The sequence below is a fragment of the Durio zibethinus genome, chromosome 6 (assembly GCF_047325235.1).
Source record: "Durio zibethinus cultivar Kanyao isolate XHJ-2024 chromosome 6, ASM4732523v1, whole genome shotgun sequence".
Classification (NCBI taxonomy): domain Eukaryota; kingdom Viridiplantae; phylum Streptophyta; class Magnoliopsida; order Malvales; family Malvaceae; genus Durio; species Durio zibethinus.
In genome coordinates this window covers 33,939,461-34,078,353 of record NC_143167.1, presented here as the reverse complement: position 1 = coordinate 34,078,353, position 138,893 = coordinate 33,939,461, and the positions used below count along the sequence as shown (strand labels likewise).

At 33.3% G+C, this 138,893-nt stretch overlaps 15 protein-coding genes, 3 long non-coding RNA genes and 5 pseudogenes across 40 annotated transcripts; 11 read left to right on the top strand and 12 right to left on the bottom strand.

Moving 5' to 3' along the window:
- Positions 1-24,189: 24,189 nt before the first annotated feature.
- On the top strand, positions 24,190-26,153 carry LOC149518607 (uncharacterized). Its single transcript, XM_089761606.1, has 7 exons — positions 24,190-24,210; positions 24,384-24,428; positions 24,708-24,740; positions 25,107-25,316; positions 25,482-25,616; positions 25,702-25,917; positions 26,118-26,153. The coding sequence occupies exons 1-7, from the start codon at positions 24,190-24,192 to the stop codon at positions 26,151-26,153; spliced, it is 696 nt and encodes a 231-aa protein (XP_089617732.1).
- A 2,038-nt stretch (positions 26,154-28,191) lies between these two features.
- On the top strand, positions 28,192-30,846 carry LOC149518606 (uncharacterized). 4 transcript variants are annotated; one of them, XM_089763388.1, is made up of 5 exons: positions 28,192-28,809; positions 28,922-29,053; positions 29,150-29,363; positions 29,823-29,885; positions 29,979-30,210. In XM_089763388.1, exons 1-5 carry the CDS (start codon positions 28,573-28,575, stop codon positions 30,044-30,046), a joined length of 714 nt encoding a protein of 237 aa, XP_089619514.1. In that variant the 5' UTR covers positions 28,192-28,572; the 3' UTR covers positions 30,047-30,210. The 4 variants fall into 4 exon arrangements, with proteins under 4 accessions (XP_089619514.1, XP_089619516.1, XP_089619513.1 ...); XM_089763390.1 differs by lacking the exon at positions 29,979-30,210 and adding an exon at positions 30,667-30,693 and having other exon boundaries at positions 28,199-28,809; XM_089763387.1 differs by having other exon boundaries at positions 28,200-28,809; positions 29,820-29,885.
- Positions 30,847-36,211: 5,365 nt separating this feature from the next.
- LOC111286148 (uncharacterized) lies at positions 36,212-38,141 on the top strand. Its single transcript, XM_022875970.2, has 4 exons — positions 36,212-36,547; positions 36,617-36,748; positions 36,835-37,084; positions 37,837-38,141. The coding sequence occupies exons 1-4, from the start codon at positions 36,320-36,322 to the stop codon at positions 37,842-37,844; spliced, it is 618 nt and encodes a 205-aa protein (XP_022731705.2). The 5' UTR covers positions 36,212-36,319; the 3' UTR covers positions 37,845-38,141.
- A 2,324-nt stretch (positions 38,142-40,465) lies between these two features.
- LOC111286199 (protein NDL1-like) lies at positions 40,466-44,965 on the top strand. Its single transcript, XM_022876036.2, has 11 exons — positions 40,466-40,770; positions 42,070-42,169; positions 42,457-42,554; positions 42,700-42,788; positions 42,956-43,016; positions 43,098-43,184; positions 43,268-43,345; positions 43,447-43,503; positions 43,653-43,708; positions 43,832-43,967; positions 44,381-44,965. The coding sequence occupies exons 1-11, from the start codon at positions 40,711-40,713 to the stop codon at positions 44,600-44,602; spliced, it is 1,044 nt and encodes a 347-aa protein (XP_022731771.1). The 5' UTR covers positions 40,466-40,710; the 3' UTR covers positions 44,603-44,965.
- Positions 44,966-45,563: 598 nt separating this feature from the next.
- LOC111286200 (mitochondrial carrier protein CoAc2-like) lies at positions 45,564-48,469 on the top strand. Of its 3 annotated transcripts, none has more exons than XM_022876037.2 (7): positions 45,564-46,170; positions 46,696-46,781; positions 46,867-47,074; positions 47,240-47,366; positions 47,463-47,647; positions 47,735-47,857; positions 47,936-48,469. In XM_022876037.2, the coding sequence occupies exons 1-7, from the start codon at positions 46,012-46,014 to the stop codon at positions 48,071-48,073; spliced, it is 1,026 nt and encodes a 341-aa protein (XP_022731772.2). In that variant the 5' UTR covers positions 45,564-46,011; the 3' UTR covers positions 48,074-48,469. The 3 variants fall into 3 exon arrangements, with proteins under 3 accessions (XP_022731772.2, XP_089619312.1, XP_089619313.1); XM_089763187.1 differs by having other exon boundaries at positions 45,892-46,170; positions 46,606-46,781; XM_089763186.1 differs by lacking the exon at positions 47,936-48,469 and having other exon boundaries at positions 47,735-47,863.
- A 395-nt stretch (positions 48,470-48,864) lies between these two features.
- On the bottom strand, positions 48,865-50,680 carry LOC111286198 (pentatricopeptide repeat-containing protein At2g15690, mitochondrial pseudogene; annotated as a pseudogene). The gene has a single exon (XR_016343261.1). The product of XR_016343261.1 is annotated as a pentatricopeptide repeat-containing protein At2g15690, mitochondrial pseudogene (transcript).
- Positions 50,681-51,317: 637 nt separating this feature from the next.
- SERAT1;1 (serine acetyltransferase 1;1) lies at positions 51,318-52,913 on the bottom strand. The gene is made up of 2 exons (XM_022876039.2): positions 52,392-52,913; positions 51,318-52,029 (listed from the first exon to the last, which is right to left on the bottom strand). Exons 1-2 carry the CDS (start codon positions 52,794-52,796, stop codon positions 51,538-51,540), a joined length of 897 nt encoding a protein of 298 aa, XP_022731774.2. The 5' UTR covers positions 52,797-52,913; the 3' UTR covers positions 51,318-51,537.
- Positions 52,914-53,147: 234 nt separating this feature from the next.
- Positions 53,148-56,009, bottom strand: LOC111286456 (protein EFFECTOR OF TRANSCRIPTION 2). Its single transcript, XM_022876427.2, has 3 exons — positions 55,852-56,009; positions 55,318-55,653; positions 53,148-54,521 (listed from the first exon to the last, which is right to left on the bottom strand). The coding sequence occupies exons 1-3, from the start codon at positions 56,005-56,007 to the stop codon at positions 53,388-53,390; spliced, it is 1,626 nt and encodes a 541-aa protein (XP_022732162.2). The 5' UTR covers positions 56,008-56,009; the 3' UTR covers positions 53,148-53,387.
- Positions 56,010-58,302: 2,293 nt separating this feature from the next.
- LOC111285841 (inactive protein kinase SELMODRAFT_444075-like) lies at positions 58,303-63,907 on the top strand. Its single transcript, XM_022875465.2, has 9 exons — positions 58,303-59,197; positions 60,149-60,303; positions 60,390-60,484; positions 60,724-61,757; positions 62,279-62,439; positions 62,622-62,698; positions 62,783-62,930; positions 63,145-63,294; positions 63,634-63,907. Exons 1-9 carry the CDS (start codon positions 59,035-59,037, stop codon positions 63,685-63,687), a joined length of 2,037 nt encoding a protein of 678 aa, XP_022731200.2. The 5' UTR covers positions 58,303-59,034; the 3' UTR covers positions 63,688-63,907.
- A 523-nt stretch (positions 63,908-64,430) lies between these two features.
- Positions 64,431-66,711, top strand: LOC149518605 (uncharacterized). 4 transcript variants are annotated; one of them, XR_016343258.1, is made up of 4 exons: positions 64,431-64,687; positions 64,793-65,874; positions 65,996-66,128; positions 66,311-66,711. It is a non-coding gene; the product is annotated as an uncharacterized LOC149518605 (long non-coding RNA). The 4 variants fall into 4 exon arrangements; XR_016343259.1 differs by having other exon boundaries at positions 65,996-66,163; XR_016343260.1 differs by having other exon boundaries at positions 64,436-64,687; positions 64,793-65,055; positions 65,781-65,874; positions 65,996-66,711.
- Positions 66,712-71,589: 4,878 nt separating this feature from the next.
- On the top strand, positions 71,590-73,524 carry LOC111285541 (transcription factor MYBS3-like). Of its 2 annotated transcripts, none has more exons than XM_089763185.1 (3): positions 71,590-72,339; positions 72,603-72,829; positions 72,960-73,524. In XM_089763185.1, the coding sequence occupies exons 1-3, from the start codon at positions 72,033-72,035 to the stop codon at positions 73,239-73,241; spliced, it is 816 nt and encodes a 271-aa protein (XP_089619311.1). In that variant the 5' UTR covers positions 71,590-72,032; the 3' UTR covers positions 73,242-73,524. The 2 variants fall into 2 exon arrangements, with proteins under 2 accessions (XP_089619311.1, XP_022730768.2); XM_022875033.2 differs by having other exon boundaries at positions 71,613-72,339; positions 72,633-72,829.
- A 12,251-nt stretch (positions 73,525-85,775) lies between these two features.
- LOC111284699 (K(+) efflux antiporter 4-like) lies at positions 85,776-93,681 on the bottom strand. 3 transcript variants are annotated; one of them, XM_022873559.2, is made up of 20 exons: positions 93,295-93,681; positions 93,027-93,070; positions 92,458-92,516; positions 92,241-92,319; positions 92,083-92,144; positions 91,910-91,985; positions 91,666-91,740; positions 90,784-90,855; positions 90,621-90,704; positions 89,547-89,615; positions 89,249-89,326; positions 89,064-89,152; positions 88,861-88,957; positions 88,735-88,788; positions 88,407-88,502; positions 87,536-87,724; positions 87,369-87,446; positions 87,055-87,099; positions 86,561-86,650; positions 85,776-86,403 (listed from the first exon to the last, which is right to left on the bottom strand). In XM_022873559.2, the coding sequence occupies exons 1-20, from the start codon at positions 93,509-93,511 to the stop codon at positions 86,323-86,325; spliced, it is 1,734 nt and encodes a 577-aa protein (XP_022729294.2). In that variant the 5' UTR covers positions 93,512-93,681; the 3' UTR covers positions 85,776-86,322. The 3 variants fall into 3 exon arrangements, with proteins under 3 accessions (XP_022729294.2, XP_089619309.1, XP_089619310.1); XM_089763183.1 differs by lacking the exon at positions 88,735-88,788; XM_089763184.1 differs by lacking the exons at positions 85,776-86,403; positions 86,561-86,650; positions 87,055-87,099 and having other exon boundaries at positions 87,530-87,724.
- Positions 93,682-95,715: 2,034 nt separating this feature from the next.
- ACO1 (ACC oxidase 1) lies at positions 95,716-97,114 on the top strand. Its single transcript, XM_022876383.2, has 3 exons — positions 95,716-95,938; positions 96,024-96,247; positions 96,351-97,114. The coding sequence occupies exons 1-3, from the start codon at positions 95,837-95,839 to the stop codon at positions 96,943-96,945; spliced, it is 921 nt and encodes a 306-aa protein (XP_022732118.2). The 5' UTR covers positions 95,716-95,836; the 3' UTR covers positions 96,946-97,114.
- A 98-nt stretch (positions 97,115-97,212) lies between these two features.
- LOC149518604 (uncharacterized) lies at positions 97,213-99,298 on the bottom strand. Its single transcript, XR_016343256.1, has 3 exons — positions 97,917-99,298; positions 97,797-97,821; positions 97,213-97,716 (listed from the first exon to the last, which is right to left on the bottom strand). It is a non-coding gene; the product is annotated as an uncharacterized LOC149518604 (long non-coding RNA).
- Positions 99,299-99,496: 198 nt separating this feature from the next.
- Positions 99,497-102,037, top strand: LOC111286174 (tetraspanin-2-like). Of its 2 annotated transcripts, none has more exons than XM_022876001.2 (2): positions 99,497-100,142; positions 101,469-102,037. In XM_022876001.2, the coding sequence occupies exons 1-2, from the start codon at positions 99,645-99,647 to the stop codon at positions 101,778-101,780; spliced, it is 810 nt and encodes a 269-aa protein (XP_022731736.1). In that variant the 5' UTR covers positions 99,497-99,644; the 3' UTR covers positions 101,781-102,037. The 2 variants fall into 2 exon arrangements, with proteins under 2 accessions (XP_022731736.1, XP_089619308.1); XM_089763182.1 differs by having other exon boundaries at positions 99,497-100,146; positions 101,473-102,037.
- On the bottom strand, positions 102,015-105,162 carry LOC111284500 (uncharacterized). 3 transcript variants are annotated; one of them, XR_016343253.1, is made up of 4 exons: positions 104,020-105,162; positions 103,458-103,525; positions 102,690-102,797; positions 102,015-102,576 (listed from the first exon to the last, which is right to left on the bottom strand). It is a non-coding gene; the product is annotated as an uncharacterized LOC111284500 (long non-coding RNA). The 3 variants fall into 3 exon arrangements; XR_016343254.1 differs by having other exon boundaries at positions 102,015-102,555; XR_016343255.1 differs by lacking the exon at positions 104,020-105,162 and adding an exon at positions 103,641-103,748 and having other exon boundaries at positions 102,015-102,555.
- Positions 105,163-108,036: 2,874 nt separating this feature from the next.
- On the top strand, positions 108,037-109,414 carry LOC111286355 (cytidine deaminase 1 pseudogene; annotated as a pseudogene). The gene has a single exon (XR_016343252.1). The product of XR_016343252.1 is annotated as a cytidine deaminase 1 pseudogene (transcript).
- Positions 109,415-113,849: 4,435 nt separating this feature from the next.
- Positions 113,850-116,009, bottom strand: LOC111284529 (nucleotide pyrophosphatase/phosphodiesterase 1 pseudogene; annotated as a pseudogene). The gene has a single exon (XR_016343250.1). The product of XR_016343250.1 is annotated as a nucleotide pyrophosphatase/phosphodiesterase 1 pseudogene (transcript).
- A 325-nt stretch (positions 116,010-116,334) lies between these two features.
- On the bottom strand, positions 116,335-120,000 carry LOC111284532 (protein HEAT STRESS TOLERANT DWD 1-like; annotated as a pseudogene). Its single transcript, XR_016343251.1, has 12 exons — positions 119,817-120,000; positions 119,542-119,708; positions 119,302-119,376; positions 118,912-119,100; positions 118,722-118,820; positions 118,162-118,330; positions 117,935-118,041; positions 117,691-117,819; positions 117,517-117,592; positions 117,082-117,196; positions 116,835-116,952; positions 116,335-116,760 (listed from the first exon to the last, which is right to left on the bottom strand). The product of XR_016343251.1 is annotated as a protein HEAT STRESS TOLERANT DWD 1-like (transcript).
- Positions 120,001-120,432: 432 nt separating this feature from the next.
- LOC111284530 (uncharacterized) lies at positions 120,433-125,427 on the bottom strand. Of its 5 annotated transcripts, none has more exons than XM_089763179.1 (12): positions 125,054-125,427; positions 124,909-124,965; positions 124,745-124,796; positions 124,562-124,635; positions 124,342-124,472; positions 123,852-123,945; positions 123,625-123,767; positions 123,326-123,442; positions 123,116-123,238; positions 121,454-121,576; positions 121,057-121,121; positions 120,433-120,725 (listed from the first exon to the last, which is right to left on the bottom strand). In XM_089763179.1, exons 1-12 carry the CDS (start codon positions 125,076-125,078, stop codon positions 120,641-120,643), a joined length of 1,089 nt encoding a protein of 362 aa, XP_089619305.1. In that variant the 5' UTR covers positions 125,079-125,427; the 3' UTR covers positions 120,433-120,640. The 5 variants fall into 5 exon arrangements, with proteins under 5 accessions (XP_089619305.1, XP_089619306.1, XP_089619307.1 ...); XM_089763180.1 differs by having other exon boundaries at positions 123,864-123,945; XM_089763181.1 differs by having other exon boundaries at positions 123,625-123,945; positions 124,745-124,815.
- On the bottom strand, positions 121,583-123,108 carry LOC149518603 (uncharacterized; annotated as a pseudogene).
- Positions 125,428-125,664: 237 nt separating the features above from the next.
- Positions 125,665-127,290, bottom strand: LOC111284531 (uncharacterized). Its single transcript, XM_022873204.2, has 2 exons — positions 126,940-127,290; positions 125,665-126,106 (listed from the first exon to the last, which is right to left on the bottom strand). Exons 1-2 carry the CDS (start codon positions 127,031-127,033, stop codon positions 125,763-125,765), a joined length of 438 nt encoding a protein of 145 aa, XP_022728939.1. The 5' UTR covers positions 127,034-127,290; the 3' UTR covers positions 125,665-125,762.
- A 1,953-nt stretch (positions 127,291-129,243) lies between these two features.
- LOC111285684 (GATA transcription factor 21) lies at positions 129,244-130,909 on the bottom strand. The gene is made up of 3 exons (XM_022875251.2): positions 130,549-130,909; positions 130,027-130,383; positions 129,244-129,906 (listed from the first exon to the last, which is right to left on the bottom strand). The coding sequence occupies exons 1-3, from the start codon at positions 130,768-130,770 to the stop codon at positions 129,562-129,564; spliced, it is 924 nt and encodes a 307-aa protein (XP_022730986.1). The 5' UTR covers positions 130,771-130,909; the 3' UTR covers positions 129,244-129,561.
- Between the last annotated feature and the right edge of the window lie 7,984 nt (positions 130,910-138,893).

The window sequence follows — 138,893 nt, the reverse complement described above, 5'->3', positions numbered from 1 at the left end:
TATTTGATATTTAATTTAATTTTTTTATTTTAATTTTTCAAAATATATACATACAAGTTAATAAATAAAATAAATTTCTTGTTAGCTATTACTTTATTTTGATTTTGTGTTTATGATTTATTCATGTTATTTTAATTAATATATTACTTTGCACACACTTTGCATATTTACTCACATGCATGAGCTCTAGACTCGAGCTATTTCCCTTTTAGGAGAAAGTGAAGTAGCTACGTTCTCATGAGGTGATAACCTTCGTATTTGCTAGTTAAACACTTCTACTCAGATTGAACCTTTTTCATTAGTAGCCTGTAATGGGTGAAGATCGAAGAACCTTATTAGTTTATAACGGATGATGATATGAGGAATAGCCTGGGAATCGTTAGACATATAAACCTTAACCCAGCATATTGTGAGCCATATGAAGCTAGCCTAGGGTAAAGCCTTACTGATCTTTTTATAGAAATAACCAAAAATGGATGATAAAAAAATTATTTTCTAAAAAAATAAATAAATTTTCTCTTTACATGTAGTTCATTCAATTGGTAATTGTTCAAATTTTACAATTTCATAAAATATTTTAGAATAAAGTAATTTTTTTTAAGCATTATCCAACAAGCTAAAAAAAAAACAAAAAAAGGTTTTCAGAAAAATTAAAGATTTTTCTTAAATTCTTTGTTTATTAACCAATCAAAAAATCAATTTTCATGTCCTAGTTATTTTGTTTCTCCTTTTAAAAAATAATTTTTTTTATATTTTGTTTCACCTTTTGCATTTCGTACATCATATAAAGTAATACATGTATCCCATCCCATATGCATCATAAAAGGTAGTGTCAGTTTCACTAGGTTAACGTAATATAAGCATTGCATTCCATATAAAAATATAATATGCACTTGATAGGTTCATGCATTCCATACAAGTATGTTGTATTAGTCATAGGAATACATCTCATCATTCATGTAAATATATCATTGCATTCATGCATATAAATTCATGAATGGTAGGGTCGTATGGAACAAACATTACATTTTATATCCCACTATCCTTGCAACATAACATTCCTTACATACACATTCATGGTTGATAAAAATTTTCATTTGGGTCATTTATACATATAAAAATTCATTGTCATAGGCATACATGCATTTCATGACATTCTTTAGCCATCGTATTCATGTATTCATACTTCGTGTGTCATTGTTTTTGTGATATTCATTCAATAAGGGTAGTAATCTAGAATTTTTCTATTCAAGTCCTAGAATAAAATGTTGTCTTGGTGGAAATCAGAGTCACGAAAATGAGAGATCAATTTGAAAAAGGATTAGTGCCTTAAAGTTGAATCAAGAGGAATTATGACTTAAGCTTCGAGAGATGAAATGACAAATTGCTTAATTGATAGAAATGGTTAAAAGTAATGGTATGGTTAAGTTAGTTGCTCCTCAAAAACCATTTTCATTTTCGTCAAGTCAAGGTTAATTGGCTCTCGTTAGTTCCAACACTCTGCCAGAGCATGTTAAAACATTGGGTGATTTGAACAGTGATCAAGGTTTGGGCGAACTCAAGAGAGGAATGGGTGAACTAGCCATGCAAATGACTGAGCTCAAAAGTTTGATTTCCAAGAATGAGCCAACTAGCTTCAAACAACCTTCACAAACTATCCCGAGTCTAAAATCACACCCAAATCCTTTTTACGATCATTTTCAACCTTCTTTCCAAGCACCGAGGATTAGGCCCCTAAATTTCATACAACCACTAAGAATTTCACAACTGAATCCATATCCACCATCTCATATTTCACAATCGCCTATTCAGTATGCTATCCTGTCACTACCTTTTGAACCCAATCTTCGACCCAAAGTTTCTCAATTCACCTCAAGACTAACTAAGCTATCATCTTTTCAACAAAGCAAACCAACTATAGGGCAAAAAAACTCTAGCAACACCAAAAGAAAAGCCCTTATTAATCCAATACCCATGTCTTATACAAAGTTATACCCATTACTTCTAGAAAACTATTTCATTATCTCTATCCCTATTGAACCTCATAAACCACTTTTCTCCGAATGGTATGACCCCAATGCTCGATGTGAATACCATTTTGGTATCATTGGCCATTCTTTAGAAAATTGCATAGCTTTGAAACATAGGGTGCAAGGATTGATGAAAGTTGGATATCTTAGTTTTGATAGCAAAATGAAGTCAGTTATTTATGAGAACCTTTCATTGATCCATGTTGATATAGCAGGTAGTGCTGTAGGCAACAGTAAAGTTGATCGAGATGATGAATAAAAAGCTTTTAAAGTAAAAGGTTGTTCTTTCCAGCAATCATAGTCAACTATTTTTAGATTTTTTAAGTGAAACAAAGGAGAATGAGAGTAGGTTTAGCACTTTTTAATCCTAGCCCTAGAATGATTCATGATGTGTAAACTTGATGTTTTTTGAAATGAATGAAAACTTCTTTTGACCTAAATTTTCTATGAATTGATGCATTTGTTTATTTTATTAGCGTGCCTAAAATAATGTAAAAAAGAATAATGGTTGCAAGTATGTCTTCACCAAACTTTTGAGACAAAAGGGATATATTTAGATGACCTATTTTGAATATAGGATAGAATTCAAGTTTCTCCTCACCAAAATAATAAAATTTAACTTGCATATCTTGCATCATTTGCTTGAATTCATTGCTTTTTATGCCAGCTAAGGACAAGGAATGATAATTGTAAATATACTTTCATCAAACCTTCGAAGTAAATTTTTTTTTTATAATAGAATTCATGTCGTGCATTTCTGACTTCTGGTAATTAATAAAAGGTTCAAGGATAACTATTCTAGAAAACGAGGTCAGTTGAGTCTGCACACTTATAGCACTCGAGTCAGTACTAGAATCATAGAAAATGAAGATATCAGTCGAATGGATAGAGTAGAAAAGGCCCAAAAAGATATCAGTGAAACAGTTACGGGAATGCAACAAAACATGAACAGACAGTTGGTACAATTAAAACAAATGTTAGTAGAGTTGACAAAAGGAAAAAGATTTATTAAAACACATGGGGCAAGGGAGGAAACAATTGTTGAGACACCATTGTATCCGTCTGAGTCCACATATGTTCAAGACCCTTATATGCCACAAATACCTCCAAATACTCATCTAACTTTTACTGACATTTCTGCCAATATGCCATCAATTCAGACAAATATCGATCTCAAGTGCACTCTTAATGACTCCACTGTTGTGCCTAATGGGGATGATCCTAAAGAATCAAAAAAATTATATAGTGTGCTAGATCCATCAAGAGATACGATAATAAAAGATAAATTTGATCTGTTGAAAGAGAAATTAAAGGTAATTGAAGGCCATGATATGTACAGGAATGTTGACGCCAATGAACTTAGTCTAGTGCCAGATTTCCTTATTCCATCAAGATTCAAAGCCTTAGATTTTGAAAAGTATAATGAAATCGGATGTCTTAAAATACATTTGACTTAATACTATCACAAAATGGTTGGGTATGCTGGTGATAAAAAGCTGCTTATTTATGTCTTTCAAGAAAGTTTGATTGGGGCAGCAGCTAATTGGTATTATTCTGAAAAATAGTCAAATTAGTACTTAGAAAAATTTATCACGGGCATTCTTGAAGCAATACCAATATATGTTGGAGTTGGCTCCAGACCGATTAACCCTCCAAAATATGAGAAAAACCCCAATGAGAGCTACAAAGAATATGTTGTTAGATGAAAAAATATAGTATCGTAGGTACAACCACCTCTTACAAATAGAAAGTTGAATTCCCTGTTTGTTGATACCCTTTCGTCTCCCTATTATGATAAGTTGATCAGCAATACTTCATTAGAGTTTATGAATTTATTATTTGCTATGGATAAAATTGAAGATGGGATAAGAAAGAGAAGAATTATAAATACTGGTGATAAAAAAAAGAGGAGATATTTTTACAAAACAAGCCCAAGAAATAATTGTTAAAGGGTAAAATGAGAGAAATCTCACCATGATACAGGAAGATGCAATGGATGATTATTCACAATGGCTACCATATTGTCCCCAACCAATATTTTTGATCGATGATTATCTTCAACCACTTCATCTGTGTGCTCAAATTTCTTCACCATGAATAAAACCAAGGATAAACTTAAGTTATTCACAGAGTTATAAGAGAAAGAGAGCCAAAGTGTATCATTCACTTTCAATACCTTATATTAAGCTCTTTACTTTACTAATTAAGAATCATATGATCTCTGTTGTTCTTGCAAGACCCAAAAAATATTTCGTACCCGAAATGGTATGATCCTAATGTTAAATGTGAATTTCATGATGGAGTTAAAGGGCATTTCATAGAAGATTGTACTGTCTTCAAGGATAAAGTTTAAGCTTTGATCGATACAAATGCTGTAAAGTTTAAAGAGTTAGTTGGTGGTCTTGATGATTGATAGTAATAGAGTTGCAAGTTAGTGCTGCTAAAGTTAAAACATCAAGGAGAAATTTTTGTTTGTGTAACTTTGGATATCATCTCAAGAGTACGATCAAGATGATAATTTTTTTAGTCAAGTCCTAAGGTTTGAATTGCATGAGTAAACATTGTGCATCATAGTATTTTATGATTATATTATCATTTGAGGCCTTTTACTTCGTATAAGTTTTTATATATAGTTGGTTTAAAAAAAAAGAAAAAAAAAGGAAAGATGTTAGATATGAATAAAACCCCATGTGGTTAAGTATCGAAGCTAGAGAAATGTCTTTAAAAAAAGATAACAAAAAAAAAATTTAAGTCTAAGATGAATTGGCAATCATTATTAGGAAATTTCCAAATACCTAAATGCCAATTTGCTCATTCAGTTGACCCCATTTCATTAGTCATGACCCTTTGATAGCCTTGAATTCAAATTTGTGAACCTTATTTTCACTTAATATTGTTGGCAATATTCTTTTCTAAGGCAATGAACAAATGAAATAGCCATTAAAAAATATGTGATTCTTAGAAAATCAAGTCTATATGACCTTCTTTTTTTTTAGAATTAAAATACGATAATATGATATGACAAGATTATGCTACAATTTTAAAATTTTTAAATCCAAGTTTTGTAAAATGCACTCAAGTACACTACCCTTTCAGCTTTTTATCTCAAAATTAACCTGATCATTTGTCTTGAGGTATATTTGTCAGAAAAGAAATATCTCATTACCTTTAAGGTAACTTGAGTTATGATTAACCCTTTTGTTCTCTTTTTGTGGAGTAACTTAGATCATTTGATACCTTAAACATATTTACCCCACATAATCCTTTTCTCATCCATTTTATATGACCCTTCTCTTGTAATTACTTTCATTATAGGTGGTTTACTAAAATGAAGCATCTTTCATGAAACATGTTACTAGCAAAATGAATCTAGGTGTGAGCTATTAGGGTATAAAAAAAACAACAAAAAAAATTGGTTATGATATCAGGCACTTAAAAAAAATTGAGCAAATCCAAAAAAGGTACTGACAAAGTCAAAGTTTAAAAAAAAAGAAAAAAAACCAAAAAATTTTTGAGATAAAAAATTTTTTTTCAAGTTCATTTTCCTAAAGAGTAATCTTCAATTTAAGTGTTTATGCTTGAAATGACAAATGGCCATCTTTCATTATCCCTTCACAAAAATAAAAATTTATCTCTTGTTACCTTTTTTAGCCTGATTGAATTCTTTCAAAATAAATCTTGACTAAGGATCACCTTCCACATTGGAGGCAAAAAAAAAGAATACATTTGAAGGTTAAGAATAAGAATGTCTAATGGAATCTCATGTGATAGGGATAAAAACCCAATATAAAAGTTCATAAAAGTTTTGAATACACTCAATAAAAGGATGCAAAAAAAATGAAAGGAAAAGAAGAATAAAAGAAGGAAAAAAAAAGAAATGAATAGGTGGAAAGTATAAAATAGAATATACCTTAGAGTGTATCATTTCAATGAAAAATGATCCTTAGTTTCAAATACCCTTAAATACTTGTTTTGGGCCTTTTTATCCTTTTTTTTTTTGCAACCATAAACCTTAACCTACATTACAACCTTTGAAAAATCTATATTGGATTAGGTATGAAAGCTTAAACTTAAAGAGTTTCTCTTGAAAAAATGAACATGAATCTTTTGAGTTTTCCTTTTATTACTTAATTTCCTGTTTGAACTGTTAAACTCTTTCGAAAAAATTCTTTTCTTCTTTTGGATTAGATTTGAATTTTCAAATGCATGATGCGTAAAAAAATCAAATAAAAAAAGAAAAATAGAAAAAAAAAATGGCTCTAGAGTGAAAACCCTCGAAATGGTAGTCTAGAGCCAACCCTGAAAGGTCACTCCTGATGCTAAGTATGGTGGATGCTAAACAAACGTAAAGCCAAACCTTTTTTAAAGATCTGAAATATCAAAGCCATAGAAGTCTGAGATAGGTTGATGTCGAAAGTCTTAATTTTTGTTTATTCCCAAATAACCCTTTAAAATCTCAAGCTCTTACAACTGATCTTGACATATATCAAAATATCGCATTTGAAGACTAAGAAAAATGTTGAATATGTTTGATTTTCAAAGAATTCATGCTTGTAGAAAAGCTTATGTTTTATTTGTGAGCTTGCATGAAAAATTATGTCTCTTCAACTCTCTTTAAGGGTTGGAGCCTTTTGAATAAACATTGCTATTTACAAAACTATTACATCCATTTGGAAAGAAAATCCTCACATTTTTTATTTTTGATAGGGATCGCCAAAAAAAAAGTTTTAAGCTCAGTTTATCTGACCATTAATGAAGTTTTAAGCCCAGTTTATTTGGTCATTAATAAAATTTTAAGCCCAGTTTATTTGGCCATCAATGATATTTAAGCTCAGTTTATCTGACCGTTAATGAAGCTTTAAGCCCAATTTATCTAGCCATTAATGACATTTAAGCCTAGTTTATCTGACCATCAATGACATTTAAACCCAGTTTATCTGACCATCAATGAAGTTTTAAGCTTAGTTTACCTGGCCTCAAATGAGGTTTTAAGCCCAGTTTAGCTAGCCTTCAATAAAATTTAAGCTCAGTTTATTTGGCCCCAAAAGAAGTTTTAAACTTTCAAGGTTCTATCCAGAATAAAAAAAATTCTCGATGCAAAACCTTTTGAAAGACCTTGCATTTGCGTTACTTGTATCATGAAAAAGACATTTGACCTACAAAAAAAAAGAAATTCAAATTTGCATCGTTCTTCTATGCATCATAAAAGAGATATTTGTATTTGCATCACTTACATCTGTACCACAAGAAAGACATTTGTATTTGCATCACTTGCATTTGCACTTGCACAAGATATTTGCATTCGCACCATAAGAAAATTTGCATTTGCATCATGGCATTCGCATCTTAAGAAAATGTATTTGTATGAGCATTTACATGAAAGGAACATTGTTATTGTCAAATATAGTTGCATCAAGCATTCATATTCTTGAATTTGCATTGAGATTTGTATTTTTATCAACATTTTCATTAGCATCATTTGATCAAGATGGACATTTGTATCATTGATTGCATTCATTAACTCTAATTGGGGAAAAGTCATTTTCAAAAATTTTTAAATTTTCAAAGTTCTATTGCCTCTAATTGAGAGGAGTATTTAAAAATCATGATTTCTAAGACCTCCGATCATAATTTTGATTTGCAGGATTATCCCGATCGATTCTCTAATTTTGACTTTGTGGTGTTATCCCGGTCGATTCTGTAAGACTTCCAGGCATGACTTCTAAAACCTTCGAGCATGATTTCTCAGACATTCAGGCATAATTTTGATTCGCGATATTATCCCAATCAATTCTTTAATCTCGACTTGCAGTGTTATCCCAGTCGATTCTGTGAGACCTCCGGGCATGATTTCAATTCATGGTGTTATCCCGATCAATTCTTTAATTTTGACTTACGGTGTTATCCTGATCGATTCTGTAAGACTTTCGGGCATAATTTCGATTCACGTGTTATCCCGATCGATTCATTAATTTTGGCTTGCAGTGTTGTCTCAGTCGATTTTATAAGACCTTCGGGCATGATTTCTAAGACCTTCGAACATAATTTCTTGACTTACGGTGTTATCTCGATCGATTATTTACTTCTCAACTCGCGATGTTATCTTGATCATTTTTTTACTTTTCGACTTGCAGTGTTGTCCCGATTGTTTTCTTACTTCTCGACTTGCGGTGTCGTCCTGATCATTTTTTTTATTACTTGACTTGTGGTTTCAAAAAAAAACTTTAAAAAAAATTCATGATTTGCTTCCGAACAAAATCATTTTCTTTATCTTTATCCTATTCCTGATTCTCAGAATGTGCAAAGAAGAGTAGCTGTAGATATCGATTTTGTCCAAGTCTACTATTTTCAGTTCTTGTTTATTAATAATAATATTGGTTTAATTAAAATTTTATTAATTTTTAATTATTAAAAAAATAATATAAAATAAAAAATAAAAAAAAACAACAACAGAACTAAAAAATTAAGATGGCAATGGTGCCTTGCATGGCACCACTGGCCACCCACCCCTGGCCTGTCCCCTCACCATACCCTGCACCTCATCGGCTCTAACTGCCCAAAACCATCACCCATTCATTGCCAGACGCACGTTTAACCTGCCATTCCCAACCCTATAAAGCACCATATCTCATTTTTTTCGATCTCTCTGAAAGCATTTAAACCAATAGCTACCACCAAAAAAGCCTACATAGACACACTGCTATTCCTAACCCCAATCAACCTCTCGCCCACCAGAAACCCCTCACCCTCCAAAAACTAAAACACAAAAAAAAACACAGTCCTCGCTAGGCAAGGAACCTAGTGCCAAGCTATCAGCAAAAAATAAAAAAAATCATCATCAGCTTCAGTTTAAAAAAAAAAAAAAGAACAAAAAACTTTGAAATCTGATCTACACAGATCGAGGTTGTTTTCGATGAAAAAAAAACCAGATCCGAAAAGATCGCATCAAATAGAGCTTTCAGAAGGAGTTTAAAATTTTTCGACCACTGACGACCACCACCGGTGGCAGCCCAGATGACGATCGACGCGACAGCACGACACCTACAATCAGTTACCGGTGGATTCCCTGAGCTCTTTCCAAAGCTCTGAAAATTTTTTTGGGAACAGAAGAAAACTGAGCTAAAAAAAAAACTTGGTTCATATATAGCCTCAGCTGTCCAAAACGACGTCGTTTCAAAACAAAGAACTAAAACAACGTTGTCTGAACCAGGGAGGATTCGCGTGCGCCTGTGACCTAATTCAGGATCCGCGCAACGACCCGTTGACCGGTTCCTCCAACAACTCTGAGTCGGTTCAATCAAACCGAACTAAATCGCTCCTCAGTCAATTTGACTGAATCGCAAGCCGAACCAACCCTTTTTCAGTCCAGCCGAATCGATCGTTGATCGGACCATTGACCGATCTGGTTTAGGTAAAAAGAAAAAAATTTTTGAATTTTTTAAATTTTTTATATTATTATTTTTGTTATTTTAAGTATTTTTTTATATTGATGCATGATAAATTCTTAAATTTGTTAAAATAATTTTTTTAATTATTTTAATAATAATAAAAATAAAAACAAGTAAGATAATAATTAAAAATATATATTAAAAAATGCTCAAAAAATAATAATAATTTTTATTATTTTTCTTGCCTAGATGTTGGAGGGAATAAAAATATTTTCCTAAAAATAATTTCGTGTAGATGTTAGGAAATTATTATTAACAAATTTTCATAAAAATAAATATATAAGAAATTTTTAATTAATTTTCAAAAATTATTAAAATCAAACTTGCTTCAAAAATTTACCTAGATGTTAGAGATTTTTAGAAATATTTGTATTTTCTTAAAAACGAAACCTTAAACACTAATTCTTAATTTTCAAAATCTTAGGTTTCTAAAACCCCTAAAATTCAAAATCCCCTAAAATCTTAAATCCTAAATCCTAAAATTCGAAACCCCTAAAAATTCAAAATCCCAAACCTTTAAACTCTTAAATCCAAATCCCTAAAATCCAAACTCTTAAATCAAAACCACAAAACTTAAATTTTAAAACCGAAACCCTAAAATCTTCAAACTCTAAAATCAAAGCCCTAAACCTTTCATATCCTAAAATTCAAGCCTTAAAACCCTCTAAACCTTAAAACCAAACCTTCAAAACCTCTACTCAAGCCTTTACTCAAAACTTTCTGAAAATCTTAAGGACACGTTGAAAATCTCAGTAATTTATTCCTGAATACCGTCAGATGATGGGGTATTTAAGAAACTTTACTTCGTTAAGTTTTTTCACACGATTTCATAATTCGCTTTAATAATAAGATTAATAAAAAAAAGTATAATAGCAAATTGGGATCTCAAATATAAACAGTCGCACCTAAGCTCTACCTAGATATTGGAGAGTCGGGGTGGTCTCATTATACTTAAGAACCCAACTTTTAAATTACATTTCTTTTTACATGATATTCATTAGCATACATACGTTAGCGTGTTATCATTATTCTCTCTTTAGCCTTTATTTACTATTTGATGATAAAATATTTTATAATAAAAAAGAATAATACATTTTAAAATTTTTTTTATGATATTATAAAATAAAATAAAAATAACATTCCGAAAGAAATAATTCTTGGTACTCTACCTAGATATTGGAGAGTCACTAACAATTATCTTCTATAAAAACTGTTATTTCATTTTAAGGATTATCATATTAAATCTTAAGCGAAAAAAATTATTTTAAATTCTGCCTAGATGTTAAAGAATTTTAAAATAATTATTTAACTTTAAGATTTTTCTCAATATTCCTAAATAAAGAGCTTTAGCAAAATTTTCTTTTTCCAAATGAAGGAAATTAGTGTTAAATTTCAAATTGAAACCATTTTTATTCAACACTGAAAATAACGCATAATTAAATGGTACCAATTTATGGGCATTGTGAGGGTGCTAATCCTTTCCCATATGTAATCGATTCCTGAGCCTAACCTGATTTTTTGTAGACTGAAATTTATCTTTTTGATAAACTTTATAGTCGTTTTTATAATTTTGTTAAAAAGATAAACTTTTGAATGGCCAATCACACCCTAAAAAAGATTGATGACGATCTTTTTTTATTTACTTTGATTTTAAAACTCTTTTACGTCTAACGGCCTCAAAACCATTACGACAATAAGTGATGAATTTAAACGTAATTATTTATTGTGATTAGATAATTGTAAAAGTATAATAAAAATTTTATAATTGAAATGCATCCATTACATATTTTCACAATACCAAATACTTCAATAAATAATATATATGTGTGTGTGAGAAAAATATAAGAAGCATATATTTACATATGTCAACGATGATATTTAAATTAAAAAGTATAATTAATGTATTGTTTTTTAATTGAAAAAGAACAATGTATTAATATGTTAATGGTGATATTTAAATTAAAAAGCATAATTAATGTATTGTTTTTTAATTGAAAAAGAACAATGTATTAAATTATAAATGATTCTTTAAAATGGGTAAGTTTAATTGAATAGGGTTTCTTTTAATTAATAAATAAATTATTGAATGATAATGAAACAATCATGTAACGAAAACAGTAACAACTTTCTTATTTTGCAAATGTGGAATGAGCGATGGTTTTATCGATTGGTATTTTTATATAAATATATAAACCATACAACATGATGTGTATATGATCATTGCTTTTGAACAAACTTTAGATTCACAAACCAGAAGAATTAATTGGTAAAAAGACATATATATATATATATATCATAATTTGCACAGTTTTCAAACTCAACCATTAGATTAGATAAACTGTATAATACCATACTAATATAATATTTGTGTAGCATACTAGTAAACCCTAATAAAAGCTTGGACATATATATTACATAAAAAATATAAGGAATTAAAAAATGCATCAATAATAGCCGTATTAATTTTTTTTATTATTATTATAGATCCTAATTAAATACAATCCCATTTGGTATTAGGCTATTAGGTATTAGCTCAAGGCCTCAAGCCAGTAAAGCCGGACTCCTTTTCTTGCTTGCGAAGATTACGAATCACTATTTTAGGCTTAAAGTGACTGGCCCAAAATTAGTGACCAGGCAATTAAGAATTGCTTGGGTGTTGTTTGATTTTATGGTTGATTATAATGTTTAGGTTTAATTTGTATGTCTAGTTCGCTAGCTTCCTTTTTGTGACCTTAATGAATGGATACCCATATTTAGGCTTAAGTTTTATAGAATAGAATGCTGCACTTTGAATTTTAGTGATTAAAGTTTAATTTATGATAATTTTAATTAATAAAAAAAGTGGTGAGTTAAATAAAAAGATTGGGACGTATGGATATTCGAACCTCATGTTGAATTTTAGCTAAGCAAGTAAAATTCTGATTTACCTGTGCGTGTTTTAATTAGCCCAAGATTTTACTTTAGGTACTGCCTATACAATTGAAACTGAATTTTTTTTCGGTAAAGATGCAGTCCTCAGGCTGCCTATGGCAAGCTAGGATATATACCGTAACACTGTAGTCAAACATTTTTTTTTTTTTTTGGAGGAGAACTGAGATTCTGAATTCTGGCCAGCTAGCCGCGCCGTACTTTCTCCGCCATTTTTTATTTAGAGAACATCTTAACCCCATGATAGTATTAAGATTGTTTATATTATTTTAGTATTGATATAGATATAGACATATAAAATAAACGTTTATATTGTTATATCGTTTAAAATAATTAATGATTCGGTTGTATGGTTACTATATTCAAAAGTGAAGACTGTGAATTCAAGACCAAGATGCACAGCCTTTATGTTAGTTTTTGTTTTGATTGTAGACACCTAATTAGGTTCAGGTTTAGATTAATTGGGCCTGATCCAAATGGGTAAGGTCTAATTCAATTTTTATCTTATATTATTTTTTTTTGTATTTTATATATTTTATGTATTTTATTATTATTATTATGTATTAATATATGTATATCTTTATTTATTTATTTAGATTAGATTTATATTTATTTTATTTATATAGTTATATATTTATTATTATTTTATTATATTTTTTTTGTTTTTTTGTTTTGTAATATATTTTTGGGTTTATCTTATTTTATTTTTTATTATTTTTTTAAATTATCTATTAATTTTATCTGATTTTTTTTTCTGATTATCTGATTAGTATTATTATTTTTTGTTTTCTTTTTTTGATGGCTGTGATTGAAAGTTGAAGAATTCCATTGTGAATGGGAATTCAATAAGAAGAGTCCAGATTGGATTCAAAGATTGGATTCCCGTCCAAGGAGGAATTGGGATTGATCAGGTTCCTGATCAATCCCTATAAAAGGGACCTCCTGGAACAGATGCAACACACACAGAGACAGAAAACAGTAAGCAAAAGCTACTGATTGAGAGAATAGGGATGTATAGAGAGCTAAGAAAAGGTTTAGGAATGTTCTGGGAGTTAGCAAAAATTTTTTGAAGTTTTTTGGTGAATTTTTTTTCTGGAAATTCCAGATTCCGATGAATTTTCCGACGAAGTTTGAATTTTTCGACGAAAATTCTGGTCAACCTTGAAGTTTCCAGTGACCTGCCCAGTTTTCGACGAAGAATCCCAGAAACTGGTGATCTTCCGGCCAACTTCCTGTGAAAAAACTCAGATTTCGATGACAAAACCCAAAATCCGGTGAATCTTTAACCGGAGTTCTTCGATCTTTTAGAGAGAAGGGAGAGGAAAAAGGAAGAAGAGAGAGAGAGAGGGGAGGAACGTTCTGCCGAAAAATAAAGAGAAGTGCCTTTTATACCCTCTCAAAACGACGTCGTTTTGGCCTTAAGTAACCTAGAGGATCCGCGCGATTTACCGAGATCCGACCCGACCCGAGCGTCGATCCGCTTCCTAACCCGCGCGTGTCTGCCCCCTCCAAGCCGAGCCAAGCCAAGCCGAGCTCCAAAGCCGCTTCTCCGAGCCGTTTTCTCTTCCTTGAGCCGAACCGAGCCGAGCCACTCCAGATTTTTTTTTCATTTATTTGTTTATATGTTTTTTTTATTTATTAGATTAGGTTTATTTAATATTCTTTTTATCTTTATTTTATTTTTATTTTTGTTTTACTTTTCTTTATTTTTTATTTTTATTTATTTTATTTATTATTCTTTTTCTTTAAATAAAAATCAAAATTTCCAAAAAAAAATATTTTTAGGGAAAAGTTGAAAGTATCAATTTTCCTTGAAAATCAAAATTTCCAAAAAATATTTTTAGAGAAAAGTTGAAAGTATCAATTTTCCTTAAAAATAAATTTTCAAAAAATATTTTTGGGGAAAAGTTGAAAGCATCAATTTTCCTTAAAAATAAATTTTCAAAAAAAGGGTTTTTGAGAAAAAGTTGAAAGTATCAATTTTCCTTGAAAATCAAAGTTTCAAAAAAATATTTTTGAGGAAAAGTTAAAACTATCAATTTTCCTTAAAAATAAATTTCCAAAAAATATTTTTGGGAAAAAGTTGAAAGTATCAATTTTTCCTACACAAAAACAATCATTCTTTCCTTCCTTTCTATTTTGATTTTGATTTTGATTTTTCTTTAATTAATCCGACGACGGAGCCTCTACAAGTGAAATAGTAGTTTTTCTTGCATACTCTTGAGGTGAGGAAATTTTCTCAATTTTTTGCTAAAAGTATTAGAGTCAATTGAGAATAATTTCCAATAATTAACTACTTGGTAAAATTTTAAGGCTTTTGGATAGCACAAATTTAAGCTGATACCATCTTTTGATGGGCGTTGTAAGGATGCTATAACCTTTCTCACACGTAATCGAACTCTTGAACCCTATTCTAGTTAGCAGACCTGAACCTATTCTTTTAAGGACCCTTAAACTTAGGTGTTTCCTAAAAGGATAGATTCTTTAGGTGGCCAATCGCACCTAAATAAAAAAGATTGGTGGCGACTCCCTTAAGTCAATGTCTAGCGATAGATCTCCTGATCTAGACGTTATGACAGCTTGGCGACTCCACTGAGGAATTTGAGAGTCAGGCCAGCAAATAATTTATGTTATCTAAAAGCCTAATAAAATTGAACCTTGTTGTATGTATGTGTTATTATTCGTGCATGTTTATTTACCTTATTAATTATATCATTCATATGCATATGCATAACATGAGCTCTACACCCGAGTTTCGACCCTCTAGGAGGGAGTAAAGTACCTATTGCTTTCGTGAGGTCTAATGCCTCCGCAGTGGCTAGCGAAATACTCCCACTCAAATTGAACCTTTTTCGCTTATAGCCTGTAATGGGTAAGGATTAGGGTGCCTTACTAGTCTGTGATGGACAAAGATGTAAGGAACAATTTGAGGACCTTTAGACTTTGACCTTAAAATCACATATAGTGAACCTTAAGAGTGCCTAAGCCTAGGATAGAGCCATTTCTACCCAATGATAAATATACCCTGAAATTAGGACATAAAAAAGGTGTTTATCTAATCATTTTGATTGTTTAACTTTGTGCATCATTTTCATTATTATATGTAATATTATGCATCAACATCACTTTCATTTCATCCATGAAACTAACTATGTTGTTTGTCTGATTGTATGCATCTGCATTACTTTTATGATCATATTTTGACACAATCATTTGCATCCATGTCATATTAGGTTTCATTCAAGAAAATGTACATTTCATTCATGCATCAAAGTATCATACATAAAGCATAGCATAACATTTTTAATCATAAGTATGGTACTCAAGGTTCCAGGATAGCTTCATCTAGCGAAAACCCTGCTCATCCATACAACACAAGATTTAGAGCAAGACAAATGGAGGAAAAAAGTTTCCATAGATTTGAAAAGCTAGAAAAAGCACAAGAGAAGATTGAAAGTGAGCTAAGCAGGATTCTGAAAGCTTTTAATAACATGAATAAAGGAAAAGGAGTTGAAAAAAATACAAGCCAGCAAGTTCCCCCATTACAAGAAGTGGCTGACCCTTTATACCCTTCAAGTTTTAGCCCACCTCAGGCCCAGTCTGCTCAAGAGGTCCCGCCACAACACTTCGCATATCCAATATATCCTAGAATGCCATCAGCTTTCAATCCAGGGCAGTATAATAGCTATATAAATCCTGTCTTCACTGAAAAAGTAGCAGAACCAATTTCTGATCTAGATGATTTAAAAGAGAAAGAGAAAGAAAAGATGAAAGTGGAAGTACAGGAAAGTTCCAAGATTAGCATGCTAAAGCAAAGGCTAAGGGCTGTGGAAGGATTTAGCTTTTATGGGTCAGTTGATGCTGCTGGGCTCTACCTAGTCCCTAATGTGGTTATTCCTCATAAGTTCAAAGTACCAAAATTTGAAAAATATAATGGTATAAAATGCCCCAAAACTCACATCACAATGTATTGCCAGAAAATGGTAGCTCATGCTCATGATGAAAAACTTTTGATGCATGTCTTTCAGGATAGCCTTACAAGCTCAGCGGCCAGGTGGTATGTTCAGCTAGACAGAACCCACATTCACTCTTGAAGCGATATGGCACATGATTTCATCGATCAATATCGACATATCATCGATTTGGCTCCTGATCGTTTGTCTTTACAGAATTTGGAAAAAAAGGTAAACGAGTCTTTTAAAGAATATGTCCAGAGGTGGAGGGATGTTGCTTCTCAAATACAACCTCCTTTGACTGAGAAAGAAACTACAGTGTTATTTGTCAGCACTTTGAAGTTTTCTTATTATGAAAAGATGATAGAGAATGTAACAAAAAATTTTACCGACATGGTGATCTCTGAAAAAATTATTGAAAGTGCCATAAAAAATGGTAAATTGAAAGGAGAAAAAATCAAGAAGGCATCAAAAAAAAAAAGAAGCTGAAGTTCAAGCTGTAAGCTTTGATAGACCACAATTCAGGGGTTATCAACCCTATCCATCCCAAGGTTACTCTCCATACTATCCTACTGTGAATAATGCCTCATCCTACCTATACCAGCTAGCTCCACAACTACCTTATTCATCTCCATATCGATCAATTTTTAGTCCTCAAGATCTTACATATAACCTTAACATTCAAGCTCTTGTAAGAACTCAAATTCGTCCTATTAACCCAGTAAGTGGTTCACGAGAACAACGGACTACTCGAAAAAAACTTGTATTTGATCCAATCCCTATGACTTATACAGAGTTATATCGAGAACTCTATAATAGCCATTTGATTGCCCCCAGCCATGTGAAACCGCTTAAACCACCCTATCCAAAGTGATATGATCCTACAGCCCGCTGCGATTACCATTATGGAATTACTGGCCATTCTACTGAAAATTACACTGCTTTAAAGTATAAGGTGCAACGATTGATCAATGATGGAATGGTAAGTTTTGATGAGGGAAAAGCAACAACACCTAATGTTAGCGTACTGAGTGAAAGTCAAGAACAAAAAGGATCCGGAGAGTCACAATGAATTGAGGGGCAAGATGTCGATGGAGATTCTTCACCTGATCGCATAGGGGGACAATTTTAAAGAATGGAGATAAGGATGGTTGAAGGTTTCTTTTGTCATTTTAGGATTTCTTTTCAAGTAATTGTTAGATTTCTTTTTGTAATATGACTTCACTTGTTATCATCTTAATAAGGGCAAGTTAATGCATTTCATTACATTTTCTCTTTCACTCGACCATTATTCCATACCCTGTTACCTTTCATAACTTCACATTCCCATTCTCAAATTTTGGATGATGAATATTTAGACAATGATAACGATAATTCTGGGATTTAATTTTGAAAACTCATCCACATTAATATGAGAGGATGATTTGAGCAAAAAGTAAGCTGTTACTAGAGGTGTAATAGATATGTCTTGAAGATGTGTAATCTTTTATACAGGTTCATGAGCTTTGTTTAATAGATGATGTTCAAGAAAGGTATTCACAATTGAGATGAAAAATAGCCATCTTTCTTTTACCATTTGAAAAACCATTTATTGCTACCCCTTTGAGCCTATTATGATTTTTTTTTCGGATGAACCCCAACCAAGGATCACCCTCTACACTGAAGGATAATTTTTGAAAAAAATAAAAAAAAAGTCTCAAGAAAAAAAAAGAAATACTACACATGATTTAGGGTAAAGTAATGAGAATCTTTTGTGTGAAGAAAGAAAAGAATAATGAAATGATGTGGGGGTAAAATGCCAAGTTGTATCAAATGATCCTTTGGTTTTGAACCTTTTTAATACATGTTTTGAGCCTATTATATCCATTTTTTATGACCCTTCACCTTGGCCTACGTTACAACCTTGAAAAGTCTATTTGGATCAAGTGTGAATACTCAACTTGAATGGTCATATGTTGAGCAAAGGTATGCTCATAATGAAGTAATGGAATCATGCTATGTATAGAAGATATCAACAATGGATGAAAAATAAGAAAAAAAAAAAAGAAAAAAGATGATGAAAAAAAATGATGAAGAAAAAAAGAAAAAAGAACGAAAGAATGAGAAAATAAAAAAAGAGATTCAAATTGAAAGCCTGAAAAGAGGATTTTGGTAGAAAAAGATCCAGGTCCAATGGCTCACATCAAGGGAAAATCAAAGACATTTGAAGATTCCTCAAAGATTGGGGCAAAGTTCACCAAGCTCAAGATAACTTCAACAATAAATGGAATGAGTTTTTGAAAAAAATCCTAGATTAATGTTACGAATTGTCTGAATCTTCATCATTTGGACATACCATCCATCCCAATGACATGAATCCAATTTATTTCCTCTCCCATTTGTTTTGTACCAAAATAGATCTTCATTGATTATCTTTACCATAATTCACCTTGTGTTATCTTATTGTTACACCCCTGGAATGAATTGAGAAAATGCATGATTGCATTGCATTAGTCAAGATTTAAAATGATATTGAGTGAATGAATATATGCTTAAAAGAGTCTTGCATTCATTTGAAAAGAAATCTAAGATGATGGTGGTAACAAAATGAAGAAATGGTAAAAACCTAAAAGAGATGATTGTGAAGGATATATGATGTGACTAATGGAAAATACGATGGGGTAGATTTTGAAAAATGGTATAACCAAGTGATGAGGACAAGGATGAATTGGTCGATATACTTGCAAGTTATGATTGAATGATGAGAACAATTAGTGGACAAAGTTTGTTTTGGAATGGTTAATGCTGAGACACTTATGAGTAATGACCCAGTGATGGTGGATGAAACTTGTTTTGAAATTTGTTAGTGCTGAGAAATTCATTGAATGATGGTCAAGTGATGATCGATTGATAAAGTTTATTCCAAAGTATTGAAAAACTGAACAAGGAAGAATGTGAGTGGAAAAGACAATTGAGAGCTACACTGGTTCGATCTTAGAAGAGTAGTGTAATTGGATCTCTGAAGAATCAAAAGGCTTGATGCCCAAGAAAAGCTTGAGAAACTTGAGTACCATACATTGAACAGGAATTAATTGACCAACATTTGCATAGCATGCATTAAAATTCATATGCATTCGCATAGCATACACTACTTTCAGGAAAGTATAGTATATAAATTCAAGAAGCAATGGTGTTTCGACATCCCACATGAAGAAAACAGATATGAAGCTATTTTGCAAAATTGAAAAAGAAAAAGCTTGTCAAGTAAATCCATAATCCTTGGAATAGGATATCTTCTGGTATCAAGGTTGATTTATAAGACCTTTGAGGTATAATCTCCTGAAATTCCTTCAAACACAACTTTCAACTCCTTTGGATATGATTGTCAAGGAGCAATTTACTTTCCAAAGTTCTGTTGCCTCTATTTAGAGGAGCAATTTACTTTCAAAGTCGTGGTGCCTCTGTTTAAAGGAGCAATTTACTTTTCAAAGTTTCGTTGCCTCTGTTTAGAAGAGCAATTTACTTTCAAAGTCATGGTGACTCTATTTAGAGGAGCAATTTATTTTTTCAAAGTCGTGGTGCCTCTGTTTAAAGGAGCAATTTACTTTTCAAAGTTGTGGTGCCTCTGTTTAGAGGAGCAATTTATTTTCAAAAGTCGTGGTGCCTCTGTTTAAAGGAGCAATTTATGTTTCTCAAAGTCATTGAGCCTCTGTTTAGAGGAGCTTTAGTCAAAAAAAAAAAAAAAAACACAAAAAAAAACACAAAAAACAAAAAATGACAATGTTGAGTTGAGTCTTGATTGGATGCCTACGTCTTTGCACAATTTTTGTTTCACAGAAAATGTGCAAAGAGGGGCAGCTTTAGACACCCAATTGGGTCCAGGCCCAGATCAATTGGGCCTGGCCCAAATGGGTAAGGCCTAATTCAATTTTTATCCTATATTATTTTTTTCTTCTATATTTTATGTATTTTATTATTATTATTATGTATTAATATATGTATATCTTTATTTATTTATTTATTTAGATTAGATTTATATTTATTTTATTTATATAGTTATATATTTATTATTATATTATTATTTTTTTTGTTTTTTTGTTTTGTAATATATTTTTGGATTTATCTTATTTTATTTTTTATTATTATTTTTAAATTATCTATTAATTTTATCTGATTTTTTTTTCCGATTATCTAATTAGTATTATTATTTTTTGTTTTCTTTGTTTGATGGTTGTGATTGAAAGTTGAAGAATCCCATTGTGAATGAGAATTCAATCAGAAGAGTCTAGATTGGATTCAAAGATTGAATTCCCATCCAAAGAGGAATTGGGATTGATTAGGAACTCCTGATCAATCCCTATAAAAGGGACCTCCTGGAATAGATGCAACACACAAAGAGACAGAAAACAGTAAGCAAAAGCTACTGATTGAGAGAATAGAGACGTATAGAGAGCTAAGAAAAAGTTTATGAGTGTTCTGGGAGTTAGCAGAAATTTTTTGAAGTTTTTTGGTAATTTTTTTTCTGGAAATTTTTGGAAATTCCAGATTCTGATGAATTTTTTGACGAAGTTTGAATTTTTTGACGAAAATTCTGATCAACCTTGAAGTTTTCGGTGACCTGTCCAGTTTTCGATGAAGAATCCCAGAAATCGATGATCTTCCGACCAACTTTCGGTGAAAAAACTTAGATTCCGGTGATAAAACCCAAAATTCGGTGAATCTTCAACCGGAGTTCTTCGACCTTTTAGAGAGAAGAGAGAGGAAAAAGGAAGATGAAAGAGAGAGGGGAGGAGCGTTCTGCCGAAAACAGAGGGAAGTACCTTTTATACCCTCTCAAAACGACGTTGTTTTGGCCTTAAGTAACCTAGAGGATCCGCGCGTTTTACAGAGATTCGACCTGACCCGAGCATCGACCCGCTTCCTGACCCGCGCGTGTCTGCCCCCTCTAAGCCGAGCCGAGCTGCAAAGCCGCTTCTTCGAGCCGTTTTCTCTTCCTTGAGCCGAGCCGAACCGCGATCCGAGCCGCTCCAGGTTTTTTTTTTTCATTTATTTGTTTATTTGTTTTTTTTTATTTATTAGATTAGGTTTATTTAATATTCTTTTTATCTTTATTTTATTTTTATTTTTGTTTTACTTTTTTTTTATTTATTTATTTTCTTTATTATTCTATTTTCTTTAAATAAAAATCAAAATTTCCAAAAAAAAATATTTTTAGGAAAAAGTTGAAAGTATCAATTTTCCTTAAAAATAAATTTCAAAAAAGGGTTTTTGAGAAAAAGTTGAAAGTATCAATTTTTCTTGAAAATCAAAATTTCCAAAAAAATATTTTTAGGAAAAAGTTGAAAGTATCAATTTTCCTTAAAAATAAATTTCAAAAAAGGGTTTTTGAGAAAAAGTTGAAAGTATCAATTTTCCTTGAAAATCAAAATTTCCAAAAAATATTTTTAGGAAAAAGTTGAAAGTATCAATTTTCCTTAAAAATAAATTTTCAAAAAATATTTTTGGGAAAAAGTTGAAAGCATCAATTTTTCTTAAAAATAAATTAAAAAAAAAAAGGGTTTTTGAGGAAAAGTTGAAAGTATCAATTTTTCCTACACAAGAACAATCATTCTTTCCTTCCTTTCTATTTTAATTTTGATTTTGATTTTTCTTTAATTAATCCGACGACGGAGCCTCTGCAAGTGAAACAGTAGCTTTTTTTGCATACTCTTAAGGTGATGGAATTTTCTCAATTTTCTGCTAAAAGTATTAGAGTCAATTGAGAATAATTTCTAATAATTAACTACTTGGTAAAATTTTAAGGCTTTTGGATAGCACAAATTTAAGCTGGTACCATCTTTTGATGGGCATTGTGAGGGTGCTATAACCTCCTCACACGTAATCGAACTCCCGAACCCTGTTTTGGTTAGTAGACTTGAACCTATTCTTTTAAGGGCCCTTAAACTTAGGTGTTCCTTCAAAAAACAGATTTTTTAGGTGGTCAATCGCACTTAAATAAAAAAGATTGGTGACGACTCCTTTAAATTAATGTCTAGCGATAAATCTTCGGATCTAGACATTATGACACTGATGAGCAAAGTTGTCATTTGTATTCACCAATTTATAGAGATGCTCTGAGTAGCTTTATTCTTTTTGAATAATTGAATTGCTTTGAGTAACTTCGATCATTTATTACTAGTAAAGATGGAAAGGAACTCTCTTAGTGTAGACAGACCACAAGCAGATTAATGAAATGATTAACCCTTCCAAACAACATAAATATTCATCTGTTATATTCATGAAAGGTATTTCTAACTCAGGATTTTACTCTTTTATCTCTAGCATTTAATTAATTTACAAGCAAGGCTGATAAAATGCATTTCCTTTCCATTATCTGTTTGTAAATTTTTTGCCCTTATTATAAAAATTATCAAGTGCCATTTTGATTATTAGATAATTAACTAGATGACTTAAAAGATCCTCGGGTCGGCAACCTATTAATTTTGGTCAGAATTAAACATTTAGCAAACAAAATGAAATTTATCATTGAGGAATATTTGAGTAAGATAATCATAAAATGATATTTCATTACGTTGGTACCTTAAATTATTCCTGTTACTAAAATATCAAGTATTAAAATTTTAACTCGGATGGAATCTTAAAGTTCAATAAATCAGTAAAGCTAAAAGACTAAAGATAAATAATAACCTAAACATTCGTGATTAAAAAATGAATTTAGGAACGGTAAACTCCACAAGTAAATAGTAAACTCAGCACGGTAAATGAATTTTAAAAAGTACAAAAACTAAAATTCATCCTATTAACAAGAATACAGGTATACCAACCATTTTATTACTTTATATATACATACCCCTTTAGGAGTAACCGTTTTATTACTTTATATGTACATACCCCTCTAGAAGTAGGACTAGTGCAGCTGATTTAGTATTTTCAAGAAGGTCACGTACGTCCTCCTCATTTCAGCGTCTCCTCGTCTCTGGTAATTTCTCATCTTCTCCAGTTTCATTTCTCTCTTCACCTGTTTGCAAGAGTTTATGTTTTCATTACTCTTTCTGTTTCTAAGTGCAAGAGTTTATTGTGACGTGAAATTTCTTTTGGACAGCTATACTTTATGTAACAGAAGAATTTCTAGGGTTTTCTTTGATGAGATTGATGAAGAAGTTCATTATTTGGGTTTTGGTACGTGGAAGCTTAATCAGGTGGAATCCTAGCTGTTTAAAGGGAATGGTTCGTATCTACTTGCAAAGTTTCTTGATGCTATCTTTCTGTTATTTGGTGAAGTTTGAAAAGCTTGTTTGGTTTTTAGGACTGGGCCAATTTGTTGAATATCTTTTGGCTGGTTTATTAAAAAGAAGATGGCTTTCTGTTGGTGAGACCGTTCTTTGGTCCTCATGAATAGCTAGAAATGAATTGGTTTTCGAAAGGGGAAAATGGGAAGTGGATGAGGTGTTCTTTCTTATTAAATTGAGAGCTTATTTGACGTGGGTTAAAGCTATAGAGGGCGAATTAAGTTTGCATGAGCTTGAGTGGAGTATGGTGGGTATCGTCAGTGTACATAAGCCAAAAGTAGTGGTTTATTGATCGCATCCGGTGGTTTGGAGTGTGCCAATTTGTTTGTGGCTTGGCGATGAGAATATCGTTAATGGTTTTATGTTCATGATTTGTGTATTGACAGACCTTTATGTTTCTGGAAAGACTTGCATTAATAAAATCAGATTGAGAAAAAAAAAAAAAACTTTGGGTTTTTGATCATTTTGTATATTAGAGGATTTTTTTTTTGAATGACTATCATATTGTGATGGAACTGTCGCTGTGCTTTTTGTTAATTATTGTTTTTTGTTATTGCCAGTAATGTTGCTTGCTCTATCTTTTGTATGTTAATCAAATTTATTTGATTCGGAAAAAAATTGTAATGTGAAGATGAAAACGTAGAAAGGAGAAAAAATTACTAAAATTCACTTAAATCTTAGAATCTTGATTTTTTTTTTTTTTTGGTGTTTTACTCTATTTTTTTGACTGATCATTTCCTCGGTTCAATTTTGTAGATTCTCTCCGGCTCTCCTCAACCTTGGGAAATGACTAGCGTACAGGTATTAGCCTAAACACCCTCTTCCTAGTCCTTTCTTTCCTCTTGCATTTTTTTTTTCTTTTTTTCCTCTTCCTTTTTTTTCATTTTTTTCTTTCTTTCATCTTACTTTTTTTTTTTTTTGGCATTTTTCCATCTTCCTTCTTCATTTTTTTTTCTCTCTTTCCTCTTAATTTTTTTTTGTTTGCCATTCTTTCCTCTTTCTTCATCTTCTTTTTTCTTTCTTCTTTAGTACAGTTTTTCCTCCTTTTGTCTATTCATTTTCTTTGTTATTTTTTTCTAGGACCAAACGATGGAGCTCCCAGAGATTACTAAGGTATAAAGAATCCCTAAAACGTCATTTTTTTGTATTATTTGTCAACATATACATTAGTCTATAGTATATGCAAAAAGATTTCATCTATAATCCTTAAATTATTTTGTATTTATATTTTACTTGGCACAAACGATCAGGAAGAACCCATGGTCATTCCTCTTGGTGTACCCCGCTATGTGGACTGAAGGGAGAAAGGTATATTGACACTTTTGTGGAACCAAGGCGCTTGTAGTGAGTTATTTAAACTTGATTTTTATTTTTTTAATTATTTAACAATGTTTTATACTTGTCAAGTAATTGAATTTTTTTTTCTTAGGATCATGTTGGGCTATAGTTGCTATTCTCGTAGTTGAAGCTATTTGGCAGCGTAAATATGGTAAGGATTTGAGGGCTTTCTCTCCCCAAATGTTCGTTGACTGCGTGAAGGAAAATCCCGAAAAGACTGACCAAGATAACAATGGTTGCTACGTACTCAGTGCTCTAAAAGCTTTTGAGTGGTTGATGAACAATGAAGTATATGCTGAACAAGATTACCCTTATCAGCAAAAGAGAGGAAAATGTAAGGTCATCAAACAGGTACATAATTTTTTCTTTTTTTCATATACTATGGCTACTTTATATGATATATAATTTAGACTTATATTTTATAATCATCCTAGGCCAGCTTAATAATTTAGACTCTCCGTATCTTTGTGCGTATTAATGTGAAAAGTATATGATATATATTTGTATGTATGGTAGCCATCAGCTAGGGTAAAGAAAAAAAAGGTTAAAACTATAAATGGTGGGCTCAGGCTGGAAATTCTACGTCGAGTTGCTTTCTACCCTGTTGCTGCTGTGGTGGATGCCTACACTGAATTTGTCAATTTGAAGGATGTAAGTAAATTAAAACTTTTATGTGGTGTGTTTTTCATATCTTATTATAATATTTCATCTAATTAAACATCTTAAAAAATTTTAGCAAATCTACGAGGGCCCCAAGAAGAAACCCAAAAGAAAACCTCCTCCACACGCAGTGGCTATCATTGGCTATGGCAGTGAAGGGGACGGGGCAAATGCTAAGAAGTACTGGCTCATCATGAGTTCTTGGGGTGAAGATTGGGGAGAAAGGGGAGTTGGGATGGTTTGTAGGGATATATTGGGAGGCAAATATCTAGTTAGGAGAATCTCTTATCCTGTTGTTTAGTGCATGCTTCAAATTGCGGTTGTTATGTTTGTTACAGTGGCTATCACTTTGTTGTTCTTTTAGTTTTTGGCCAACCTGACTATGGCTACTTTATGCTTTTCTACTTTTAAATAATATGAACGAGCATTATACTCCAATGCTTTTGATTTTTATATTCATGTTTAATACAAGTATTTGGGTTTCACTTGCAGTGTTATGTTGAGGCTGTGCTTGTGGATCGAGATTGATACTAATGATTTCCTTATTTATGCCAGTAAAGCATAAACATAAAAAAAATTAAGATAAATAACAAATATAATAGCAGGTAGAATCCATGTGATCTTGCCGTAAACATTTTAGTGTTCGTCCCCATTTGCACTCTTTCATGCTCCGCTGCCACAACAAAGAGTCATGCCCTCTATATTTAGGTTACCCCTTCTTTTCAGCTCAGCCGTCTAAACAATTTTCCTTTCCCATATGAACATCATCGCTATTTGTTTTTTTTTTTTTTTTTTATAACACAATAAAAATCTTTCAATTTGTACCTCATTTTTTTTTCTAATGATTTGTTAAATGGGTCCATATTTAAAAGAAAGTCTTCTTTGTATGCATAGTTCAAAAATAATGTAGAGACTGAAAGTTTAAGTTGAAATTGGACTAAAAAAACACCCGATAGTCACAGTATTTATCTTAAAACAAGTTTCACTCCCTTAATAATTTAGAGACTCTTTTAATCTATAATTAGTTTGTAACCGTGTCGTCTGAATCTACAATTAATTTTTAAATTATTTCAAAAAGTATTTATGAAAATTTTAAATATTTGTATTAATAAAATACTGAATATATATTTTAGTTTGTAAGACCAATATCTGAGAGGAATATTACAAAACAAAAAAGGACAAAAAAAAAATGCTTGCTCTCGATTCTAAATGTGAGACCTCTTCAACCACATCAAGAAACAAAATTAATAAAAACCCGTTAAAAAATTAAATTCCTAGAACTACTTTAATTAACGCAAACCTGATAGAAAACTAAACTTTTACAACATCTTTGTAATAGTAGACAAATGAACAAAGTGGGAAAATTTTCCACCATTTCTAATTAGTTGGTCCCCTTAACAATAAACAAATGGTTCAAACAAAATGGGAAACTGACTTCATAAGTTCAGTCCTTTGAGCTTAGCTAACAATCAGTTTGCCCTTTGTTTGTGCATTTCTTATTTCATGAAAGTCATAATTTGGAAGTGTTTAGTATAATATATATAATAATGTAATTAAAAAGAATATTTGGTATGAGATGATCCTTTTAAAAACCACACTAATGCATAATATAGTAATTTATAATATAGAAATGAAGTAAACTTAATTAATTCATTAAAATTGTCGCCTCATAACTTTTGATAAATTCAAACTCAAGCAATAATAGTTTCTAACAAATTCGAGTTCAAGCAACAAATTAAAATACTCTTTTAATTCTTAAACACATAGACAATGTTTGATATGAAGTGATCATTCTCAAAGTCATGCATATGATTACTAAATTATCATGTTTGATAAATACTTAGTAATCGCACGTGACAATGATCTTGATCATCAAAAGTGATCATATAATTGTCTTGAAGAGTAATTTAATTTTCATCTAAAAAGGTGAAAAAATTTAATCACTAAAGTAAAGTAATATATAAAATTAGTAATAGATAATACTACTTATTTAATATGTGAATTAAAATTTTTATTCTTCTTAAAATTTTAATTATTTTATATTATAAATTTTAATATTTTTCAAACTAGTATTCATCATAATAAATTCAAAAATAATTTGTGTATTTTTTTAATGTTTTATATATAATATAACATCCTTGCTTTTTATTATGATTTTAATAAATTAGTTTTTTTTTATAATTCAAATATTTTTACATAATTGATATTATAAAAATTAGTTTACTTGATAAATAAATATATTTAATAATTTAATTATATTTATTATGAAATAAATAAAAAATTAATATATTTTATGAATTATTATCTTTAAACAACATTTAAATTATTAATTTATGTAATTATTACAATAAAAATAATTATTTTTATACTTTTAAATAAAATAATTTTTAATTTTTAATTTTTAATTATACGCAAACACAATAATCTTTATTTCATATGAATTAATAGTTATTAATCAATAAAGTGATTTCAAATCACCAAATCACCTTGATAAAAAAATTCTCTTAATAATTAGATTATCATGATAATCTTAAAATAATTAAAAATAATGCAAAACGATACTACTATAAGTTTCGTATTTAAGTTTTTGTCAAAAAATTTTTAAAAGAAAATTTTCGACGCTACTAGTTCCTTTACAAATCGAATTAAAATTTATAAACCAAATTCCTTGGTTGAATAAGAATCAAATACTACCACTTATCAATTAAAAAAAAAAAAAACACTTCACACATGATAGTTTGATCCGCGATGAGAAAGCATTAGGATAGGGCCCACATTTCTGTGGACGGCTCAGATCGGATTTCTAAAACGCGCATTGGAGCTCAGATATTTATTGGATTTGCCTTCGCCGACTCTTCTCTTAGAAAAACATACATTTAGGGTTTGGGCTATTCGATTCTGATCTAAAGCTTACCTGTCTAATCTCTCTGCAATCTTTATCTTTTTCATGGCTTCCTCTCAACCTTCAGCAAAGGAAGAGCAACCACCTATGGACAAGAGCCAGGAATTAGATGAAGAAGATGATGATGCTTTCATCTCATATTATTATGACAGAGAAACCTACTATAAGTTGCTTAAAGATTTCAGTGTGTTGGGTGATGAAGAATGTGTTCATAGCGATGGGGAGCGCGAGTTGACTGAGGAAGAAGAAAAGTCATATCGGGATGCTGTTGAATCTACTGATGTAAAACCCTTGTTTATTTTTTGCTTTTACTTAATCTCTTTCACTCCTCTATATGAAAATTTCATTCAAATATATATTTTTCATCTTCTAATTTTGTGGGTTTTGATTAAAGGGGTTTGATGTTCCTGAATTTCCTGATGCTTTTTGCTACGGTATGATTACACCCATGTCCGTGGACGACGATACCCTCGAATATCTCTTCCCTTTTTCTGTGGCAGCCATCAAAGTTTACAACGAGGAAAATGTAAAATTGGCTTCTCTTCCTATCTTCGTGTTTTATTTTTGCACTAGTTTTTTGGGTATATTTTTTTGCTGACATTGTTAATCTCCTTTTATTTAGGGGACCAAGTATGAGGTAGTGCAAGTGGAAAAGGCAATGCAACAGACTGCTTGTGGTCTCAACCACTACATAACTTTTCAGGCCAAAATTGGTACTGCTTATGGTTGTGATACTACTAAAACCTTTGAAGCATTGGTGTTAATGGGTATTCCAAAAAGGGAAGGAGATGATGCAACCGAGGTAATCTTTTGTCGGGAGAAGGGTGCCAAAAGAGGTATAAATGTTTTTCATTTGTTATTGTATAGTGATTTATAAATTATACATCAAGCTTCATTTTGTTTTGCTGGCTAATTAGGCATCTTCATACTTGTAAACGATGTGTCTGTTCTGTTTGATGCACAGAATTTAAGCACTTTTCAAACCCATGCTCTATTCTATGTTCAATTATATTGCAGATATATATATATATATATATATGAAAGTTGCTGTTGTATGTTAATGTCATTCTATATTTTTGAGTACTTTGTTTTTCAGTCGTTAAATCAGGTGGATTTGACTTAAATATATGTTTATATATGTCATTAATGTTATGTCTTTTGAGTTACGAGAATTGGCCCAAGCTTTTCTTATGAATTTCTTCTTGTGCACTGCTTACTTAAACTAAAATTATGCATAACAGACTTGAAACATAGTCCTTTCCTCGTGATATTGTATGTTGAAATATTTGCAGCAGAAGAGAAAGTCGAAAATGAGCATGAAGAAGATGGAAGTGTGAAAGAAGAAGAAGAAGTGGAAGGTAAGACTATGGATAGATTTGTTGGCAAGTGAACAAGTGATTTTTTTCGCTTGCATACTTAATTACTGATCTTACTGGTTTTTTAATCATTAGTGTTTGAAGAGTTATGGATGGCATTTTGCTTTTGTTCAAGAAGAATATTAAATCTATGTTGCTTTTGAATTGGAGTGTAGGTAAATTGAACCCCTTATGTTAGACGATCTCGTCTTGAACCATCTGTCAAATATTTTATTAATTGTTTATTTTATGTTTAGCTGGGGTAATATTTGTAACTTATTGATATCTCATTTATTGAATGTTTATGGCTTTATGGAATGCTCTTTGTTCACTGCTTCTCTATAAGAAGCAATCTACAAGCTTCAAATTCTATAATCCAATTACTCTGGTCATGAGAGGAAACTTGATCATGATCATTTATTAAGGATGGATTTTTGTTGATTGTTCCTAATTAGCGATGACTTAATTCTGGGAATTAAGTTGATGTTGACATTGAGCTTTGTTCTGATTCTCTTGAATCTTGCTTTGTGATTTTGGCGAATTTATTTGGATGAGAATGCTATATTCGGGCACGATGTCTACTACTACGAGTGGATGCATGTTTCTTATGTTATAAATTGGTTGCTGCTGCCTGGTTGAGAATAATTGCTTCTTGTTGATTCTATGCAAAATCTTGAACTAGTATGTTTTTTGTTTAGGAAAAGGAAAATATACACTTGTTTTAGGTGCTGCCAATGTTCACATATCAATTGAATAATTGATTTCATTGGTTTTGTCGTTACAGATGTTTGAAGATTTCATGGAAGTTAAGCAATATTATATTATTTTGAATGAAACAAATGCAGATATTTTTATTTTATAATTTCGATACTATATTATTAATTGTTAGATATATGGTGTAAACTCATCTAAATTGCCTATGGTATTTTATAACTAGAATAATATTGTTGACCGATCATGTCAATTATTTTTGCTTGCTGTTTCTGCTTCTTATTTATGATTTAGCCCTGATGATTTTTTATAGAAGTAAAAATTTGGATTAATGTCTCTTCTGTGCCCATTTTCTAATTACAAGCTCTATATCAAGAAGCTTCGAATTCCAAGCATGCATTTTAATTGTTTCAATTTAATCATAATTTATAATATTATTTTATTTTTATTATAATTTTGTGTATTAAATTCATCAATAGTTTATTGTACACTAGGTAAAACGTATTCTTTTTTGTTTCTATCTGCGTAACAAACTAAAGATGAGAGTGGACCTTCTATTTGGGAACGCTAAAACTCTCTCTCGTTTCCTTTTTTCAGACAATAAATGCAAAGATCAAATTCCAAGATGCAATGCCAAGCCCTGCTGGCTGCATAAAAAACAAACGTTTTAATCTTGGCGGACAAGAAAAGTCCTCGCCGAATTTTCAACAGAGCGAAGGCTGCAAAAGTTGACTGAGGAGTAGTGAGCAGTGCTTCTGTGTAACCGTCCTGCTTCTTCACCATGTTTTGATTTACAGAATCTCCCTGTGATTATTGTTTAGGGCAAACAAGCACACAACTTTTACAGCACTGTACATCAAAATGACTGCAAAGTTTCAAAAATCGAAATTCAAATGGCTTTCCTTTTACATGCAACAACGTTTAACCCTATGACGACAACTTTTTTCTTCGTACACTTGGACCTGCTAAAAAGTTAAAAGATGGAGGGAAATCAATTGGGATTACTGAAACAAGTTCTAATGTCTTAGAAATTGAGCTTTTCTGCCGAAACGCTACCTCAGTTACTAGGTTTACATTAATTTAAGAAATATTATTAGTTTTGATTAATTAAATTTTATAAAAAAATTTTATAAGTTAAAAATAATGTGAACATTTATATTTAAGATATAAGATTTATAACTCATTTTTAGGATTATGATATTTTTTTCATTCCAACAAAAAATTTTTCATCTTTCGTGACATATTATCTCAAAATTAGTTTTGATATTAAATATTACGACTTACATTAACTTATGAAATATTATTATTTTTTATTTATTATATTTTATGATTTTATCTTATAAAATAATTTTATAAATTAAAAATAATATAAATATTTACATAAAAATTTATGATTCCTTTCTAAAATCGTCACACTCAAACTCATACAAAAGCATTAAGTGCACTGTGCTTTCTCGGTAATCCTATGAAAAATAAATAATAATTCAAGCTGATATATTATATCAATAAATTTTTTTTCTCAAAATTTTTTATTTTAAAAACTTAACTTTTGGTCAATATTTATTTATTTATTTTTACCCGAACTGTTAAAAGATACTAAGAGCCAAGCATTCAACGTCACCACAGTCCACACCTTGGTTAAATGGTATATAATTATGCCAAAAACTTAGAGGTGAATAAAATATTATCATTTATAATTGAGTAACCAAAACAAAAAATTCTCAAATGTTAGATAATCATAAAGATAATTTCCTTTAAATTATATCATTAACAAATTATTTTTAATTAAACTAATAAATAATTAGCATATCCATATTATTAAAAAAATAACATCTACATGTACACTTCTTCCCACGTGGAAGTCCAAATTAAATATATCAATATCAACTTCAAACTTTAATTCTTGCTATACTTTCAAGAAATGAGTCTTTAAAGTATTCAAATTTGTTTAAATTTTAATGGTTAGAGAGACTAAATTGAAAATTTAAAGATTAGAAAAATAATGTGTATGAAATTATAGGAAAGGATTATCAATCACGTTGTGAATATGTTTTAGACTTAATGCAACATAGAAAATTAAAATTGTATTTAAAATTGTAAAAAATACTACATAATGATTGATTTTAAGATAAATTTTAGGTGAAAGGATATATTGCAAAACTTGATTTATAATTTCAATCAAATATATGATTGTTCAAGTGATTTTTTATGAAATAAAAACACATTTTCATTAAAAAAGAATTTGAATTGATGAAAATTTTATTATTAATGTAGTTGAAACCATTTTTTAAAAAATAGGGTTTTGGAACCTATATATACTTTGTCCACGATTCTCTTTTTGTTATGTTAAGTTCATAAGATAATCCTTTTATAGGTATTCAATCCCCTTATCATTTTGTTTGGATAGATATCCATCGCATTCGTGATCTAATTGACCTCTGTATTTCTCATGGCTTCCTCTCCACCGATCCACATGGAGGAACAACCACCAACTACGGAGGAGCGACCACCACCTGAGAAGAAACAGGAACAAGAAAACGATTATTTTATGTCTTATTTTGACGAAGAGAGCGATGCGGAAGAAAGCAGCGAATCTTGTACTTGCAAAGGCGAGGAATTTCGTGAGATGACGGATGCGGAGGAAAAAGCTTTTTAGCTGCTTTCAAAGAGAGTGGCGTAAGTCTATTTCTGCAAAACTTAAGTTTCATATACATATGGTCTATATTTATTCATTTTACCTTTTTTGGTTTTTGAAGGGATTTGATGTTCCTTCTTTTCCTGGGGTTTATTACAACGACCTAATTACGCCTATGAATATGAGTAAAGGTGGGCCAGAATATCTCTTCCGTTATTCCGTGGCAGGGATCGGCCGATATAACGAAGAACATGTTGGTTCTCTTCTTTTCTTGTTTTCGCCATCTTTTTCCTGGTGGTGTAATTTTGAATGATATTGTTAATGTTTTCGGGGAACCAAATATGAGGTAGTCCGAGTGGAAAAGTGCATGCAACAGGCTGCTCGCGCCATTAAGTACTACATAACCTTCCATGCTAAGAATAAGATTGCTGATAATAGGAGCGATAAAACCGAAATCCTTGAGGCTTTGGTCTTGTTCGGAATTCCAGAAGACAAAGAGGATGATCCAATCGAGGTGATCTTTTGTAGGCTAAAGGGCACCAGGCCAGGTACTAATGTTTTTCATTAATGCAATTACTTTTTTTAAAAAATAATACTTAGTTGTTGATGAATTGTCGCATTTATGTTCCACATGAAGATCCCATTGTTGGCATACATTAGACTAGTTTAAGTTAAGGTATATGTTTGGTAATTGGTAATCCTTATCTACAAGGAATACTCTGTAAATTTAAACCCAGTTGTGCACTTCATCTGTTTTATGATGAACAAATATATCATTAATTTGTATCTAGTACAGGCTTAATTATAGAGATGTTGTGAATGGCAGTACTTACTACAATGAAGGATTTGTGGACTGGTTAATAAATGACTTAATTGTGATCGCCGCATAGAGTGTGTTTTTATGTTGGGGAGTACTTTGTTGCTCCACCAGTTGAGAATTGCTTGTATTTTGTTTCATTTTATGAATGACTGTAATGTTTTGTTTATTGGGTTCTATTTGCTTGAGGTTTTGGATGTCTAGTTCGCTGGGGTAAGCGCTGGCTTTTGGTGAGTTTATGAATGGCTACCCATTTTTAGCCGTTTTACAGCAGTAGGCAAGTAAAGTGGTGATATAGAGGCAAGGTTAGGACTTCTGTGTACTCTTGGGTGGAACCACAGAGACTAACCCTATATTTAGTTTTAGATATGCAAGTAAAATGCTGGTTCAGGAGATCAGTGTGTTCTATTAGTCAGAAAATTTTTTATTTTAAGGTGCTGCCCATGTTCACATAAATACAATTACAAGTAATTTTATTGGTTGTGTTGATGTAGAGCTTTGAAGATTTTATGGATGCATTTAGCCGGTGGTGAAGAGCATTGTAAGTTGAGCATGCTAGTTTATAATTTGAACCTCTTTCTAGAATATTTTATGTGTTATGTACTCTAAACTCATCTAAAACTTTCGATTATTGGCTATAATAGTGTTTGATTAGGTCCAATTTTGTTTTGCTTATACGTTTAATAATTTAGCCATGAAAATCCCATTATCCTAATTTCTTGTACTCAGCTTTAGGTGAAGTATGGAATTTCTATTTTATTGTTTCAGTGTTTATGGCCTATTTTAATTCTTCCTAAAAGCTCTTGAGGAGCTTCATATTCTAATCATTTGATTGCTGTAGTGGCTATCAATTCATCTGCAATTAGCCAGCCTTGCGTGCTAATGTTTTTGCTTTGTTAAAGAACTAAACTTATTATTAAAGCGAAAAAGGCTCAGGTCCGTCTGAAAGGATCAATAAAAGCATCCTGTCAATATTATAATCTTTTAGGTTAGAATATCCGGGCATAAAGAATGGTTTGGGAACTCGGGAATCGGGAATATATGAAACGAGTTCGAGTTTCCTGCAAATATGGTTCCCTGGCAACGGTCACGGACCCCCCGAGTTTCATCCATGAGCAAAGTGCAACCCTAACCTTCCTAGCTAACAAAGTGAAAAATACCTAATAATAATACAAGGAAATGCTATCTACGTTCAATACAGTTGGTTCGATATTCGAATTTCCATGTGTTAGAGAGCCGTGATTTTCAACTAGCCCTTTTCACAGCAATATCATGAATACAATCTAGTTTACTTATTTTTATTTTATATTTGATTTTTATGTAAATAAGCAAGTCTATGTCTCACTGATCTAACGCACGTATAGTTTCAACTTGTTTATTTTTGGACATATGGATATTATCATATCAGTTTCATTTTTGTCACGTTAAGATTTTTTAATTGCTATGTCAGTTTTTTTATATGTCATCAAAGTTTACTTAATAATATTTAATTTCACATTAACTTATATTTTAATTATTCATGAATTTAGAAATTTAAAAATTTATATATTCTTAAACTCAATTAATTATAGATAAATGTACTTTATTTTTTGTGTCATTTAAAAGTTTAAATTTAAATTCATATTTACTATTAATTAATTATGAATCAAATTCAAAATAAATAAATTTAATTATTTATAAATTTAATCATTCATTAATTTATGATATTTATAAATTTAATTAATTAAAAATAAATATACTTAACTTTAATACAATTTAAATTAAATATATTTATTAAATAATATAAGTATATAAAAATCAAATCATGCTAATCATTATTTACATCACTCAACAACACAAATTACATTGCCTATAAATTATTCCCTACAGAAACCCTAAAGAATAAAAGTAAACTATAACCGGCAGCAATGGATGTGACACTATTTTTTCTTTTCGTTAGTTTCATTACTTTTTTTCTTTCACTCACCTACTAAATGCGTCAAAATCTAATTTCTTTCCTGTCGAAAAATCAATGAATTTGTTAGAGAAAACAGAAAATACTTGCCCGACAAGAAAAAGGAAATAAAAATAAAAATGAACGACACGTGATGCGATGACAATGACGGTTCGATCGTTAAGAAAATGGTGGGACCGAGTCCATACCTACGGACGGTTAAGATCTAATCTCGAAATTGTACGCACATCAGGTGCTATTTATTATCCCTCCCTCAGACTCGGTTATTTTAGGGTTAGGGTTCCGTCTCATTCGTGATCTAACCAACTTCTGCAATTCTCATGGCTTCCGTTCCACCTCTCCCCATGGAGGAGCAACCACCAACTACGGAGGAGCGACCATCAAGTGAGAAGAAACAGGAACAAGAACACGATTATTTTCTGTCTCATTTTGACGAAGATACCGATGAGGAAGAAAGCAGCGAATCCGGTACTTGCGAAGGCGAGGAATTTCGTGAGATGACGGATGCGGAGCAAAAAGCCTTTTTAGCTGCTTTCAAAGAGAGTGGTGTAAGCCTATTTCTGCAAAATTTAAGTTTCATATACATATATTCTATATTTATTAAGTTTACCTTGTAGGGATTTGATGTTCCTTCTTTTCCTGAGGTTTATTACAACGACCTAATTACGCCCATGAATATGAGTAAAGGTGGGCCAGAATATCTCTTCCGTTATTCCGTGGCAGGGATCGGCCGATATAATGAAGAACATGTTAGTTTGGTTTTTTTTTTTTTTTTCTTGTTTTCTTTATCTTTTTCCGGTGATATAATTTTGACCGATATTGTTAATGTTTTCAGGGAACCAACTATGAGGTAGTCCGAGTGGAAAAGTGCATGCAACAGGCTGCTCGCGGTATTAAGTACTACATAACCTTCCTTGCCAAGAATAAGATTGCTTCAGAGCATGGCAGTGATACTCCTAAAGCTGCTGATGATGGTAGCGACAAAACTGAAATCTTTGAGGCTTTGGTCTTGTTCGGTATTCCAAAGGACAAAGAGGATGAACCAATCGATGTGATCTTTTGTAGGCTAAAGGGTACCAGGCCAGGTACTAATGTTTTTCATTAATGCAATTACTTTTAAAAAAAAATACAAATCCGTACTTGGTTATTGATGAATTGTCGATTTTATGTTCTACTTGAATATCCGATTGTTAGCATACATTACACTGGTTTAAGGGATATGTTTGGTCATCCTTATCTACAAGGAATACTCCGTAAATTTAAACCCAGTTGTGCACTTCATCTGTTTTGTGATGAACAAATATATCATTTGCATTTACTGGCTTAATTATAGATATGTCGTGAATAGCAACTACTTACTATGATGAAGGATTTGTGAACTTTTTAACGAATGACTTAATTGTGATTGCCATATACAGTGTGTTTTCATGTTAGGGAGTTTGTTGATCTGCAGTTGAGAATTGCTTGTGTGTTGTTTGATATTTTGCATGACTGTAATGTTTTGTTTATTGGGTTACCTTTACTTAAAGGTTTTGGATATCTAGTTATCTAGGGTAAGTGCTGGCTTTTGATGAGCTTAATGAATGACTACCCATTTTTAGCTAGAGGTTTTACCGCTGTAGAGTAGTAGTAATATAAAGGCAAGGTTTAGGACTTCTTTATGATCTTGGTGGAACGACAGAGACTAACCCTATATTTAGTTTTAGATAAGGAAGTAAAATGCAAGTTCAGGTGAGTGTGTTCTATTGGTCAGAAAATTTTTTATTTAAGGGCACTGCCCATGTTCACATATATATACAATTACAATTAATTTAATTTATTGGTTGTGTTGTTGTAGATCTTTGAAAATTTTATGGAGGCGTTCAGCTAGTGGGTGAGAAGAGCACCGGAAGTTGAGCATGTTATCTTGTTAATGTTTCTTAGTTTATAATTTGAACCTTTATCTAGAATGTTTATGTGTTAAGCTATCTAAACTCATCCGAAGCTTTCGCTTACCGACTACAGTACTGTTGATTATATAACTTTGTGCTGCTTCTATGTTTAATGATTTAGCTATGAAAACCACATTATCCTAATTTCTTATACTCAGCTTTAGGTGAGTTAGGGAACTTTTATTCTGCTGTCACAGTGTTCATGGCCCATTTTCGCCCCAAAAGCTCTCGACGAGCTGTATATGAAATTAACATCTATATATCTAGTAGAATGAAATTTACGTCTGTATTATATCTAGTTATCTGTACAATGGATCATATAAGTGAGAGAACCGTTTTTCTACTGAGTCAGCGCCAGCACCATTGGTTTATACAAGACTTAAAGCTTTTTTCTGGTTTAAGCATCTTCTGCATGAATTGCTGTTCTGTTTCCTGGACCATAAAATGTCCTTTGGCTGGGCCTGGGATGATCAAGTTGAACCTCCTTTGAGCCTAGGCCTAGAAGATTTAGCGCAAATCAGCCTATAAAATGTATAAATCAGACAAAAAAAAAATCATTTAGTCTCCAATTCAGTGAGAATATAAAAGTAAACAAATAAAATCAAGCGTAACTAAGTTGTTTGAAGTTTGAAATCGGTTCTCATTGTCATGGATTTGATTCTTCACCAACATTTAAAGATTTTGCATGTACTGTCTGATTTAGTTTCTGTTGGTTAATTAAGTTTGATTGATAATGCAAAATCTTAGGGGAGGAGAATGCCACGTGTGCATTCAAGAAATCAGGACACACCATATATTCAAAACCCAATCCAAATTTCAAGCGAAAATTACAAATGCTGGCAATTACTGTTATTCATGCACACTGGATCCATTTGCCAAATATTTTATCTGGAATTTGCCCTGTTACAACCACTCATGTGAAATGTGGTTGTCTGTTGATCCTTACAGTTGGGCATTTGGGCATTGTCAAGTCCACGCATCAATCACTTGGATACAAGTAAATTTTAGCCTTAAAAGCTCAACCACACATTAACATAAAAAATTTAATTAACAATGTAAATTGGTTCGGTTTGATTTCTGATTTGGTTTCTTATTTAATAATGTAAATTAAAACATGAAAAAAAATCACTCCCTAAACTTTAATTAAAGAATGAATCTCACCCATTTAACCTGATAAATTATGGGTTGAGACAGCAAAAAATCAAGTATGAATAAATAAAAATGACTATGAAATTGAACCAATACACAAAATGAGGCATAAAAGAAAAAAAAACATATATATACACACAACAAAAAGATATACAAAATGAAAAATCTTAGAAAATAATATATATATATATATAGATACACAACAAAAAAATATACAAAATGAAAAATCTTAAGTAATGAGCTGTCACGTGTTGATTTTTGAGAAAAAATTGGTAGAGTTAGAGTTTTAGCATATAATTAACTTTTCAAATGAAATCTTAAAATGAAGAGAATTATATATTTTTAAAATATAAACTTATATAGAAAAAAAAAACTTGTACAAATAAAATAATTAAATATTTACATAATATAAATATAACTATCATTAATTTTGTAGTTTTCAAAAATAAATCAATCCAAATAAAGTTAATCAATTTTTATTGCAATTCAAGAATTAAAAAAAAATTATAAGTGTTAAAATATAAATATAAATTATTATTTTTTAAAAATAATTATATAAAATAAGTAAAATAAACTCCTGGTTCATCAATCTTTGATTTTAATCAAATAATGTTAAACTAATTAAAAAAAGTGAAACATCATAGTTATTTTCCTATGATAGAAAAGGGTGAAGATTAACAAAAATGACCAAAAAAAGTTTGGCATCAATTTGGTCATGGAATGTGATAGATCATATAATCCTACATATATATTATTTTTAATTTTATGAATCAACATTTTTATGTGGCGGTGGTTATAAAAAATGCGAGGAAATTGAAAAAGAAAAAACAAACTTGACCGACAAGAAGTCCAAACAAAATCTTTTGTGGACACACATTTGTGATTGTGACTCATTGCCATATGGCCTTTTGCTTTGTACTTTGATTATTATTCAAATTTTCAAATTGTAATTTCTGTATAGTATCTTATGCTGCATCATGATTAACATACACATGATTATTATTGATAAAGACGCCATGATTAAATCAATTTGAGTCAGATGAACGGCAAAGCAACCCCCCAAATTGTAACTTCGAAGGCCATGTATCCATGTCAAAAAATAGTAAGCAATAGAAAAATCAAGAAATGGACCCACAAAAAGAGCATCCAATGAAGGACGTACACATCACTACGGCGCCAATCAGTATGGCCATCAATCCCCATGCTCCCTAATTATTAAAAAAAAAAGTTCCCCGACAACCGAGCCCATTTTGTTACATCCGCTTCTTCCGCAGGTACTTAACGGTGTCGTTTTAAGAGCTTTCGCATTTTAGGACAAAACTTGTCCGAGGGTTAAGATTTGACCAGAGTCAGGGATTAAATGAAGCAAATCCATTGGTTTCCCAAAAAGCGTCGGGGGAGCTTCACCGCTGGTTAGAAAAACAAAAAACAGAGCGAGAGCGAGTGAGGGAGCGCTTTCGAAGAGAGAAACAATCGCTTGATTTATAAGCCATCAAAGCCCGAGGCTTATATTTCTCTAATTAAGAAGAAGAAGGAAGAAACAAGAAAGAGAAAAGCTGTTATTGTTCTGAAAAAAAAAAAAAAAGACTTTTCTTTCTTTGTTTGAAGATAACAGAGAAAGAGCCACAGCCATGGCTGAGTCAAACGATTCCATTCCTCTTGATACAGAAAAGATTTATCTTGGTGGAAAGGTCCTTCCCCATTTTTTCTTAACATTTTCATTTTGCATTATTTTTCAATCCTCTTTTTCATTTTTGGTTTTCATATTATTATTGTTCTGCATTTTGATTGCTGAATTGGGTTTTTAGTTTTATAGGAACAGAACCCATTTTTCGTTTTGTTTTGAAAATGAGGGGATATTGGGTTGATTCGGAATTCAATTGAATTTATTGAAATGGGTATCCCTCGATCTATGAATTCCTTATTTGCTCAAGTTTGCATTTTTTTTTTATGTAATATATGTTATTTTATTTTACATATTCGGTAAGCTGGGTAGACTTTCCATATCTGGTTTCAACTTTCCTTTTCCCTTTATTTTGTACATATAAAGCAATCGTTTCTTCGTTTTTTCTCAACCTTCTTTGTCTTTTTATCTCTATTATGGTAAATGGGGCATCCTATTTTGCATCAAATTTGTGCTTTTAAAGTGTTAAAATGTGCTGTAATAGTTCTGGTTTCAGAATTACAAAGTTATATTTGGCGTTATTTACAGCTCTATGTGGAATGGGTATTTGATTGTTTTGCCGATCTTGTGTAATTCTCTAATGTTATTTGTTGTTGCTACTGCCGTTGGATTTATCTGCTTTCACTTTTCATTTTTTATCGGTTGGAGATTCTTTCCTTCTTGGTTTGTTCCTTCTAATGGCAAAAGAAGTTGGATAATGGATTGTTCCAACTATTCATTCCTCGGGATTATTCAACGTGTCTTTGCAGTTCTTTGAAGAAACCTTGGCTCTACCTTTTTCCTTGTTTCACTTTTATTTTATTATATTAAACTTGTCTAGCTGTAAGTTTACAATTTTTTCTTTACATCAACCTAATGTCAATGTCTTCTTTTAATATGAGAGATTCCATGCTCCCCTTTTAGACTGTCTTCTCATTTGAAGAATGCAATGATTGATATCAAGAAATACTCATTTGATTTATCTTTTTTTTTTTTTCTTTTGCAAAGTTATGTTAAGTTGGATTTCGCTAAAAGGGGTGAGTGCACATGGGAAGTGCTTTTGATGAATACTAATTTTATTTAGAATATTTAGGTGTTTCTTTTCTTTTTTTCCTTTTTTTAAGGGTCACATCAAACAAATGATTTATCTTACATAACTGAAAGCTGTTCTCATTGAAAAACTTCTTACATAGTTAGAAAACATTATGGTACTTAAAGTTTCAAATGCATCTATTCTATGATTGCTTGGAATGCTTAACTCTTTCCATGTTGATTGGTATGCATCTTATATCTGTTTATAATCTGTGCTCCTGTAAACATCTTTTAGGAACATCATGTACGAACGTGCTGTGGTTCTGTGTCTGTTATAGTTTATGGGGACCAAGACAAGCCAGCACTAATTACATATCCTGATTTGGCTTTGAATCGTAAGTATAATGCTGTTAGATGCCATAGCCTCTTTCTTTTCTTCCTCAGTTATATAAAATTGTATTTGTTATACTAAATTCAGAGAGTATTCTCCTTTTGCCAGTCCTGAAATATACGTGCTATTTTATTCATGGTTTTTGTTGTTAACTGAATCAATGTGTCTATTCTTGCACATTTACATGTGGGAAAAATTTGTTAGGAAGCATTTGTTTCTCTTAGTTGGCGTATATCTCCAAATAAGCTTTCTAGCATTTGCATTGTTCCTTACTTCTGTAATTTTCTTCAGATGTGTCTTGTTTCCAAGGATTGTTCTTTTGTCCAGAAGCGACCTCCTTACTGCTCCACAACTTCTGCATTTACCATATTAGTCCTCCTGGGCATGAGGTCTGTAAATTGGTTGGCATATGTCTATTTGCTTTATTTCTGTTGTATATGGACTATTTTATCTCCTGGTAACATACTGAATCAATTATTGGATTCTATTATTCACATCGTTCCATGTCTGGCTTTTTCACAAGAGTTGTTGCAGTTAGGAGCTGCTCCAATTTGTGCAAGTGCTTCTGCACATTGTGTTGATGACTTAGCTGATCAGATCCTTGAGATTCTCAACTTTTTTGGGTAATCTTATTGCTAATACATTTTTAGACTATTTTTACGAGACTCTTTCTTAGCTGATGCTACCAACTGACTTTAAGGGGTTTCTTTTCCCGTTAAGAGCAGCAGATGTCTTTGTTAACAATTTCATAGTTGATATTCTGTGTTAACTTTGTTTCTGATGCCATCAGGCTTGGTGCAGTGATGTGCATGGGAGTGACGGCGGGTGCTTACATTCTTACTCTATTTGCTGTAGGTTTCCTAATGAATCCTTTGAGTAGTATTGTTTAAATGTTTTGATGTTAGTTCATTCACAAAGCTTTTGCATTGCAGATGAAATACAGAGAACGTGTTCTTGGTTTGATACTTATATCCCCCATTTGCAGAGCACCCACTTGGACTGAATGGTTTTATAACAAGGTTCCTTCCTAAGATTGTTGGTTAACAAACATCCTTTGTGCATAAATTTCTAACATATAACTAAAATGACTCTAAATGTGTAGGTGATGTCAAATTTGTTATATTTTTATGGAATGTGTGGACTGCTTAAAGAGTTTTTGCTTCAACGTTACTTTAGCAAGGTACCTAGTATTTCCATCCTATTAATCTATCTTTTAAGTTTCTTTTTGTTATATCCTCACTTATTGTGTAGGAATGATGAGATGTCTATAAATTGTAACAGGAAGTTCGTGGTAATGCAGAAGTTCCTGAGTCGGATATAGTTCAAGCATGCAGACAAGTTAATTCTTTTTCTTATTTCTTTTAGTTTTTTCTTCTTTCCTTTATGCTGGATTTGGATTCTCTTTCTGTTGCTTTTTCACCCCCTTTTAAACATTGAATTTTTGAAAGCTGACATGACTTATTCCTATGGCATGTTTGTTTTCTTAGTTGCTGGATGAGAGGCATGGATCCAATGTGATGCAATTTCTTCAAGCAATTAATAGGTACAACACAAAATATTGTGACTACTTTGGTATTGTAACTTCTTGTTTTTGCATATTACTTCTCTTTATTACATTAAATAAGGAATTTTCCAGTGCTCAAAAATTTGTTTCACCATCCTGCAGGAGACCTGATCTTACCAGTGGGCTGAAGAGGCTCAGATGTCGAACCTTAATATTTGTTGGGGATAACTCACCTTTTCATTCTGAGGCCCTCCACATGACATCTAAGTTGGACAGAAGATTTAGTGCCTTGGTTGAGGTAAATAGTACATAGTTTTGGGAATTACCTATTTTATGTGACAGGGATTACGGTGTTTGATTTGGTAATACGATGTTGAATGATACTTAACTATTCTACAAAGTCTATGTTATCTACATTATTAGTTACTCCTTTTTGACCGGGTCAATGTTGCAAAATAATTTGCAAGTATCATCTGGTCTCTCTCATCTACTCTCAAAAAACCATTAGACGTGGGCCAGCCAGCCTGTTGGATGATAAGAAAGATTCCCATACTCCTTTGGGGCTGTGGGGCATAATTTTATTAATAGCCTTTTTGTACTAATATTGGTAAACTGCTCTGTTTATTGCTGTTTTCAGTGATTACTGTTTTGTATGCTTAAATAAGAGTGCCAAATCATGCGTAATAGGGGGAGGATGCATTGTTACTGCAGGTCCAGGCTTGTGGATCAATGGTGACAGAAGAACAGCCACATGCAATGTTGATACCTATGGAATACTTCTTCATGGGATATGGGTTGTATAGGCCATGCCAGTTGAGTGACAGCCCGAGGAGCCCGTTAAGTCCATCTTGCATCTCACCGGAGCTTCTCTCTCCGGAAAGCATGGGTTTGAAGCTAAAACCTATAAAGACCCGTGTTTCTCTTGAAGTTTGATAGGAGGGGTTGAGAAAGATTGGATTTATTTTGTTAATTTTTTTTATAAAATTTTTTGGTTCTTTTTGCCCTTCGGAAAATGAAAATATATAAGAAGGGTAGAAGCAGATGGGTAGGAGGGGGGCTGTAGATACAAAGGAAGAAAATGAAGTATAGGGAGGGTTTTAACATGCCTTCATTCTTTTGTAGTCAGTCATAAAGGTGTCATTTAACTGTGTATGTATATTTTAAAAGGGAGTGGGATTTATCTATGATGATGACGAAAAACCAATAATGGAGATGAACTCCCCTTGATTATTGCCACTTGTTTCCTTTGTTTCAGGCTTTCTCTCTCCTGTCAATTTTATGGTCATGATTCTGTTATGTAAATGAATATCTATATCTATATATATATATATATTATTTTGGGTTGGGGGAGAAGGGTTGGGTAGCGCTGTCATAAGGGGATTGATGGGATGAACCAATTCCATGAGTTGAAGGTGGCCAATACCTTATTATGGAGTGTTGACTTCAAGCGAGTGACCTCAGCATGGGAGTCTCCAGGTTCGTCAAAGTACAAAATTGTGCTGAGGGGTTGGGTTTGATTGATGCATGGAGGAGGAAGATGGAAGCTATAACTTCAACTTTTAATCGGCTATATAGTCTCATCTATTTTCTGTGACTTGAACAATTTTCAATTATTCAAACAACAAAAACAGATGCGGCGTGCAGGAGCCAACTTTGAATGGTTTGAGTATTCAATTGTATTACTACAAGTCCACAACAAAACTTTTGTTTGGATGCAGAGTTTGGGATAAAATTCATAAAATCATAATATTTTTAACAAACGAGGAAAAACTGTATTTTATTTTTATTACCTCATAAATCTTTTGATTGTCAATTTCAGCTGCTTTATTGATCGTAGAAAAAACAAAATGGCAATAAAAAAGAACAAAACCAGGAGAACGGGCCAACACGACACGAGACTCAATTTTTCATTCCACGCTCACCACTGCCCATTGGCCACCGGAGCAAACTTTTTCTGACAAGTTGGAATCAATGAGAAACCAAAAAAAAGAAATCCTCAGGGTCAAGATTACAAGATTCTTGATCAACAAAAGGCTATAAAGCCAGTACCATTCCAGCATGAGATCGAGCTGAAAGCAGGTCCACCAAACTCGTGAGCCAATTAGCTTCCCTTCACTTGCACAACGGGTATCTACCAAGGAGCCAAGGTGTGTACTCCTCCAAGGCTCTGACTTGTCAGTTGTCCAAAACATATAAAAAACACAGTTTTCCGATCCAATACTGACCCCAGCTCTCCTTCTCTCTTTCCCTTCCTTACTATGCTGTTCTTTAATAACTAATAATCTTTTTACAAGAAATATATCTCTTTTTCTCTCCATCTGGGGCTTCGAGCCGTAGTTGAAATGACAAAGAAGGTAGAAGAAAGAGAGATGGGCATGTTCTTTGATGGGATCATAGAATCCATGCCTTTGTTTGCAAAGGAGTTAGTTGCTGGAGGTGTTGCTGGGGGCCTTGCAAAGACCGTTGTTGCCCCACTTGAGCGTGTCAAGATTTTGTTTCAGGTAAAGTTGGGCTTTTCTTTTTCGGTGTTTGACACTTTTATTTGATTTCTTGGTTCTTTCTTCTTTTTCTTCTATCTCTTTACTCTTTGACATGGTTGTATTTGTTGGATTCTTGGGTTCTTATTTGCTATGATATCGTTATTTGATTTTGTTCTAATGGGTTTGCATCCATAGTTGAGTTTCGTGCTTAAACTGACTTGTTTTTACCATAGCTGAACTTAGAATGACTTATCTGTTAATGCAATGAAGTTCTGTTGGTGAAGATTTTATGGGTTTTGGGATTGTTTATTTTTTCGCCAAAGATGAGGTCTTTCTAATAGTCTTGAACATCAATGCCTAACTAGAATTAGGAGATCTTTCCCAATATTTTGGAATAACAAAATGATATCGTCATTGTAAACAAATAGTTTATTAATGAAAGAATTTAGCTTTCAGTATTGTGCCGCCAGCTGCCAGGGACCTGCAACGTTTGAAGATTCATCATGCATTAGCAGAAGGAACTACTAATTCATTATTCTTTTTCAGACTAGAAGAGCAGAATTTCACAGCGTAGGCCTCTTTGGATCCTTTAAAAAGATTGCAAAGACAGAAGGCATCATGGGTTTCTACAGGTAGATGTCCTATTATTATCCTTTATGTTAAGGTTGTTCTGAAAGTTATCTTCCGTTGCTTACTTTGTTTATGGGATGTCTATAGAGGAAATGGTGCTAGTGTTGCTCGAATTGTTCCCTATGCAGCACTTCATTATATGGCTTACGAACAGTACCGTCGATGGATCATCAAAGGTTTTCCTGACATTGGTAGAGGCCCTGTACTTGATCTTGTGGCTGGATCATTTGCTGGAGGAACTGCTGTGCTTTTTACTTATCCTCTTGATTTGGTTCGGACTAAATTAGCTTATCAGGTAAATAGTTGAATATAAATCTCGAGGTGTTGAGGAGGTGCAGGGAAATTTGGTGGAGTGCTGGGGCAGTCAGCATTGACACTCGCTGGGTTTGGCTCCTTTCCTTTGAGCTACATCTTCTGAGCTCTTTATGTTTCTCCAACCAAGTTGTATTCGCTAGTGCAGGTTGTTGGTCCAACAAAGATTAATGTGAAAGGGGTAGTTAATACAGAAAAAATTTATAGAGGAATTCTTGATTGCTTTTCAAAGACTTACAAAGGGTCAGGGCTCAGAGGTCTTTATCGTGGTGTGGGTATGAATTCAAAACTAATCATGCTGCTGTTAACTTTTGTTTTGGTGGTTTCATTCTTGTGGGGTTTTCCTATTAATATCTGAGAATTTTTTTCAGCTCCATCACTTTATGGAATCTTCCCATATGCTGGTTTGAAGTTTTACTTCTACGAGGAGATGAAACGCCATGTCCCTGTTGAGCAGAAGAAAAATATAATGGTGAATCTAGTATGTGGATCTGTAGCTGGTCTGTTGGGCCAAACTTTCACATATCCTCTTGATGTTGTGAGGAGGCAAATGCAGGTATTTTACTCCTTGGATCCAAATCTATCAATTCAAAAGTGATCAAACCAGGAATTTTAATGTAATGAAAGAGAATTGTCTTGTTAGGTCCAAAGGCTCTTGGCATCCAACAGTCCTGAGTTGAAAGGAACAATGGAAACACTTATTATGATTGCTAAAAATCAAGGCTGGAAGCAGTTATTTTCGGGGTTGAGCATCAACTACCTGAAGGTATGAAAATGCCCTTCCCGTTTGCATGCTTTTTATCAATAATTTCTCGATAAATTAATCTTTGTGTGTCTACTCCAGGTTGTACCATCTGTGGCAATTGGTTTTACAGTTTATGACATCATGAAATCTAGCCTGAGAGTTCCATCCCATGATGAAGCTGTGATAGAAGTGGTAACAAATAAAAGAAATACCCAAACACCATCTCTTCACCCATAGTAATAAGTAATATTCATCTCATCGATTCTTATACTGGTCATCAAGGAGCTTTGCTTCACCTTTAAAATTCTTATCTTATAACTGACCAAGTCAGGCCATCTAACTTGTACATTCCATTCTTTTAAGCTTTTTTATAGGACTTCTATAGGTTGTATTCCTCACCAAATAAATTTTGTACAAGATCAAGCTTACATAGTTTTCAAGGGATGATCCTGTAGCAAACTGTATTGATTGGACTTGTAACAGTTTCTCCATCAAGGATGATGAGTCTTCCAAGTTTAGATTCATTAGCAATGTACATATTTAGGGGTATTAATTCAATAAAGAAATTTGACTGCTGCAATGTATCGTCTGTTGAGAAATTAATATCAGCTTTCTCTTAATTTTTCAGTTTCATTGAAGCAGAATTCACATATGTACGTGCAACATGCATTCATTTATCACTAGCTATAATAATACTGATGCATTTTTTTTATTGAAAAGGCTATCACACTCAAATTCAAGATTCCATAGGTAATAGGTTGATTGCTTGCAAGCTCCAGGTGATCAAGTCACTATTGTGATTTTCTGATAGTTGCTCTAAACAACTAAATATAGTATAATCAGTTCATACATCATGGTGAATGCTATGAGATATTGCTTTAGTGCAACAGAACCTAATGCTTTTTGGCAGCATTGTGACTTTGAGTCAGCTTGCAGATACAAAATTCTCGAGGAGAGAGTTTACGTAGGTTCCTCTTGTATTCATGAAATTAGCACAGAATTTTCCTAAATTTTAAGTACATTAAGTATTTAGTAGCAAAAAAAGTTGTTTGATGTGAATAACCATTTCAATGATGACAACAGGTCACCGTAGAATTTAAATTTCAATACAAGCATGGTGTACAATCCAGAAACTTTTCACAATGCTTATACGTTTCATTCCAGTCAGCAACTACATTTTCCTTGATGACATGCAACATCAATGGCAGGGTTTTCTAAAGTTTTACCAGTAATCACCACAAGAGCATTTTCCATCCTTGAAATGATGGAACCGCTTGTTATCCCTCACTATCAGCTCTCTCCCAACAACCTCAGACATGATTTTGATTGCATTGTGGCAGTCTCCACAGATTCTCAGATTCTTAATGATCCTAAGAGGTGTCCTTGCCGGAGTACTAATAAGACCGTAAGCAATCGCCAAACGCTCACTATGGTATTGCAAAGCCTGCTCTTTTGCCTCCTGATCAATGTCATGAAGCACATACCTTGTATCAGGCACATAGCCTGCTTCCCTCATCTGTCCATTCAAACCTTTCAACTTGTTATTTGCTTCTCCCTTGAAAGGGTTCATACACCTATACTGACTCACTCTATTCTTCTCCTCAATCATGTTAACCATAGAAAGTTTTTTCCTCTGTGGCGCTCGGAGTTCATTCTCACTTCTTATAGAAGGATCAAGTCCACGCAACAACTCCTCAACATGATCCTCAAGGTCAATATCTCCATGAATTCGTGCAAAATCCCTAATTGCCTCCCAAATCTCCACCCTTGGCTCAATCGGCAAATTCTCAATAAACTCCACAGCCTCATTCAAATGCCCAGCTCTCCCAAAAACATCAATAACCCCTAAATAATGTTCAATCCTCGGAGCAATCTTGTATTCATTCTTCATCAACTCAAAATACATTACTCCTTCCTCGACAGCGCCTACACTGGCACAAGCAGATAAAACCGTCAGAAAAGTCTCGTTATCCGGATGAAATTCACCTTTTCTCATTTCTTCAAATAACAACAATCCGTCATCTCCTTTTCCATTAACCGCATACCCATTTATCATCAACCTCCAAGAATCCATATTCCGCTCACGCATTTTATCAAACACCCTGCGAGCATCTCTTAGACTAGCGCATTTCCCGTAAACATCTATCAATTTGTTGTTCAATTCGATATCACCAGAAAACTTTGATCTTCTCAAGAATTCATTAACTCTTTTGGATAATTCTTTCGAATTCATATTCCCACAAGCATCCAATAACGCCACGAAAACATTATAATCCGCTAAAACACCTTTACTCATATAATCTAAAGCTTCCTTAACCTTGCCTTCTTCGCATAACTTCGGCAAATCCACGTCAATACTTTGAAATGCAGGATTTTCAGGAGATGGATGGTTTTCCTTTCGAGTTTCAGTGTTGAATTTACGAGGGTTGGGCCGATTTTTGGTGGTCTGGCGGTGAGTCGTCACACCTTGGCGGCGATAAGTCCTGGTAGAGCTGTTGCTATTGGTGTTATTGGATGTGGCATAGGTGCATAGAAGGTTGAGTTTGTTGCCGTTGGTGTTATTGGATACGGCGTAGGTGCATAGAGGGTTGAGTTTGTTGGGGTTTTGAGAAAAACAGAGCTTGATTTTCTTGTTGCCAACGACGGAAGGCCTGGTAGATATTGAAGATTTTAAGTGGGAAGAGAAGCTAATGTAATTTCCCGTGTTTTGAAGGGACACCAGTGTCGCCATTGTTTTTTTTGCTTGCAGTGTCAAGCGAGGTGTTTACGAGTTTCTCTGGATTATAAATTTATCAAACATTATTCCACCTAAACGACAGTGTTTTTCTGAAGTTTATTCTCCTTTGGGTTTAGGGACATTGGCTTTGATCAAGACATATAAATTTATCAAACAGTATTCGACCTAAACGACAGCGTTTTCTCAAGTTTATTTTCTTTTGTCTTTAGGGACATTGGCTTTGATCAAGATATACGAGAGATGGGGGCTAAGTAGAAACATATTTGTGCGGTAATACTTGTTTTAGTCGTAATAATAAAATACAAATTTATCCAAAAAAAAAAATAGGTTTATTTTCCTTTGGGTGCTCTTCTTTTCAAATAATCAAGTTTATCGTTGCTATTAAATATAATCTGAATTAAGTAAAATGGGCAGTGATACTAAGGCCTGCCATGACAAGACATCTTCTCTGCTCAAAATATTTGAAAGTAAGATGCTATCCTGTTTCAGTGCTTCAGCTGGTTTAAAACCGCTGGCTGTTCTGGATCAGAATATCTAACCTTTCCATGCACCCTGGTTGGACAAAACAAATGGTAGCCAACTCAAAAACTACACCACTAGAGGAGCAAATTTAGAATATCAAACTCGTCAAAATTTGACTCGAGTTACTACCCTTAAAAAATAAATTCCATTCCATTCAAAGAATCTTGTTTTGTGCTGCCACACAATGGATTCAGAGTGTAATTCTTGATGGACAGAAAAAAGTAGTAAAAAGATATAGCAAATTAGTACTTATGTTCGTTGTTTACATATCTATTACAGCATTACATGATCAAAATGGAAGTCAAGGCCAGCATACTCGAAGCTTAACATAAAAGAAAGAAGCAGAATACACCTTTTAATAGCTTTAAGTCTTCAACATCATAGTGGAAGCAACAGAACAGCTTTAAGTATATAGAGTAACTAAGAAAGTGAAGCTCGGTGATCAAATGATATAATCTGACCACTCAGAGATGAATGAAGTGTGATCCATGGACTCTCCAGGGCATTCCTCATGCCTCGAGGGTTTCTCCTTCCCTCCCACGAGCCTTGCAGGGTTCCCTACAGCTGTGGTCCGCGGAGGCACATCAATCAGAACCACTGACCCTGCTCCAATCTTTGCTCCCTCCCCAATCTTCACATTCCCTAATATGGTTGCACCAGCCCCGATCAGCACTCCATCTCCAATCTTCGGATGCCGATCCCCACTCGCTTTCCCAGTCCCACCAAGTGTAACATGATGCAAAATCGACACATTGTTGCCAACAACCGCGGTTTCACCAATCACCACACCAGTGGCATGATCAAACAAAATCCCCTTCCCAATCTTCGCCGCTGGATGTATATCAACAGCAAAAACGTCGGAGATTCGAGAGTGTAATGCCAATGCTAGCGGCCTACGTGATTGAGTCCACAAATTGTGTGCTACACGATGAGCCTATAATAACAAAATTCCAACTATTATTAAAAAATTTTTTCCATTTCCCTCAATTTTCTGCTCTATCAACAAAAATCAATGCTTTACACAAATTCCTTTAACAAATACTTTCACAAGATTCAATTAACAATAAGCATACCATTTCCATCAAAATGCTAAAGGCTATTCAATCTTAACCGTACGTGTCAATCAAGGAACTTTTTTTTATCTAAGATCAAACATGTAATTTTAATGATAAATATAAAAAAAAAACTCAAAATTGAAACCAAATAAGAACTAGAATTCCTTTATATCATACTAATTTACATAACTTTGTGAAATAAAATTCAATTAATCAGAGGAAATTAAGAAAAATTATTTACCTGGCAAGCTAAGAATCCTTTATAATTAAGTAGGCAATGAGAGAATGAAACGCAAGCAGGATCCCTAACACGAGCCGCACGCAGATCGGCGACGGCGGCGGCTCGAAGCGAAGGGTCCGAGGAGAAAGTATTCAGAAAGAGATCATATAGAAGCGTCGACAGCAGCGTGGAGGAACAGAGCTTGTTGCCGAGATGGAAGGAAAGCGAGCGTTCCAGAGAGGAGTGAGAGAGGATCGTTGAGTAGAGGTAGCTAGCTAGAGCAGGCTCCGACTCGGCGTCCCTGCGTGCCTCGGCTTTTATCTGTGCCCACAACCAAGCCTCGTCTTCCTCCACGGTTGTTTCCATCGCTTGAGATGGGAGCGTAGAAGGGACCGGAGAAGGGTAACGGAGTTCTCCGGCAGGCATTTTAGTGGTGGTAGCGTACGTTAGCGAAGTTTCTGATGATGTGGCGACGAAAACAGCAACGCTTTAGGAAGTCATTTGCCTTTGGGTTCGCATTTTTGCATTTTTTCTGGCATTTGGTATAGGCGACACGTGGAAAGATTTGCTTCAGACGAGGAATAGTTTTTTTTGGTAGGACATTGAAAAAGTAGTTTCTAAATAAAATTTAATTAATCTTAATAAGTGTTTATAACTCTTTTAATTTCCCTTTTTTTTTTTTTTGTCAATACTTAATTTCTCTTTGGGTCGTAAAAATTAAAAATGCCTTAAACTATTTTCTTTAAAAAAAAAAAAAAAAAAACTACTACATATATGTTAAAATAAAATGAATTTTTATAGAAAAACAAGGATGAGAATCACACTCGACCACAAAGACTTTCTATGGAATTAAATAAATGTTCATGAGCTAAAACATAATTCAACAGCAGCCAATTGAATAATTATTATATAGTACACAAAATACATAAAAAAACTCTTTGGTTCCTGCACTCTTCCCAAACACGGAAGCCATGGTGATTCTCCCACAAAATTCTCTGCCCGGGAGACAGATTTGCCTTAGTGTTGCCAACATCTTCCTTTTCCCTTAGTTCTCCTCTGGCAGAAAGAACCATTGCGGGTGGGTGCTCCACAAATGGATGTGCTACTACTTGAATGTGCGTCAAAAACATGGGATGTGCTCCTTGAATCTAATCCAGAGCGGAGGCTAGCAATCCTCATCCCTTTATGCTCCTCACACCTGACTCTTCCTCTAACAGGTTGTTTTGTGCAGAAACATCCATCACCTAATTTCACACCGCATATAGTATCGTAGCCCTCATTGAAAACAGGCTTTTGTCGAGCAACTCCAGTTTCCACTTTTTCAGGTATAAAAACTTCAGAGGATTTCTTGTCAAAACCTGAAGCTTCATTAGCATATGAATCAAAAGCCACATATGGCACTGTCTGATATCTTGTTGTCTGGGAATTGGAGTAAAAAATTCTCCTCCCTTTATGCAAATCACACCTCTTTCTCTCTGAAACTGGCTGCCTTCTACAAAGAGATCCATCATCCATGACAACTCCACAAATAGGACTGCAGTGCTCAATTTCAGGATAGTCCACTGACAATGAAGGCACTGGGCCAAAGCTGGGAATCTTTGGGCCATGAACATTGCATTCTCCGTTATCAAAAACAACATATTCCGAGCATGCCTTATGCAGTTGGGATTTCTCCCTTGTACTCAACCTCACAGAGGACCCCTTAGTTTTCTGGCCCTTGTGTTCACCACACCTTTTTCTTCCTTCAACTGGTGGCTTTCTACAAATGGAACCATCCTCTAAAACCACTCCGCAAGTGATGGTATCATTCTCATTAGAGCCACCATGATCAGAAACTAACCTAGGCTGTGATCTGCCGAACTTGAAAACTTGCCACAAAAAGTTGTAGCTCTCTCCATCAGCGTATTTGCTGAATTCATTGTCCTGTGAAAGCAGCTTGCTTGATTTGATTTCGATACCTACTTGCTTTTGAAGGAAGGATAGATTCTTTGTGGAGAAAATGGCTAGTGGGGAACGATTGGCTGCACGTTTATTAAGTTTCTGAAGGATATTATCATGGCGGCGTGCACCATTAGAACCTTTATTCCATGCATAATCAAAGGTATCAAGAAGCTGAGCTTCTGTTCTATGAGCGTCTGCCTTGTTTTCCGTCTACTTAGCATATAGGGGAGAGGAAAAGAATATTAAAATTTTGAAAATTAGAAAGCAAAATTTGAATGCAGGCATTCTTCTGTCCATGAGTACAGGGAAGACCCTAAAAATTACAATCAATCAATAGAGCATCATTTACATGCTGTGTATGTGAGTGAACATATAATAAGAACATTGATGAATGGCTGCACTTTTCACTGTTATTTAGCTTTCAAACCATCTCATCCAGTTAAGAGTCGACAAGTAAACCCTTCAATGAGTACTAATAAGAATCCATTTCCATGACCATCTGTAATTCACACAAGACTATGAGCTTATAGCAGTAATAAGAAGAACATATATACGCTAGTTCACAACCTGCAAAATTGACCTTAACAAGTTGTATAAATATACTTCCACTGTTCTTGGTACAAGTTTCTCCACTAATTCTTTCTATTTTCACCCTCCAAAGCACTAATATTCACAACATTTATTGCTTGCATACTGAAACACTTAATTATAGCCAGTAAAAGGCTATTTTAGCATGATTACATTACAGTCGAAGAACAAAAAAAGGCGATTGTTAACAATTCAAAGGAATTCAAACTAGAAGATTATTGAAATATCACTAGAACAAATATCTCATTCGCTATGTCTAAACTTATCATTGTTTTACTACTAAAAGAAATACTCTAGAAAAGAACTGAGAACTTTTATTCCAATTTTGTTATTCAAACTTCTCAAATAGTTTCCGTTCAAGAGTCATAGGATACCAAGCAAGTTGAAGTTAGCAAAAACGGAGAAGAAATATACTCACAGGAGCCCATCTGTAAACAATCGAATAGCCTCTCGAAAAGATGTCTTCAAAGCATGCACATCCTTTTTCTCCAGAGCCACTTCTACCCAAATGAGCACCTGTACGACCATATTGTTGGAGTCTTGCCCTGACATTGTCAGCTTCACCAAGATAAACTACCAAAACCTTGTCTGGGTCAAGCTTGCCAGGATTGTCCCTGCTCGAGGAGCCAGAACGGTATATAGCAAGCTCATAGAGTCCTGAGCTTGAACTTCCGGGAAGATTTTCAACCCTGTATCTGGCCACTCCTTCTTTCCCAACTGAGTAGTCTTCCCAATCATCAGGCCCGATAAGAACCTAAACACATGATTACATGAAAATACAAAAAGACCCAGAAAGGATGGAGGATTATAAATCGGATATAGATATTGTTTAGCAACAATTAACTGAAAAAAGGAAGGGAATCCATTGATGTAATCCTGTAAAAATTCAGTAGTTCATTCGTGATTAAATGCTTGTAAAGAGGGAGAAGAGATTTTGGAGTTTAAATGGAACCTTCCATTTGGAGAAGTGGGAGTCATGCTTGGTCCGCTTGTGATCTTCACGTTTCAATCTGGTGACTACAGCGGCCAATTTAGCCGCTCCCATTGGCATTGGATCTCCTCCTGGAAAATGACCGTTGTCCTGTTTGCGCCACTGTATAACAGGCATCTTCATTGTAAAAAGACCAAATTGCCTTTTCCTTTTATGGAAGTTTCTAAAATTTTTGAATCCCTACTTTTCCCTTATCCAAAATTCTCCCATGGACTCCAATTCCAATCCAATTAAGAATTGGTTTAAGAGTTAAGAATTTAAGCCCAATCCTGTTAAAGATGATTTGCTTATCAAACTAAAATTGTTAGTTTTTTTAACAAAACAAAACCCTAAATTTTTAAAATCATATCCTGGCAAGCTTGACCCACTACCAAAATCATATGATCGTTAATAAAATTTTTAATTATATAAATGAGATTAAAAAATTATTATTTTTTAATTAATTTTTTATTATGTATATCTGAAATTTAAAAACTCCACTACCAATCATATGATTTTTTTGGTGTTACAAACTAACGCCAATAATATTATCATTAAGAAAGAATTCCGTTAGTGTTCCTAATAATCCTTCTTTTAATGTCATAATAATAGTAATATTTGTTTTTGGTAAATTTAATTTGTATGATGGTCTATCTTACTTTTCCTTTTATATCTTTATTAACAGCTATGGGTACCATTGTCTCTGGCTATGTTGGGCTCCAAATTGGAGAGAGTAAGTGCCATCAATTCCTCACTTTCTTATTTAGTTTCCTGTTTACATTATTCTTGAATACATAGAAACATCATTCTTGATTTCTTTATACAAGATTTGTTTTCTCATATTCAAATACTGTAAAATAGAAAAGGCATCTTCGTCATTTTTTTTTTTTTTTTTTTATGTTGCAGATAAGAAGTTAACAAGCTTATGTTTGTATGTGATTGTGAAATTCAGTTGTCTTTATATGCTGCATTCATTTCCAAGGCTGAATCTTTCAGCACCTCCCCTGGGAAAGCTGAAAGAGTTAGTGACCTCAAAAGTTTTCATCTTTGTTAGCTACCTCTTGTCCTCTTCCTTGCCATAGGTATCATCAAAGGCTACTTTCTCTGCTAGCAGATCAAAGAGATCATTGAGTAAACTCTCATACTTTTGTGAAAAAATGAAATACTTGGATGGTTTTGTTGGAAATATCTCAATTCTTGAAGTGGACAATCATCAACCAAGTGTATTATGTCATTGTATTTATCTTTAAAATTTAAAACTCTTTTCATTTTTTTCTGTTTGGAGAGGAATGGATTTGGAGCTAAGCTCTGCATGAGTAACATTAGGGAATATTTTAAAGTTTCTTTGGTTTGTATCTTTTGTGAAGGTAGTCAGCCATTGCCGCTAGCTAGCTAACTTTAGGTCCCACTTTCATAAAGAATGACATAGGAGGTGTTTGCATATCTAAGTCTAACCTACCTTTTAATTTTTTTTTTTGGTTCTTCATTTTTATAGTAGGATATAGACAATAAGGTCTTTTTTTTTTTTTACAGTTTTACATGTGGAATAACAGTCATTAAGATAAATTGTCTTCATCGCAAGTAGACTATCTGCAGTAAAGAGTCATGTGATTTCCTATTTTCTGTTTCGAATTTGGCTGTGTTGCATTGTTTCTTCAATGTGCAAATTTCTAGTTGACTGATGGATATCTTCACTTTCCACAGAATTCAAATCAGCTCAAGGAGCGGAAGCCAGCTATAAGCTGAAGTTTTGTTGGCTAGAAATTGACATTTCCATTGAAAAAAATGAGCATTTGTATTCAAATGACAGCAAGCTCATAATTGATGTTACCCATTCCATGCCATGCCCTACCATAAACTCTTTGTCTTCATTTGTCAGTGTGTAGGGCAGGGCTCATATATCATGTCCTACCACACTACCAATCCGCCATCTTGTGCCATATCAGAGCAACACAAAAACAAAAGCAATTTAATTGATGTTCCTGCACAAATTTAAGTGCCACATTTACAAAAGCATTAGTTTTTCTGTTCCATCTGTTTATATTTAAGATCAACTCTGTTGTTACCTCATCAGCTGGATCTAGCCCCAGACACAAAAAATAGTTGATTACTATCTCCAAGGAGACAAAGCCTTAAAAACCCAGATTAAAAAAATAATGAGAACTTCAATGGGCAAGAAATAGGCAGTTTTGTTGCATCCCAGACAGATTGTTAATCCCAAAATGGTGATAAAAAAATTGGGAATTCCAATATGTAAATTTTTGTTGTTTTCAAAAGATTTTAGTATTAAATGTAGTCTTTACCAAAGTAAATGGCAGGTAAGGCACATGACCAAACGCCACTACCAGATTCAAAACTGTAAGAATCAAACTTCCTTCTATTACCTACTCTCAATTTTCAGTCTAAAAGAAAAGAATCAAATTACATTTCATTGCTTGGTAAAGTCCACATTTGAGGGCTCCATGCAAAGTTTCTAATTTCGTTTAAAAGTTCGTAGGATAGATAGGTAAAGGGAAAGGGAAAGCTTTCTTCCAATCATGCAGCTAATAGTTTACATAATTACATGGGTTCGGTATTAAACAGTCGTCGTTTCCTGACATTACCCGTTTCTTTTTGTCGTTTGTTATTTGTATAATACTAATGTATTGCCAATTACCCTTTCTTGTAATTTTGTTGAAAGCAAAGGTTTTAAAATTAGGCCACCCGCTTTGTTTCACAAGAATCATTTTTTCTAAAGAAAGCTCACGCACGTTACATGAACTAAAAGAAAAGGCAGCCTCAGTTTCTGTGAAAGAAACTTGTGCTTGTTCTTGCAAGAACGGACACATGTTTCTTTATTGCATCCAAAGCTGTCTATTGAGAGAGAGAAGAAAGAGAGGGTCTTGGTAACTAGAGCTTATACACGTCCCTTTTATGAGAAAGAGCTTACTTGATTTGAAAAAATTACCTTGAAGTGCACATCCCCATCTGCTACTCTTTTTTCAATTTAAACTTTTCTTCAGAGCACCTCTAAGAAGAAAAAAAAAGGCATCTTGGTTATTGTGAATCAGCAAAAATGCAATCTTTTCTGATCAAGGGTTGTGTTTTAATTGAGAAATAGGATGGGTTTTGAATATGGGTTGCGTGGAAGGTGTTCATGAGTTTAGTTTCTAGCTGGCTTTGGAGATGAAACAAAAGGGTACCTCAGATTTGGTTGGAAAAGTAGTGGTGGTGGCTGTTAAAGCAGCAAGGGAGATCCCAAGGACTGCTCTGGTCTGGGCTTTGACTCATGTTGTCCAGCCTGGGGATTGCATTAAGCTGCTTGTGGTTATTCCTGCCCACTCCTCGAGTAACTTAATTTTCCTTATATACACATCTTCTTTCACTTTTACTTCTTTTCTCCTTACTTTTTGTATGATGATGGAATTCATTGAGCAGATTTGGGGGATTAGAGGAGTCACGTAGTAGAATTATGCGTGCAGAAGCTAAGCTTGCATTGATTTCTCCTCCATACATTAGAGAAAAATTTTGTTCTACATCACTTTCTTATGTTTAAGGAAAGAATTATTGCTAGACGATCTATGGCTTAAAATATAAAATTCAGTACGTAGAGATTTTGACAGGTTGGCTGGTTGGATCTTGAAACCTTAGAGTCTTACAAGTGGCAGATGCAATCATTACAACAAAATATGTTGCCTATCAGTTCCCAAATCTTATTAGGACGAAAAGTTTTGGGGAACTTATTGATGTCCTTGTACTTTATCTATGTAAATGCTGCAGTGGAAAATGAAATTGAGCCTTTAGACACCAGTAAACTATTGAATTCTTTATGTTTCTGAATTTGGTGATGCTTTTTTACTTCATTTAGTTTGAGTAAATAGTAGAGAGCTTTTGGTGAATTTTCATAATGCTCCTTTATTCCTTTGTTGAACTTGGCTGCTTGTTGGCTCATAACTGTTAATCTTAGCCTCTTCATTCTGTGTTTGATACAGTTGCTTCACAGATTAAAAAAGGCCACTTAGCATGTATGAGTCAAAAGAAAGAACGTTATCGAAATTAATTGGCATAGAATCAGGTTGAAAATGTTTGAAGCCATTAGGCTAAGATTGTATTCACTGTACTTTCTTATCAGCTTAACATGCAATTATCAGGTTCAGTTATATATAATTGCCACAGCTGAGAATTTGGTTTGAGCATTCTGCTGCTTTATTCTTTCTTTTGGTCTCTGCTTTGTTATATCCTCTATTCACTTCATAATATTTGCTGTTTATAACCCATTAGGATCCAAATTCATTCTCAGGTAAAAAGATATGGGGGATTTCGAGATTTACCAGTGATTGCGCTACTGGTCATTGGAAGTCTCTCTCGGGAACTAGTTCAGATAAAAAACAAGATATTGCAGATTCATGCTCCCAAATGATTTTTCAGTTACAAGATGTTTATGACCCAGAGAAGGTTAGTGGATTAATTTATTTTCAGATGTTTCTTTAGTTCTTAAATTCTTTGTTCCTAGTATTCAGTTTTTAAGTTCCTGGTTGCAGCTAAAGGTCAGGATAAAAATTGTTCCTGGATCACCGTATGGGATAGTTGCTGCTGAGGCTAAGAAAGCTCAATCCAACTGGGTTATATTGGATAAGTAATATATACAATGTAAACTTTGTTCTCTTGCATGATGTATCCCATTTTGTTTTTTAGCTTAAGGCATGCTTTTAGCTATGTGCAATTATGCAAATTACACAAGGTCCTAGTTTACTCTTTTGTTTAGTAGATAATGTTTTCATGTTCTGAAACTTCCTATTTTTACCTCAGTTTCCTTTCAATTCTTCTATTTGTTCAATTAATTATTGTTATTATTGTTTTTGGATCCTTGAACAGATGCTTAAAACATGAGAAGAAGCATTGCCTGGAAGAGCTGCAATGCAATCTTGTGGTCATGAAGCGATCTCAGCCAAAGGTTCTTCGATTGAATTTGGTTGGATCACCAAACATGGCACCTGAAGTGCCTTGGCCGTTAACTTTTCAATCAGAAACATCTCCTAAACATAAGAAAAGCTGGCATGAGCAGTTAGATGAAACTAAAGGGCCATTTGTGACTCCCGTCAGTAGTCCAGAGCGTGAATCATCCCTGACTGCTACTGATGTTAGAACTTCATCAATATCAAGCTCAGATCCAGGGTCCTCACCATTTTTCCTCCCTGGGTTATATGAGAGCTTGAAGAAAGAGTATTCATTTATTACTGAAGAAAGCCAAAATCTGTTTGAATCTGATTCAGATTCTGACATTGAGCTAGATCCTCCTAAAACAAGTTCATATTTCCAGCCATGGATAGCTGACGTTCATAGTTCTGGAACTGACTCTAAGCATCTTGGCAAAGGTTTACAGAGTCTGAATGATTCATCTCTAACTTCAACATATAGCATTTTGTTGGAGAAATTATCTACATTGAATAGAGAATCTGATGTCGGGGTCCTTAATTATAGGCTTGATCTGAAGGTGAGCAAAAGTGTGAGGGAAGCTATCTCACTGTCAAGAAATGCTCCTCCTGGACCTCCTCCATTATGTTCAATATGTCAGCACAAGGCCCCTACGTTTGGGCACCCTCCAAGGTGGTTCACTTATGCTGAACTGGAACATGCTACAAAGGGCTTTTCACAATCGAATTTCTTGGCTGAAGGTGGATTTGGTTCTGTTCATAGAGGGATCTTACCAGGTGGTCAGGTCATTGCTGTGAAGCAACATAAGTTGGCTAGTTCTCAAGGTGACCTAGAATTTTGCTCAGAAGTTGAGGTTTTAAGTTGTGCACAACATCGCAATGTTGTAATGCTGATCGGATACTGCATTGAGGATGGAAAAAGATTGCTAGTTTATGAATACATTTGCAATGGGTCTCTGGATTCTCATCTTTATGGTAAGTTCCCTTCTATTCTAATTTATGTTATGACTCACTGATCTTGATAATAGAACTGCAATGCAAGCAAGTAGCTAGAATATCAAGGGAGATTTTCCTCTCAGCTTATGAATTGAAATTGAAATTTTTATCACATTTTCTCAGTTTGACCAACTTTAAAACTATTGTTCCATTGACTAACATGAGTTTACTGTTTAATGGAATGTCCTAAAGTCATGACCTTGAAAAACAACACTTATTTTCTGTTGACTGTTTATTGAGGAATGGTGTGTCTAGTTACATATGATTTTTAAACAATTCTTAGTTGCCTTTCGAGGTAAGACCTTTATAAATTAGTGGATAACTTTGGTTTAAATGTATGAAATTATTTACTTTCACTGGTCAAAACTTAAATGGAAAATGCTGCTTGGTCCTCAAAATGGAGCAAGTTGTCTATGAGTCTAATATGTTCATTGTCCTTACTGATCATTGATAATTACCCTCCAAATAGGCAACTTAATCATGATATGGGAATTTTTCAGGGCATAATCGTGATGCATTGCAATGGTCTGCAAGACAAAAGATTGCTGTTGGAGCAGCTAGAGGATTGAGATACCTTCATGAAGAATGCAGAGTCGGTTGTATAGTACACCGTGATATGCGGCCTAACAATATCCTTGTCACCCACGATTTCGAACCTTTAGTATGTCACGTCTTCTAAGCTCTGTGAACAAATTGTCAAATTTCTCTTGACCAGCTGTATATTCTCCTTGATGCACGGCTCATTCAAGTGTGAATGCTCTTCTTTTTGTATCAAATTATAGGCACATATAGCATGTGCCTTATCAGGGACTGCAAACTGACTATTGCTTCTGGATCATTTAGGTTGGGGATTTTGGGTTGGCAAGGTGGCAGCCAGATGGAGACAGGGGAGTGGAAACTAGAGTAATTGGAACATTCGGGTAAACCACAACTATTTTGTTTTTCCTTGTTGCTTTATCCTCTACCAAGGACAAATTTATTCAGGAAAACAATCTTTTTGGCAGGTATTTAGCTCCAGAATATGCCCAAAGTGGCCAAATTACAGAGAAAGCTGATGTCTACTCCTTTGGGGTGGTATTGGTAGAGCTTATCACTGGACGAAAAGCTATGGACATTAGTCGGCCAAAGGGACAGCAGTGCCTCACAGAATGGGTACAAGCCTGACTTGATTTTAGGTTACAATTTTCTAGATTGGTGATTGCATAAAATCTTTGATAAAAGTAGATTTACTTCTTGTCATAAGAACATCAACAGATCACCTTCTAGTTTATCTTGTCCCTTGATTCTAATTGTATAATCTCTTGGGCAATTATTACTTTAAAATTTATCATCAATGGATTTGCTTACTGGTTCAAATTTGGATCAGGCACGCCCTTTACTAGAAAGTCATGCCATACATGAACTTGTCGACCCCCGCTTGAGGAACTGCTATGCGGAGCAAGAGGTCTATGGCATGCTGCAATGTGCTTCCTTGTGCATCAGACGGGATCCTCATTTAAGGCCTCGTATGTCTCAGGTTGGAAAATTGGAATTTACATAATAAAATTCCCCTCCTAAAACCATTTATCGTGTCATCATTGTTTCAATGTTCGTAGCAAAAACTGTGAACAATCTCACATAATACCAACATGTCTGAAACTCCGAAACAGAACATCTAGGTGTGTATGTGCACCGTATAGTTTTATGTGCAGGCTATCTGCTCTGAGACACCGTTAGTTCTTTCTACGGTGTTTGCTACAAATCTGGTTTGCCTTTCGTGTTTAACAATTACTAGTTGAAAGTTCTTTGATTCTTGTAAACATTTTATATTAATCCTTCATAGTTTACTGTTATCTCACTCTTGTTTATGCTGAAGGTGCTTCGGATGTTGGAGGGGGATTTCATCACTAATTGGACTAGCAATGCATGAAAGCATCAGCCGATCTTGATCGAGGCAGAAAGATATTGGTAGCTACGCTGCACAAAGAGTAGATGGGCAGCTCAGTAAGAGTCAAGAAGGCCTGAGAAGGCAAATATTATTTGGAAACAGTGTCACCGTTAAACTTTAACTATAGTATAGATTCATGGTCATATTCATATAGCTGTAAATTTGAGTGAATATTTTGTAAATTACATCAATTTTCTCCTTTCGCCGATTGTTTTACCCTAGTTTTATAACATTTGCTGCTTTTTTTTTTTTTCATTAAATCATGTCAATTGTCAACTGCCGATTTCTTTTTTTTTTTTTTTATCAAAAAAAGTTTAGGTGAAGGGAGATGATCTTATTTTGAATCAAGACATGTAACAAGTTTTAGCGAAAATTTACATTAAATTTGCAGTTAATCCACTTGGGATTGTTGATAGCGAAAATTAAAATTAAACCAATCAGTGTAAAGAAAATCATATTTTGTTTGAATTTCTTGAATTCTCAGTTTATTATTATTGGGCCTTAAATACTCAATACCAAACTTATTGAGATCGGAAACTTGAAATTGCCCAAGTTAATTGGTAGGACCCAATAGCCCATATAATTACTGGAAAATAGGCCCAATGACTGGGTCTTTTTGTTTTGAAAATATCCACGTGTATCCCTTCCGTACAACGAGCATCCGGTCGGATAAACGAACGGTCTAGACCAACCGGGACAGACCTCTTTTATATTGCAGGAGGCGCGGCGGCTTAAGGTTCTCTCTCAATTCTCAACTCACAAGGTCTTGTTTGTTTGAGACCTGGAATTTTTCTTCTTTTCTGTTTCTGTTAATCGGCATTGGTATTTAGGTACCAGAAACCTGTGATTGGTTTTGACTGTTAAAGCTCAGTTCTTTGTTGGCTTTTCCCTGTCAACAAGTTTTCTACTTTAGCAACGGCTTTCTGTTGTTGAATTGTCTTTTGACACCAAGCTTGAGACAAACACGGAAGGATAAAGAATGGTAAAAACTAAAAAGCATTTTTTTTTTTACTTCAAAGGAGTTCAATTTACTAAAGTAGGAAAAAAAATATTGTTTTCTAATTGCTTCTCTATTCTTACGTTGTAGGTATCAGTAAAATTTCAAAATTGATGGCACAGGGTGTTTCAGTAGGTCCTTTTTGCTTAATTGGTTCTTCCGCAAAACTAGTTTGAATTTGGAGAGTCTTCGTCGTTGTGGATTCCAAGTCACAGAGTTTGGTGGAAAGATTCAACTTTTATTCTGATGGCTTTATACTTTAGTTGCATCATATTGTTGGTGTAGGATGGAAAAAAAGATCCCCTTTTGTTGAAAATTGCATATCATGGTCTTCTATGGCTTTTCTATGGCTGGTTAGATTGTTCATCATTTATATTCTATACCCTTGAACATGGAGAACTTCTGTTTTTATTTCTGCCTTCCGTTTCTTGAGTAGCATTTGTGTTTTAGTTTCTAAATGTATCACCTTATTATGATTGTATATGTTTGGCATTGGCTACAAGAGCTACTATTGTAGGTCTGAAGGCATTACTATGGTATGCCTTTCTCCAAAATGCATGTGATGGAATCTACACTCAAAGGTTTGAAACTTTTATTGAGTAAATATATAGAAATTACAGAAATGGTAAGATAAACTTATCCTATAATAGATGAGTGATATTAAGTGGGAACTAATTAGATTTGGAGCTAGGCTGTAATCTTTCCAGATTAAAAGATTCTAGTTTCTATTTTAAATTTGCTTCCGTTGCTGTTCAAATCAATATTTACCATCCACTTGTTCGATTTTTGAAACAACAATAAGGCATTGGATTTGCAAGAAACTGGTATATGTTAGTGCTAGTCTTGTTTGTCCTTCTATTTCTTGGAGGATGTTACAGGCAGTTTTTTGTAATTTTATTTTAGCACAATATATTGGGGTGGCGCACTTCTGTCTTTCCTATAGCTGGTTAGATTGTTCATCATTTATATTCTATACCCTTGATCATGGAGATGAATTTTCTACATTGTTATGATCACTCCATTCATTTGATTGGATCATGTGCTTAAATGTGAGGTACATATTTCTTTTTTGGCAAAGGTTCTAGATTAAGAGTCTGAGAACAGCTTACAGAAAAATTTTAATGCCTTGCGACACAAATTCTATGAGTTTTGATGAGCGTCTTGCTGTAGTGGTAATACCCCTCTCTCTCTCTCTCACACACACACACACACACACGCCTGCGCGCACACTCAAAAACAAATTCAAATTCATATCTAAGATATTCTTAAAGAAAGCTTTAATTAACTTTGTAGGAAAAGTATGAAGATTTGGGCAGTATTCATGCTGTTTGTTCCATGCTCCATTCCATTCATGATTCTTTTACTGAAAATCGTCTAGGAATATGCAAATTCAGACAATGGAGCAGTTCTGTAAAGCATTGCTAGAGTGAGTTTCAGTTTACCTTTGACCTTTGTGTATTTGTATGTGTTTTTCATTTACTACAAATTACACTTTCGTCCTATAAAAGTCTTGAATGACATCCATTTATTATACAATAGCTTTATATGTTTAACTATTGATTTGGAATACGTGCAGTTGGACTTTTTTTTTGGGTATGTTTTATGCAGATTTTATATGACTGCCACATTTTCAAGCTTTGCATTCTAGCATGAATACCAGTCTAAGAAGCTCTGGCTTCTTTCAGAGAGGTTTAATCTGTAGTTCTCGGATACATATATATACATAGAGTGAAGCTGCCACTGCTTTAATCACATTCAACAACACGTTTACCAGCCTATTGGCTAAGATATAATCCTCATTCTTATCAAGCAGATTTCAGCAACCATTAATATACTACATATGTCTTGTGCATCTGCTCTCAACCTCTAGAGTACAATTTTGGAAATTTTCTTTTCTTTTAAATTTGTAGTTATGTACTACATGGCCAAAGTTGTCTTATTTGTGTTCCATAAGTTTGCTCTGTTGGTTTATTGAATGAATGAAGAAGCTCCAGCATCTTTCTTTTGCATATTCTGCCATAGTTACATCAAGTGTTCTAAACAATTTGGTTTTTGGATAAATTATTGAGAACAAGTGCTTAAAACTCTGAGATTGATGATGATGAAATCGTAGGTTTAGAGAATAACTATTATATGCAAGCATGGTCCTTTTCTTTCACAGTTTCCACGCCACTTTCATTGTTGAAACAAAGCCAATAGCATCTGCATGATGTGCTTTGCCTTCGTGGTAAAGAATGATTTTGCTCTGAAGAAATAGCAGGTTTCTTTTTTGATGAAAACAAACCACTTTCTCTTCCTTTTTTTCCCTTTAAAAAGTTACTAATGATTCGTATTCAATTTATGAGATATTATTCTCATGATTTTATCTCATAAAAAACATCTCATAGATTTTAAATTTAAATATCTGTATATATATCAGATTATATCTACATATTTTTTCAATATGATGCTTTGTTGAACTCTCTTTTACTTGGTGTTCTTTGACCTACCACCACTACAGAGCAAGAACAGCACCTCTATCTCTTTGTCTTCATGTAAAATGATCACCCAATGTTTCAAAATCAGTGACATTAAATTATTTCAAGTACAAAGATATGAAAGTGCTTTCACATTAGACATTCAACAATTGCTGCAGTTCCTGAACTTGGATTAGTTGATCTATGATGTAATCTTACCCCCTCCCTTTTTTATTATTTTTTGTTAATGAAACTTCAGTGAAACAGTAAAAGATTTTGGTCTGAATGTGATGATGAAGCAATTTGCATGCATCCTATGTTATGTAGGTATAGCTAGTGGTTAAGGTCCTGAAATTGAATGCGACATTTGTGGTGGTTATGCCCCCGATTCATTGCATTTTTCCCATGTTAATATCACAAAAGAATATGCTTTCTTTTTGGTAAATTTAACTATTAATGAATATTCATATTATATAAAATATTAAAATTTATATATTTAAATTATATTTTATATAAAAATTACGTATTATAATTTATATAAAAATAAAAATATATAATATTTTTTATTTTATTAAATTTATATATAATTATTATTAAAATTTTAAATTATGTAATTTTATTTTTTTTTCATGTCATATTCATCTTATGTTATCATATCATTTTTTATATTATCAAATTTAATTTTTAAGATTAATAATCATAAAATTAAAATTTTTTTAAAAAAAATTATTAACGTTTTATTTTTTTTCAAATAATCTTAAAATAATTCTCTCTCTATATATACATATATATATATATATGATTCATTCATAATTTACTTATAAACATAATATTCATTTAACAAAAGTACTATATTTTATAATTTTTTTAAAAAAATTGAAATCTTAAAAATAAAAAATGAGATGCAATTAATTAAATGGAAAAGGAGACAAAAGAGTACTACTCACCTCTTCTGGTTGAGTGTGACACAACCAATTTATGAACAATTTTAAAAAAAAAAATCCTAAGTTGCCTGCATTTTCAAGCATCTTGAGATTTTCATGTTTAAGCTAAGATTGGAGAAGTGGATCCTACAAAACAGCATAAATGCTTGAGAAGACAGCTCCTCCTTGCAGTTGGACCCACAAACCGAAGATTTTTCTTTTCCCCTGTTTCTCTGTCAGAATTTTTTTTTCTTTTGTTTTGGATTAATTTTCATCATCAACTCTCGGAAAATCATGCTTCTCAAGCCATCAGAATATCCATCTCTCCATCTCATAAACGTGCTACTAATTGTACATTAATCTTGCCTTCACAATCTTAATTTCTTGGGGGCAATTGGGGGTGGGGGAGATATTTAAAGCAAACCTCTGGACAAGAAAAAATAAAAAGGTTAATATCATATTTGCCCTGTGCATTTTACTAAAATTTTCAATGTGGTACAGATACTTTTAAATTTTGTAATATAATATTTGCATTATATTTCGTCTATAAATGTGGTACCCAAAGTTAACACCGTTAACTTTGATGATGTGACTGTTATCCAATTACATCATAATACATTATATATTTTCGCACGTGACATATTTCACTTAAAAAAGAGAAAATCGAGAGAATGAATGAAGGAAAAGGGAAAAAGAATTAATAGTTTTATCTATAATTACTTTTATTTTTAAATAATATATGGATGCCACATCAGCACCACCTTCATATTTTTAATATGATTTCAAATGACAATATGGTAAGATAATTTGGTAAAATATGTCACATGTTATCATTTGATTAGATGATAATATCATCATCCATTTTTTTTTATAATGTTAACCATATGTAATACATTGATAGACGGAATCATAATATTAATATCATATTACACATTTTAAAAATATAAATATAACATTAAAAAATTTAGCAAAGCATCCAATTGAATATAAAATTAAAAAAAAAAAAAAAACATTGGAGTAGTACTCCCATTAAATTTTCTTTGTGCCCAAGATTGACTTCTAACAAAGTGCCCTTTATTACATTCTTAAATGAAGAGGTTTGATCAAACACCACATATCATGCACTGCTTTTATTTTATTTTATTTTATTTTTTGGTTGCAGCTGATAAATATACAACTTTAAAAGTCATTGGTTTTTGGGTGTGTAAGAAAGCAATTTCAAAGCAGATCTTACCTTAAAATTGATCTATATATGGTTAGTACAAATGTCACGGGTCGAAATTTAAATTTTAAATTTGTACAGTTTTGGGACTCAGACATCCACTCATCCGACGTCTCAGATCAGTTTAACCGTCACGATTCACACCCTTGTAAGGTATTGTCCGCTCTGATCTTTTTAACCTCACAGTTTTATCTTACAAAAAATACCTTACAAGATAGAGGTGATGTGAACCCTTTTATATCAAAGTGATTCTCTTATTATGTTCGATATGAAATTCAAGACTCTTCCTTAGATTAGTGACATAAAACCCTAACTAGTTCATGCTTTAGTACAAATGAAATTAAAATGAAAGCTGATTTGGATGGTATTTTTAAGCAATTAAAATTAATGAAATTTTGGCATTTACCCTTTGTTAATAATTAGATGATTGGAGGCATCTCATCAAATCCAAAACCTTTATGAATGGATTATAAATACATAGTTGGTGCTTCTTTTTATAACAAAAATTTGAACTTTTTGAGTTCAATTTTGGGCTGTGATTTTATATTAAGCTAGGAAAGGGTAGGTAAAAAAGAATTTAATACTATTTCGTGAACAATTAATATTAATTTTCTTAGTTAAATATTCTAAAGTAGACTAGGATGTATCCTATGGTCTGGTCTCTTTCACATAAAAAAATAAAGCAATGAAATTAATTATTGATCTCTCACATCTCAAATAGTTATTATAAATAATTAACATTATGCACTTGCTATAACAAGTAATATTAAGTCAAACAAGAACAACATTAGGAAAAGAAACTAAACTATGTTGGTAGCATTATCTTATCTTTTACAAGAAGAGAGATTCCCTTTTATGATAATGCCAAATAAGTCTATTTGAAAATTTGCAATTGGAGTTGTTTTCTATGTCAATCACAGATGACTAATGAATTCTTCAACTTGTCCATGCATTGGATTTATTAAACCCCATTAGCTTAATATCTTTGAAACAACTTGCTCTATATATAATTAAATATAATAATATCAACAATCGTATGATTTACTAGTAAAATGTTCAATTTTTAATATTAATAATTAAAATTTAAACACAAAAAATATAATAATTAACATTTTTATTTTAAATTTAAAATTTAATTCAGTTGATTCATATAAATACTATGTGATATCTAATAAATATGAAATTTAAATTTTAACATTTACAACCATTTCTCTTATCATCTTTCTTTGTTAAAAAAAAAAAAAAATCAATAACTCTATTATAAGACCAATGCTAGTTGGGTAAGATATCTATCCAATATAATATAATATAACATAATATAATATCAATGATCTCCATCTTAGTGTTTAATTAATTCATTAAACTTTACTTATCTGGGAAAGGTTATTTATAAAAAAGGGAATATACTATTCTCTCCCTTCCATTTTCAGTTAGTGGCGAATGGTATCTTTGCCTAAGTCATGGGCTGAAATTACACTGGAAAAAGATTTATAAATAAATATATATATATATATATATATTGTGGGATCATGTCAAATAGTTTGAGAGTGTCCTCTTTAATTTCTTTCTTTTTGTCTGCTATCAATTTCTTTGAACCATAGTTTTTAATGAAGAAGAAGAAGAATTAGGTGAGACTTTTTTTTTTTAATATATCAATGGGATAATCTGATTATTGGCCGCCCGGTAAGCACGATTGCTATGTACACAATGTGAAAGATTTTCAACTCTCTGTTAATATGGTCGGTTCAATCCCAAGTAAAGGACAAAAGGGAAACGTTTGATAATCATCTAATATCCGTGTTTTTTTTTTTTAGCAATTGGTTTCAACTGTTTGGAAAAAATAGAATGTGAATTTATTTCCTATTTTTCTATGTTTTGACTTACAAAAAAAAAATTCAGTAGTGTCTCCCCAGAATTTTGCTGAAACAAGGAATTGAAACATTCAAAAGGGAAGTATAATATTTTAAATGGGTTTTAATTCATTTATTCTACCTCGACGTTGACAACATGAGTTTAGTTTTTATTGAAATTCCCATAGATTTATGTTGGTTGATCAACATCAAACTTTCAAACATCTGATTTTCTATGATATTTTCTTATCCCTTCTCTCAAGTCATCTAAGTCTAACTGCCCATACCTTCAACTATTGGAGGATCTTGTCCCCCTCCCCTTTCTGTCTCTCATATTCCTTGATAGTTTTTATGTTTTTGTTAGTTGAGGAATGAACACTATTGATTTGTATATGCTATTATTTGTCTCAGTCAGCGATTAGAGGAAAATTATACGCATATACGTATACGTGTATGTAGAGTTGTAGACTGATACTCATCTAGAGTGAGAGTTTGTCCATTGCATCAGAGTATTTTCAGGGGTCCCAACTATAATATGCATGTCTAGCTACATTTTCCGGATATGAAAAAGAAAAGAAAGATGCCGAGCATGAGATAAATATGATGAGATTCTAGAAAAAGAAGTGTTTGATATTGTATTTTCATTTGTTTTGAACCGAAGTTGGAAAAGTATCCAACAATAAACTATATCCATCCAATCATCTGCTCTAGGTATGCCTCCATTTTCATAAACCCCACACCTAGTCCATCATCATATATACCACCAAACATATCAGTAATTAGCTCTGTTTTTTTTCTTTCTCTCTCTGTCTCTCTGAGTTTGTTATCTTTGGGTGTGTTGGTTGTTGGTCTGAGAAGTTGTTCTTTGTCTGGAAAGAAATGGGCAGGAAATGCTCACATTGTGGAAACATAGGCCACAATTCAAGGACCTGCACCACTTTTAGACGGACTGTTGTGGGAGGACTTAGGCTTTTTGGTGTTCAACTTGACATATCTTCATCATCTGTTGCCAATATGAAGAAGAGTTTTAGCATGGACTGCTTGTCTTCTGCCTCTCCCTCATCTCCCTCTCCTTCTTCTTCTTTGTCTCCTTCTAGAGTTAATTCCATGGATGAAAATTCTGATAAAACTTCCAATGGTTATCTATCTGATGGTCTCATGGGTCGATCTCCGGACAGAAAGAAAGGTCAGTTCTTTAATTTTCATCATTCTTTGGCATCGATTTTGGTTTATCTTTATGACGTTGCTTCTGTTCATAATTTCACCACATTTATTCAAACTGTTGATTGACTATAAATTGATCATCAATTACTTATACGATGAAATACTTTTTTATATTTTTTTATCAAAGAAACTAATTAAAAGAGAAGCAAATAAATTCATATTATGTTCTGTTTGGTAAGATTTTCTCCTAGAAATTAACGCAAGCTCCTAGTCTTAGATAACCAGAACTATTGCACACATGGTTTGGATGTGTAGGAGTTCCCTGGACAGAAGACGAACACCGAATATTTCTAATTGGGCTGGAGAAGCTGGGGAAAGGAGACTGGAGAGGCATCTCTAGAAACTTTGTGACTACAAGAACTCCAACCCAAGTTGCAAGTCATGCTCAAAAGTATTTTCTTCGACAGGCAACTCTCAACAAGAAGAAGCGACGTTCCAGCTTGTTTGACATCGTACGTACTGTTTTTCTTCAATTCTAGGTGTAATTTCCAGTTTGTTTCCTAATCACGTTCTAATTAATTAAAACCATGGATTATGAAACCATCTAAAGATTATATTTCTTGTTCTTAACATATATGACAGGTTAGAAGCAGTAGCATGGTTGGACCTCATGTTAACTCCCAGCCTAAAATTACTCGTACAATTCCTCAATTAGGTTTGCATCACCACCATCATAATGCCATGCCCGTTAAGTTGCAGCATGGATTCACTGATTCTCAGACAAAAACATCAAATGCAGCAGAATCCATGTCTTCAAATGTGGTGCTTGATCTGGATCTCACGCTTGCAGCCCCAAGACCGGCTTTAGAAGAAAAAAAGTCATCCCCAGCAACCCTCCTTATCAGACCTATTAGCGTTACTTGACAACTTTGCAAGGAACAAACTGAATGAATAACCATGTCGTTGTTGTTCAGGCTTATAAAAATGAAGGACCATAGTACTAGTAATTAGCAGTATTTTACTTATGGTATTTAATTAATTTCCAGCGTAGTAAACATTTTCTCAAGTGATCAATTTAATCCTTGTTTTCAGGCAGTCAGTTTTGTTTATGGCACATTATAGTAGTTAATCCTTTTGATAATACAGACAATGTATTCTCAGGTTTTGCCTGCACTATAATTAATTTCCTCTCTGGACAATCTTATAATTTCCCACAGTTTTTGGTATGTGGAAGGTCCATGAAATCAGAAATAACAGCAATTAATTAATGAGTTAAGGTATCTTTTTCTTCACTTCCTCCTCCAAAGGAGCCAGAAATTTTTTTTTTATTTTTTTTTTGTTTTTCAATGCCCAATTGCCCATACCAAACTACCTTTCTGTCTTCTCTTGTTCATTCTAAAATGGGGCCTAAAAGGTCATGATTTGCAATTGTGACAACTTCACAATTCATTTTAGTGCTAGCTGTGTTAACAGCGACAGTTGTGGAAAAGAACCAAAGTGATAATCGTTGAAGATAAAGGCCCTTTAACTTCTCTCTTTTAGCATTATAAACGTGAAATGTTCGTGTGGCTTAGAGAAAAAGATAGGGAAAAGGACAAGAAAAAGAAAAGAAATGGAATCTGACCACCTGGGATTTTATACAAGTTTTTTATGTTAAGAAAATGGGGTTCAATCCCATGTAAGTAGTTTTGGACCAAGTAAAGGTCATAGGCCTTGATCTTTTATTTTACACAGAACCCTAGCTACTTAATAAAAAAGATGTGGGGTTGTTTTAGTTGTGTGTCGAAAACCAAGCAGAGAAAGAAGAAAAGCCAGGAAAAACAGAGAGAGAAAAAGGAGAAGGGAGAGTTGGTTAAACGGAAGTCGATCCGTGGTCCAATTGAGTTAGAACCTTGTCAGGAGGTTTATGATTCAGAGTTTTACATTCTGAACGGTGAAGATCGGGTTTGAAGCTCTCTAGGAACAAATTCAGGGTGTATTTGTTGAGTCACTTATTTGGTGAGATTTCTCCAATTGTTTCTCTAGTTGTTGATTAGCTCTAGTTTTAGCTATATAAGAACTTTGTATAACTATTATTTGATAGTGAAGATTTTTCTGATGACCCGTGGTTTTTTTCCTCTACACTGGAGGGTTTTTCACGTAAATCTTGGTGTGCTTTATTTTTCCTGCCTATTTGATTATTGATTGTTGTCTATTGCTTCTGTATTGTTGTGATTATTGCTTCAGGCGCAACAAGTGATATCAGAGCGAGGGTTATTTTGAGACATCGATACAGAAGCAACCCAAGATAGAAGTAAATTCTGTTTGAGATCATGGAGGGTGATACAGGTTCCATGATAAAATTGACAGTATCGAATTATTCAATTTGGAAGCCTATGATGAAGGATCATCTATACTGCAAAGATTTGTATGAGTCAATATTGGGTGATTCGACTAAACCAGCAGATATGAAAGATGAAAGCTGGAAGAAGCTAGGTAGAAAGACGCTAGCTACAATCAAAAAATGGGTTGATATCAGCGTGTTCTATCATGTAGCGCAGGAGTCAGATGCTCACATTGTTTGAAAAAAATTGGCAGCATTGTATGAGAGAAAAACAGGAATGAATAAAGTTATGCTTGTTAAAAAGATTACAACTTTACAGTACAGAGATGGATGATCTGTTACAGAGCACTTGAGTGATTTTTAAGATATATTTAATCGGATGACTACTATGGAGCTTAAGATGGATGATGAAATGAAGGCGTTATTTTTTTTAGGTTCATTGCCAGACAGTTGGAATACTTTAGTTGTGACTGTTATTAATTCAGCTCCTGATTATAAGGCGACATTGAAGATGGTAAATGACAGTATGCTTAATGAAAAAGCAAGGTGAAAACATGTAGACCCTGAGAATTAAGCTCTAGTCACAGAGAACAGGGGTAGAAACATCGACAGAGGTCAGGACTCAAAAGACCGTGGTAAGTCTAAACATAGATCCAAGTCTAGAGGTAAAGTGAAGTGTTTCCATTGAGGTAAGGCAGGTCATATAAAATGAAACTGTCGAATCTTAAAGCAAGAGCGAAAAGATGAGAAAGGCAAGAGTTCAGATGATGGTAATATTGCAGCAGTGAATTCAGATAGTGATTTAGTTACTTTGATTTGTACACATAGTGATTGTAATCATGTTAGTGATCCCGGCATTAAGTGGATAGTTGACACAGGAGCGGCATATCATTGTGTTCCTAAGAGAGAGTTGTTTACAACTTACAAAGTAGGAGACTTTGGTTGTACCAAGATGGGAAACAAGAGTGTGTCACAGATTGTTGAGATTGGTGATATTGTTGTACAAACTAGTACAGGCTGCATGTTGACTTTGAGGGATGTCAGACACATTTCAGATATGAGAATAAACTTGATTGCTATTAATGTCCTTGATAAAGAGGGATATGAAAGTCGACAAAAGAATAGATAATGGAAGCTTCTCAAAGGATCTATGATAGTTGCAAGGAGAAAATTATGCTGCACAATGTATAAGACATGGATGCAATTGAACGGTAACCAGGTAAATATCGTTGAAAATGATGCTTCAACAAACTTGTGACACAGGAGGCTGGCACACATGAGTGAAAAAGGGCTACAGGTTTTGGCAAGGTAGTCTCTCATTCCCTTGACCAAAGGTATGTCTCTCGATTCATGTGATTATTGTTTGTTTGGTAAACATCATAGAGTTTCTTTTCGTAAAAGTTTTCAGAGAAAAGAAAATATATTAGAATTAATTTATTCTGACGTATGTGGTCCCATTGAGGTTGAGTCATTAGGTGGTAGCAGATATTTTGTTACTTTTATTGATGATGCTTCACGTAAGACTTGGGTGTATATGTTAAAATACAAAAGTCAGGTACTGTAGTATTTTCAAAAATTTCATGTCATGGTTGAGAGGATGACAGGGTTACCCTTGAAGTGTATTCGAACTGATAATAGTGGGGAATACACATCTAAAGACTTTGAAGAGTATTGCTCAAAGTATGAGATCAAGCATGAGAGGACAGAACCTAGAACACCGCAGCATAATGGTATAGTTAAAAGAATGAATCGCACCATGATGAAAAAAGTCAGATGTATGTTGAGGATGGTAAAATTACCAAAGCCATTCTGGGGTGAAGCAGTCAACACAACTTGTTATTTACTTAACAGGTCACCATCAGTTCCTTTGGGCTTTGACATTCTAGAAAGAGTGTGGACAGAAAAGATACTTCATACTCTCACTTGAAAGTTTTTGGGTGTAAAGCATTCATGCATGTGTCGAAAGAGCAGAGATCAAAGCTTGACAGTAAAGCTACATAGTGTGTGTTTGTAGGATATGGTGATGAGAAATTTGGCTACAGGGTATGGGATCCAGTAAAGAGAAAGACAGTCAGAAGCAGGGATGTGGTCTTTCATGAAAAAGAAACCATAGCAAACTTTGAGAAAAATAAAAAGACTACACAGATTACTGTTAAGTGTGATGTTTCAACATCGACAGAGATTTCACAGGAAAGAGTCACAGATGGTGAAAATGAGTAAGAAACAAAACTTGGGGATATGAATGAGCCAGCTATAGTTGGTGATGAGCCAGATGCTATTAGTTTTGAACAGGGGGAGCAATCCTCTCTACCTGAGAGTGTTGAGTAGGGGGAGCTACCTTCGACATCAAGTGATGTAGAGTCTCAGCCCAAGAGATCTACTAGAGAGCGCAGGCCATCTACCAGGTATCCAAGTTCAAATTTTATTTTAGCTACAGTGAAGGGGAGCCAGAAAGCTTTCAAGATGTGTAGGCTACTTCGGATAGAAAGTACTAGTTAAAAGCAATGAAAGAAGAGATGGAGTCATTGCGAAAGAATGGTACTTATGATTTTGTTAAACTTCTAATAGGGAAGAGGCCATTAAAGAATAAAGGGGTGTTCAAGTTGAAAAAAGATGGTGATAAACTAGTGAGGTACAAAGCTCAATTGGTAGTAAAAGGTTTTTCCAGAAACCAGGCATCGATTTTGATGAGATTTTTGCTCTAGTTGTAAAAATGAGTTCTATTCGAGTGGTACTGGGATTAACAGCTAGTTTGAATCTTGAACTTGAGCAACTTGATGTTAAAACTGTATTTTTGCATGATGATTTGCAGGAAGACATTTATATGAATTAGCCTGAGGGTTTTTGAAGTGAAAGGGAAAGAGCACTTAGTTTGCAAATTGAAGAAAAACTTGTATGGCTTGAAACAAGCTCCGTGACAGTGGTACAAAAAGTTTGATTCTTTTATGGTGAGTCATAGCTATAAAAGAATAGCAGCGAATTCTTGTGTGTATGTTAAACAATTTTCTAATGGTAACTTCATTATCCTATTATTATATGTTGATTATAGAACAAGATGCTAGTATGGTTTACAGGTTAAAAGAACAATTGTCTAAGTCTTTTGATATGAAGGATTTAGGTCCAGCAAAGCAGATTCTTGGTATGGATATTATCCGAGATAAAAAAGCTGGAAAGCTGTGATTATCACAGAAAAAGTATGTTGAACGAGTGCTTGGTAGATTCAACATGTAATATGCTAAATCAGTTAGCAGTTCACTTGTCAACCATTTTCATTTAAGTAAGAAATCTTGTCCAGTGTCTAAGGAAGAGCAACTAGCTATGTCTAATATTTCTTATTCTTCTGCAGTAGGTTCTTTAATGTATCTTATGATTTGTACAAGGCCTGACATTGCTCATACAGTTGGTGTAGTGAGCAGATTTTTTTTTAATCTAGGAAAGGTTCACTGGGAAGCAGTGAAATGGATTTTTAGATATTTGAGGGGTACCTCAAAAATGTGCTTGACTTATGGAGTTTTACAACCAGTTTTAAAAGGGTTTACTGATGCTGACATGACAGACGATCTTGATGGTGGAAAATCTACTTCAGGGTATTTATTCACTTTTGCAGGAGGAGCTGTATCTTGGCAATCTAAGTTACAGAAGTGTGTTGCTTTGTCAACTACAGAGGCTGAGTATATTGCAGCAACCGAAGCATGTAAAGAAATACTTTGGATGAAACATTTTCTTCTTGAATTGGGGTTGAATCAAAAAGAGTATGTGGTATTTTGTGATAGCCAGAGTGCTTTAAATTTGAGTAAGAATATCATGTACCATGCTAGAACAAAGCACATTGATGTTAGATATCATTAGTTACGTTTAGTGATTGAAGAACAACGGATGTTATTGAAGAAAGTTCATACTGATAAGAATGTAGCAGATATGTTGACTAAGATACTTTTCAGGAAAAAGCTTGAGCTTTGTAGCAACTTGACCGGAATGAGTTTTCTGGCCAAGGTAAGTTCCAAATGAAACTGTTATGGTGATGAATCTCCTCCTAATGAAGCTGAAGGGAGAGATTGTTAGGAAAATAGGGTCCAGTCCCATGTAAGTGGTTTTTGACCAAGTAAAGGCCATGGGCCTTGATCTTTTATTTTACATAGAGCCCTAGCTATTTAATAAAAAAGAAGTGGGGTTGTTTTAGGTGTGTGTCGAAAACTAAACAGAGAAAGAAAAAAAGCCAGAAAAAGCAGAGAGAGAAAAAAGAGAAGGGAGAATTGGTTAAACGGAAGTTGATCCGTGGTCCGATTGAGTTAGAACCTTGTTAGGAGGTTTATGATTCAAAGTTTTACATTCTGAACGGTGAAGATCGGGTTTGAAGCTCTCTAAGAACAAATCTATGGTGTATTTGTTGAGTCACTTATTTGGTGAGATTTCTCCAATTGTTTCTCTAGTTGTTGATTAGCTCTAGTTTTAGCTAGAGAAGAACTTTGTATAACTATTATTTGATAGTAAAGATTCTTCTGATGGCCCGTGGTTTTTTTCCTCTACACTGGAGGGTTTTTCACGTAAATCTTGGTATGCTTTATTTTTCCTGCGTATTTGATTATTGATTATTGTCTATTGCTTCTGTATTGTTGTGATTATTGCTTCAGGCGCAACATTTGACACCCATAAACTCAACCAAGAGGAAGAAAATTTGTTCTTTCTTTTTCGAGTTCACAGCTAGTAAGAAAGGTATAAGCTGAAGTGTAATTTAGTTCAGACATCAGAAACAAAAGCAAAATCAAGAAATTCATATTTAACGACCAAATATGACTTGGAAGACCACTGTTTTCAAAATTGTTAAAATTTTAATTGCAACTTTTACAAGAAAATTTTGTTAACTCTATGTTTTTCCTCTTTACAACTCGTCCAAATCCTTCATCTGTCTCTTTATAAATTTATGAGCAAATGTTGATGAAGAGACTGCACTTTTTCATGAAAAGTATATTCATAGCACATGATAATTGACAAATGGTGAATAAAAACATAAGAAAAGACAAGGAATGTCATAACATATAGACCCATGAATCTATCATTAGATATGAATTAAAAAAGTCGTCACTAATCTTTTTTTTAATATATGATTAGTCATTTGATTGAATCTATCTTATTTAAAGAAGAGTCATAAGATTGACTTAGATATTTTTAAATAGTAAATTTTAATCTATAAAATTTGATTTTAAGTTCAAGAATACGATTACGTGTGAAGAAAGATATAGTATCCTCATATCACCTATCCAAATGATAGTATCAGTTTGATTTCAAATTATATAAATCTTACATATGTTTATAATTTACCAAAATATTTAATACTAAAAAATTAATCATAAAATTACTCAAATAGTTTAGTAGCAATTTAAAATAATTCTCTTAATTCAGAAGTATTCATGGAGACTAGTGTCTCACTCTAAAAAGACTTTATCGTCGGATTTATTAATGTATTTTATCTAATAAAATAATTAATAAAGTCTTCCAATAGTTTAATAAGATTTACTTTGATACATATTTCTTAATAGTTTGGTGAGATTTTATTATAAAACATTTATAAAATGTTACTTTTTGAGAAAATTCATTAAATTTTTTAATAGTTTGATAAGATTTAACTTAAGAAACAATCATCCAATAGTTTGATAGGATAAAATACAAAATACTTCATTAACAATTATTATATTTTTTTGACAAAAATTGATTTATGAAATTCTCCAATAGTTTGATAAAATCCACAAAATTAAAAAATATATATTCAAATAATTTGGTAAGATTCATGAGTTTATTTAAAAGAGTTTTTTTTATTATTGTGTTCTTTTTTTCCAAAAATAGAATAATAATAGGAATTTTACAAAAATTATTTTAAAAATAATAAATTATTTAATTTAAAATTAATCAAATAAAATAAAATAAGAAAAGGCCAAAAAAATCAAAATCAAAATAAAAAATTGAAAAGAAAAAAGAAAAAGAAAAACATATGATAGGGTCAGGTAAAACAAACGAGTCGTGCACGAGTCAGTGGGTTAACATGCGAATCTGATATTTTCATAACAGTGTTGCTTTGGCACAGTATAAAAGCTAAGTCCTTCAGACTTTTCTTAGAACGCTTCCGTCCTCTTTTTTTCTAGCCCAAAATTTTTTTTGCATTCTTTCTAAAAAATCAAGAACAAATAATCAGAAGCTAGGTAATCTGTAGGTTTTTGGAAAATATCGTCAGAATTTTGCCAAAAAATTTAAAGTCTGTCGAAAAATTCAACAAAAAATTTAAACATTAAACCCAAACCTAGATTTCTTCAGAAATTTTGCAAAAACTTAAACTTAAACCCAAATTTTCAAACTTAAAATCCAAAACTTCAAACCAAAATTCAGAAATTCAAACCTTGAGAAATTCCTTTCAAAAATTCAATAACAGAAACCCTAAATCCAAAAATATTTCCTTCCAAAAATTAACTCGTCTTTTCTCCAGAAGTTCACTCCTTCTTTCTCCAAAAATTAACTCGTGAATTGTTTCATGATTCTATATTCAACTTATAGCCAACTTTAGTGCTAATTTAAAAGTTGGAATAAAATTAATCCAAATTTGAATCCTGACATTGAATTATGCTCAAATATGATTTTAGATTTAAGTTTGACAAATTGTCTAATTTGATTCCTGATTATATGCAGAATCGAAATCCCTTTATTCGTTGGTTTGATTTTTTTATTCAATCACTCGTTAAGAAATAAGAAAAAAATAATAAAAATAAAAATAATATTATTATTTGATTCGGATACAAATAAATGTCTATAAGGTATATCTTATCCTGACAGAAATAGGGACCAAGCTATATATCAGCTTCTCCACAGATTGAAAATTCCGATATCAGAAAACATTAATTTGGAATGGGGGCCTGTTACTGGGTCCTTCTTTTCAATACAAAACATTTCTTTTGGCCAAACTTTCATCAAAATAAAACAAATTAAGGCCTTAAGGTGTGAATTAAGATCCTGATAATGCCACAATATTGGACTCTGCTGATTACCAAATCCTGAATTCGAATTGACAGATGAGATAATCCTCGTACCTTGGGAATCATGTACAAATTTTGGTAACCCATACATATCAGGATATTCTTCCCTGTAACAAAAAGTCTTCAATCTCTTGCATGAGTTGAATTATTGCAGTGACGAAATAATTTATTATTCTGTTGCAAATTAGAACAACACAGACCAGAAGACGAAAACCCTTGTTACAATTAGGAAAAAAAAAAACATGTTGACTGCTGACTTAAAAATGGTCAACACCCTCAAAGGCTTCATTTTTGTTCAAAGTTAAAATCTTTTTGAAAGTTCCAATGAAATATAATTCTTCTGTTAATTAAACCCAGTAAAGTTTTCAAGAGCTTTGACATCCTTTAAAAATCTTCCAAATTCGTTTTCATTGGATGTACCTTGGATTGGTACTGGTGCATGCATATGTATCATCAGATGAAATGACTCTCATAAAATCTGTGCAATGTTTGTAGCAAAAAAAAAAAAAAAAAGTGTGACTAGAAAACTGGCACACCTCCAGGAGGCAATTTTTGACTCCACTCTTTTGTAAACTTTGAAGATAAGGAAATGAAGCTAGTCCACAAGCTTAAAAACTTTGAATACTCTAACATTAATTATCACATTGGAGTAGCACTGGCATTGAAATTTGCGATTGTGCAGGCGAATGGGAACCATTGAAAGGACTAGAGCAGGAGATGAGGGGACCTCTCTATCTGGAAATCTATCTACCTGGTAACTGTAAGTGAACTTACAATAACAGTATATACAGAGAAAAAGCAAAACAAGCCACTGACATTTTACAGATATATACGTAGCTTCCTTAGCTATAATTCACACACTCCTGTCTGTCTGATGGATTTCGGTTTGTCCAAATTAAAATTCATATTATTCTTTTCACAATTATCATCACTTTTAAGACACAGTGACCTTTCAACAAACAAACATGTTTTTATTTAGTAGCTGTAAACATCAATGAGGTGTCAATGTTTTTTGGAACCTTTGTTTTTCCTGCCAAGCGATGATCTTTTTAATTTATATCCTATATATCCCGTATCCTTATCAGGATGAATCCTATGGATGACAAAATTTTATCTATATATAGATGATATATTCCCACTTCTTTATATGTATTTTAGGGATTCAGGATCTGCATTCTCACGTGCGGTTGTCCGTGTAGCTGCCATAATCATAGCCTAACATTATCAGCATTTTTGTTCCATACAATTGACTTCACCAATCCGATTCCTTTACATTCCACTAAATATTCCAACCAAACGTGGCATTATTCTAAGGAGGACAAAAAATGCCTCATTAAAGAAAGTTAGACTTTACTCTTCCACATCCACCAATCTTTCATTGTATGAAGATATAGTTATATTTGCAGCTATCGAAAACAGATCCTGACATAAAAATGAGAAGTAATAGCTTTTTCCATTTTTGGGAAAAGAAAATGGAGATTTGAATCCAATTTTTTTTATTTAAAGATATGTATGTTATCAACCTCTCGACAGAATGATTAAAAAAGAATTGTGACGTGTTGTAAGATTTAGATTCAAATTTAAATAACCCCCACCCTCACCATCACTATATATATATATATATATAGAGTTACCAAATACTTAGTAATAATAGCATTTAACTATGAACACTGACTTGATTTTGTACAATTTTAGCACTAAAATAAATTTTATCAAGTCAATAGTTCTTACGATTAATTGTCCTATATATCAAATGATAGCTACTAGTTTAGTAACATGTAATGTCCCTCTTTTATGAGATTATGGGAGTAGAGGGTTCTTTATTATTATTATTATTATTATTATTATTATTATTATTATTATTATTATTATTATAAGATACTATAATATTGTTTGAGCGTATACCCCAAGCAATGAGAAAGAAGGATTAAATCTAAACCTAGACTTTGACCACCCAATCAAACATAAAAGCTACTATTGAATTATCAAAGACTGAATTCTTTACTACTAGTCAATTTTAATTTATCTTCACTCTTCAAGGATAAAATGTTTAGTATATGAACAATGCACCATTATAACAATTTTTTATAATGCAAATAAAAAATCATTGAAAAAATTATCATTTTTTGAATTTAATAGGCCATAGATAGTAGCATATAGGTTTGGTGGGTTCATTTATAATTGTTTGTAATATGAAACAAGTGGTTTGAAAGGGAGTCGTATGTATGTTAGAATTTGTTTGATATATATTTACTCTATTCGATGTTTTCGGTTGTTGAATTTGAAAATTCGTTTTTTTTAACTACTAAAATAATAATAATAACAATGCCCATTGGATGAATTCTTAATTAATTTCTTTTTAACCACCAGTATCGTCTTGCTAGGTTGTTTGGTCATGAATGTCATCTTCAACAAAATTTTTTATACGTATGGGTAGAATTATTAAGTTAGGTCACCAATTACATCAATTTTGCAAACCACGTTTTATACGTGTTGACAAGGTCGTAATTGGACCAATTCCTTGCCAAAAAATGTGCTAACCCCTCCATTTTGATCTGTAATTTCTCACTGAAAGTTACTAATAATTTCCTTTTTTAATTATTGATATATATATATATGTCACTTATCTAATAAATTTTATTTTTTTAATCAATTAATGTTTGAAAACACTTTGAATACAAAATTCTAAATTACATCAAATCAATATGAAATAATATACATTTAAATCGTTTTGGGAGAAAATTTCATTCAAATGAAATACGAGGTACACTCTTAATCGTATTATTAAAAAAGAATCACATAATTAATTATTCACTCTACTTCTCTTTAAACTCTAGGATATTACTAGCAATTTTCTTTGTATTTATTAGTATTATTACATTGAAATGGAACTATAATTAGACACGAGGCGTATCGTTACAATAACTGGGCATCAGATTTTTATAATTGAAAAAAAAAAAAAATTCTCAATCAAAATTCAGACTTTTTAAACTGAATAGAGAGGTTGTTGTGGGAGTGACGAAATTAATGTACCATCGAGCCATTAATTTCCTTTGTCTTTGTGGGTGTGTGAACGTGTAAGAAAGCTCCACATCCTTTTCAAACACGACAAAAAATATATATACATTACTGTTAATTTTACCTACTTGAGGGCCTAAGCTTTTTGCACATTTTAATGATCACTTTTGTAATAAAGTGACATTTCACCTAACTATAAATATATATTATATAAAATTTCATTTGATATATATTTTATATAATAATCAATGAAGCATTCTATGGTATTTTAACACCGTTAATAAAATTAAAAAATTGTATTAACAATATCTAAACAGAGTAATTTTATATATAAATATATATTTGCTTACTTGAAACTAAATAAAAGGGCTTCAATTTCTTTTTATTTTCAGCTAATTAACTCTTAACCAAAAAGAAAACGGACCACAATATAGAAAAAAGGAACCCTGCCAAATTTATAGAGACCTGCACCAGAATTAATAAAGAAACTTTTTCCTCGTATGGTACTCTTGGCCCCCTGTCAAGTGAAGACAAACGTCATTGCAAAGGTAGAATATCAAAATATCTCATCATCATCGGCACTCTGAAAAACTTTTTTTTCTTTTATTGCAAAGACAATAAGAATTTTGTTTTGCCCTTTTTTTTTTTTGTCTATATACTTTAATTCATGCCTGACAATGATTGGATGGCCAATTTCTCTGTACAATTGTTGACCTCATCATCCGAATGTTTTGCAATAATAATTTTTTGTGTTTATTCAAAATCCACCAACTGGTTTTGTACGGCGTTTCACTTGCATTTGAACCTCAAAACTAGGAAAGTTTTCCTTTTGATGGTGTTCACAGAAATCTAATCTAACCAACCCATACAATAACACCCACACACACAACCACGAAAGTCTGGTTTGAGAAAGAACTTTTGTTTGTTTGCTCGAAAATTCTATGTTGTCGTCCTTTAGGCTTTAGGTGATAAGTCAGGATCCAAGACTCAAGTCTTGCTCTTTAACCACTTATAATATTTGAGAAAAACAAAGAAAAAAGGAACACCTGGGATTGGTAAGATTTAGTAAGTATGAATACGATGAATATTAACATTACGTTGCGAAACCTTGTGAAATAATTTTAATATGCGAAACAAAATTTAAAGTTTACAAGGTTAAGGTCAATGTGCGGAATCTACAGGAACAAAAACATGAATGTATACACTTGGACATTTGTAACCTGCCTACTTCACCCAGAAAAAAAATAAACCAATCAATTGAAGTGGAGCGAAGGGAAAAGATTGATTTGAATTACATTATAAAATGGACGCCTATTTTACAAAGGTCACCTGGGATAGTTTAATGCCATTACCTGAACCAATATTAGACTATGCCGGGCATAAGGAGGAGGAGGAGGAGGAGGATCGTATTTATATTGTCTGTTCATATCTGGGGGCTGTCTGGCTGTCTTTTATACAGTCTTGCTCGGCCAGAAAATAGCATGGGATGCCGGCAAACATCATGAAGAACTTTGCAATGGAAAAGAAACTTTTCTGTCAGTCAACTTCTTTTGCACTTTTAAGCACCTGTCCTCCAGAGTATAAGAACCCCCATCAGGTAAAGGCTGGAAATTTGCATTTTTTCTGGGACATGTTTTATTTAATATCATGAATCATGAGAGCCTTGGACCATCAAAGTAATACGCTTAGCACTGTCTGCCCGAAGACTATCTCCTTTAAAACCAATCTGGGAGGAGAAATAATGTTCAACATAATCTCAAAACACTTGTTCCGACAAATAATAATTAGGCAAAAGTTTTAAAACATTGCAACACTCTTCAGTGATCTGTTATCAAGATAATACCATTATACCATGAAGTTTATTTCAGATGCAGATTGATTACCTCACTAGGACTATCAGGAGGAAACCACCGCAGGAGCACACCCAGATGAACAACAGCAGGAATCATCTTGAAAAGCAATGGAGTAGTCACCTGCAGGTTATTTAATGACCACAATTTTAAATCTTAATAGAAATTCAGCTTGGTACTTTATTGTAGAATATTATTTTAACAATGAAAGAACTTTGTGAAATTGGCTAGTTGCAGCTAAATCAGGAACTTAAAAGTTTCCATTCCATTCTGATCAGAAATGCTTAAACAAATTGCATCTATCTGAAAGAATTTGTTTTTGAACCTATAAGCAGAAGAAACAACTGCAGCATAGGACATTTATGGCAGTTGTACAGATTCAAACTAACCCTTCAGTCGCATGTTCAGTACTTACAATCAGAATAATAAAACCATGGAGATTCTCAAATTTCTTTTTTTTTTTTCTTTTTTCTTGAAGAGAATATAATGCCAAATGCAAATGCAATGGGATATAAAGGCTCACATACCAAACTAAGAGCTGTTGTGCCCAGAAGTAGCAGGTAAAGTTTACCCTGCAGCAATGTCAAGAATTTCAGCAAATATTGTCAAGTATGAACCACACAAAGAGAAAAAAAGAAACAAAAACTGAAGTTCTTGTTATGAGATAAAAATGTATGATGTACTTAACAACACTAAATTAAGTAAATTAATCGGTCAGATACATTGAGGGGATGGACAGACTCATGGTGGCAGGTAGGTGGGGGTGAAGAGAGAAAGAGAGTCAGCCACATAGGCAGTAGTAACTTCAATTAAATGAATATTAAAGCAATGGAGTACAAACCTCAACTAGATGAAGATTAGAAGCACGACTCAGAAGAACAAAAGCAAATTCCCCAATTTGTGCCAAAGACATCCCAACCTACACATTAAGTTGAAAGGAACTGATGCCCCTTTACAGAATGATGTCAAAATGAATACAAATATGCAAGTAGTACGCTCAACTCATACAAGAAGCGAAGTTTTGTTGCTGTATCTAAATCCCTTGACAACTGCAGCAACTACCATTGTTTTAATAACAATCACCAATATTACAGCTGCTAGCAATATATCAACATGATTCCAAAGGAAATGCACATGAATCAACATCCCAATACTGGCAAGGAAAAGAGCAGCAAAGAAATTGCGAATGGGCTCAACCTGTATAGAAGACAGAGAAAGAGAGAGAGATCAAGGCAGAATATTGCTGGTCAGGAGTATTGATAAGGAATCAATGCATAAAAAGGCAAGAACACTGTAGTAGCATACTTGTATTTGTTTGGAGTATTACCAAAAAATTTGAATAAAAAAAGTTCACATGTACTCATATCTGAACTCATATTTACAATAATGCTCTCAAACATGCATCACAAACCAAATTAAACTAAAGGAAAATAAGTTCCAGCAGCGGAAAATAAGTTCCAGCAGCAGAAAATACCAACTGAAACCCTAAAAGCCACACCAGATGGCCACAATAGCACCTGATGTACACAAGACTTTGCTAACAGCACAACTAGTATGGGCAGGGCTATGATTCTGTGAATTACCTTTCTACCAGAAAGACTCATCTTACACCATTGGTAATTGCCTTTAGCAGATTCAATAACATTTAAGACTGACAACTCAGTCTGGAAAGGGATTCCAATATTAACTGTGTACATAAATGGTCAATGAGCTTATGTAACAGTTAACTTTAAGTAGGAAAGTAACCAATTTTTACATCATTCATAAATCTACCTCACAATGCAAAACACATAATTATAAACAGGACTACAAGAGGAGCATAACAAAAGTAGTCAGGCATTGAAATTTCCAGAAAGGGTACACAAAACTAGAATCTAACTTGTTCAAGTGTATGCTGGCCCAGATCAGTGGTTGATATCATCACTCCCGCAGCAAAAGAACCCAGCTCAAGGCTTAGACCCAGCTTATCACTACACTGGAGTATCACAACAAGCTACATTAGTATATGCATATACACATGAATCTAGATTGCTAAGCGAATTAAAAGCCACATGGGTTTTATTGGCTAGGTAAAAGAAGTTGCAAGAGTGAGCAAAAAAATTGCAGCAACTCATGGAAAAAAAATAAGACAATCTTTCAAATGTTTATGTTGCAAAGAAATTCATAAGTTAATTACAATGCAAGAAGTAAGAAGGAAATGAGCAAACCCAAGCAACAAGCAAGCAAAACGCCACGGATGCCAACTGATAGAGCTCATTAGTCTGTGCAAATAAATATTTGTGTTAATAAATGTCTACATAGATTTAAGAATTGAACCAAATAATACACATTACCTGTGATGATAGGCTTATCATGAGCTTAAGAAACCATGGCACACAAGTCCGAGATAATATTGTCAAAATGACCAGAAATGTGATTAAAATCACCAACCTGAAATTTTGAAAGAAAAAATTTATCATAAGAAACCTACAAAACGTTGATGATCTTTGTCTCAACTGCATCAAAGAGAGCTCATCCTATAGATTTCTTCATTTACGATTTAGTCATGGATAATACTCCCTGAAGGATGCCAGAACTGCCACCTAGAACTGGAAGTAAAGCAAACAGCAAACCCACAGCACAGTCCTGCCAAGCCATGATAGTTCAAACTTCAAACTAGCCAAGTATCAAAGCACAAGTAAATATTCTTTTAACTGATGTGGTGACCAAGAAAATAAATACCTGTAAGATAAGAGTTCCAATTGTAACCTGACCATGAAGAGCACTTATACTATTCCTTTCCATCAAAAATTTCAAAACCTGGAATCATAAAAACAAAGCAGTCATGGTGAGTGTTAAAGGAAACAACTTATATAAGGAAGGATAATATTTGTAAATGTGATTCCTTGAACAAGTACTTTTCTCTATCCAAATTGAGAGAGAAACTATCCAACCAGTTCAAGACTCATATGAACTGTAATATACTAAAAAATTTCACCGATTCAATTTCTCAGTCACTATGCAGTTCATAGAGGTTTACCACTGCTGTAGAAGACATAGACAGGAATGCACCAACAAAAACCCCCTCTGAAGGTTTACCTCCACATAACTGCAAAAAGCATGTAGCTGCATCCATCAAAAACTCATAGCTATAATAATCTGAGTAAAAGGAAGGAAAATACCGTAACATCAGTAAAAGAAGGAAAAAAGAAAGGAAAACACCATATCTTCTCCAATAGAAAAGCAGCACTTTATCAACATGCCCAATTGAACAAACAAATAAATTGACCCTGGCTCAACTGATGGAAAATAGCAGATAACATCTAGCCAGAGCCCCAAACAACCATTTGATGATGCTCACTTACACCAGTTGTTTTAGAATCCAGTACATGAATGATAAATCACAATATAAGAAATATATCATCCACAGCTTCTGAAGTTAAATATTGGAATATTAGACTGACAATCTGACACCTCCATTTGTCCACATACAACTAATTCAAGTTTAAAACAACCGAGAAGACAGAAACTAGAGAGACCAATAATTAAAGCCCAAGCCAGTGCCACAAGGGTGTATGTTTATCTTTTGCACATAGGGCCATTTGAACACCAAACCTGTAGTATTCTTGGTAATAGCAACCATTAAAACAAATAATAGCAAGCAGCATATTTCAACATTTATTGTGAACATTGCAAAGCAGTAACTTTAGCCTTGCAGATTGCAACCTAAAATGAGATAGAGTAATGGACAACACTAAATAGGCAGCCTGCCATGGTAGAAAGAAAAGCGAAAACCATAAACTAAGGGAGAAAGAGACACACAAAAGATATAGAGTTGAGTCACATGGGCCATGACTACCTAAGAAGAAAAACTTTATTTATCACATGCAGAATGATGTGAGCAGTGAAATTTTAAGTAGTTTAATTAAGGATATTAAGCCTTTAATTGTCAATTTATGGCCTCTCAAGGGTACAATAAAAAACTCAGTTCTTTATTTGGTATAAAATATAAAACTTATATTAAAACTCAGAATCCAAGAAATGCACAGGTTATGTGGCAAGACTTTATATATCAAACATTTACATATAATATTTCTAACAATAATTGACATACCGAGACTGTTATACCACACAAGCACATGAATAGAAAAATTTGGAGAAGACCTCCAAGAACAGCAACTGCTCGAACAACACGAAGCTGCAAGAATTGTAACAAGGTGAGTATTATTGATCATAGAAATAAATCTAATAGGGAGAGTAAAAGACAAGAAGCAAACCTTTGTCACTGAAAACTCCAAGCCTAATGCGAAAAGAAGAAAGATTACGCCAAATTGAGCCACTGTTTCAACCTGAATGCATGTGCCAATAAAAATATGGATATAGTAAGTGAAATTATTTAAAAACGAAAAGAGAAAAGGGCTAACATACAAATTTGTAAGCTTCTCTCACTGCCACAGTTTCCTTAAACAACATTCATGAAGAATTAATAAGACTGTTTTCTTCACTACAGCAACACAAGTAATAGCACGTGCATTACCATTTTGATGCATATAAATGCATTTCTAGGCCCAGTTCTCTTTCTTGGAACCCTTGCATGCAGGGCAATATCACACAAGTAGAAACTAACGTTTATATTTTAACCGAATCTGAAATTTTAAGGAAATATGGTAGTTGTACACTATACCACATCATGCTCATAGGCTTTAGTTGGCTTTATATATGTCAGACTTGTCAGTATAGATATGCAACTAAACAATTATTTCCAGTTATTACAACATAATAGCCTAGGTGTCGTCTTAAGTCAGTATCATGATTTTTAAAGCGTCTAAAATGAGTTGGAGTCTTATCAACTTCAATTACCAATTCTCCTAAAATCCCCTGTTTTTCCTGTTTTTGTCTAGCAGTTTCATACAGGAATCACCATCTGTTAAATCCAATTTTTAAAATGTACACCCCCGCCCGGCACCCAAAAAAAGAATTCCTAGTAGGAAAGAGGTTAAGATATCCTGCCTCATTCCAGTTAACCAACTTGAACCTCACTTCATAACTCTTGATGTCTAATCCTCCAACAAATGAATCTAAAGATACTACCACAATGAGTTTCCTAAGCTAAAGATAAGTAAACTGCCAGCTACCATCAAAGAAAACAAGCAACATACCTGCACCATTTCACCAACAAAGCTAAAACCACCAGGCCCAATAATAGATCCTGCAAGTAGATATCCAGTAATAACCTGAAATTTCAAAATGTAACCGTCCTTTAGAGAAGACCTATCATTGTGAATCAAAAACAAGTTTTAAAAAGCTCTTAAGTAGAGATTGAGAATGAATGTAAAAAGCAGCACAATATTGTAAAGGGTGAAGCTAAAGGAACAAAGAACATAAAAGGTACAGCATAAGTACCGGTTGTCCAGCACAAGCAAAAGCAATGCCACCACATGTTGCAGAGACAATGACAACTACCAGATCTGATATTAATCTGCAAAAAACATTTTGAACAATCAAAAACTTATCTTCATTAAAATTGTAATGACATCAAATTAAATAAATAAATATATATATAATCAAAGTATAACCTTAAGTCTAGTTGTAGAACAGGATACTTCGACTTTGGGTTGGATATTATAAAGACATTGTCCTGCAGAGAAATATCCCAACATTATCAACAATTAAGTACTTCAAATATAACTACACCAAAAGTACAATTTCTGGAAGCAGCATTTGCTGGACATACGTTTTGATCTATCAATGTTGGTGCATCTTCAGCTTGGTTTTCATTATCCAAATGGAAAACATCATGGAGCTGAAACGACCTGACATAAGGCTCAAAAAAGTGTTAGCTTCCTCAAATGTGTGTTAGCGAAGTGAAATGCCTACAATACCAGAAGAAGTTGTCCTATCGTGATAACTACTCTTTCTTATGAATTTATATTGAAGAAAAAAATACTTACTTTTCTTCCTTGGTCTCATTTTTCTTGGACTTAACTCTAGCCACAGTTTCCAATACAGCCTAACAAAAATAAACAAATTTTGTTATCACCACCCAAGAAGAAGAGTTTCTACTCAATAGAAAATGTCAGAAATGGACAAGTATTTTAAAGTTCAAGCAACAAAAGTGCCACTACAAGAAAAAACCTTCATCTTCATTGCAAGAATGGCATGGTTCTGACTTCTGAGCTCTGATCTCAGGTTTTTCTCGGTTAAAAACTAGAACGGATATTGTCCAAATTATAACTAATCCTAAAAGTAGCAATGAATAATATCTGGTTTAACGTTTTTTTTTTCCTTTTTTTTATCATGTTTAAGGTCCTCTAAACACTAAAACCAAAATTGCAATTTAACAGCAGCCAACTGCATCAAAGACTTCTTCGCATTCTTATGTTGAGAGTGCACAAAATGCAATGCAACAAAAGGAGTTCTACTTTTGGGAACTTAAGGTGACCACATAATCACTTTCAAAATTAAAAGGTTATTGAAAATGAATAACAAAATTAAAGAATGCTACCATCCTACTACAAACCTGCTTCCCCGCAACACTATTGTTGAAACTGCCAGGATCAGTGGCTGCAAAAGAAAACCCTAATAAGAATTCCAATAATTGGAACTAAAAAAAAAAAAAAGAGGAAATAAAATAATTCTTAAAATTAAAAATTTTAATGAAAACAGAAAATTAAGAGAAATTGAGTAAGCTGATCCAGACTTCAAACCCTATCTCGACCACCACCGACATAAAAACAAATGCAGAGGCAAAAGGAGAGGGTGAGTGAGAGTTTAGATCTAGCACGGACCTTCGTTTTGGTCAGTGTCATTGAACTCCTTCTCAAGAGCGCGATCGATCATGTTGGCGAAACTATCCTCTCTGGATCTCGGGTCCGAGACATTGGACTGGACGGCTGTGACATTGATCTCCGCCGCCGACTCGGACTCGGGATCAATGGCGGCGACGGAACCGACGAATACGAAGAGATCGCAAATGAAGAAGAGAGCCACGAGTCTCCTCCTCATTACGGAGGTTTTCGTGAGAGGGAAAAAAAATAACTAGAGAGAGAAAAAGTAAACGAATGTTGCGTAGAGTAGCAAGCGTGAGTTAGCAAAACTAAAAGTGAGGGCGTTAGATTTGCGCCTTCCCCCCTACCTTTTTTTTTTTTTTTTTTTCTCTCCTCTCTTTCTGGTTTGTGGAGAACGAGAGGGAAATAAGTTTTAGTTAGCTTGGGAATGGAGGTTGAGTAAAACTACCAAAAATTCCTTTGACTAAGATATACTAATATCACATAAATAAGGTGTTGATCCTACTCCTACGCGCTAAAGGATATCGGGTGTACAGAACGCCATATATTGAAATTGAAGTCTGAAGATTGCGCCGTTAAAAATATCCGTAAATAAAACAAAAAGGAAATTACGGTATTGCACTACCAAAGTGGTTGAGCTGTGGTCTTCACGCTCCCCAAAGAAAAGCTGGAATTTATTGGAAACCAGAAAGTAGAGTCTTTATGGGCTCATTGTAAAGAGCAGCCCAAATATCGGGCCGTTAGTCCAAGTCTATAAGTCTGGTAAATTCGGGTTTGAGCTTAGACAATGGTTTTTAAGCCCGAATTCGTTTGATCCAGTTTGAAAAATTAATAAATAAATATTTTTATTTAATTATTAACATTCCTAAATTATTGATAAAGTATTAAATTTTTAATTTTAACTAATTAAATTTTAATTTTAAAATTTAAAAAATAAAATATATATGTTATTTCATTCAAATTTTAATTTTAAATGTCTGGAAAAAATTATATTTAAAAAAAATTAAAATATTAAGATGAAATATTTTACATATTGTAATACTACCTTCATACTTCCAAAAGAAAATAATGTAATAGTCTAATTTCTGTAATTAATATAACTGCAGTAAATTATTAAATAAATAATTATAATATTAATAACGCAATTGATTTGATTAAATATTAAGTAATTCAGTTTTTTAACTAAATTGTTTATACTACCATGATAGTTTCAAAATATTTAATTGGATAAATCGAATACTAATAAGTCAGGTACATCTTTGAAAATATATAATCTATAATTATTATACTATATTTAATTAATTATATTAACATTATATTGGATTCATCAAAATATTATATAAAACTCACATTTATATGTACTAATTTATTTATTTATTTGTTTTAAATCATATGATTGTAATATTTTATTATGATTAGCTTGTTACTTATATGATATATGGATTATTTTTATTTTTTAAATATATATAAAAATATAAATTAAAATTATTTAATCACTTATATATTTAAAATATATAATACATATAATATAATTAAAAGTCAAATTATAATAAAACAATTATAAATATTTTTGAATTTAAAAAATATATAGTAAGTGATATTTATGTTTTTTAATTTAAAAAAAGATTAAAAATTATAAAAAAAAGTTACCAAAATAAAAGTATTCATTTGAAAATTTTAAATTTAAAAAGAGATTTTTTTGGTGAAATTTTAATCAAATAAGATTAATTTTTTAAAATTTTATATTTTTATTATAATTTATTAAAAAATTTTATTTTAAAAAATTATAAATAATTTGAATAAAATTTATTTTTAAAAATTTTGATATTTAAAGTTAAATAATATATATTAAATACTGTTCATATGTGAAAAAAATATATATAACCATCTAATTTTATATGCTGTAATATAATATTATATATATATATATGATTTTTCTTTTACAAATTTAGTTAAAAAAAAAAAGTTTGCAGTCGCTACTCGGAACCGCCCATTGTTTCCTTTTTCCTAGCTTAGATCCTTGTCCCACTCCCACGGTTTCCCTTTGGTTGTTTGACACCAATTCATTGTCCACCCCTAGTTTTACTCAATGCAAGAAGCTGCCTGTTTCTAACAAATGAGACATGTACTTACTGAATTATATATATTGAAGCTAAAAAATAATTCAAAATTAATTTAATTAATTTATATCATCATCTTTAAAAAACTATTCATTAAAATTCAAATCACCTCACTTACGCTCTTCGTTTTTTTATGAAAAAGAAACTATAAAGCTTACTTGAGAAGAAAGCATGATTGACCAAAATAGCGAAATGGAAGAACTTTTTTACACTGTATAACATAGCGGTAATGAATTGAACTTGGACTTATTAATCATGTCCTATCTCTTCTTCTAGTTACCCAAAATTTTTTTCCCTGCCATGATGTTATAGTTACCTAAAACTACTGTTGCTTCCATTAGACCCAAGCACCGACTTGATGCCTATAAATAGTTCTCCAAGTTACCCATCTTTTGCAATCCGGATTAGGAAGAGGAGACCAGATGGAGATTCCCGTGATAGATCTTGATGAACTCCATGGTGAGAAAAGGAGCAAAACAATGGCTCTTCTGCACGAAGCTTGTGAGAAATGGGGCTTCTTTCAGGTTAAGAGCATCAGCTCTTTTTCTCTGGTTGAACTTAAAGTGTGATTTAGCTTTGTTCTAATACTAAAATTGCCAATATCTGCAGGTTGATAACCATGGAATTGACAAGAATTTGATGGAGAAGGTGAAACAGTTGGTGAATGCATTCTATGATGAAAATTTGAAAGAAAGCTTCTATGAATCAGAGGTAGCCAAAAGCTTAAAGAACAAAGAAATCATCTCTGATATTGACTGGGAAAGCACTTTTTTCATTTGGCATCACCCAAAATCCAACATCAATGAAATTCCAAACATATCAGAGGAACTCTGGTGAGTAAGTGAGTTAATAGAATGCTGTACTCGCTTATTTAGTTGTTTTATATAGCGTAAACACGACTGATTAAACTGACTCTAAAACAATGCATGCTTACAGTAAAGCAATGGATCAATACATTGATCAACTGATTAAATTTGGCGAAAAGCTTTCTGAGCTCATGTGTGAGAATCTTGGCTTGGAGAAAAATTACATAAAGGAAGCATTCTCAGGAACTAAAGGTCCTACTGTGGGGACAAAAGTGGCAAAATACCCTCAATGTCCTAATCCAGAGCTTGTGAGAGGACTTCGAGAACACACCGATGCAGGTGGGATCATACTCTTGCTCCAAGATGACCAGGTCCCTGGCCTTGAATTCCTGAAAGATGGAGAATGGGTGCAGATTCCCCCATCCAAGAACAACACCATCTTTGTGAACACAGGTGACCAAGTGGAGGTGTTGAGCAATGGGAGGTATAAAAGTGTTCTGCATCGTGTCATGGCAGAAAAAAATGGAAGCAGACTTTCCATTGCTACATTCTACAATCCTGCTGGTGATGCACTTATTTCTCCAGCTCCCAAACTATTATACCCCAATCACTACCGTTTCCAGGATTACCTGAAGCTTTATTCAACCACTAAGTTCTCAGAGAAGGGTCCAAGATTTGAGTCCATGAAAACAGTGGCTAATGGGCATCATAATTTCCATGTCTAAAAGTACCGATTACTTGGGTTACCCTGTATTGCTCGCTCATGGTTCATATTTTCAGTTTTCATGCTATGTTTCGAACGTTAAAAGATGTATTACTCTCTTTTTCTCCTGCAAGCAAAGAAGATTATATATATATAATTCCAATAAAGAAGAAAAACTAATGCTTCCTTCATTCTCTTGTTTTCTTATTTCAATCATTTTCTGGAAGACCAATAATAATATTGATATTATTAGTTAAAATGAAACTTTTACTCGTCTCAACTAAATAGATTAACAAAAATAGTTAGAAGGTAGCTAATCTTAATAATATGGATTTTGTAACAAGAGTATTGGTGCACTCAACTGCTTCAGTCAATGCATCCTTATGCGACATCAATAGCGAAGCACATTTAGTGACCAAACATAACACAAAGTTCCCAAATTTTAAAGATTTGGAAAATGTTTCAGCCGTAAACAAGATAGTCGATTGAATCCTGAGTTAAAATTATGATTTAAAATGTTCTGAAAGAGATTAAACAATGAATCTGTCCATACTAATTCATTGGAGACAACACATTGTTGGCAGGGATGAAAGATGAATCCCCTCTCCTCCACACCTCAACAAAGAAGCTTCTGGCAAGGACTCAAACTCTTCACCAACTGTTTCTTCACCAAAGTCCAAACTAAAACCAGAAATCCGCTCATTAACATTTGATTCAGACACTGCATCAGGCAGATTCCGTGCTGCTTTCATGGCCCAAAATTCAAGCCCTTGACTTTCACTCAACAAATTACCTGCCACTTAGATAATTCTTTCCCCTTAAACCTCTTATTCTCCAAAGCAAGAAATGACAATATTTTTTACTGAACCATACCTGGTAGAGTCTCTATAAACATAATCTTTAAAAAAAAATGAAATGAACTCATCAGTCACTAAAACTAAATAAAAAAACACCAAAGAAAGCCTCTTTCTTGCTTAAAATTTCTGGGTTTACCTTTTTGTCGTGGCAGGTGAAGAAAAAGATGAGTCTTTGACCATGGAATTGTACGGTTTGGGATGTTGGTCAAAAGGTATAGTGATTTTTTTATTCATTAGGAATTTTCAACGATAATTTGGATATTTGGATATTTGTATTGACTTGAAATGTTAAATTAGCTTGATATTCAGTGTTATATGTTATGTTTGTTCAGTTACGTTATTGTTATCCTTTAATAATCTTTTTTCTTTTATTTATAAATTCAAACGTATAAACATCATTAAGGTAAATTTCAACTAATCTTAATTTTTCTTTTTTTTTTCCACTTCATTTATTTTGATTTATGTGTCGACAACTTTTGACTTTGAATCGAGGGTTCCTAACGAAAAAAAAAAGATCACTGTACTTTTGATCACGAAATGCCCAACAGTTGTTGACGATGACGATGTTGTTGCATTGAAAGATCGTTGCATTCAAAGAGATGCTTCGATTTCTGGTGTTGGGCTATTCATGAAAATGTAGGACAACGGGACACATGGCTCCATTCTTTTCTGGCTTCCTTTGTCTTCTAGGATGTAAGGCCAACGGGAAAACGCGGGAAAAACTTTCAACTTGCATCTGAATAGATAGACAGAAGTAACTCTATGCCACATGCTTTGATATGTGTCACAACGTGGCATGTAATAATTGAGCTACTGCAAGTCGGGTTGCTGCTGGGGTTTTTCTTGGTTCGAATTTTGTAAAAAGCGTTCAAAGTGTGGGATCCAAAGGCAACGTGCCACATGGCGACGCCGTGGGAAGAGCCTCCTCGAAGCGTAAATCGGAAGCATGTGCTAAGCTATCCGTCATCAAACACGGTCTTTGAGTTCCTAGTTTCCCCTTTGCTTAATATTAAAACAAGAGATTTGAGCGGTCAAGTTCAGGGAATGACGAGATTGTTCATGTCTATGCCAATTGCTATGCATTACTTGATTTAGATTTGTATATGGAAATTGCCACCATAAGTAGTAGTACTTCTAAACATTTGTATCTACCAGTGACGGTTTATCTTGTCAATTGGTCAAACTTCATTTGTAATGAATTAGAATAGCTCCATTAGAAACTGGAATTAGGGGGAATTTCCCAGAAATCACAAGACTTGCCATTGAATTGAAGAAATTTGTTTAACCAGTGGCAGTAGATTAGATAAAATTGTGATTTGTGAGAGTCAAAAGAGACAGAAGACACTTTTGTCTTTATCAAAACAGAATGGCCTGGCCTTTAACTCGACCTCAATTTTCCCTTGTCTAAACCCTTTTTGTAACTTGTTTTCTTCAGCCTGGTGGAACATGATTTTGACTTTTCAACAACTTTTCCTGTTTAAAAAGGAGAAATCAAAGCCAGAGATAAAAATAATTCCTGCAAAAAAAAAAAAAAATCACATGGTAACATCACACAGATTGGTTGGGAATTTTTAAGGTAATTATGATTAACATGTTTACTGGTTTCTAACTTCTGAGCCATTAAAACAGTTACTAATGCTTTTCACTTTAGACATTCCTGAAGGCAGAAGCTATAATAATATGTACAAATATATGTAATCTAATCCAATCAAAATTACCATTTTCCCCGTTCCAACACCAAAACAGGTTAAAAACTACCGAACTGATAAAAAGGCCAAAATAGCACAAAAACCCAATCTTCAGACATACCACTCTCCATTGTCCAGACTCCTTTCTCTTTCTTCTTCTTTTCCTTGAACCAAATATGGGAGTAGCCAACAACATAACAGCAGTTCTCAACTTCGTAGCACTTATATGCTCCATCCCCATCATTGCAGCTGGCATCTGGCTAGCCCAAAAGCCTGACAACGGTTGTATCCACCTTTTCCGATGGCCTGTCGTTCTCCTTGGCTTCCTCATCCTCTTCGTCTCCCTTGCTGGCTTCGTCGGTGCCTACCGGTACAAGGAAACACTCCTGGCCTTCTATCTTTGTTGCATGGCCATCCTCATAGGTCTCCTCCTCATCCTGTTGGTCTTTGCTTTCATAGTTACAAGGCCTGATGGGAGCTACGATGTGCCTGGAAGGGGTTACAAGGAGTATAGGCTTGATGGGTACTCAAGTTGGCTTAGAAACCACGTAGTTGACTCCAAGAGCTGGAATAAGATCAGGGCTTGTCTAGCTGACACCGATGTTTGTCCTAAGTTGACTCAAAAATATATCACTGCTGATCAATTCTTTGCCGCTCATATCTCTCCTCTTCAGGCAAGTCCAAGCTCTGTTTTGTACAACTTTTCCTTTCAATTATGGCCATATTTCTTAATTTTTCGTGATACTTTAACGAAGATACCATTACACTTTTAAACAATTCCATAAGCTTTGGTACATGAAAGCCATTCATAAACAGAATTTGTTCATTGCTATTCATCTGAAAAATAGAAGAGCTTGTTTTTCAGACAACCAAACTGGTCCTTAGATCTTCACTTTCCTCACTCTAAGAATATCGCATAAAATAATGTGGCACGTTCTTAATGGTTGCTGCTAAGTCTTTGGGGGAAATTTAGATCTAAGAAACATCGACTAATTTTTTTTCATAAATATTCCATAAATATGTCAACTATTGATTGAACAGTTTTCAAACGATAAAGATTTAAACTCATTTATTAAACTTAAAATCAAAGAAATGTCATTTTCATTCATTATTTTGTTGTAAATAATGATATATCTTTATCATATTGATTAATTATATTTTAATATTTTAATTGTTAACAAAATCTTAGATAGGAATATTTAAAAAATAAAATTAAAAATGTGTTAAACCTTAATCATTTTATTATGTAGGTGCTGAAAAAAAAAAATTTTCTCATTAGGTGCCTTCCATCTTCCTGCATTAAACAGAAACTTTGTTTACCCTATTCTTTACTTATTTTCCCAATGGCGATTGGGTGTAAGATCCTTTTCTTGATGGTTATGGCGATATAATTGGCCTCACGGCAACTTGGTGGAATAGGACGTTAGGGTGTGACTTGATGTCCTATAGCAGGGCCCACTTCATCTTAAATAATACAAAGTAGGACCCACTATTATGGGCTTAACGTTAAAAGTTGTGCTGATGATACAAAGTAGGATCCACTATGTTACTGTTCATTATTGGCCTGGGCCCCATGGATGGATCAATTTGATCCACAAGATTGTCATCAGCACAACTTTTTGCTATGTTCATCATAGCTGAAATCATAGCTGTTGATAATGCATCAGAAAGAATCAGGCACATCCTGTGTGGCGTGGGGCAACGCAAATTTCATTTTGTGGGTTGGAGAAGTTTGTGCCAATGAAGTAAACACCTACCATGTGAATTATTAGCATGAAATCATGGGATTTTGACGTGATTAAAAAATTCTCCATTTTAATAAGGTAATAGCTTTGTCTCTATAGTCTATTTGCAGAAGATAAAAAAAAAATGAAGGTTATGGTTGCCAGGTGACAATGCGAATATTGCATAGTGGGGAGGTCTCTCTTTTCCCTTTTGCCTTTTTATTGTTGTTTTCTGATTAGTTCAAGTCTTTTTTGTTCTATTGTTCTTTTTGACAGTCAGGATGTTGTAAGCCTCCAACAGTATGTGGCTACACTTTTGTGAACCCAACTTTGTGGACGAGCCCAGTGAACCCAACTGGGGACCCTGACTGCTATCTATGGAGCAATGACCAAACCCAACTCTGCTATAACTGCAACTCATGCAAGGCTGGTCTGCTGGGGAACCTGAGGAAAGAATGGAGGACAGCTAACATAATTCTCATTGTGGCAGTGGTGGTACTGATATGGGTCTATATCATTGCCTGCAGTGCCTTCAAGAATGCCCAAACGGAGGATCTCTTCCGCAGCTACAAACGGGGTTGGACTTAAAAAAAAAACAAATAAAAATCTTTGGAAACCTCAATTTTCCGATTCTCATTGGAATTTGGTTAGTTTTTCTATTTTTTGTTATCTTTTTGTTGAATGGGTCTGTTGTCAGTAATGTCGTGCATATATTCCAATGTTCTGTTTTTATCTAGAAAATGTATGGACCGACAGTGAGGAAAGGCCAAATGAGGTTTCAAGTGCTTATTATACTAAGCAACGAGAATAGAATCTAAAAAATTATCATCTTTTCACGAGCATAAGATTCTTCCATTTGAAAAGTCTTTACAACAAATACAATGTTCTTGGATAGGTGAAATGTGACAATATGTTGGGAGAGCAGAGCGAGAGCGACCCTTTCAAAGGCGCATAGGCATGCACAAACACGCACTCAAGAAAGAAAAAAAAGCAGCGACATCACCGAGTGGGGAATCAATGCCTTTTTGATGTTCTAAAAATTTCTTGTAATTTGATAATAACAAGAAATGTTAAGAAACAAGAAGCTGCGGGATAAAGGTGCAGTGCATCGGGAAAAAAAGGGGTTTTCAGGGTTACAACTTACAACATCAAGATGTGCATTAAGCTTCCAGGTTGTAGTTTTTAGATTTAGACATGTGAGACAATTTGTTTCCCTTCCCAAAATTGCAAAAAAGGAGCTCATTGATTGGAAGAAATTTCTCATAATCTTCAGCCTGATAGCTTCTTAAGCAGGAGAGAGATTCCAAGAGTAAACAATATACATGGGATCTGAGCGTCCAGGATTAGGAGTTATATCAACAGCCTGCAGATAGAAGTGAAATTCCTTTTTAAAAAAAAAAAGGATCAAATAAGAGTCTACCATCAACTTGGGTACCTTGAATTGGATATGCTCATATGAATGCACATGGATTTACATCAACATTTAGAATGTCTTACCCAACTGCTGCACATATCCAATATGCTAACTCCTGGAGTATTGCTGGGAGGAAATCATCAATACGTGTAACAAAGTGTGGAGCTTCATAGAATAATGAATCTGGTGATCTGAAACATATCAAAAGGTGTATTAAAGCTATGAAAATCTGAAACCTGGTCAATATGCTTAACATTGAGGATGAAAAACTTTGAAATGATTGAAGCAAAGCATAGCTAAATAACATCTGCTTGATTGAAGCATTGAATCCTGTAATTGGTATAATATAGGATGATATATGCAAGGATGGGTTAGGGAGTGCTGTGAGTTTTGCTGTTTGTTTAACAGTACAAATGAACTTCGTTTTCTATTTCAATCTGGCAAAGTCTAGAGGAAGTAACGTGAGATATAGGCAGCAATTACGGAAGTGCTAGATTGAAACATAAAGCCCTTGGTGTAGGAGAAATTACAGATTCAACACACTCATGTTTTAATCATGTTACTTTCTCTGTAGTTTGAACAAAGGGTTTTGCCAAACATGTGTCACATCAACAACCCTCATTCATCTAAAATTGGTAAGAGATGCTTCAAAATTTACTTCTCCAATCTCCAATCAGCAATCAAAAAGGTGAGTAATCATCATGAAGATGGTGAGTAAGAAACAGCAGCAAAGAAATTAATCCATGGAGTAATCAAAGCATGAAAAGAAAATTAGATGAATAAACTCAAGGAAAGCAGAAATTTAACATAGAATTCAATTTAAGCAGCAAAATTAGATATGCATTATTTACTCATCAAAGCGTTGGAAATCCTCATCCTTGAAGGGGAACTGTTCTGGCCATTCCACATTCTGCAACACCTGTGAAGTAAAGTGAGGGGATTTGGCATCTCATTCAGAGAGAACAATACTTTCCATTTGAAATTTAGTGATGAAATATAGCGTTAAGACAATGGTCGGCTGATGGGTTTCATACCTTTCCCCCTTTGTCCCATACAATTCAGAAGGTGCAAAATCTTTTTTTTATTATTGGTCAAGAACAATCAAGCAATTAGTCAACTTCAAAACCCAATCAACTTAGTCTTTATGATGATTATGCATCAACTATTTAGTTGATTTTTTTTTCTTCATTTTGATACGTATCCGTTTTAAAAAGCTTAGAAATTGCGTTCTAAAATTGAAATAACGGAAAGCTATAAAAAGACAACTTGTCATATTCCTGAATCCCCAATCAATAGATATTGCAAATTGGACTACGTTTCAAAATTTAACTCCTTCATAATCCGCCAACATAATTCAAAGTGCAAGAAAAAAAAAAAAACCCAGAAAGAACTAGTAACCATTGAAAAATGCACCTGTTCAACAGCACCCTTTTGCCTTACAGAAGCAATGAAAGATTTGCAATTGGCAACCATGTTCATGTACTGAGTCCAAAATGAAGACCCTTAGCCCAGCACTAGCCTACTAGGCAGTGTACCACCATTGTTCCATTTTTTCACCTTACTTGAAAGACTATAAACAGAAATAACGGCGGCAGAAGTCAAATAAGAATAACTAACAACAGCCAAGACAGGGAACCTTTGTTGCAGTTGAAGTCCGAGGTGTGCCATCTTTGACATCATCTCGTTTTTGTACATTTATCTGCTGCTACTTGGGAAATGATAGCAGGCACTTAGGACATTAGCAACTGTACGATTAATAGTGATGGGGTGTTATGTTGACGATGACAGAGTCAAGGTTGTCGTGCGGTGTGATCAAGTCCTCAGACAAGAGTGTGGTTTTGTAGTATTCGGGGTCTGACCTTACATTAGTAATTCACGTTTGGTTATCGTGGATGTCCTTCTCGACGGGACAAATTGAGCCGCCAAATTCTGAACATTGCCACAAAATGATCCTTGAACATAGAAGCATTTTAAGAAACTAACATGAGTTCCATCTAACCCAAAAATGTCATCTCCATGTTGTTCCAGTGCCGACCAGACATCTCATTGACTCAGTCCAAATTGCCTAGTGGATGTCTCTGGGGGAATCCTTATTGGCAAAATGGATGTGGGATAGGATCAAACTTCCCAAGTTCAAAAGCCTTTAACGTACAAGAAAATGAACCCAAGATCATTACTGAATCGACAAAAAATGAACTCATGATTTGGAATTTGTGAACGCTACCATCAAGCTTCATAGGCCCAAACAATTGCGTGGATCAAAATAGTGGCGACTTCGGGAAAATTGAAAATAGAATACGGACAGAATTGCTATCTTCTTCTCTTTCAAATCAATTCAACTCTTTGAAAACAAAACATAAATAAATAATTTTTTAAAAAAAATAGACTAATCAGTACTTAAATCTACCAACGCATACAACCAAATTAACCAGGGCAATACCATCTTCTTCAATTGGTAGGAAAAGATGAGGGGCCACCAGGAAGCTGCAGAGAAACCACGCCATGGTACAATTTGAGCGTCAGAAAGCCTAGCATATTTATTCTAAGGTCGTCGGGTAAAACTTAATAATCTTTCAAGCTCCTTTCAATCAATTAGGTCTTTAAATATTTATTTTTACTGATTAAATTTTTATTACAAAAAAATTAATAAATCATCAACATCAATTTTTATTTAATTGTAAACTCAATTAAATTAAAAATAAATACTTCAAGGTTCAACAGATTTGAAATAAAAAATTTTTAAAATTAATTAATTGTAATAAAATATTAAAAATTTAAATGGTTATTGAATTTTTATTAAAAAATTTTTGTCTTATTCCAAATAGGCATTTATCAGTATAGAATAAACAAATGCTTGCAAGCTAGCAGCAACTAAGCTAAAGAATTCCAATGGTAAGTGTAAAGTGTGAATCCAATGTCAGCATCAATTGACAATAAGCATACGGTTCTTTAGCATGGTTGCTTTGCATGTGGAGAAGTTCTCATTTTCCATCACGAATCATGCGAATTGAGTGGCAAACATGCTCCAGAAAAAAGACCCACTAGCCCCATGGAAAAGACCTGTATATATGTAGCCCTCATTCCTCACTAAAGCTGGTGTACTAGAAAATAAAGAAAAACTAATCATGCAAAAATGAAATGATTGTCCTGGGCCGAGCCTCTCCAGTGGAAACTATAACAAAAACAAAATAGTAAATGGTTAAAATTCATGGCTGTACGGCTGCCTCATGAACAGGGAAAAGGAGAAAACCATGCAATTGTACCAGCTAATGATGAATTATTAAACCAGTTCAAAAACGGAGTTTGATAGATTAGATAAATTATTCCTAGGGGCTGTGATTCCTTTGTTTGGTTGCATCTAACATGTTGGAAGCTGACTTGATAATTGAATCTTATCAATACTGTAGATGTAAAGGAACATTAAAAAAAAAGTCAAAAAGTCATGGATTCCTTTCCAGTGTTTTTATATTCACAGGTTTTTTTTTAAATTAAACTTTAATTTAATTTATTCATGTAAATCATAATATTTTTCGAAATTTCAAATCTTAAAACTTGTTTTTTCCAAACTATAAGATGGTTTGTAAAAAAAAAAAAAAAAATCGTATTTATTTCCATTTCCAAGCTTGCTTACGTGCTATAAATCAATCGATAGCCCATAGTTTTTGTTTCATTGACTGAGTTTATTGCTTTCACACAACAAATCCTTTTTTGTCTCTTTCTGACCAAAAAAATCCAGCACCTTTAAAATGACTTTTCTTAAAATAGAATTCTTGAAAATTGAAAAACTGATGGTGGAATCAACCAATATTTTTGGGCATATCTTTTATATGTAAGGCATGTCTTACCTTTATAAAATACAACCAATTCGGATTTGTTCCTTTCCCAACTTTTTCTTCAGTGCTAATAAACATGGCACATGTACAATATGTTAAAACAACTTGCATAATTAGAATTTGGTATCAAAGTATGAAAGTTATATTAAAATGTACGTATCTCTTACTAAAGTATTGACTATAATTACTAAAAGAAAAAAGAGGATGATTCGCTTATATTAGTGTAAAGCTACTTTAATTTTATATTTTTTCGTAAGTTTTTATATGATTTATATCTGTTTAATTTGATCGTTTATTTTATATATTATTTATGTAAATTATACATATCAAATTTTGAATTATTTATTCGTTGTAAAAAAAAAAAAAGCAAACCAATGAATATATATTGAAAAAATAATACTCTCGATGTGATAAAAAATATGAAATTCATTTGAAATTTTACATATCTTATACATATGTACGATTATATTATTAAATGTAACAGTCAAAATATAAATAGTATATTAAATTCTAAAATGGTTACACTTATAAAATTGGATTTGTCTTCTTTGTTCCTATAATCAAATTGTAATCAATTTAGGTTTTTAATTCTAAGATTAAATAAATAAAAAAAAACATGAGTATATAGGTGATCACATATTTAAACAAAGAAGAAAGTAAATTTATATAAACAAACATAACCAAGATTCAAAGGACTAGTACAATTTTTTTTTTCTAATAAGGAATGAGCTTAATTTTCGAAGGAGTGGCAACAATTTATTTCAATTTTAATTTTAATTAATTTACAAGTCTATCTTTGATATATTATTGAGAAATATATTTTTATGTATTATTAATAAATTAAATGATATCAACATATTAATAAATTAATAAATTTTTTGTGTATTTTACTAATCTTTAAGATAAATATGAAAAAATTTTATTAATAAATTAATATCATCTAATTAATTGATAATATATATGATTTATATACTAATAATATATAAAATATAAACTTCTTAATTTACAGTTTTACACCCCTTCGCATTCAATTTTAGGTCTTTTTGCCTAGAAGTAAGTAATCGATTAGTTCGGTTTAAAAAAATTAATAATCGATTTAATTGATTTTTATTTAATAAATAATCAAATCGATTGAATATTATTAAATAATCGATCATAACCGAACCGATCAAAATCAGTTCAATTTAATCGGTTCAATTAAATAATCGATTTTTTTATTTTTTTTATTATAAATAATTATTTAATCACAAATTCAATTCAATAAAACTCAAACTCAAATATTATTTAAACTAAATAACTAAAAAATTTAATAATTTCAATAATATTTTACAAGAAAAAATAAATAAAAATATTTATTTTAATTTTTTAAACTTTACTTATTAAAAAAATCGATTAATTCGATCAATTTAATTATTAATTTTAAAAATAAAAAATCGATCGAATTAATTAATTTAATAAATTTTAAAATTTAATTACAACTAAAATCAAATAAACTAAACAAATTCAAACCGAATTTACTTAATTTTAATGAATCTAATCAATTCAAATCAATTTTTAGTCAGCCTAATTTTACCTCCCTAATCTCGTGGATCGCTCAACTAGGCAAAATTTACCACCGTTAAGCAGTTCAAAAAACTACTACTAGAAATAGTCGTTACAGTAAAAGTTGCTGTAGTAAGTAATTAATTACTGTTTCATGACTGCCATAAACCAATTCCCAATATAAATAATCCTCCCTCAAAACCTTCCTCTTCCTCTTCTCCCTTCCTTCTTCCTCATTTCCAGGAACTTTCGTCGTCGTCAAAAAATCACCGAAATCACGGCCCTCCCTCTTCAAACGGGTCAACCCAACAACTCTTCTCCCAAAATGGATCGATCCAGATTCGTAATCGACTCCGCCGAAGCCGAACAAATTGCCAAACGATCAGGCAAAACCGTGCTCCAAGTCCTCCCGTCCTTGGTCAAATCCGCCCAGGCCTTAGCCCGCCCGCCAATCTCGAACTACCACGTCGGAACAGTCGGACTCGGGTCGTCTGGGCGAATCTTCTTCGGAGCCAATCTGGAATTCCCGGGTCTTCCACTCAACCATTCCGTCCACGCCGAGCAATTCCTCATCACCAACCTCTCCCTCAATGCGGAACCACGTCTCAAATACCTCGCCGTCTCCTCCGCCCCTTGTGGCCATTGCCGCCAATTCCTCCAAGAGCTCCGTGGTGCCCCCGACGTCAAGATCCTCATAACCTCCTCCGAAGACGAAAAAGAAAACAAAATAAACAATAATTGTAATGATAAAGACCATGAATTTACTCCTTTATCTCATTTGTTACCTCACAGGTTCGGCCCAGATGATTTGCTAGAAAAAGAGGTTCCTCTTCTCCTCGAGCCTCATCGAAACGGCTTGTCGTTTTGCTCCGATTTATGCAACGGCAAAATCAACGGTGACGATGATTTAAAATACGCTGCTCTTGATGCGGCGAATATGTCACACGCGCCTTACAGCGGGTGTCCATCTGGGGTGGCTTTGTTGGATGTCGAAGGGAACATATATAAAGGGTCTTACATGGAATCGGCAGCTTATAATCCGAGTTTGCCGCCCGCTCAGGCGGCGCTCGTGGCTTACGTGGCGAGCGGTAGCGGAGGAGGGTATGAGAGGATTGTTGGGGCGGTTTTGGTGGAGAAAGCGGATGCTGTTATCAAACAAGAACATACCGCAAGGCTGCTTTTGCAGTGTATTTCACCAAAGTCTGAGTTGAAGGTGTTTCATTGTAAACAAACTTGTTGAAAAAGTACCAAGTATAATTTATGCTTATATGAGCATTTGTAGTAGTTGAATTTATGGATCAATTGATGAAAAGATAATGCCTTTGTTTTATCTTTTCTAGAAGAAATAAAAAAAGAAACAAACTCGGTTTAAGAAACCAAGCATGAAAATGTAAATCAGCAAGTTGATAAAAGTTTAATCTTTCTGATGCTCAGTAGTATCTTCTTCAACTTGAATTATTGCCTCCTGTTTTGTTTTTTTTTCTCTGTTCTGTTGGGGGTGTTCAGTGGACTTAGATGAGGTGTAGGAACTGTTGCATAAATGAGACATGAAAAGCAGGAAAGCTGATGATTCTTTTAAAAGTTTTTGGTTGGTAAAAGGCATTCAAAAGAGAGGCAAACATGAGATTCCCATTTCACTTTTGGACTGGACTGGTATCAATTATCATTGTATGAAAATGGGTCCATTTTCCAGTTGTGGTTTTGATTGGTGGGTGGAGGATCCTGCGGCCATGAAATTCCAACATTTCATCTTCGTTTGAGACACATTTTACTGAACTATATGTATGTAGTTGTCGAGATCTAGTGATCTACCATCATCATCACCCAAATGTGTTGTTATTAATCTCATATACTTGGAACTCTTCTTAATGGCCTCTCAAAGTGCCAGGCCTTGTTTTGATGCAGTAAATTTCTCTTTATTTTAACTTTTTCAGTTTGGTAGGACAAGAAACTTGGTGATTATCATGATCTATAGAATTTATTATCAGAAAGAGTGATTATAGTCTAGGGCAGTTTCACTTTCACACAGGCTACAGCAGATCAGTAGTAACTTGGAGTTGTACACTTGATGCTAGATGGCAATGGTGAAATTGGTGATGAATGATAGATCAAGTGTTGTAGGTTCAAACAGGGTGGAAATTGATAGTTCTTAACCACCAAAAGTGTCGATTCTTCTGTTTTTCTTTGTCTGAATATTGTGATTTTAATAAAAGAAAAAAAAAGTGAGAAAGTACAAAATTGTAGACCCAACTCGGAGCACTAGATCAAGGATTCACACAAGAAAGGCAAAACCAGCAAGAAGGAAACAAAAAGAACATTAAAGTTTGCCTTCAAATTTATCTACATCTCTGCACTACTATTCTCCTTTTTATTTCCTTGCTGGGTTGCACATATATTGCTGCCAGGCAAGTGCCAGCCAGCTGCCTACAGTGAATTTTGAATTACCATTAACCGGGGGAAATTACTAGATATCGACCTTCTTAGATGCCGAAAGCAAACCGGTAACTTTTCATCATTTTCAGATCTGATTCTGGCAGTTAAGACCTCTATACCATCTCCAAATTTGTAAAAGATCACATCCATGAGTTTGTTTTTGACAAGCATTTAAAAAAAAAATAAAATTATGACCTGATTACAAATGTTAAAATTTTAATTTTTAAAAGTGTTAGATATAAATTTTTAAAAATTAAAAATGATAAGTGTTTTGAATTTCGAATTTTATATATATATATATATATATATATAAATAACAGGAAGCTTCTAGAATCTAATCTTCTACTTACACCCCTGTGCCAGATAAAATATCTCCTAATTATCCTAATTCCGTCTGAATTTAGGGAACGAAGACCTACACCTAATTGTAATGGATGTAGAAAGATGGTCAAAATGGCTGAAAAAATGCAGCACCTAACATTGGGTTCAAATGAATTTGTGTGTAATTTGGACCGTTCCAACCACAAATGATCTTTATTGTGATAAAAAGTCCGATGCTGGTCGTATCAACTGATTTATCATCCTAAAATGGAAAAGTTAGATGCCTGTCATTTACATCATTCTAGAAGGAGAGCTGTTATTTGTATTTCATTTTTTTTATTTTTAAAATTATTTTAAAATAAAATCATTTAATTACTTTTTTTATTTTTAAAATTTCAGATTTATAAATTTAAAAATTGAAAAAAATTTCCGATTTGCATATCCAAAAACTTTTTAATAAAAAAATTTAAAATTTACATACTACAATCCGATGCTTTTTTATTCAAATTACATTTTTTATCTATTAATTTGTAAATGAATTATAAATCGTGATTTTCTTGTAAAATTGTGAAAAATTTTCGAAATATGAGATGTTTTTCCTAAATTAAATTTATGGGTTTTGTTGGAATCTAAAAAAAATAAATAAAATTATTTTTTTTGTTAGATTGATATGGTAATGGTTAAATGGGTTTTATTGAGAACCATAAATTCTAAAAGTATTTTTTAAAAAATTTACAAGATTTTTTTAGGGCTTAATTTTTTTTAAATGATGAAAATAGATATTTGATGACTTAATTTATTGTAATAAAAAAATACGAGCTTATATAATTATTAAATTTTTATTTAATTGGTTTTTATCATTTTACCAATAAAATAAGTAAATAAAGACCTACTTATTACTCAACGCAAAAAACAATTAATAAAGTTTTCTTTTAATATTTTTTGAATTACTATCTCCTAAAAATATTACTTTATTATAATAACGAAAATGAGATAAAAATATAAATTTATAAATTTTCAAATTTTAATATTTTATAATTATTAAATAATATATTTATATTCAACATTTAATTTTCAATAAAATATAAACAAATTTTATAATTCAAAATCAATACTTATCAAAATTAATATTAAAAATTAAATAATTAGTTTATCAGCACTTAATTTTTTAATTTATCAAAGAGAGCCTTAGCACTTCTTGCAAAACGCAACAGGTGCCACCGTTCAGAGCACATGGACCAAGACGTCGGATCAGCCCAGTCCAAATTTAGTTCCTTCTGTGAAGCAGCCTAAAGCCAAGGATTTGCACTTTAGTTATAACTTCCAGCAACAACTGCATATGCTCAATGCTAAAACCAGCCAAATCCCGACTCAAAGCCATCAAAAACTATATGAAACCTCCACTTTTCTCCCATCAATTAATTTCAACATAAAATTAACGTTAAATTAATTTAACAGAAACACAATTTTAAGTATAAAAGCACATGAATGCCTCCCTTAAAACATGTTGCTGATGATGTAACATAACCTTAAACAATATCAGCAGCTACAGAAGCATGCAGTTGGTGCAGACTGAGTCTGAGAGGAAAGTGAATAATCAAACCACCAAGGATGTTGTGAAAATGCATAGAAAAGTAATGGTTCAACAAGATCATGTTGGAAATAAGAAGACCCAGAAAGCCAACCTTCGCTAATATTGTAAGAGTATAAACAACCCCATACTGATGCTTCAAGAAAAGGAACTGTCGCAAATTATGGAAGCAATGTTCGAATTATTTCCCAGAACATAACAAAAAAGTAACAACATCTTGTATAACTTTTTTGGTTTTATGTGTTAAGCACTTGCTAATTTCAATCAGATAAAATTTGTTCTTTTATTGCAATTGTAATGTTTGTTGCCCATTTGCTTTTGTCTTATAGCACCCAGCAAGACGATTCGACATAAATTTGATCTGAAGCAATTTCTTGATCATGACATCAACTTTTGTTGTGAACTTTGATCCCTTGATCTACTCCTTAACTCAGCATTGCTTTAAATCCAAGTATTAATGTCTTATTGATGTGTAAAACGATGACTGATTGTTTTACATGAAACCATTGGAAACGTATGCATTAATCAGGCTCTTCCTCCACCTTGTATTATTTGTATTATTGTCACTATCGTTTTTTTTCATTTTCGTATCTACCACCTTGTCGTATTTATTAGTTAAAATTACCATATCTGCACAATAAAATGCCATGAGGATATGCTAAAAGCATAACTTGAACCAGAAGGAGAGTTCGGCAACATGGCTCTGACATCTTCCTAATGAGAGAATATATCAATATCAAAGTGCTATTTAACTACTATTCGCTCTGGCTTTCAGTTCACCACAAAAAGACCTAAGCCAAGCAAATAGAAGAACTGAATATTAAAAAACTTGTTTTCACGATTCTCTGAACTTAACAATAAATCAATAGAACATTATGAATGGCCCTTATCAATTATGCTGAGAGTTTCATGGACAAACATCAGTACCGTAACTCTTCTTCATTCTTCACAGGAATGACAGAGGTCAATCATGCAGAATAAAGTAAAATAAAGGGGGAAAACCAATTGCATCCCAAAAGAATCAAAGATTCCAAGTTTTGTCATTATAAAAATTCTTAGGAAACCACTTCCATGTTAAAGAATCTGTACTCCTAGATAGCATCAATTCCAAGAAGATCCCACAATTTAATATTCATTTTTTTCAATAAGAAAGTAGCAAATCATGAAAACCTTGCCTGAGCCCTGATAAGGAACTGCTTAGAGTTACAGAGGAGATTAGAATATGTTTTGCTATTAGAATCTTATGATACGATTAATCCCACAAAACGAAAAGATATGATGCAAGGGAGAATAAAATCAAAGCTCAAGAAGCTTAGCAATTTGGTCTCCATGCAAGACAGCGCATACATTGAAACAACTAGCTTCTAAATTATTTGGTTTAGTTTAATTGTGAATTCCAATTTCCAAGATCCAAGATATGTACTAGAAGAAAGACACCAAATTAGATGAGCAACCTAGGCCTTGCCCAAGGAAGGGGCAGAAGCAGAGAGAACAATGCCAGAATACTTTGCTCTTCTGCGATGTAGTTCAACTATACTTTTAAAATATCATAACAGCATTGCATAAAATAGTAACATGAATTCCATATGACATGGTGCATGCAGCTCATTGTCATTGTCATTGCATTGCACAAAACTCCAACTTAATCCATAAAACTTATGGAAGTTTATACTATAGGCATGATATAATATCTCATTGTCATTGTATTTAACTTATCGAAATAAGGCCATATACTAATTTTTTGTAAATTTAGAACTAGTGAATTTGACATACAAGTTTTTCCAACATAAACGTATCATTTTAAAGTATAACCCAACTAAATATATTTTCTGGCTACGGCACTGATATATGCATTCAAAATTATCTGCATGGGTGAACAGATAGTCATTTGGCCTTGCAGTTGTCATCTTGCCAACTTCTACACCATACTTCAGCAGTTAGGATCACTCGAAACATGCTTAAGAGATAATTATTACTGGCTAGGTAAAAGAATAGACACAGGAAATGCTGAAGACCCATTATTGGGAGCACCCTGTATCTTGAGAATTGATGTTACCAAGTTATATATATGAACATTCTCAAAAGATGGCACCTTCTTCCCCCTTGCAAATTGAGGACCATGACCAATAAAAATGGACCTCATGGAGAAAAAAGCATTGTCATATCCATGTGATCCTCCGCACTCTTTTCGCTTAGTCCTTTTCTGCTCCACCTTAAAACTCTCCTCAATCAGCCCTATTATGGGAGGAATCCGGTCACTAGCTGCATAATGTAGCCGACTAGGTAGCTCCTCCTTAAGATAAACCTTCAGATACCTCCCATTCTCAACTTTCCCAGATTCCAATCCTTCTTTCATCTTTGCAACAACATCTGACGGTGCATAACCGGGAGGTGGACGAATCGCAAGCAACGGACTATAAGACTGAACCCATTCGGCCGGAATTTCAATCCAAGACGCCAAATCATCAAGGAAAATCAGCTTTTTATCGCATGTACCAACCATCCCATGGTCTCCAACCATAATTATAGTAACATCCTCAAAAATCCCTCTTTTTTCTAAACCATCAATCAACCTCCCAATCATTCTATCAATTCTAGCAACAGCCTCAGTAATCTCGGGATCATCAGGTCCAACCTGGTGACCCTGATGGTCAGGATCCTCAAAATACAATGTCATAAACACAGGAATCTCACTAGCAGGCAAATCAAAATAACTTAAAACAGTATCAACTCTATCGTCAAAAGGAACAGAACCATTATAGTCCATACAAAACTTTTCAGGACAATTCCAAGAACCCTTTTTTACCTCACTTCCAGGCCAAAAAAAGGTAGCAGCCTTTAACCCATGATTGACCACAGTCTCCCAAAGAGGCTCACCTAACCACCACTTGGGTTCATGACTTGCCATAGTGAAAACCTCACCAGTTTTAGGATCCAAAAAATGGTTATTTATAATACCATGATAAGCAGGATAAAGGCCAGTAACTATGGAGTAATGATTAGGAAAAGTAAGAGAAGGGAAAACAGGAATCAAACCCATCTCAGCTTCAGTCCCATTAACAATCAAACGGTGGATGTTCGGTGTTGAGGTCTTGAATTGGTACCCAAATCGAAATCCATCAGAGGAAACCAAAAGAACCACCGGTTTTTCCAGTTTCTTCAAAGGACGAGAGAAGCTGTGCGCTGTAGCTGAAGAGGAAGATGATGAAGAGGAAGAAGTGTAAAAGAGGAAGGCAAAGGCAAAGGCAGCGGAAAGAGCAATGCAAGTGAGGAGTATTAAAGCAATGAAGACAACAGTGGTCCTTGGCTTTGAAGGATGTTCATTTGCTGAAGGGTCTAAAGAAGAATCAGTGTCGAAAGAAAGGAGAGCTGCGGATTGGCTTGAAGGATCTTCTTCATGGGTTGGGATTGGTATTGGCTTTATCTGACTCAATGGATCAGAACCCATCATTCCTTCTTCTGCCTTCTCCACAGTTTCTGTGAAATCAAGGCAACAGGGACAAAGAAAAGAGAGATCGAGAACAAGAAAACTTGAAGGTATAATGATAAGGGGTAGATTGGAGAGTAGAATACAAGAACTTGAGGTGTTTCAACGATGGTTGGCTCGCAAGTCGCTCAAGTTAGTCTCCATCTAGGAAGGTGAAGTGGACCAATGGAGTCCAGTTGAAGAAAAAACCAAGAAGATTTTTCAACCTTTTTTAAAGCCACTTTAACGTTGCCATTGGTAATATTCCATTCACCGAAGAATAAGCGGACGGCAGGTATTACTTCACTGTCCAGTTGTGCGGCTCTGATGCAGTATGGGTCCAATATAAGACAATTTTAAAGTTTGACTGCCCCAATTTAGAACGTTGCCGTTCCTAATGTCAATACAGAGCTTCTTTGCTCTTTGGTAATAAAACTCCTTTTCATGTCCTCATGTTTATGTTCTACTTAACTTCTTGCTATGTCTGCTTGATGAATTACTTTTCTCAACAGCCCAATCTCAGATTAGTAACAGTTATTCCCTATTTTGAATTTTGTTTTGATCAAAATAACATTAAGTACTAACTATATATTACAAATGGTTCGAATGATTTAGGTTCGAACATTGAGATTCTTCATAACAGATGATACTAGGAAATAAATAACAAATAAAATATTGAAAGCAACCTTCAGTTAAAAAAAAAAAACCCTTTGGAGCAACAATATTTTCACTCCTGTGCACCAAGGGGGAAAAATAGAGAAAAAGATACATGTATTGATATATGATTCGAATCAGCTGCTGGTTCATTCGTTACCGCCATAGAACCAAGTCATTTTTCAAGAGCCATTGGAGGGGAGAGTACTCTGTATATTTGAAGGCATTAGGATGTTGAAACCATCTGCTGCAGTTGACACAATCATTGCAGGAATCTGAGCATGCCAATGAAGTTCTTTCAAGTCCTTCTGCCCCTGTTCATAGTAGAAAGTGTGTTAAAAGATAAAAGTCAGCAAGCATCTTCAATTTTAATACTCCGATTAAGTACCTGATGGACAAAAAGAAGTTGCAGAGATAAATCTTCTGGGGCATTTACTTGCTCCTTTGTTTGAGCCTTGAACTCTGCTTCCTCTTCCTCATCCTTTTCTAAAGAAAGATCCCATATTCTGGAAATTGAAGCAAAAGAAAATAAAAAACATACATCAATTAACAAAATCTAGAGAGAGAGAGAGAGAGAGAGATCTTCAAAAGTCCAACATTTAGCATCCGTATTCTAGTGCCTTAAAAGTACTTACGTTAACTGATTATCAGATGACGAAACAGCCAAAGTGGAGGCTTCATGTGGACTCCACTCAATGGATGTCACAGGGCATTTTTGGTACTTAAAATGAGCTATCACTGTATTTCCGTTATGTCCACAGAAAACCATGGATCAGTACCATCAACAATGGCAACAGCAAATCAGTCAATGACTTGACTAGAGTTCGTTAGAAAATGATCTTTTAATTAGAAATTAGAAAGAAAAAGCTTGGAACCTTAGTTTCCAGTCTAAGATAATAAAAACAACACAATCCGAGGCAAAAGAAGCACTAGTGAATATGGCAAGAATCTTCATAAACCAGATTACATTAAATTTAAGATAAAACAAAAATGAGCACACACTAGAATAAATCCACTTGTCACTTTTATTTTTGCATAATAACATACTATCCTAGGTAATAATAGACATACCTTGAGCAGCCTAAAATCATGAATTGAAATGTCCCATCATCACTTCCCAATGCTAACATACAACAAGCCTGAGTAAATAAATAATCAAGGATGCACAAAATCAAAAGTTTGATGATACAAGGAAAAGATTGAAAAGAAAGAGCAAGTAAATCTATCAAGGACTGAAATAACTGTTCCATTAGATGACATTTACATCTGCATCATGTGCCTTGAAAGAAGCCGCTGGTGACTTCCCTAAACGGATATCCCAAATTGCAATAGTCCCATCCAGAGACATATGCATGAGGTTCTCTTGGACTCCACTGCATATAAAGAGTTGAATAGAGAAAATGGTTAATAGATTAAGATAGTGCAAACAATGTCTAACCATATGCAAGGACTTCAAAATGGTTCTATCTTTACAACAAAACTACGCACTTGTAGGTCTTCCACGCTTGCAGAATGTCCAACGAATGGAGTAGGATAAACATTCCATGTTGAATCAGATGTAGGCTCCCACAAGTGAATATAGTTCTTGCAGTCCCCTAGAAAATAAGAATAACATCACCTCCACAATAGACCATCTTCAATCTCTAGAGCAAATGACAGCTCAAAATTACTGAGAAGTAAAAAGAGAATTTGTCACAATTATTACTCTACAATACCGGTTACAAGCCTTCCAACAACAATAGCGCTCCAATCAATAGCATAGCCTTCATCTTTGTGGCCACAGAAGTTAACCAATGGAGCTTGATTAAAAACTGAAGAAGCTCCCTTGATACCTTCCGTTTCTGACTCTGCCAAAGCATTCAGATGAGAACTGAAGTCCCACACCTGCAACAAACAATATTAAATAAGCAAAGCAAGCAAAAATCATGCCCCTAGTTTGATACACAGATGTACTAGTATTCCGAATCATTAAATGAATTATATTATAAGTTAAAAGCATTATAATTTCTCCACAAAAGTAAGAAGATAAAAAAGGCAAAAGATATGGAAAGGCAAACAGTGAATTACCTTTCTCATAGTTTCTTGTAAGTATCAACAGAATTTACTCATCATCTGTTTTCCTGTTCTCCAAAATTCTCTCCCCATTATACACAATTCTATTTTTTCTCACTTTTGAAAGTTTTTTCAGTTAATAATTATCTTTTTTGGGCCAATCAGTTAATGATTAAATTTAAAATTACTAAGACCGAACAACTCTTTGGATTATGAGTCTGACCTGCACATGGCCACTATCAGCCCAAGAAGCACATATGTGAGGATTTTGTGTCATGGCACGTATACGGTTAACAAATCCATGATGAGCTATTCTTTGCAACTGCAGATTTAAAGAAGAACAAAAAAAAAGGAACAATATAAGTGTAACAATAAACCCCAAAGATGATATAACTAGAGATTTTGAAAGAAACCTGAAATTGCCTGCAAACTGGTAAACCAGATCCACATTCTTCTTCATCTTCACTATCCTCACTATCACTACTTTCAGCATCCATATCAGGATCATCCTCGGCATATTTGGTAGGAACTAGTTCTCGTCTCTTCCGCGAAACATTACTTACCTTAAACACTCCAATAGAGTTCCAAGAAGCTTTCTCTGCCTGCAAAATCATACACAAGAACATCAATATACATATTACAGAAAAACATTAAGTAACATGAACAGAAGAGAACAAATGAACAAAACAGAAATTCGAAAACATAAACTATTTCCTCTGAGTGGTTCATATAAGACAAATTTTGCTTCTTTGATCCCATGATTATTAGCTACCTCTGAACACTTAATAAGAAATGAAGCTCACCTGAGTCCCTGCAACAAAACTGTACGTGGAAAATCTTTCCGGTCTGAACCCAACGAATCACTAATAACATCAAAGCTGTCAAAAGTTATCAAAATTTTAAATTAAAACAAAAAATATATATAAAGTAATCGCCTTTCAAATACCCTTTCAAATTTTCTATAAAATTTTCCAAATTTTCTCGCTTTTCCCGTTACTTACTCAACAAACAAACACTAAGACATGGGAAGACTGCACAAATACCTCAAACAAGGCCACCCAATATGAAAAGCGTGAAGAGAATTGTAAGCAGAAGGGTCACACTGAAGCTCTTCTCCCTCCTCCAATTCGTCGACTCCTGGTTGCCAAACCCTTGGCTGAATCGCCGGCACTGACGAAGACGTTGATGATCCACCTCCTCTCTTTGAGCCCTTTTGAATAAACCAGTTACATTACAATTTTAGTGTAAAAAAACACCAAATTCAAGCTGAATTTAAAAATACATTGAGAATTTGTTTTTTTTTTTTTTTCAGTTGAACCTAGTTCTTTCTCTTAGCCCTTTTAGGGTTTTTGAGAGTGCGAGCCATTTTCTTTCATTTCTCTTCGTTTGCTGGGTTAAGATCAAGCAGCGAGAAGAAGGGAAAAAAGAAAAAGAAAGGTGTTTTGGGTGGCCGGGAGGATTTAAGATTATATAGGCTTTTACCTGGTTAGATTTTTTGGGTATTATTAAAATGTTCCTGTTTGTTTGTTGAAATCACGCTTAAATCCACAAACTTTACCAAAATTAGAAAATGGACCTTTTAATTAAATGGGTGACAGTTAAAAGAAATCATAATATGTCTGCATTAAGTGATAAAAAATATATATTTGTTTTTATTGTTTTGAGTTTAAATTTGTTTATTTTTCATAAATTTATTAGAATTGACATAAATAAAATTGTTTAAATTAATGCAAAAAAATATATTGAATAAAGCCAAAAATCTCCTATCGCTCAATAAAAAAAAATCCTACTAAAATCATCCCTTATTGATATTATTTGATAATTAAGTATGTGAATCGTATGGATTGGATTTTGTGTTCTTAATACTATTAGATTAGAAAAAAAAAAAGTTGGTAAAATATATGAACCTAGACATTCCTTATACTTAATTAAGATGAGCAAATATTGTTTATTTTAATAAATTTAATTCATTATTACAAAATTGATGCATGAATGTTAGGACATTACTGAGGATGATATGGATGGAAATAAGAAATTTCTTAAGGATTGAACATTAACACAAATTTACATCTCTTTTACACTGGTGTTCTGAGTACCACTGGTTTTGGGTGGTGGGCATTGCACTGGTCCTGGTTTGAACCATTATAGAACTTGGTGAAGGTGACCCTCCAAGTAAAGCTGCCATTGCCAGGATCCATCGGGGAAAAATAGATTTACACATGTACTTCTGGATGATGATTATTTCAACAAAAAGGAAAAGAAAATTAACAAAACTGTTGAGTAATGCCATAGATTTCTCAGCAACTGACTTTATCTGCAAGGTCATAATACATATCAGCTTATGTGCATAACAAGTAGCTTTTTCATGTTTATTTTTCATTTCTTTTTCTTCCCAAAGGATGGAAATATATGTTAGAAGAAATTAAGCTTCTTTAGGGGGAAAAAGGAAACAAGAATTTATGTGATATTTCAATAAAAATCTACAGAGATTGTACAAGGGCAAAGTTGGTAAAGAAAGATAATCATAGAATGAAATTCAACAACAAAGACATGAATACCTGCATGTCCTTCTTGTTAGGAGAACCAGTGTTGCAAAGCCCACCATGATTATGACTTTAATCAGCTGATGTGAAGAAAAAATATTAGCAGTGACATTTTGCAGAAAGAAGCTCATTCACAACTTGTTTTATCCACTATACTCAGAAGGTGTTAGACAAGAACAATGAAGAGACTACAGTAAGAGGATGCATAGAGAAACATACATGATGATCCTAATTTCAATGGAATTCTAAATATCAAATGGATTCACACTCTTAGGAGGCGTTTGGTTCAGAAGAATTCATACATTTTCCGCCAGAATCTTACTTTTGGGTATTTGATTCCAATGTTTGATTCAAAGTAATCTAAATATCAAATGGATTCACACTCTTAGTGATTCCAAGAAGTTTGAATTACCTGTCCAACAGGTCCTGTGGAGTCTTCAGGATTCGTGGAATTCTCGACCCTTGGTCTTAACTTTTGTGAAGAAGTCTGCCCATCTTTATTCACCTCAATGGTGGTGCCAGCATCAGCATTAACCTGAAAATAACAGGCAAACAAAACGGTTTGCAAAAAGATTCAGTGCAACCAAATTTGAACATATTTAATCAGCTGACCATCAATCAACTTCCAGTTTATTAGCGGGCTGCCGTTTTATCAAAACAAGAACTTGATAAAGTTATCCTGAAGTGACACTAATAGTTTACTCCATCTCAATACAAATACATGAGAAAGTTTGAGCATTGCATTATATCCACTCAAGAGGGATGACAATCTAACATTTTATACATGGAGTTAACCATGCCATTCTGAACTGTTCCTTTATAAGGTGTATAAGAAAAAAAAAAGAGAGAAAGAAACACAGTAATATCTAATTGGTAACATCTGCCTAAGGCATATATCCAGTACAGTGCTTGATACGGTGTGAAATAATGGTTCCTTATGCCATTTATTCCATCAAGATGCAAGTAATACTATGTTGCAATATCAATTCTTAGTTCCTAACATATCAAAAGTCCTGAGTGCTTAACCATGTAAATGATGTAGGTCTTCAATTGGTAAGAATGGTGCTTTGCTGTATCTGATTTTATTTCCTCCGTTCAATTCCAAGACCAATGAAGTATCTTTTGACATTTCATGCTAGTTTTAATTTTCTTCATCAAAGAATCAAAATTTTCTGAAGAATGTTTTTATCTTGTATGCTACAGGAGGATGAATCAGTTCTTCCTAGTTATATCATGGAGCCAAGCACAGTAAAATAACTCTAATCTTTGCAGTTAATCAGAGAGAACCACTCATTTGCAGTAATATCTTTTTTGTTTTTTCACTAGTTTATGGAAATAGAAACCTGATAAAAATGGCAGATGCCAATACCTTGTTATTTTCTTGTGCAAAAACATTATTGTATGAACTTGATAAAATGAAAGAAGCTCAAGATAATAAAATTAATTTATCCAATATTAGTGAAACCTTAAGGCTATATGGGATTTCTTACAAACCTCTCCTGTATCTTTTGGATCACAAGCACTCAACTTTCTTTGGTGGATATTTGTTTCATTCCAGAAACCTCCCATTAGATCCATTATTTGTTTGCCCCCAGTTGTTATGCATAAGCATTTTGCTTCACCAGAAAATATCCAGAGACCAAAGCTTCCAATGGAACAATGGTCATCACTCCAAATAGTCTCTGATTTTAGTTTTTCATTTGAAGTTCTGGATCCTTAGTTACTAATTTTCTACTAGAATGTTGTTTTTTAGAAAACAGGTTCCAAGATTGGTTGCCTTGTGAATGCTTATCAAGCATTCTGTGGGAGAATTGTTGATGCTCTCTTTAAATCTTAAGAATATTTATCCTCTTCGTTCACATCACTTTCTTTTGGTTCAACTTTAAATCTATTCTTCAAATCTAGAACTTTTCTTTCTGTTTGAATACATGCAGCAGTTGACTTCTTCAACTGTTCGGTTTCTTTAGATGATGCAACCTCATATAAAAGTTTGGCAAAACCAATTGTCTGTACTTTTTCCCCAATACATACTTTGATTTGTTCACAACTTGGTATTGATCGTTCAAAAAGTTACCTTTGGTGGCATGATCTTTTCCATCTCAACTTCATTAAGATGTGAATTTGCTAGAGAAGAGTCCACTTCAATCTTTCTTGTCTGAGATAGTTTCGGTGGTGGCTTAATAGAAGGTTTCACATCCTGCCACAGATCAAGTTCCAGTAATCTTAATCATGTGCCTAAATTGCAATAAAAAATGGAGAATTTTAAGCAACACACTCAATATACCTGATTTAGTCTACCCTCAAAAGCACTTATCATTTTCCTTACATGGCTATGGGCTTTCCTTACTGGTCCCTGTTTCTCGGAGTTATTAGCCTTCTCTAGTTCTGAAGGAACTGAATCCTGGTGACATATATAATTCAGTTAGATGGAAATTGACTGCTTGTGACATAGACTGCCTTATGTATTTCCTTTATTTTCATATCTGTCATTATAAATATTCATGCGAAATGAACACTAAGAAAACTCAAGGTATGCAAGTTAAGAGCAAAGGGTTTTTACTGCAGTGCTTAGTAATCCTTAACTGTGCTCTTTTGCTTCTGAATAGAGTAACTTCTATCTCTGTTGCCAATATCGAATTTGGCATCCTTGGGGTCATTAAAAGAGACAGACACTAGACTGGCTTCATTGGCTAGCAATCCACTTTGGAATAAACTCCCTTGTGAACCTTGAGAAGAGGGAGCACTCAATACATCAAGAAAAAGCATTTCAGGGAAAAAGGAAAATGAAAGTTGAGTAAGCAAGATCGAACGTGAAACTTCACTATAACTGACAGAAGCGCTTTTGTGATTTCCATGACCACTATTGCAAAGCTCTTCATGTTTCTTCTTTAGTGCAGATTCTCTCTGAAAATGAGCTTAGCATGTAACTTAATTGTGCTAGGGAAAGGAATAAGTTTATCAGGATCACAAAATCTAAAGCAGGATACAGTAGGCTTGCCATTTAAGACACAGCATAATGCAGTTCATCATTTAGGATATACTGTACATTCAATATTACCAGCTGATAATGTAAATTATCTAGAGAATATCCTCAGATGCACACATGAAAAGAAGATGGTGTTACTTATTAAAGAGATTAAATAGAATCAATTTCCAGGATCATTTGTAAGTACACTCCATTATGCATTTGATTTTTAGGTCAAATTTAGAATTATAACAGGAGATTGTTTCTGTAAGGCCAGTAGCAAGTAATCATTCGTTGCATCAAAAGAAATATGGGTTAAAATAAAGGAACAATACCATTATCCGGATTCTCCGGTGCTCCTCTTCACAGAGGACAAACTGCAACTTCATATGTACATGCCCACCTCCTTCAAGAGAAAATATGTCATCCCACACCCCTTTCTCAACCACCAATTTGGTCTCAACTCCTGCCCCATACCATAATTATTTCAATCAGCCTAACTACTGGAATGAAATCCAATATCCCAATGCATGTGGAAAACGAATAGGGACCAACCTGTATGAGAAATCTCATTTCCCTCAGCATCTTGAAGTATTATAATCAAATTGTCACGAAGGGTTGTCAGGGGACTGTGCAATAGCCACATGTTGGAATTCGATTAGCAAAACTCAGAAGTTAAAAACACAGCAAAATCAAAGGCAAAAATATAGAAGTCAAAAAAGTGTTCAGAATCATTACAATGAGAATTCCCCCTTGTCCCAAGTCTGGTACTCTCTTTTTCCTATGGAAACTGCATTATGAAGGATAAACTGTGGCAAAATTTTCTTCTCAAGTAGTGTGTGTATACATATATATTACCAATCTAGATAAGAAAATTCAGCCAAAATGTGCTGATTGACTACCTTTTATTGATATTTGTGAAGATGGTGGTGATGAGTGGAGACCCTTGAAATCCAGAACTGAAATGAATCAAATAAGAAAGTTTTGGAAAAAGAATATGAGCTTTAACTGCCATTTTTGAATTACAGTTAGGATAGTGCTTGGTACCTGAAACTTGGATGGTTCCTGGCATTTAAGAGAAAGTTTTGCAGTGAGACTAGAAAAGCAGAGCTGATGACGAGAGATTATCCAGTAACTAAAACTAGCATATTATCAATTCCATTTGATGATTTGAAAGGATGTCCCCAGAGTAAAGCATGGTTGCACACAGGAGAGTTCAGAAAAGGCACTGGATGGGAAAAAAAAAAAAATACATGTGGCTAGACTTGAAGGAAAGGTTACAGAGTGGACCCCACTACTTAAAACTTACCGCTTATGTCTAAGCTAGGGCATGAGGGGAACCAATCTCTTATCTTTTGTCTCATTAAGGAGCCAATAGGTGCAGTTGCCTGCTGGGTCTTACCCAAAGTAGGCATCCCTCTATTACGGCAACTTCGCAGAAGAAGAATGAATAGTTTTGATTGATGTGTTGTTTTTTCGTTCTTCATCAAAGCAAAACACGCTTTCACTGCTAAATTGTTTTTCTGTTGGCCAATCGAGAAGATTCAATTAGTTAGGACGAAGCAGATGCGATGAATGTCTTAGACCAGTGAGCACTGCTGTTAAAATCTAATACAAGTTCTTAATATCTAATCTCATAAGAGATGGGCACCAAAAATCAAAACCGCATCTTTGGCATATGATTTTTCAAACCATCCTTAGTAGTAACTTGTTCTCCATTGGAGCAAGAATTGTCAAATAAAACGAGACGTGTGAATCAAATTCTAGGAATAGATTCTGCACGAATAAATTGTTTGAGAACAGCCTTCTCTTCATCAATTCTTTTCCTTTCTTTAGGATCATTAGGCTTTACTTTTCTTTTCTCTTCCAATATCCACTTGAAAAGTTCACGCTGCTGATCTTCACTAATGGGCTCCAAAACCTTTGTGGGCTGTGCAATGACCGGAAGGATTGGTGGTTCCTCATAGACTAAGGCAGTTGCCACGGGATGAGAAGAAACATCTGATTCAGTTTCAGTCTTGCCATGCTCTGCCCCTGTTTTAGCCGGTTTGTTATCTATAATGCTTGAATTCTTCCTTCTTGCCTTTGCAAACATATATGCTGCAACAGGGAAAAAGAATGTCAGCTAATTCCAAAAGATCCCTCGTAACCAAGCCAATTTTGAGTCCCACGGTAGAGCCATAAACCTTGGAATTCAGGTCATTTTTGCTTCATAAAATTCAAACAACAAACAGAATGGTGCATGAATGGAGAATTGAGCTAATCCAGGCCTATTAGTTATAATCCAAAGTTAGTTAATTATCATTTATCATCATTGGAAACCAATATAATGCAAATTCATCCAAGAATTCTGATCCTCAGTGATGATAACGCAAATAAGCGACAATTATTCTTCAATGATAACTTAACAACGACACTAATTTTAGAACCAATGACTCAGTGTTTCTCTGAGACAAAATTCTAGTGCGAAAGCAGCAACGGAAAAACAAAGTTGCAATTGGAATTACCAATGGTAAAAGCTAACACATATAGGCGTGATACAAAGAACACTAAGATCAGTGACTAAAAATAAAATTCATCAAGCCAAAAGCTTAGACAATAACAAAGTATCTAGACTTGCTCCTCTCATTTCACATAGCATCATTTCAACAGCTGCTCATACACACATTCTATTTGATTTAAAGCATCACATCGTCCTCAAGTGACTAAGAAAAAAGAGCTTTGCAACAAATTAACATGAGATCAAATATTTCAACATCTAACCTATATCATAACAACAGCCTTCCTCACAAGTTTTCTCTCAGCTAGGCATTATATCAAACATATCCTAAATCGAATTGTAAAAAAAAAAAAAAAGATTCATTAAAACAACGTCAACCCATTGTTAAGAAACTAATATTAGACTGAAGAACATCAATGCCAAAAAGAAATACCTCCAAGAGCGAGATTGGAAATCAGGAGAATACGCCAAATGGGCTTGTAGCGGTTAATGCGGGATTCCTTCGGAGAGAGAGGTGGGGTTTCCATTTTTTCTTGATGGGTTGATTGATGAGCCTGGAAGTAACAAAGGGTTTTCGTCTCTTGTTCTTGTTGGGGGTTTTTGAAGGGTTTATTAACAACCCTGGAATCTAATTTAAAACTTGGTTTACGATTCAACTCTTTTTGTCTCGTTAGCCAGTGCAATTAAACGGTAATTTTCCCGATTCTGTTTGCAGTCAGCGCTGTTGGTTAGTTCTTGATTCTTGAATCCTCGACTTGGATCGAAGATTTGAAGGGCCTTGCTTTGCAACCCTAGCCCTTCCAGCTCCAAAGCTTTTTCTGCCAACTGGACTCTTTCCGGCCCATAATAACTCAGGCCCACCAAAGCCACTTCTCTTTGTCCATCAATCATTCAAAATTTCAAGTTCAATCCAATTATATATTATTTTCTAAGTTAAATATTGTATTAATTTAACATTTCTATTTTTGTTTGAAGAAGAGAACTTCGAATTCAATCTCCTTTATCCACAATACGCGCATGTTGAGATAAAGAGAAAGTATATTAATATATCTTGGTTAGAACAATATGAATTTAAAAGATTTCTTTATTTATTTTTATTAAAATTATAAATTTTATAATTTAAATTTTAAATTTGTTAACTATCAATTTTTAAAAATAATTGTATAAATCAATTAGATAGATTCTTCTAATAATCTCTTCTTGCTTGCTCATATGCCATCAATGGGTATATAATAAGCCTATATACAGTATAAAAAATTTGGGTTCACACTGATGTTTGGATAATACTATACTTTCCTTCTCTACTTTGTTCAAGGATATTGCTATTTGCTAGTATTTCCCGAAATAGTGCCGGACCATCCAACAATTTGGCATTTGACAGACGACAAAGGACATATTTGTATTATTATTTTTTTATAGTAGTGTTATAAGTGCTTTAGGCCATGGTTACCGTAGATGATCAGAAAAATAAGCCTCCATCATGGGCAGCACCATTCTATGTTACTTTTGTAAGATATTTTGAATTCTAAAACTAATTAATGGAGTCAACTTTGATAAATATAAATATTTTAAATTAAAGTCATTTTGTATGTTTTGATTTTTTTTTTAATTTTTTAAAACTAGTTACTATATAGGAATGGTTAAAGTATGTTTTGAAGGTTTTTTTTTTTTTTTTTCTTTCAGTTAGACTCTTCACAAATTAAATCAACCTATTTCATTTAATAATACTAGATAAACATATTCAACGTTTCAATTAGAAGTTATTTGTATGTTTTGAATTACATTAATTTAAGCAGTTAATAGTTGTTATTAATCTTTCTTTATTGAATGAATGGAGGTGCTTTTTATACGGTATAATAATAAAATTCTGTGGCTAAACTGTGTAAATTTACTTTGCATCTATCATGCATGAGGTTCACCTGCGCCTGTGGTGTACTTTTTCAATAGCTGGATCCATCAAGAGAAGGCACGGATCATGTCTCCAGTCTTCGGTACGATTACAAATCCAGTTGGCTTAAAGATACTATATGTGATCTTACTCGACGAAGACAATGTTCAAGACAAAAGTACTATCTTCTAGGCGACTTTCAGAACAACCAACCAAAAAAGAAAAAAGAAAAGGCTATAACCCTAACTAGGCTTTGATTCATCACCATCATACGTAGATGAACAAAAACTGAAAAAGAAAAAAAAAAGGATTTAAATAACCCCTACAGCTCTAATGCTTTTTCCTGAATTACCATTGAAAGCCACTGAAAGTAATTTCAAAAAAAAAAAAAATCAATTTCATATCTGACCTATCCAATATATATATATGTATATATGAATAATCGCTATTGATGTATTTAAATAAAAAAGTAAAAAATAAAAATGTGTCAGCCGTGAAAATTGTTGTTCACGTGATTGGAATAGGCGGCGGTTTTTATGCTTAAGTCCAAAAAAGCTTACTAACTAACGCTCATGATAAAGAATTCGATTCTTTTTAATTAAAATTTTGATTTTAAATTTTATAAATAAAATAATAAATTTGAGAGAATTTATTTTTTATAAGATTTGATTTAATTTCGAATTAATTAAAATTTAAAGTGATTATCAAATATCCAAAAAGTTTAAATAAAAAAAACCTTATTAACTTTCAACTATGATTGGAAGATAATGTAAATATAAATATTTCTTAATGTATGAAATAAATGATCAGAAAGTAAAGACGAAAGAAATTAATAAAAAGAAAGAGAGAGACAGAAATAAAGCCTTGAATTATTGAAGTTCATAACATAATAATAGGACCTACGTAGATAAACCAGAGGTGGATCCATAATTTTGGTTATCAACCTGTTCAAATCCACCTGATCAAGCTCTAAAGATCTCTATGCAACTTTGATCTCTTTTGTTTATTTGACCAATTATGTTTCCCTCACACCCATTCACATCTTAGTTCCTCACTCACTCATAAAATTAACTAAAGTTTCAGACATTTATATAGCTAGGTAGTACTCCTGACATTATTAAACCTAAGAAAACAACAAAATATATGAGCCTAGCTGTGAGAAAAATTTCAACCATGAACAAGTCCATACGATAAGGCCATCAGCAGGATCGCGGCTTCTTTCTCATCCTGAGGGAAAACTCGATGAAAAGCTGAATTCTTGCTCAAGATTATCCTCAAATCCTCAAAACAAAGCTTCTTTCTACCATGAGACTGAGGACTACGTTTGCACTTTTTATTCTTGAACTGTGGAACACAACCATTACTTGATCTCTTGGCCTTTTGTTGAACCTTACTCTTCATAGTTGGCGTTGTCTCAGCTGCAACAACAGTGCCATTGGCCGCCGCTGCTGCTGCTGCAGCCATAGCTCTTCTTGCTTTTCTTTGTCGAATTCCACAGGCGTTGCAAAGGGACTGCAATCCAAAGACAAAAGAAGGTTAATTAATTATCTCAAAAAATAGGCAGTAATTGTCTTTAATTACTTAGATTTTAGGACAAGGGTATTGATAAGAAAAGAGTAGAAAGTTAAGTACCTTGGGGCCTCTAGGTCCACTCCTCCAAAGAGGAGTCTTAGTTGTGTTGCAATCAGCACAAACCCTAATTGTGTTGTTGTTATTGTTATTGTAAGAAGAGTTGCTGCTGTTATCTGGAGATGTTGATGGCTGCTGCTTCTGATGATCTTCGAATTTTGGCGTAGAGCTATTCCATAAATCGGTGTGATCTGAGCTCGTCATCTTCCTCATCATCCTCATCTTTGAAGACATCCACTTAGCTGAACTAACATTCTCATGACTTTGATGACTTTCAACCCTTTCTTCTTTTTTCCATATTGATAACTTGAGCCCACTGTCACTCTCCAATGGTCCATCTTGTGGAACATATATTTTTTCCTAAAATTAAGAAAGTCATATATGCAAGTGATCATTATATTTATTTATTTCCCTTAAAAGGCTAAAGGAGCCAAAAAAAAAAAAGAAAAGAAAATAAAACCCTAAGTGATCGCATAAAGAAATTATAACATGAAAGGTGAAGTAGTATTAACTATATATATATACCTCTTCTTGATCTTGGAACTGCTGGGGTTCCCTTTGATAATAACCGGCTTGCTGATCTTGAACAGTTGGGTTGAAGAAAATAGGACAAGTAAAAGAAGGAGAAGAAGACGATGAAGAAGGTTGGGATTTTAAACTGAAAAGCTGGTGCTGTTGGTGTTGATCGTCTTCATTAAGGTCAATAGGAAAAGGATAAAGAGATGAATAATAATTACTAGAAGTCATGAGGAATGATCAGCTAGAGAGAGAAGGCAATCAAGTGATGAACAGTACGTAGTGATCTTGGTGCCGTCCAGGTAAGGTGGAGGATCTATGCTTGAGATTAGGGGAGACAGGATGGGAGGTGATGAATGATAGAGAGAAAAGGCAAAAAAGGGCCTACGCGATCGAGTTTTAAAAGAGAGAAAGAGCAAATAAGAGGTTCACGTGACTTCATATGTAACACCCAAACAAACAAGTTAAAAGACAAAACGAAAAGCAGAAGCGTGGAATGCTAGCTATGGCTTCATCCTATGCAAAAAAGAAAGAAACCCTATCTGCAGAGTTTTACCCCCCACCGCCACTGAAATAATTTCAAAACCTGAAGATAGAGTTCATTTCATGGTAGCCACACAAATTTAAACATATAAAAGTCATTTGATCAAATTAAATTCTGATCACCACACAAGTTTAATTATTCTTGATTAATTACTAGTGTGACAAAAAACATATAATCGATCGACTTGATGAAATTTACTAATTCTTTGCAAATTAAGCATGCACTATAATGGTGAACCATAGGATGAAATTAAGACTTTTTCTTTAGTTTTGGTGGCCCCATCAATGTATGATCTGATGAATTTAATATGCTTCATTCTAGCCTTTTGTAGTCCCTAAATTGATTACAAAAAGAAAGAAACACAGCATCAAGAGCCAGCTAGTAAGAAGACAGATAATGATCCATGATTCAGTCAGGTTCTACAAAGAGCATTATATCTATGTAGTGTATCTTTCTAATTAGGGTGTATATAAGGAATATTGGAGCATGATGCCTATGTAAGTATTATACGATCGCGGAGAGAAGGGCTACAATTTTCATGATATATATTTATATCTCCACTATCCACGATCTTATTATTCTTGCCAAAAAACATTGAATGCTTTATGCAGGCAAGAGATAAATGCAGCACCCCACACCTTTGCCATCATGCATATATATCTTATACGTTTTCTTTCAGTGTACTTTTTTTGGCCAGTTTCTTTCACGGTAACTCATGTTTATCGTTGCATTTTTACACATAACTATGTACATTTCCCTTTTACTCAGGAACCGTTTAGATATGAGCAGCTGGCCAGATATCATTTAAAGCCATAAAAATTAAGAAAAGTGAGAATATAATTAAGTAAACTAATCATTAAGAGTACTTGATTATATATATGTATGTACGTATATATGCTACCATTCACTGTTTATCTTGGGAACGCCAAAGAAAAATGTGAAAATATACTTAAAAAAGCTGAGCCAGGAAAGGAACAAGCCAAAGGAAAAAGCTTGTTGCCAAAAGCTACATATGAGACACGGATTAGTTATTGTTGTTATCTCGAAGTCTCAAACACACAAGATTTTATCTGTTTCAGAATTTCAACGAATTCGAATTCTTCCATTTTTACCGCTCCCTCAGTATTTTTCAAATCTGTCTAAGCAGATCACATGAACAGTCAATGATTTCTCAATATATATATATATATATATATATATACACACACACACAACAAAACAAAACTGTAATCTGCAAAAGCATTTATTACTCTATAAAACTTGTAGTTTAATTTATGTTTTTGCTATTTTTTAATATAAAAAAAAATTATTCATTGTAGTTGTCTTTGAATCTTTTTAAAAAGTATCATACTCTTTAAATTAGGTTTAACAACCTTTTGTTATTTGGAAAGTTTTCTCTTTTGATCAATCATCCACTTCAATCATCTGGCACGAAGCATGCATGGGTTATTTTAATTTTTTATTAAATTATTTTTTAAAATTTTTTTTTACAAACTTCACTTAAAAAATTTCATTTAAGTTTTATCTATAAGCGAAAGAGAAAGTCATAGAAATATAAAGATTAAGTCCCCTATTTATTGTTACAAATTAAGTAATTAAAATTGGTGTTTGACTGTTTGCTATATTGGTGTTCTATCAAAATTTCTCAGATATATTAATAATGTTCCTTCTTAAAATTTCCTTAAATTGTTCCTTTTTAAATTTTCCTTAAGTTATGGGTATATATGTTTCATATGTAAATGTGACTGATTGGGTTAGTAAATTTTGAATATTTTATTTGTAAAATTTAGGGTTTGTTTGGTTTGACTGAAATTTTTATAAGAAGTGCTATTGGAGTAGAGTTGTTCTAAAAGTGATATAAAGAGAAACTAAAATAGCATTTAATATAAAAGTACCATAAAATGTTGAAAATTTTATTTTTTTATGTATTTTTTGATAAATAAAAAATATGGTCAACTTTATTAAATTGAATCACAAGTTTTTAAGTGAAAAATAAATAAATAAAATTAGGAGACATTTGTGTTAATTACAATAAAAAGCAAATTAATTCAACAAAAAATAGACAAAATAAAAAATATTGATAAATAATATAATTTTTCTTATAATTTTGTAAATTATTGAAGAATAAAGTGAGAATGTAAAAAAATTTTATTAAATATTTGTTATTAAAAAACATTTTTTGAAGAATTTTAATTTATAACTTTGCTTGAGAATTCAAATTTGTTCTTCATATATGTTAAAATTTTAAAAACTAAACGTCTAATTTCCATTTTTGCAGTAAATAAATTCTTCTATAAGAACCAAACACACATTTAATTAGATATCAATTTTTGTTTTCAACAATCTTTCTTTATTAACAAACTGTAATTTAATATAAAATTTCGATAAAAATTTAGGATGTGTTACTTTGGACCTTAAAATTAAATAAACTTCTTTCATTTAAAATTTTTTTAAAAAAAATATAAGCGTCATAAATTGTCTTTGTTATTATATATATATATATATATATATATATATATTGCAAGTTTCCATATTTATGTTGTTGTACTCTTGCCTTTATCTTTTCCATATCAAATTAATAATAAAAAAGGCATTCATGGTCTCTGGTACTGTTCTTGTTTTGATTTCAACGATAATGAATAACTTCTCGAAAATAATTCTATGTTTCACATGATAAAACGACAGAAGCATGCAGTACTTGGAAAATAATTATTGTGAGTCTGACTTTTGAAACATGTACTAATATTTGATGTTATTAATGTTAATCTTAAACTTGTTCTAAACCAAATGTAATATAATTAAAGTAATGTAAACTGGATAAAAGAAAAGATTGATAAAATCTCTAAATTTTAACTGATCATTAATGGTATTAATTTGGTTTAAACGTTTAAAGACATGTCCCCATCAGGTAAGGAAGTCAATAGGGTTTTCTGTCGTAAGAACACTGATTAGTATGTATCAACAACCAAAAAAAAAAAAAAAAAAACATAATCTAGCCATGTTGCTGTTGGTGCCATTTGAGCTATTAAAAATATGACAGCAAAAATATCCCATTTGCAGCTACCAAAAGCAAAAAAAAAAAAAAAAAAATAGATATTATTATCTGAAGCATATGAAAATAAATAATATCCATGAATTGTTGTAACGTTGAAAAAGAAAAAAAAAAAACAAAAGAATTATCAAAGGGGTATAATTTTTATGATGAGGAGGGTGGCTACGTAGGCAGGTTGATAATCACTCCTATAGCATTTGGTTTGAGGTGGAGGTATGGATGGAGACGTGGTGAAAAATTGTCATGAATTTGTCAGTGACGGAGGGTATGTCCAATCATCGGTTGTTTTCAAAGAGCTGCTCGCAAATCTGAGGGGCCATTGGCCTTAAGGGCTACATGACAGTACTGTTCCTCAATGCCAAAAATAGGTCCCATCTCATCCCTTCTCTCCTCCTTTCCTTTCTCTTTAGATATATTAGTTATGGTGGCTGCAAAATTTTCACGGGCAACTGCCCCATTAACGATATGGATGCCATACAAAAATTTTCTAATAGTATAAAGGAAAAGAAAATCATCTTCTGATCATTTTGACTTTATTTGGGTGTCCTTTTTTTTTTTAAACTATAGTACAGTCACTTCTGTTAAGACCATTTCATATCCTTATGACCTGTTCTGTTAAAACCATGCGACAGGGCATGGATTTTTTAACATTATTGAAATATTACAAGACACCCGAGCAACGCAACGCACTGAAAAATTATTCCCCTTGACGGTTTCTGTTTCTCGCGCAGGCCCCCTCCTGAAAGCCACATCTTTGGTTGCTTTACCCCTTCGCCCTCTCTTATACTTTTTTAAATTTCACCAAATTAAACTTTCAAGCCCTAAAATCCGCCATACATAACCACTGCCATATATTTTTTATTTAAAATTGTCAAAAAATAATACAAATGTAATATTTTATCAACAGACTAAAAAAAAATCCATGTAAGTGGAATGATATAAATTAAAAAATAAAAAAATAAAATTTTACTTTTCACATATAGGTGGAGTTAGTATAAAAATAAAAATATTTTAAGGTTCATTTTAGTTTGAACTTTCAAAATTAAAAAAAGTAATATCAAAATTACAATCTAATTAACATACAATTAGGTGGTTAACAAGTTCTTAACGGTGAAAAAAGTGACCTAAGCACTGTGCCATTGACCTCAATGACTGGTTATTTTTCTAGAGAAAGTTGGGCATTGGGCCATTGGGACCCTAATTCCATTTTTTTCTCTCTCACCTTTGAGTTTTGATGGACTGAGGTCTGTTCAACAAGTCCCGTAACCAGAAGTTGGCCCATTACATGATTAACCACAGTCACACTGTCCAATGAGTTAATTGGGCCAGATTCATGGTCCCAACTAGCCCACAACTACAACAAATCTATCAATAGGCCATATGAAAGACTGGAACAGCATTGAAGTTAGAGCCTAGAGGCGACACCAAATTCTGACATCCCAAAAAGGATGCCAGCAGGCAGCAAACTAAGGGTTTTGATTCATCTTCATCCTGCCTCAACATTTACTCTCATCTGCAAAGTTGCAACCTTATCTCATTTGAGACTCAACATGTGGTAATTCCAAATCCAAAAAACTGCTGTTGCATAAATGACAAAACGGTTCCTTGATTAACTAAAGTTTAGGCCATGAATTGATGGATTCCAGGCTTTTATAATTAATGGTAATATGTTTTTGCCTCCAAGAAGCAAGCACCCCAATATGCCAAAAATCGGAAACCAATGATTTTCAAGGGCACTTGGTCCCCACCAAAGTCAGAAATAAGAGCAAGTTGTTATTAATTATTACAGCTTCTAGAATTTACTGCTGCAGGAGTTTTAAAGCATTAAAAGCATCTCTACCTCTTCTGTTCAATGTTTGAAGTAATTAGCTGATAAATTTCTGAACTATATCTGTAGGATAACCTACGTTGTGCTACTGTTATATCATCAATTGGCAATGACCTGAGACGTGACAGTGAAAGCCACCAAACAACATTAGGAAACAGAATCAAGCAAGCAGTGCAATGTTGACTGTTGACTGGATGCCCTCATCTATGAGCTGTGAATATCAGCATTGAATTGCAATAATGTAATTCTCATATCTTGTTATTTTCAAATTAAACAGGATATTCAAAAGTTGATTATTTGCTTCTAATTTATCCAACTTATCTTTTCCCTTTTTCCATGACTTATTAGAAACAAATAAGTATCTGATAAACATTTTGAAGTATTGATTTGGACTCAGAGGATGCAGATAATGAATATATAGAAGAAAATAAAGTTTAAATTTGTCACTGTTGTAAAGGATCATATATGATTCTTGCGGAGCCAGCCGAAAGTAGAGAGTTTTGGATATGGTATCTGATGTCAAAGTCCATGCGGATTAATGGTGTCAATCTCATAAAATCATAAATAAAGAGATAAGGAAACTCTTATGCATGACTTGGAATGATAAAGCATATTTCTGTTCCTTCTTATCCTTAAACAAAAACATCTGCAGTTTCATTGTAAAGCTAGGATCGTTCATGAAATGTGGAAGACCCTGCCATGTAACCACGGTATTTGTCATCTTATCAACAATGACAGGCTGTCTATAATTGATCTAGGTCTTGGACCCACACAAAGATTTCTTTTTTTTTAAAGTTGAGGCTGCTAGGATTTGAACCATGATAATTGGAAGTAAGAGTCCAACAATCTATCAACAAAGTGATGTGATATATTTGTCAATGAATTTGATGTGTATTAAGCATGATTTTTTTTTTGCTTAGTCTTAGCCAGTCTAATTAATTTGATCCATTTATTGATGTAAACAGTGGGGAATTGTTGAAGCGATGAAGAGGATTGTAATTCTGTTTTCGCAACACTGCAACATGGTTGGTTTCTGTCTGTAAAGTTTGAAAAACCTCAAACAATTTAATATGGGAAACCTGCATCGTCAGCTGAAGTTAAAGGTTTAGGATCGTGTGTTAAGCAATCGTACTTCTCATGAAATTATTAGTATATTACCACTGTGAGAAGTCAGTCGAGATCTCTTCGAGATTTGAGTTGAACTTAACTAGTTGAAGTAATTGAACTTGCTTGTCTGGAAAATACTTCTCCAATTATTCTATCCATATGTCGCATCTTAATTACTGTACTACTATTAATCTCTTATAGTTCAAATTGCCATAAATATCTCACTTAATGAACTTAGAAAAAACCCGGTGTGTCCCAAACTGACCAATTCTGAATTTCAATAGGTGCCGTTGGTAATCATGAGTCATGACTTGTTTGGTGTTTTATGTCCAAGACTCAGAACAAACCTTACAGCAACGCTATTTCATTTGTTTTAGTTTTTCCTTTTGAGCTCAGGAACTCATTGAAAGTTTATTGGTAATCAGTTATCATCACTGCAGCTTTTGAACTTTGTATGACTTTAACAAGCACAAAGAGTTTGCCTACCAACGCACTTTCACCCTTTCACGCAATAAGACTTCATAAATGGAGAGAAATGGTAGAGTTTGGTGAAATATAAAGGCCTGGAGATTGAACTGAACCAATTATCCAGGGTGGTTGTGACCTGTTCCAAGTGGCACAACCCACAACTTTGGTGGCTGGGGTATGGTCCCAACCGCAACAATCAAAATCTAATTGTTGGGTAACTGGGTTGGATAAGGGGCTCTGATCCAACTTCCCTGATAAAGGAAACTAGAGAAAACATTATTCATTGTGGTTGAGAAAAAGTGTTAGGTGAATGAATGACTGCAATAAAAATGTAGCAAAACTGTCAAATACAAGCCTCAAAATAGCTGTAGACTTTTTTTAAGAAACTCAACAGGAGGAGGTAGTTGAACAAATGAAATTGCAGTAGTTTCAATGTCAAGTAAAGCTGTATTGATTATAACCATAACCAACCAGGAGCAGGAACATCTAGGCTTTTTTTTTCTTTTTTTTTTGCCACCAAATTAAGATGACACAAAAAGCTGATGATGATGTTTAAACCATGTAACTTATTTGTTCGTTAAAACTTCATTACCAAACCTAATTTATATGGATTTCATGTCAAGATCAGATGATCATGTCATTCATTGAGGATAATCTTCTCTACAAATTATTGCTATAAGAATTGGTTTTTTGTACTCAACCTTCTCTACTCCAATTCCCCATCAGCATCTCCAAAGGTTCCTCCTAATACCTTTTACATCAAAATTAGTTGGATAACTGAAAACAGTGACACAGTGCAGCCCGCCTGCTGCAAGAACAGGACAAAGCTGGCAATTGGGTTTCTTCAATAGTTCAATTTCATGGTTCTGGATAAGTTCTAAAAATATTAGCAAATTGGCAAAAGAAGAAACATTTTTTTTTCAGCTTTCTTTTTTCGTCTTTAATTTTAGTACAAGATTCTAAGAAATTGGAGTTTAAATTATTATTATTTTAGTTTTTTTTATTCAACTTGATCATGACATTAAGATTAGAGAAGCAAGTCTTAAACATTGAAAATATGACCCTTTAACTCCTGAATCAAATATTTTTTGTGACTTTAATGGAATCATTTATATTTTTTAATTTATGCATGCAAGCAAGAACAAATAAAATATACAAGTGAAATTATTAGGAGATGACATAGTCCAAAACTTATTAAAATTATAAACTATACATTATTGGCTCTAAATGCATGGGATGGAAATGGACTAACTAAAATCATTGAACCTGTTCCTTTGAAACTAATCCAATCAGCAAAATAATGGATGCAATACCCAAAAATTTGTTGGATTTTAAGCCAAGTTATAATAACACTA

Excerpts from the sequence above, each read along its gene's own strand:
- LOC111284699 (XM_022873559.2), bottom strand. The coding sequence starts at position 93,511 with ATGAGGAGGAGACTCGTGGCTCTCTTCTTCATTTGCGATCTCTTCGTA. Across the intron at positions 93,071-93,294 it reads TGACACTGACCAAAACGAAG|CCACTGATCCTGGCAGTTTC; the intron begins GTCCGTGCTAGA and ends TTTCTTTTGCAG. Across the intron at positions 90,856-91,665 it reads TTGTTGGTGAAATGGTGCAG|GTTGAAACAGTGGCTCAATT; the intron begins GTATGTTGCTTG and ends ACATGCATTCAG.
- LOC111286200 (XM_022876037.2), top strand. The coding sequence starts at position 46,012 with ATGACAAAGAAGGTAGAAGAAAGAGAGATGGGCATGTTCTTTGATGGG. Across the intron at positions 47,648-47,734 it reads TTGTGAGGAGGCAAATGCAG|GTCCAAAGGCTCTTGGCATC; the intron begins GTATTTTACTCC and ends TTGTCTTGTTAG. Across the intron at positions 47,858-47,935 it reads TGAGCATCAACTACCTGAAG|GTTGTACCATCTGTGGCAAT; the intron begins GTATGAAAATGC and ends TGTCTACTCCAG.
- LOC111284530 (XM_022873202.2), bottom strand. The coding sequence starts at position 125,078 with ATGCCAGGAACCATCCAAGTTTCAG. Across the intron at positions 123,946-124,341 it reads ACCGGAGAATCCGGATAATG|AGAGAATCTGCACTAAAGAA; the intron begins GTATTGTTCCTT and ends GCTCATTTTCAG. Across the intron at positions 121,122-121,453 it reads CCACAGGACCTGTTGGACAG|CTGATTAAAGTCATAATCAT; the intron begins GTAATTCAAACT and ends TCTTCACATCAG.
- LOC111286174 (XM_022876001.2), top strand. The coding sequence starts at position 99,645 with ATGGGAGTAGCCAACAACATAACAGCAGTTCTCAACTTCGTAGCACTT. Across the intron at positions 100,143-101,468 it reads CTCATATCTCTCCTCTTCAG|TCAGGATGTTGTAAGCCTCC; the intron begins GCAAGTCCAAGC and ends TCTTTTTGACAG.
- LOC149518606 (XM_089763387.1), top strand. The coding sequence starts at position 28,573 with ATGGCTTCCTCTCAACCTTCAGCAAAGGAAGAGCAACCACCTATGGAC. Across the intron at positions 29,054-29,149 it reads AAGTTTACAACGAGGAAAAT|GGGACCAAGTATGAGGTAGT; the intron begins GTAAAATTGGCT and ends CCTTTTATTTAG. Across the intron at positions 29,364-29,819 it reads GGAGAAGGGTGCCAAAAGAG|CAGAAGAGAAAGTCGAAAAT; the intron begins GTATAAATGTTT and ends AAATATTTGCAG.
- LOC111286148 (XM_022875970.2), top strand. The coding sequence starts at position 36,320 with ATGGCTTCCGTTCCACCTCTCCCCATGGAGGAGCAACCACCAACTACG. Across the intron at positions 36,548-36,616 it reads CTGCTTTCAAAGAGAGTGGT|GGATTTGATGTTCCTTCTTT; the intron begins GTAAGCCTATTT and ends TTTACCTTGTAG. Across the intron at positions 36,749-36,834 it reads GCCGATATAATGAAGAACAT|GGAACCAACTATGAGGTAGT; the intron begins GTTAGTTTGGTT and ends TAATGTTTTCAG.
- LOC111284531 (XM_022873204.2), bottom strand. The coding sequence starts at position 127,033 with ATGGAAACCCCACCTCTCTCTCCGAAGGAATCCCGCATTAACCGCTAC. Across the intron at positions 126,107-126,939 it reads TTCCAATCTCGCTCTTGGAG|CATATATGTTTGCAAAGGCA; the intron begins GTATTTCTTTTT and ends TCCCTGTTGCAG.
- LOC111285841 (XM_022875465.2), top strand. The coding sequence starts at position 59,035 with ATGAAACAAAAGGGTACCTCAGATTTGGTTGGAAAAGTAGTGGTGGTG. Across the intron at positions 59,198-60,148 it reads TATTCCTGCCCACTCCTCGA|GTAAAAAGATATGGGGGATT; the intron begins GTAACTTAATTT and ends ATTCATTCTCAG. Across the intron at positions 63,295-63,633 it reads TAAGGCCTCGTATGTCTCAG|GTGCTTCGGATGTTGGAGGG; the intron begins GTTGGAAAATTG and ends TTTATGCTGAAG.
- ACO1 (XM_022876383.2), top strand. The coding sequence starts at position 95,837 with ATGGAGATTCCCGTGATAGATCTTGATGAACTCCATGGTGAGAAAAGG. Across the intron at positions 95,939-96,023 it reads AGAAATGGGGCTTCTTTCAG|GTTGATAACCATGGAATTGA; the intron begins GTTAAGAGCATC and ends CAATATCTGCAG. Across the intron at positions 96,248-96,350 it reads AACATATCAGAGGAACTCTG|TAAAGCAATGGATCAATACA; the intron begins GTGAGTAAGTGA and ends GCATGCTTACAG.
- LOC111286199 (XM_022876036.2), top strand. The coding sequence starts at position 40,711 with ATGGCTGAGTCAAACGATTCCATTCCTCTTGATACAGAAAAGATTTAT. Across the intron at positions 43,346-43,446 it reads TTCAACGTTACTTTAGCAAG|GAAGTTCGTGGTAATGCAGA; the intron begins GTACCTAGTATT and ends AAATTGTAACAG. Across the intron at positions 43,709-43,831 it reads TTTCTTCAAGCAATTAATAG|GAGACCTGATCTTACCAGTG; the intron begins GTACAACACAAA and ends ACCATCCTGCAG.
- LOC111286456 (XM_022876427.2), bottom strand. The coding sequence starts at position 56,007 with ATGCCTGTTATACAGTGGCGCAAACAGGACAACGGTCATTTTCCAGGA. Across the intron at positions 55,654-55,851 it reads CCCACTTCTCCAAATGGAAG|GTTCTTATCGGGCCTGATGA; the intron begins GTTCCATTTAAA and ends TCATGTGTTTAG. Across the intron at positions 54,522-55,317 it reads TTGTTTACAGATGGGCTCCT|ACGGAAAACAAGGCAGACGC; the intron begins GTGAGTATATTT and ends TATGCTAAGTAG.
- LOC111285541 (XM_089763185.1), top strand. The coding sequence starts at position 72,033 with ATGGGCAGGAAATGCTCACATTGTGGAAACATAGGCCACAATTCAAGG. Across the intron at positions 72,340-72,602 it reads ATCTCCGGACAGAAAGAAAG|AACTATTGCACACATGGTTT; the intron begins GTCAGTTCTTTA and ends TTAGATAACCAG. Across the intron at positions 72,830-72,959 it reads GTTCCAGCTTGTTTGACATC|GTTAGAAGCAGTAGCATGGT; the intron begins GTACGTACTGTT and ends CATATATGACAG.
- LOC149518607 (XM_089761606.1), top strand. The coding sequence starts at position 24,190 with ATGTTGCTTGCTCTATCTTTT. Across the intron at positions 24,211-24,383 it reads TGTTGCTTGCTCTATCTTTT|ATTCTCTCCGGCTCTCCTCA; the intron begins GTATGTTAATCA and ends TCAATTTTGTAG. Across the intron at positions 25,317-25,481 it reads AATGTAAGGTCATCAAACAG|CCATCAGCTAGGGTAAAGAA; the intron begins GTACATAATTTT and ends TATGTATGGTAG.
- LOC111285684 (XM_022875251.2), bottom strand. The coding sequence starts at position 130,770 with ATGACTTCTAGTAATTATTATTCATCTCTTTATCCTTTTCCTATTGAC. Across the intron at positions 130,384-130,548 it reads AGTTCCAAGATCAAGAAGAG|GAAAAAATATATGTTCCACA; the intron begins GTATATATATAT and ends TCTTAATTTTAG. Across the intron at positions 129,907-130,026 it reads GTGGACCTAGAGGCCCCAAG|TCCCTTTGCAACGCCTGTGG; the intron begins GTACTTAACTTT and ends TTTGGATTGCAG.